The sequence below is a fragment of the Lissotriton vulgaris genome, chromosome 1_1, assembly GCF_964263255.1.
Source record: "Lissotriton vulgaris chromosome 1_1, aLisVul1.2, whole genome shotgun sequence".
NCBI lineage: Eukaryota > Metazoa > Chordata > Amphibia > Caudata > Salamandridae > Lissotriton > Lissotriton vulgaris.
This window is the reverse complement of record NC_141685.1, coordinates 762,950,494-763,094,672: the sequence shown is the minus strand read 5'-3', so window position 1 is coordinate 763,094,672 and position 144,179 is coordinate 762,950,494. Positions and strand designations below refer to the sequence as shown.

The 144,179-nt window shown below is 45.2% G+C and overlaps 2 protein-coding genes across 2 annotated transcripts; both read left to right on the top strand.

Moving 5' to 3' along the window:
• Positions 1-47,938: 47,938 nt before the first annotated feature.
• Positions 47,939-112,463, top strand: HMGCS2 (3-hydroxy-3-methylglutaryl-CoA synthase 2). The gene is made up of 10 exons (XM_086955791.1): positions 47,939-48,171; positions 78,088-78,542; positions 82,656-82,781; positions 84,364-84,528; positions 88,306-88,474; positions 88,558-88,728; positions 98,581-98,687; positions 101,266-101,391; positions 111,186-111,326; positions 112,148-112,463. The coding sequence occupies exons 1-9, from the start codon at positions 48,071-48,073 to the stop codon at positions 111,314-111,316; spliced, it is 1,551 nt and encodes a 516-aa protein (XP_086811917.1). The 5' UTR covers positions 47,939-48,070; the 3' UTR covers positions 111,317-111,326; positions 112,148-112,463.
• On the top strand, positions 108,724-109,085 carry LOC147747786 (mitoregulin-like). Its single transcript, XM_086936363.1, has one exon. It carries the CDS (start codon positions 108,880-108,882, stop codon positions 109,048-109,050), a length of 171 nt encoding a protein of 56 aa, XP_086792489.1. The 5' UTR covers positions 108,724-108,879; the 3' UTR covers positions 109,051-109,085.
• Positions 112,464-144,179: the final 31,716 nt, after the last annotated feature.

The window sequence follows — 144,179 nt, the reverse complement described above, 5'->3', positions numbered from 1 at the left end:
TTCATTTAAGTCTCTCGGTGAGGCACTACCAGTGGCAAAGTTACGTTTATACCTTGAGCAGCAATTGGCTATACCAAGGACGGATCACATTATAGTTACATCTCTTGGGGGAGAGGTATATGACAAAGCTTAAACTTTTACTTGCCCTACTTTTAAATGCCATGCCTCATGGGTAATAAGGCCTCCTTAGGGATGACTCATAAATATTTAATTTAAAAGGAAGCTTTGAGCCTGTCAGAAGAGGTTATCCTGACAGGTCGAATTTGCAGTTTAAATCTGCACAGCCAGGTTACAGAGGTTAGGCCTGTATCATGTTTACGCTGTCACTATAGTGGATGGACAATGAGTGCTTCAGTCCTCATTTGACTTGCATCCCTGGGTACAATTTGTACCATATATTAGGGCAGTGTTTCCCAAACTGTGGGTTGAGAGCTGCTTTTTAATGGGTCGTGAAACTCCAAGAAAGAAATAAAGATGCTTTTAGATTCTGTATTTCTTTTGTCACATTTGCTGCCCTTCAGAATCAGGGAAAAATGGCTACTTATGTATTTTTAACATGGGGATTGGTGTTTACATTCTCCTCTTACTTTACAGTCGGAGAAAGAAAAGTAAAGTGAAATATGTGACAATCTTGCTGGGTCACAGGGAGTGTGAAAGGAAAGGCTGTAGAATGTAATATAATTTTTTGGTTACACAGAAAATGGAAATACCTTTAAATGAACTGTACACATTCAGCAGTTAGAAAAGTAAAAGTGAAACACATTTTTGTGAAATTATGAAGTGTGATGGAAATAAACATTTTAATAAAACAAATCAAGACACTTTATTTGCCAAGTGATAAATATTCAGTGAAACCAGATTTCCACACATTATCATTTGTGTGTAGTACAGTTTTAGCAGTAAAACTATATGTGCAAATTTAGTGGGGATTTTTTTATGCGCTGTCTGTAAAGGACAGTACGCTACTACACAACACAATGCGTTAGTTTCATTTTAAAAAAATCGCCCTCCTGATGTGAATTAATGCTAGGTGGGACACAAACGTTTGCCATTCTAAAAATTGGATCGTGGTTCCAAAAAGTTTGGGAAGCACTGCCCTAGACCATTATAGGTAAGCTAAATATGCCAATTAGGAGTTTCTCAATTCACCATGATGGAAGGAGGAGCACAAGCACTGTATCACTGGTTATCGCTTATCACTTCTCGAAAGTGCAAAATGAAAACTTATGCTGATAAGCACTAATGCGCCCAGGAATCTGTCTTCAATAAATGGGACTGGGTACCGGTCAAACTGAAAAGAAAAATGACACTTTGTTTGCTATCAACCCTCTGAGAGTTGGAAAGACCTAAGGGGACATGGTGACCCCTCATCGTCATGGAAAGTCTGTCACATGGGACTAGTCACACTTTAGACATTTGCCTCTGGGCTAGTCTGCTCATGAGATCGTGAGCGAGGCAACCCCGTTTGAACATCCAGATCAAGCATCTAAGCCCAGGTCATTGTTGAATGATCAAGGTATCCCTCAACTACCTCATGCCACCCAATCTGGAAGACCAGTTCAGGCGCCTCGAAGACTCATTGTCAAAATACGATGTTAACCCCTCCCCTGCTGATGACGGAACCGCTCCGTCATCAGCTACAGTTGAGCTGTGCTGATGACGGAGCGGTTCCGTCATGGCCCAGCCGCCGCGCGTGCGCGGCGCTGATTCCGCGCCTGCGCGGGTGTTCTAATGAGCGGGGCGGGTCATGACGGAACCGCTCCGTCACCAGCATAGCTCAACCGCGGCTGGTGACGGAGCGGTTCTGTCACCAGCATGCAGCTGCCCCGCCCCTTTAGCGCGGCGGCGGAATAGCCGCCGCAGCGAAGGGGTTAATGTTGTTTTCTACTTTTTATTTAACAAAGGGGGAGATATAGTGTCTTTAACATTATGAGCGCTAAGACCCCTTGCGCGTTCTGGGCGGACTTTAAACAGGAATTACGCAAGCTGCTGGGAGGTGTTACGGTGCGGTTATTAAAGCCATGACACAATGCGTGCAGTGTGCAATAGTATGCTGCAGAATAGAGATGTCTTTTGCAGAGCTCCGTGAGTGGCGTGTTTCATTTGTATGCTCCCAGCTGGGGAGGATGCTACACCCTCACTGCACCCCCTAATTCCTCATCTCATTTATGTGGTTCTCCCCATCATCTGCATTGCTTTAAAGCTTTTTTCATTCACTTTCCAGTTAATTTTCATTACCAAAAATCGATAGGGCGTCGAGACCTGTGCACTTTGCTAATGCTTTTTGAGCTACCATCCCAAACCTGGAAAGTATGATTTCTCGTGGGTGACCATCTCCTAATGCCACAGCGCCCTCTGCTGCCTTTCAGCAGGAGATTCCAACGCAGAGTTAAAGGTCTAAGAAGCTGTGTGGGGTGGAGTAGATATGTCCTGTTAATATTATTCAACAGTATGACGTTACTATAACCCACATTTCACAAAGAGTACAGAACTCACTGTTTTTCATCTCAGACATTTCTAGGTACACATAGCAATTTACGAAAAGCTTGTTAAAATACTTTTTGTTGATTTGTTAAAATCATAAAAGGGTGGAACGTACCACCATGTGGTAAACAACGTCATATAAAGTGAAACATGCCCCGTGTGCTGGGCAACATTGCACAAATTTACATGATGAGTAAAAACAGGAAAAGCAGTTTAAAAAAGCGAAGCATGTGTGCTGGGCAACATTACGCAGGTGTACATGCAAAATAAAACCAGAAAAACGGTTTTAAAAAGGGGAAGGATGGCCCTCACATTAGAAGATTGGAGCCAACAAAAGACTGTTATAACCAGGATGCAGAATGCGTTGGAACTTGTGCATGAATAAGCGTGTCTGTCCCCCCCGTCTCAAATAAAGTGCTTAAAGTGACATGGAATAAAAGGGGAGAGTGTGGAGAGGAAGCTGCAAAGAGCATCAAGAAAGATCTGGGTCCGGCTGCAATATATCCATATTTTCCAGTTCCTGTTTTGCTGAAGCCTTCTTTTAGAGATCTTGAGCTGCAAATGTCAGGAATTTAATCGTTTTGCAGGAAAGTTGGTTCGAAGAGCCAGTGAGGGATGTTATCACTGCCACTCTGCAGGTCCTGACTTGTGTTTCTCTTAGCATTGGCTTCAGAAGGATCTTCCTTAAATTGTGTAGGGCCGGGCAGATGTATAATAGATGTAATAGCGACTCTTCTCCCTTATCACAGAGGCGACAATCTTGAGATGGCCAAGTCCTTAACCATTTTAGGGTGAGGTCTTTGATCCAAAAACCACCCCAATCTCATTAAACTTTGTTTCATCTTATAGTGATCTCTGAAGCATTCTTGTAAACTGGGTTGTTGTTTCAATTGTTTGTAGGTTGACATCACCATCTAGGCGTGACTTTTGCGAGCCACTAATGCTTTATCAGTTTGCAACGATACTTGTTTTATATCTTTATTAGTAATTTGTTTAAAAGCGAGGTATGAAATTGGTGAATGCCAAGCTTCCTCCAGATTTAGCGATAGAAGCTCTTGCCTAAGAGTCTTATATATAGAATTGATCTGCCTCGCCTGTTTTTCAACCTCCTCCCAACAGTGATAGGCTAGCGTGTTGTCTTCAGCTGTCCTCATTCGCCAGTAATATTTGGTCAGGGAACCTTGTCTGGCCCATATCTGGTTTGTTAGTCTGTATTCCAGACGTATTTGTGCTTGGGAAATATGGCGCGAAATTAAGAACAATTTTTTGAACAATCTTGATCGGGCGAGATTTAGCATTTTAGAGTCCTTGGTGTCCATCATTTCTGAGCCATATGCAATAGAGGGCAGAAATGTTGCTGATACCACCTTTAGTATGTTGGCGATCAAGTAGGATGCCCACGTATTTATATTCATCCACCTGTTTTAGGGTACTGGAATTTATCCTCCAAACCAATTTTTATTGTTTTTTACGAGTGCTGTAGAAGCATAAGAGGTTGGAGTTTTTGAGGCTTATTGGTAAATGTGCATTTGAGATATGCAGCCCGAGTTTTGAAATGAGTCGTTGCAAGCCAGGTGGAGTTTGAGAAAGAAGCATGATATCGTATTGCAGAATTGCTATAGATGTTTTTCCCAGTTTCGGGGGCTCACCCTGGATTATACGAAGGTTACTCTCTAGGTCGGCAGTATAGATATTAAATAGGCTGGAAGGCAACACACATCCTTGCTTTAGCCCATTTGTTGTTAGAAATTTCTTTGTTAGGCGCCAACGTCCCCTTTTTTTATTTGGACCCAGGTATGCAAATATAAGTTGATGATTGCGATTATTGCGAAAAGCGTTTGTTCCACTTAAATCCAAATCAACTTGACCCATATTTATTTTTACAAAAAGGAAGTTTTTTTATATAATTACTACATTGATTTTGAAAATTGTGCCAGCTTTCAATGTTTAAGTGTAAATTAACAGTACCCTGACCCCAACATTTGAATCTCGCAGTTCGACCCTCTAATGTTGCGTCATGAGATCAGCCACTAAAGTTGTGTAAGAATGACTGGCAAGTGTGCATGGAGGAGAGTTATGAAATTCTGTTGCTGAAGATAGGGATTCATGGCGTCGCGAACATGATTGAACAATTAATGAGTTTAGGATACAAGAAGGTAGTCTATTGGTGTGACATACAGGCATGTGTTACTAAAGACAAAAAGTACCATTAATTCAATAATACAGTCTATGCGGGGCTGTTCATTTCTATTTCCAGGCTATTACGTAGTCCATTTTTTATGCACTCCACCCTTTTTGTGACACCCATATACATGAATTGCTGCTGTCGATGCTATTTTATAGCCCTGTCTAGTGCCATATAGACTGTGAGAAACAAAATCTTCAGTGCCGCTAAGGTGCAGAAGCATCGCCCCACTGCTGCAAAGCAGTGAAAGAAAGAACAAATACAATGAAAATAACTCAAGGTTATTATCATTGTATTTATTCCTGCTGCACCGCTGTGCACGGCTGGCGGGCTTCTATCAGAGCAGGGGAGGAGTGGTTTGCCCACTCCTAAGTGCACATGACTGTTTGGCCGGCCCTCTCGGACCGGTCAAACAGTGATGCGGACTGCGCATGTTCTCCATGCAGGCTGTATTACAGCCTGTGTGGAGTATATGTCCAGGCCCCCATTCCCTGGTTGATCACCAAACCACAGTGCTCAGACCAATCATAACACTGCATTGAAGCGTTGTGATTGGCTTAGGGGAGGGAGCCTGGCTGCCTCCTGTTCCAGCCCAGAGAGAATGAGACGCCGTGGAGGGGCAGGAAAGCAGCCCAAAAGTAATTTTTTTTCTTTTTTTCTTTTTTTACATCCCCTTCCGACTACCTCCAGGCCCTCCCCCCATTCCTGATTCGTGCCAGCCGCTACTGAAACTCTTGCATCACTGCAAGTGCAAGATCAGATGTTTGCCACATAAATCAACCAAGTTTCTCTAAGTTTAGCTGATAGACTTTACAGGTCACGCCAACTAGACAGCGCAAATGCTGTCTGTTACGAGTATTGTTAGCTTTCTGTGGGCTTAGAGCCTATTCATTGGTTGGCTTCATTGTGGCTCGTTTGCTTGCTTCTGATTTATTAGTGTGCTTGGGCTTTCCTTCCTCTTCTGGTGTTTGTCCCTCCCCTGGAACATGGTCGCATTACTGTGCTCTTACACTTCTCACTTTTTCAAGCAAATGCTTTTTTCTTTTCATATAAATACTCCAGAAGAGTGCATGTGTTTTCCAGCGGTCTTCTGGTGTTTTTTTCTTACCCTTTCCGTGCTACTGTCTCTCGCCCAACTGGTACTCTCACACCCATCTCAGTGAATCTCCCACTCTCAAGTGCTCCCTCCACCTTCGTTGCTTTCTCGCCTGTGTTTCTACCTCCTTCCAGCGCCAACATTGATCTCTCTCACCCACTTGCTTTATTACCCTGCCCTCAGCCTTTCAAGTTGCCCTCCCATTTTTGCCCTAACATCTTCCATTTTGCTTTCAACACCACATGTTGCTTCAACCCCCACTGCTCCCATGTGTTGCTTCAGTGCCCCCTCCCATTTGCCCCTAGGTTGCTTCAGTGCCTGCCACCCATTTTGCTTTACCCCACCAGCATTTCAAAGAACAAAAATGCTTTTTTTAGGATGGAAAGGTCCTCTGCATGGTAAAGATGTGTACCCATGCTTGGAGTGCCCAACTGTATTGTTGTCTGGATTCCTAAGGCTGATTTTTTTGTCACAGGCGAACACAGATCATGCATGTGTGCCATGACATAGGCCTTTCTCACGTATTGCGGTCTTGTTGGATGAGAGGTGTCTACAGCGCTGCCCTCCTAGTGATGGAGGGCTACTGCCTTCACCAGGAGTTAAACAGCACAAGCAATGTGGTGCCAGCATACCGTGTGATGATCAGTAGTAGTGACCAGGTCCTTTTTACTCAGTGTTATTGGAGTGAGGCCTACAGGCTCACTCACCTTTTTAAAAGTTCAGCTGGGTGTTTTTAACTCACCCTTAGCCTACATCAGGTTGATGTCGAAGTGCGTACTGAGGTTCTTTGGTTTCCGACTTCATCCCGTATGTAGCCGCCATTTTGTGTCTCGTCGCCATTTTGTGTTGCCCTCACTCAGGCAGCACGGCGAATGGAGTGTTTTTGCTTTTCCCAGCTGCTATGTGTCTCTTCTGTTAAAAAGTAACCCCCTGCCCTTGTTTACGAAACCAATGTCAGGGTCTGGCCGAGTTCACTAATCCATGTCTGGGCTGATTGATCCCTGTCTCAACTGACTATTTGGCTTCTCCTATTCTTTCCTTACATTATCTTATCCGACTGGCATTCGCTATTCTCTCCTTGTATTCTCTTGTTACACAACTATCCTTTGAGGCACACAAATACGTCCTGCCATCTGCAAATTGGATTGTCAGTACTAGCACTGATTAATTTGTGGGGAGGGGTGACACACAGGGTTTGAAAGAGGGGCGTATTTGGGACACCTGATAGTTTGTTTTCCAACTTTTCCTATGGGCTTGCTTTGTATGTACTGGGAGTATACGTTGTAAATATGTGTGCTACAAAAGATTGTGCGCCACGGACTAAAGTTGCAGTCTCCCGAGAATATACACTGTACTTCTGGGACAACTGCGCTTAGCTGCAGCTAATAAACCTGGTTTTCTACGCCCAACAGAGTGTCTCGTGTCTCTTTTCAACGAGATAGGTGAACTCGGGGATTTAAGGCGTGCCCATAAGGCCCGGTTCTCCAGTACTAGCATGGTGAAAACATGTGCTGAGTGCATGTGAGTGTGCAAGAAGTACACTACACTAAGGGTGCAGTGTGCAACAGAGTGTACATGGTACATGTGTGTGCCCTGACAGAGGGTGTTTAAAGTGACAAGCTCTGGTGTAGTGCAGAGAGACTGTAGTTTTGAACAGTGTGTGAAGACTAAGTGCATGTGCTACATGTGGAAATGCTGGTGGTAGCAGGGTACATGGACGCAGCAATACTAGACAGTGGAGTGTGCTGAGAATGCATGCTGAGAGCCTTGGTTGCATATTGGGAAGCCCAGGTCTGCTTTGTGAAAACATGAAGAGTAAAGGAATCTCCTAAGGCAGAATTGTATACTGCTGCATGTGTGTGAGCTGGGTGGGACAAGCACTGGGTGAGGGGGAGCCAGGCTCTCTATGTGTATTTCAAAGGGCTCTTTAATTCAGTGACAGATCACAAGGAAAGGGCCTGAACACATGTCAGGAAGAGGGACATGGGGCTGATAAGAAAATCATAAAGGTTAGGGATGTAGGCCCGAGAACCTTTGATGCACAGATCACTATGGCTTGCATCCAGGTGTGAACCCATGGATCTTGTGAGTTTTTCAGCTCTGGAGTCCTACTTGCTTTGACTGGCATCCTTAAGATGGAAGGAGAAAGAGGAGCGGGGTCCATTTCAAATAAGCAGAACTTCAACATAAAACTTCAAACGTCGATACCCTAAATCACATTTTATGTCTGGAAAAGAACTATAATTATGGGTGCCTGTGACCCCATACTTTGTCATCTGCTTAGCCCCTAGCCGGGCTGCATGAACTGGGAAGCTCGGCAAGACTGATACATGTGACCAGGACTAGGGGCCTAGTCTGCTAGTCTCCCTGCTGGGTGAGGGGACATCACCCAGGGAAATCAAGATCACTTGCCCTGGAGTCTGGAGCACCAGTACCTGCCTGCTCGCCAAGAGCTGTGTGACCGTGAGGGAGAAGAGCATGTTGGAGGGAGGGAGATCCAGAGAGGAGCCCAGATGCGTTGGGCTACTGAGCGATGTGTGTGGTGTACCGCACCAACTGGGCCGTTGTAGGAAGGGCCGCCACGCACAAAAGACAATGCTGTATTGATCGGTTCTGTGCCGGTGCGAAGCATTGTGGTGTTGGTAACCCTGTATGCCAAGAGGGGCTGCTGTGTTTCAAGAAACTAGCATTGATCAGGCTGTTGCCAATGCATGGGAAATCGCAGTGACCTGGTATGCCAAGAGGGGCCACAGACCAGGCAAGCTGAGGCCAGTGTAACCAGACAGTGAGGTTTGCTGGGGTGACCTCATGTGCTAGGAGGGAGCACTTGAAGCGCTCAGGCCAGAGGTCTGGGTTGTAGCCTGTGACCCCAATTTGCTGCTACAACCAAGACCAAGGAGACTTTGTAAACGAGAAGGCCCGAGGACAGAGGAGACGCCATCAAAGCCCCGCTGGAGCAAGGAGACTGCCACCATCCCAGAGCATGGAAGAACACGACTTACTATGTGTGGTTGGAGAAAGTCAGATTGTCAGGACGCTGGTAAGTGTGGCTCAAAAGAGGGACTTTGCCAATCTGGGCTAGGACAGCAGTACAGCACTGCCCTGGTTCGTACCACCGGGGTGGGTAAGCTGAGAACTGGGCCTACCAGGCCCGAGGCATATACTGCCTTTGGTTTTTGCATCCCTATTTGACTCCAAAGTCACTACACAATTTTGACTGAGTCTAAGAGGGGGAACCCCATGAACAGGGCCTAGTAGTTTACATTCCCTGGATGATGTTGCATGTGAGCGGGGAATAACAACACACAGATTAAATCTTAACTTAGTAGCCCAGGGGGGTGGCCTAACAACTATTAGGGTGACTTCCACAAGAGGTAGTGTGTTATTGCTTATTGAATGTCATTTACCTGTGCATGTATAGAATTAGAACTAATATACTTCTTTTATACAAAATAAGTATTTGATCGGACATTGAGTTATTGTGTTTATTGCACAAACGTTGAGTTATGAGTAGTATTCACTGATATGTATCTACACTTCCTTCCGAGGGAGCCTTGACTGCTCCAACAATACTACCCAACTGAGAGTCAGGTGCAGCAGGAGGGGCTTGACCCATTTGAGTGGAATCCATTGTAGGGTGGGCTCCAGGACATCAAAGTAAAAGTCCTCACCACATTAGTTTGTCCCAGCAAACCCCTGAATGTCCTGTGGCCCCCTGAATGGTTTTCTGACAGCTTTTGTGTGTTTTTTTATTTGCCTGTCCTAGTTGGATATGCAACTAAAAAGAAAAAAAAGTAGCCAAGTCACCCTGTAGGTGCACGCACTTGCAAAATGAGGTGATCGGGTTTGGGTTTTTTATTTAGCCTTCGGGAATGCTGTACTGCGTAGCTGAAAGGTATTGGACAAACCAGATTGTTCCCAATGGCAAGACCAATTGGCTTTGGCAATTATTATTTTTTTTGGTTTGCATCCATTCTTTTTTGATTATCGCATAAGGAACACATCAACAGTTTCTTTCAATGAACAAATGTGTGAAAAAGTACAAATTATAATAACCTGCAAGAGAACGATTTGGAAAACGCACCTAGCAATGCAACATTCCCAGAAACATTGCTAGATACAATCTCTCACCTTTTTATAATATACTCAAACATATGCATCCATGGTGACCTCAACATGTGGTTTGACAAATCTAATCGGTGACACCCCAGAATGATTCCTTCTGGCCTAGCACACAAAACCTACAGCAGCTCGTTCCCCATCCCCCAAATATCTATGTACACACATTAGATATCATCTTCGCCAACCCACACCCAGTCATGTTCCAAACAATTACTCCAGTCACTTGGTCAGACCACTATCTCATCTTCTAGCAAAAGACACCTAAATTCCGCGCAACTAAAATCATATTGCCCTCAACTACAGAATGACTTTGGAACAAGCAAAATTTGGTGAGACTAGAAATCCTGCTTAACTCAAACAAAGATCTGGTCACGATCAATTCTGTACAAACACTCTATGGATGGCTCCAGAAAGCTTCTGATCTCCTAATTCTGCACATCTACGCATAACAAAAGAAACACACCTCTTGTATGAATGCAGAATTACAAATATCAAAAAACAAGTTTCTAAACTTCAATGCAACTGGCTCACAACACAAAACCCTCAAGACAAGATATGCCTGCACACACACAACAAAATATACAAGTCTACAATCAAAAAGGCAAGAAACTATACTATTACAACTGAATCCACAATGCAAAGTGTTCAAATAATAGAATTTTATAAAATACTCACATAATTCCAAAAGTTGAAATGCACAGAAGCAACCTAACTCATTGCTCTAGAATTCTGTAGCTAACTGGCAATTCATTACACAACTAAAGCAAACATGTTAGATTCTTATTTAAACAACAAAAAATAACCACCCAACCCATTTTCTACAAAACCCTTTAGGGAAAGGCAAGCTCATCCTCTATGCACCTTCAAAGAGCTATCATCGACTAAAGATGTGGATCTTGTCAAAGCAAGCAAGCCAGCAGGCTGCCTCTCTCACCCTTGTCCACCTCAAATCTTCAAAAACATTAATTCTACTATCAACCTCTACAGCCATCTCAGTCAGAACACATATCAACACCTCCTTAACAGGAGTGTTCTCAGATGACTTAAAAAAGACATACATGCGCACATTATAAACCCATGGTAGGCGCACCATTCTTGGGCAAACCTATAGAAAAAGCAGCTTTCACCGAGGTGTCACAAATCATTGAAGAAAATTCCATACTTTCTGACTTTCAAATTGGATTCCGCCCAGGACGAGGCATTAAAGTGACCCTTATCTCTGTCTGGGATGACATGATTAAAAACATGGAAGACCAGACTGGGGTTGCTGCCCTTCTTTTCTTAGACCTTTTAGCAACCTTTGACACAGTCTATCATGAGAAACTAATCCAAAGATTTGAGGAAGCTGAAATAGAGGGCACAGCTCTCACTTGTATTACATTATATCTACACAATAGAACAAATATTTTCACTTTCTCTTCTAAACCATACAGCATTAAAGCAGGAGTCCCTCAAGTCTCAGTCTTCTCATCCATGCTTTTCAACATGTATATGAAATCATTACCAGATCTGATCAATGGTTATGATTTCACCTGCTATAACTATGCAGATGATACTTCTGAAATTCGAAAACCCAAAGGACAATAGAATATCAAAAATCTTCAATTGCCTTCAGTCCTCGGACCAATGGATGACAGAGAGCCACCTCAAATCGAATGCCCCCCGAAACCGAAATATTACCTTATGGCCATTGGAAAACCCATTGCCCTCTCTGCGCCTGGCCTGGGGATATAGGGCAAAAGCAAGAATATCTAAAGAGGTAAGAAACTTTGGAATTACCATGGACACCAAGCTGCCAATGAAGGCACAAGTGGAAAAGGTAGCCAAATCAGGCTTTCTCACAATGAAAACACTGTGATGCATCTTTCCTCACTTCAGATTCCATCACAAGGTTCAAGCTACCATCTGGTTAATGCTAATGGCCTGTATCACAGCTCACCTCTATCAACCATGAGAAAATCATAGAGAATTCAGTATGCTGCCGCTTGACTTCAACATGTAAAGCCACAAGCACACATCTACCCTGCCATAAAGGTCCTACACCGGCTACCAGTTGCCAGAAGGTTCAACTAAAGCTGCTTTGTATCTTTCAAAAAGCAATACATGACAAAACCACTTTTCATCAGGAAGAACATCAACAAATAAATACAACAAAGGAACCAGCGATAATGAAAGGTTTCCAACCCCAATATGCGGTACAAAAGGGGGTGGTGATGGACGGAGCATCTGAATCAATCAAATACTCACACCCAGTCAAAATATCTGGGTTTAATCCATCACCGTTCTTTAGCCCACTCTGCCACCTCAGTTCAGACATGGCTATATGCAAATCAGTCTGACCCTGTGCCTCATGGGAACAGTCCAGCCCGAACTGCCAAGCCATGTCTTCCCTGGGCCGGAAACAAGCTTCCAAGGACCGGTTTCTGGCATTCCAGCCATCTTCAGCCCAGCTTGCTTGAATCCAGTGGCAAAGTGAGCAAGGGACTTACGTCTGAGCATACCCTGCCACACTTATGGCTGCCAAAAGCGGTACAAAAGGGGGTGGTGATGGACGGAGCATCTGAATCAATCAAACACTCACACCCAGTCAAAATATCTGGGTTTAATCCATCATCGTTCTTTAGCTCATTCTACCACCCCAGTTCAGACATGGCTATATGCAAATCAGTCTGACCCTGTGCCTCATGGGAACAGTCCAGCCCGAACTGCTAAGCCATGTCTTACATGGACCGGAAACAAGCTTCCGAGGACCGGTTTCTGGCATTCCAGCTGTCTTCAGCCCGGCTTGCTTGAATCCAGTGGCAAAGTGAGCAAGGGACTCACGTCTGAGCATACCCTGCCACACTTATGGTGGCCAAAAGCGGTACAAAAGGGGGTGGTGATGGACGGAGCATCTGAATCAATCAAACACTCACACACAGTCAAAATATCTGGGTTTAATCCATCACCATTCTTTAGCCCACTCTGTCACCCCAGTTCAGACATGGCTATATGCAAATCAGTCTGACCCTGTGCCTCATGGGAACAGTCCAGCCCGAACTGCCAAGCCATGTCTTCCCTGGACTGGAAACAAGCTCTGAGGACCGGTTTCTGGCATTCCAGCCGTCTTCAGCCCGGCTTGCTTGAATCCAGTGGCAAAGTGAGCAAGGGACTCACGTCTGAGTTTACCCAGCCACACTTATGGCGGCCAAAAGCGGTACAAAAGGGGGTGGTGATGGACGGAGCATCTGAATCAATCAAACACTCACACCCAGTCAACTGGGGTGGCAGAGTGGGCTAAAGAACGGTGATGGATTAAACCCAGATCTTTTGACTGGGTGTGAGTGTTTGATTGATTCAGATGCTCCGTCCATCACCACCCCCTTTTGTACCGCTTTTCCAACCCCAATATTCCTGCATACGATAAAAAACCATGGTCTCTGTTCAAGGGCCCAAACTATGGAGTTCACTACCAACACTCATAAGATCCACTGGCACTGTCTTAGCTTCAGAAGATTAGTCAAGAGCTGGCTGTTCCCCCACATGACAACCACAACAGTATACTCAGACATGATCAACTATGCTTCTCATGGTATGGAGGTGAGGTTGTTGTAGTACATGTGTCATTGTACATTTAACTATGTCTTCTGTTATAAGCAGGTACATTCCTATAAGGAGAAAATGTATATTACACCACAAAGTACATGTGTGTATCATAAGGTCATAATTATTGCTTCTGTGTACATATAGGTGCATATTTAGAATGGTTTATGCCTGCTACTAAAACTTTAAGATATTTGAGGATGGTGATAACACAGATGTGCATACTTCAACACAAGATAAATGTGCACATCAGACTATTTACATGGCCTGAATATTACTGTTTCTGTGCACATATGCGTATTTATATAGAAGGGTTTTCTCCAGAAATACAACCTTATCAAATGATATGTACATATGTGTATGTAAATTAATTTCAGAATTTTTTATATAAAAAGAACACAATATTCCTCCTTTTAACCTTTATCCCATCCCTCCTCTCTCTGACTCATCCCAAACCTTTCTGACTACTATGGACCCCCAAACTTCCTTCTCACACTTACCACTGTTTTCTTTAGCCATGTCACTCAACTAGCAGGTAAACACAACCACGTCTTACAAAAACAACTTACTACTTTACCTTTCAAATGCATTCCTATCATTCTATCCCCAATCTAAACATACCAGAAACAAAACTAATGGACAAAGACTAGGAAAATAAATACTAATCTACTAACCATTAACCTCTAATCTTTGGTTCTGGAGTAGCGTACTACTCACCACAAAGTTCTTCAACGCCATGGCAGAATCGAACACGCCGAGCGAGAGAGAGGAGTCACCTTGCCCTGTTCAAGGCTTCCAGACAAGTCGTTGACATAAAGGATTGAAAAGAAAACACCATTATGTGCAAGTCATTGACTTCATCATGAAGCTCTGACAGTTGCCCAGCACCATAGAAAAATCGGATTTTCCAGACTAACATGAGAAATAAAGTATTTCCAGAAGACAAGGACTAACTCCCCTGAGGTCCTGAGGAGAATCCCCATATTCAAGGGGTTTCGAAACGCGTCGACCTTCTTTCTTCCTTTCTTTGTTTCAAGGCCAATCTTTGTAATAAATGTTATTGTAAATTGGTTAGTTTCTACATATAGGTTAGATGGCCTGCTAAACAATTAGTTTAAATGTTATGTGAGAATAATATCAGTACCCCACCATTCTTGAATAATTTGTTCACATGAACTTTGGTGAGGTTACTTATCCTTTGCAAAAATATTTTAGCATTGCTCAAAAAATCATTTTCCCATTCTAGTAATTTCTTTTTCACCGCCCACCACTTCTGACCCCTTTTTTGTTTACCCTTTCCTGTGAGGTAGAATTGTTGTATGAGAGTCTGCATAGAGCAAATGATGGATTTCTAATGAAAGTGTATGAGTGTTACCTTCCCAACCTTCCATTTGTTCTTCACTTGTTTTTCTAGTTCACACTTCTTTGAAAAAAAACTTTTAATAGCCATTCCACTCCCCTCCCTAATTTGAAAACAGTCTAAAATTAAAAAATTGTGTGAATAGTTTTTCTAATTTGTAAAAGAAATAAAAGGATTAATTCAATCACACCATTCATGGTGGTCATGCTACAATTGTTTAATGTCATTGTGCATTGAAAGTTGATTTACTTATTTCTGCAGTACTGGCATTTCGTTTTGTTTATATTGGTCAGTGGTAGTAAGCACCACATAAATGCAATTTGCAATTATATTATAACAAAATCATCACATTCAGATAAACAGAGAATATAACCACTGAAGAAGACTAGCATGGATCACCCAACCGCACCCACCTCACCCTAGGGCTAAAATGGCTTTAGCCCCCCTCGTTGTGTGTCTCAGCCCGGGCTGCTGCAGCTCGAGCTGCTGTTGACTAGGCTGGGAGGTGTCTGGAGTCTTATCTCCGACACGCCAAGTTTTTCACAGGTCTTTTAAGGCCATTTGCATATTTACATACCTATTTTAATTGGTTAAGGAGGCTTATTTTTTTTCCTGGTCCCAGTAACCCCTGGGTCCCACTCTGTCTATTCCTTACATTTGCATTTTACATTTGCTGCTGTTGTCTGAGAACGCATTTCATGAAAAGGAATATAAAGAAGGATTGCCAAAAGAAAAATGCCAGCCATGTGTTGTTTAAAGAGCCTGCAAAGACCTCCTCTTGACACTAAATAGAGTTATAAATAAAAAAAACTATTATTCCTTTGTAATGTGATTTTCTTGCCTTTGTTCCCTTTAATTATCAGCCATTGATCATTCAGGCAGCCCTACAACACAAGTAAAAGTACTTTCTATTTATATTTACAGTTCGAAGTATGCACAGATAAGTGCTAAATATACAGCTGTAGGTGACTGCTTATTTTTGTACTGTCTGAGACATCACAATTATGAGCTGACAGCTCTAATCATAAGACTAGAAATTTGTTGCAGAATCAGCACATTATTTATTTCTTCCATCCTCTATCCCTGGTTAATGCCATAATAGCAATAGTTTAACTTATATCTGAAACCCTACACCGCCGTCAATAACATGCTGAGTCACTTCAAATGTCTGGGAATGCACCCTGCATTCAGACAACTCACTCCTCTTTCTCGCTTTTCACTTTCACGCCCACCCTGCACTCACAGCGATGACAATGCACTCACACGTATCACCATACACTCACACCATTCACTCACTCACCCTTCACTCACACTGATCACTCTGCACTCACAATACACTTGTGCTGTTCACCCTGTACCTCACCCTGCAGTCACACGAGCGCACTACTCACCCTCCACTCATGTGACACTTCACTCACCTGTCCCCCTCACCGCTCAATCTGCAATCTCACTCAAACAAGCCCATCACTAACCATGCATTCATTTGTCCTACCCTGCACTTACATCTGCACCCACATTCAAATGGTCACCTCACTCACCCTGCAGTCACTCCTCTTACCCTACTCTCACACTATTGCATTGCTCACTGGGCACTCACATGGGCACTTCTGCCACCTACACAGCGTAGAGAGTTAATGGGCCTTCTACAAAGAGCATGTACCATGCAGATCACAGAACTAAGTGTGAGAAACTATGAGTAGCGCTATTAAAATAGGAAGTTTTTGTCAGATAGGTGCTATAGAGAGATGTGGTGAAGTGAGTGGTAGTGAGGGAATTCATTGAGAAGCAGTAAATGGGGGAGAGGGCGCCAAGAAAGACTGTTGCACTGGGTGCGACCAGTGCTAAGGCCAGGGCTTGTTAGCCTCCCCCTCCCCCCCGCCCGAAGTTTGTGTCCGGTTGCCCCCCTGCATGTAGACATTAATCAAAGGCAACAACATGTTTGAATACAATTCTTAACCCAATCGTTGCTGAATACATTTGTTATTGAATGATAAAAATCAATAAAAACGATCCCTTTTAATGATAAAAATATTAAATAAAATTACCTCAAAAGTGTTTTCGAACTACCCACACTATTCCTAAATGTGTTTTAAAGCAAGCAGACTCAGAGGCAGAATGTCCTTGATGAAAAATAGAATTCTGGCGACGTTTATCAAAAGTCGAATTCAGCTACAAGAAATCAAAAAACATGAAAAGCAAATTTTGTTGGAGAAAGGTGCAAACTAAGATCCTGATAGCGGTTGAGTCCTTGGATGGCAGTTAAAGGCGAAGAGCCCACTCCTGTCTGCCACTCCTGTGGTGGTTGTGATTTTTTTCCTTATACAGAAGAACTAGCTTGACGATTTATTTTGTCTAATGAACTAACACGCTTGTCAGCCAGACGTCCGCCATGTTATGTGCTACCGTACTGTTGTAAGGTGCCGTTGCCCTGTGCTCAGAAGGGACACCTGTTAAGCACGAGAAGAGGCTCACCCTGATTGTTGAGGAGTTCTGAGGGCAGTTCCGCCCACACGGCTTGCCGCTCCCGCTTCGCGGGAGCCGCTGCGCACAGGAGTGCGTGTGTTACCACCAGCACCTGGACACTGGAAGCAGAGGCAGGGGTAAGAGGAAAGGCGTGGGCTGCGAGTGTGCAGGGACTCCGTTATCCAGGAGTCCCTGCGAAGACCACGGACTAACATCCGGTCCGCTCTCCCCGCCGGCCCTCCCCCCGCCCACCTGACAGTTTAAAGGGCGCTTTCTGCAATAATTCCGTGGGACGCTGTTAAGCACGAGAAGAGGCTCACCCTGATTGTTGAGGAGTTCTGAGGGCAGTTCCGCCCACACGGCTTGCCGCTCCCGCTTCGCGGGAGCCGCTGCGCACAGGAGTGCGTGTGTTACCACCAGCACCTGGACACTGGAAGCAGAGGCAGGGGTAAGAGGAAAGGCGTGGGCTGCGAGTGTGCAGGGACTCCGTTATCCAGGAGTCCCTGCGAAGACCACGGACTAACATCCGGTCCGCTCTCCCCGCCGGCCCTCCCCCCGCCCACCTGACAGTTTAAAGGGCGCTTTCTGCAATAATTCCGTGGGACGCTGTTAAGCACGAGAAGAGGCTCACCCTGATTGTTGAGGAGTTCTGAGGGCAGTTCCGCCCACACGGCTTGCCGCTCCCGCTTCGCGGGAGCCGCTGCGCACAGGAGTGCGTGTGTTACCACCAGCACCTGGACACTGGAAGCAGAGGCAGGGGTAAGAGGAAAGGCGTGGGCTGCGAGTGTGCAGGGACTCCGTTATCCAGGAGTCCCTGCGAAGACCACGGACTAACATCCGGTCCGCTCTCCCCGCCGGCCCGCCCCCCGCCCATTCCGCCCTACACGCCCACTATATCTTGGCTCAACTCTCCCGCAGCGCGGGACGCAGCCCGGGCGAAGACAGGGCTAAGACTGGGCCGTTTGAGGCCGTTAGAGGACGGCAGAGGACTGGACTGGCCCACTCCCTATCGTATTTTCCTACAGATATTCATCTACTTGCTCCACACGAAATGAGTACTAGAGCAACTCGGAGTAAGACCTCCAAGGCAGCTTCACAAATCAGCGGCCCTATGGATGATTTTATCACCCGCACTAATATTGCCATTGACAATGAAATATCCAAATTGCAAACCCGGGTGTCCTTAGAACTGGATGCTGCTAGACGTCTGTCGCAAGTGATAGCGCACTCAAAAAAATCCTCTCTAGGCCACATAGCCACCGCGGTTACGCCAGAACGCCCTGTCGTCCCTAAAGGCGTAGTCACACAGGCTGTTGTCCACCGGATCTCAACTAACTCCACCCCCTCCCCATTGCTAGAGCGATATACCAACGTAGAAGAAGCCAAACCCCTACCTGCATCTACACTTTGTGCCCAGACTACGACCCCTAACCCCCAGTTACCCTCAAACCCCACTACTAGTAAACCACCCAAAAGGAAGCGTCGAGCAGGCACTGCTTATGCTCGTAAAAAGGCGAAAATTGTGCTTCCCCAAAATCTAAATTTAACGAGAGCCCTATCACCTAACGCGCCATCAAATGATTCCCAAGGAAAAAGTATGGGGCCACAAACACTTAGGGAGGGTGGTACAGTGGTTCCTGAAGCCATCTCAACTAGTATGGTTCAAGAGACTGAGGGCTTGCAGACTGAAGGGTTAGGCAACAACGATAGGGCATTTATAGATTTGGTTTGGACAACCTTAAAGAAACTTCTTTCCCCTCTCGACCTTAGACTCTCGAGAATAGAGAATAACTTGCTCGAGATGGAAAAAAGTATTATCGCTCTGGCCACTCTCGGCTTGAAAACCCTTGAAAATCAGGGGCAGCTTGCCCCGGACATTACACCACCAATTTCTTCAACCCAATCGCAGGATGTTCCTCCTCGTAACCCTGCCACACCATGTCAGGATAACCCGCCCCCAGCACCACCCCCCTCCCGACCGATACCCAAGCCAAGGTCTGTGGCAGTGAATCAAATCCCTCCTGCCACCAAATCTAAAGCTTCTCAACGAGCTACAGACCACCACTCAGGTAAACCCAAATCTGATGCTCAGCCCAAATCTACCTTTGGTACTGCACAGGACCCGCCTTCGAAGGCCAACTTCAGAGGGGGATATATTGATCTTCCCCCTGAGGCCAACGACTATGTGGTGGTCCTAACGGGTGTCCCTCAGATTGGTGTAGACCAATATGAGAACCACTGGTCGCTAAAAAATAAAATAATGTATTGGCTAAATAATAATAGACCTATCCCCAATGGCCAGAAAAGCAGAGTACTGATGGTCCGTAGAACACGCTGGGTGGGCCCCACAAAGAAATCTAGCCCAGGGGATTGCATAGTGGTGACCTTCGAGGACCCGCATACGGCACAATTTATCTGCTCCTGGCCTGGTTCTGAAGGGTCCCCTGTAATACCCAGACCCCTGTCTTTCTTTTACCCACCCCGTTCCCAGCATACCCCGGTGGATAATTGGCCCATAGTTCAACACCACCCCTGGAAAAGCCTTCCTAAAGCTTACAATCAATCCCAGCCACTTTGGAACGGCTTTCCCACTTCAAACAGATATGGTGGCCTGGAGGAGGTGGATTGACTTTCTAGCCAACATTTCCAGCATAACTCCGAAAAATCTTTTGCCTTGTTCGCCGGAAGCCCACTAGAGCACGTACCCTCAGATCTCGCAGTGGGCCTAGTGGGATGCACCAATGGCTTAGATAATAAGGTAGGGCTGACGCCCCCTGGCACCTCCGAATCTCTTACTTCGGAAGGTGACATAGTTCCATCCTTTACGACTCCCCAACCACTAAGCCGAGGGAGTGCTGCAGAGGTGAATGGGGCTGACTCAATTAAGACTCCTTTTTCGCAGCATTCTAAATCTAGCCCAAATGTCTCCAGAGATGTTGTATTTGAAGCTGCTCCGCCCATCCTTGCCTCTTTACAGCATACCTCTGATTCATCGGTAATAAAGGTCTTGAGCTGGAATGTGGCTGGGCTCGATCGCAACCTCGATAATCCAGATTGGACTGCATTCCTAGAACCATATAGCATCTGCCTCTTTCAGGAAACTTGGTGCCAAGAACCAAGGCACAGAGCGGGGTTTACGACTTACTTTGTCCCAGCCGTACAGCTTCCTGGATCTAAAGGTCGCCCTTCAGGCGGTCTATTGATTTGGATTAGTATCGCCCTAAGGCTAGGTGTCACCCAAAGGTCTACTAAATCCCTTGACCTACAATGGCTATCATTGCATTGCAAAGGAGGGAGGTCCCTTGAAATCTTCAACATCTATCTGAGGGGCACTAATGGTGGTTCTTCACGATTATCATCTACAGGCCTAAGCAACGAACTAGCCTCTTGTAATATTGATTCTTATGTCCTGCTGGCGGGTGATTTTAACTGTTGCTTTGAGCCATTGTCTAGGGATGACATTCTGGATACCTTCGAAGAGGACTCTAGGAGAGGTATCCCCATTCTAACCATCGACCCGATCCCCAAATGGACTCAAAGTGCAATAGAAATCAATGCCCTTTGCTTGGAACACAATCTAAGATCAGTCAACGGTCGCTCCAAATCGGACCCCAATGGAGCCCATACTTATAACAGAATTGGACGGACCTCAAGAATTGATTTTATCATGCTTAATTTTAATCTGTGGGCTTTCCACCAAGATATGGAGGTCATTGTATCTAGTGACAGTGACCATAACCCACTTTCTATTTTGATCACTAGCCCATGGAAAGAGGGGACCTTCGCTAGTTTAGATCATAAGTGGAAAACCTCCCGCGAAATCGTTCCCTCTAACTGTAGTAGGCGCTTGAAGTGGGCAAGAGTCTCGGCGGACGAAGAGAGGCTATCACAAGCTGCGTCTATTCTGCTAGAGGCTGATTCCAGGCTGGATGCATTGATCCCCACGGACGGAAGGACCTTGCCCCTGTTTGTAAAGACAATGGAGGCTTTGAGTGATCTTTTCCTTATTTCCCAGACAAGCTCCAAGGTCGCCCGTAATGGTGCTTATTCGTCCAGGACATCGTGGTACTCTTCGAAATGCCGAGAAGCAAAGGGGGCCCTTATCTCGGCAGTAAAAAACGAGGAGCCTGACAAAGTAAGGGCTGCAAGGAAGATTTATAAAAAAGTCATAACAGCAGCAAAAGAAGCACACGACCTAAACTTCTGGCGGGATCTGGCCGAAGCGAGTAAAAAGAAAAATGCCAAGGAGTTTTGGGACCTACTAAGAGCCAGGGAAAAGCCTATTGATCAACAAATAACCTGCAACATCTCCGGTGCCGCATGGTTCGATCATTTCTCCAAGTTGTATTCCATCCCACTGGGGGTTTGTGATCACATTTTGGCTCCCTTGCCTCGCCCTACATTAGTTCCTATGAGCAGTGGTGGCCCTTTTTCTAGGCAGGAGGTAGAAAATGCAATTAAGGGCATTGTTTCTAACAAAGCTGCAGGCCCCGACGGAATCCCGGGCGATCTGTTAAAAGCCTACCCGGCGTGGTGGAGCAGACTGATCACTTCCCTTCTAAATGAGGCCCTGCTAGGAGGCGCTTTTCCTGACTCCTGGAGGGGAGCGGAAGTGGTCCCCATTTTTAAGAAAGGCTCCAGAGACGACCCGGCGAATTACCGCCCCATCAGCCTGCTGGATTCTACCCAAAAAGTGGCGGGCAAAGTTGTCCTAAATAGGATATTGCAGTGGGCAGAAGAAAATCAGATACTGTCCAACCTTCAAGCAGGTTTTCGGAAGGGGACTGGCACTATTGAACAGACATTTCGCCTCCTTATTCTCTACTGGAAAGTGGTGGTGCTGGGAGGGGGGAGTTTGTATTTGGTCTTTATCGATCTACGTACAGCTTTTGATCTGGTCCCGCGAGCATCACTTTGGAATGCTCTCAACGAGCTAGGCTTACCTCCCTACCTACTAGCCTTACTGATAAAATTCCACGATAGCAATTTTGCCCAAATTAGATGGGGTTCACAGGGCGAAAAAACATCCCGCATTCCGGTCAACAGGGGCGTCCGCCAGGGTTGTGTGCTCGCCCCCACTCTGTTTTCTCTTTATGTTAACGGAGTGGTGGGGCACCTTTTACAAGATCCATCTGATGCTCCGACCCTGGCGGGGAATAAAATCCCAACGCTCCTGTTTGCGGACGACACCCTTCTAATTTCTAAGACCCCTGTGGGTATTCAAAAATTGCTATCCAGTTTTAAGTCTTTTTGTGATGACAAAGGTCTGGCCATTAATATAGCAAAGACCAAATTCCTTGTGCTCAATCCCCCAAAAAAAACAGTCGCTACCCCTGTCCTTGACTCTGTGCACCTAGAGAGAGTCAAGGAATTCGACTACTTGGGTATTCGGTTATCCGATTCCATGAGTTGGAGGTCACATCATCAGAAGGTGTTTCTTGCTCACAAGAGGGTAGCTGGAGCCCTGCTCAAACAACAGCGAGCTTCGCCACTGAAACCCATCGGGGCTGTTCTAGACATTTATAGGGCAAGGGTTGTAAGCGCGGCACTATACGGCGCGGAACTGTGGGGCTCACAGAAAATTGATACCTTGGCCTCCCTTGATAACAATTTTCACAAAGACCTCTTGAGGCTGCCCCACAGTACCCCTACAATCCCCATTATGCTTGATGCCGGTTCACGCCCGATATGTGATCAAGCAAAACTACGCCCGCTTCTATTATGGTCTAGAATCTGGAATGTCCCAGAACTCCAGAGCTATGCAGAGGCCCTGGACGATCTTTTGTCCCATACAGGATGCCATAAGATCGCTTGGCTTAGAGATGTTAAATCCCTCCTCTTCAAACTGGGGTTAGGAGATTTTTGGGTTAGCAAAACCTCGCCCTCAAAACAAGTAATAAAAAAAGCCTTCTGGTCGTGGTTGGACAATGAAATGCTGTGCAATCCTAATCACTGTAAAACTGTTGCCCAGTTCCTGTTAATCAAAGAGCTCCCTTTCAGGGAACCCTATCTGGACTCCATTCACAACTCTGGAGACAGAGCATTGTATATAAAATTCAGGTTAGGTGTTCTCCCTCTTTGTCAATTTACCTCATCCTGGAAACCGCCCCTACAAACTGTGCCATATTGCCCCTTTTGCGTAACCAGGGTTGAATCTGTTGCACATATGTTGTTTGAATGTAACACCTACGTTGCACCCAGGAAGTTGTGGTTGAAACCACTATGTAGGACCCTGGGAACAAGATCGCATGTAGAAGCCCTACGCATATTGTGCACTGATTCAAGACCCTTCTTCGCCTGCTGTTTGGCAAAATTTTTTGGCTGGGCCTGGCGCATACGAACTGCAAATAAACTGTTGATACAGTAGTATGCTTTTATTTCCTCTTCTCCCCTGCTTAAAGAATCCCAAATGACTATCTAGATTGTTCTTACTGTATATTCTGCAAAAATTGTACTGTATTGTGTGTGCTAAATATTGTTTTTATTATTGTAAAATGCAGCTTTTATGATATGTTTTTATATCGAAATAAAGCTTATTCACTTTCTTTCACCTGTCCCCTTCCAGCGGCATGCAGGTCTGTGATAACAAGATGCCAATAACAAACTCTGAGCCTGCTGGCGAGGCCGCGCCCCTTCCTACCTTCTGGCAGGCGAGTACTGTAAGGGCAAAGGTCACAGCTTACATCATTTCCCAAGCGCTTAAGTTTATCTCCCCGTCACCAAACCCTGTGTTTGAGGCTCGCGTGCAGCGTCTGTTTACCTGCTGCGTTCACCTTTCCCCTAGAAACTCAAGGTCGGTGTTTGGGGAGGGTGGGTACTAGGAATGCGACTCTTCACCTGCTCTGGAACTTTGACCCCAAGTGCTCGAATGCCGCTCTCTTTACCTGTGTGTAACTGAGTATTAGAACTAATAAACAGCGGAGCGGCCCGAGGCACTGCCGCAGGAAGGAATTGCGACACTGAAGAAAGATGCGAGGACATAACTTGCACCTCTGATGTGTGGAAACAATGGCCTCTGTCCTGTCCTCCATTTCAGCTTGAAAGGCTTCAGGGAACCTGAATCTGTGATCTTTCGAGTACGGGGGCAGTCAAAAAATAAAGCAGGAACATAGAGCCCACCACACCGTCACCCGCTCCTCCCCGTCGTCACTGCAGATGGCCGTGACTAGATGGAGGACGTGGGGCCTGGTGGGATTCTTGCAGTCCACTCTCTTCCTCACTCAGGCCGCAACCCGCCGAGAAAATGCTAGGATGGCAAGCCAATCATTCCCAGAGCAGGACATTGCTTAATTTGAGCCGGTGGGGGGCGGGAGGTGTGGGGGACACCAAATCAAGGGAAAAACACAAAGATCGGGAAGAGAGAGGATTAGAAAGATGGCAAAACCGTCACAAAAGGAGAAAGCAAGGACCTGCCAGAGTGAGATAATAGAGCAGGGAATGTCTGGCAGTGGAGTACCAGGCAGGAGGTGGATTTTGGATTTAAGACTACCAGCTTTGGCACCAGATGCACCAACGTTTAATTGCAGCGGCTTCTAATTAGCTCAACAGCACCATTTCTTTTACAAACTGCGCACTGGAGCAGGAGTGCAGCTGAATATTATCGAGTGTGAGGCCAGGGCTCGTGTCAGTCTATGATACACAACAAAACAAAGTCAAGGCAGCGTGAATAGTGGAAGCAGATAAAATGGCAAACAAGGGCAGACTGTACAGCACACACTCAACATGGGAAAAGCAATTGAGCATAGTTTTTGTATTTGAAGGATCCTCTTCCAGTACAAAACATTTTCTTGACAGAGTGCACACAACCCTTGCACTTTGGCGCCCAAAGTGGGCCTGCACTGAAGGAGAGAAAGACAGCGCCTTTTCTTAGTGGTTACATGTTGGTTTTCTGTCACCATATGTCAGAACGTAGGGCTTTGCACCCAAACCAAGTAAATCTGCCCCAAAAAGTAGAAAAAAAACCTGTTTGGCGACCACCTTGATTGAAGATTAAATGAAAATGAATGCAGATATTAATAGCAAAGCGCCAAACTAACCCTGACATCAGGGAAGGAGAAAAAGCCAATCAAGGATATCCAGACGTAGACCCAGGAAAAGTTCCAACTGCAAGAAGTAAAAGGTACTGACAAAGACAAGAGGTCTGGTCTTAAGGTGCTAGTGCACTAGCACTTTAGAAAGACATACCGGCCAGACCCAGCAGGAGCAGACAGAGAGGGCTATAGTTGGTAATTAGACCCTCAAACAGTTCATGGCAAGTACTTTAGCAGAGGTAGAAGAATACTTCCAAACACCCAATAGCATTAAATATGCAATGAATCTGCCACTTGGCTGATGCAAGCCCTGATTGACAAAGTCTCAGGCCTATAGCTGGAAAAGGCTGATTGAAGAAAGACAAGTGGATGAAAGGGGTGCGCCCAAAGACCACTGTTTGTGTATCATAAGCAGTAGCTCTGTTTGCAGCGGCACTGTCACAGTCCTGACCTAAAAATCAGCAACAAAAATAGCTAGGTGGGGAAGAATGGGATGAAAAATGAGGTAACAAATTCATTTTGGGACATCCATCACTTGTGAATATCTTCTTAAACATGATTCAAACAAGACCTGTCATAAGGAATAGATTCTGCTTTGTCTTGGGTTGGGATTCTCAGATAGAGTTCTCTGGATAGACCACCATCTTAGAAAGGGCAATTTATAAGTCTCCTCCACACCCCTTTTCCGTAACTCATGGCGTGAATTTGTCACACGAACAAGAACTCCCTGTTTCACTCCCTCTGCTCAGTTCTGAACTCTGTAGTCCCACCGCAACCCTTCTCTCTATGCCTGATCCTCAGTGGGACTCAGAGAGCACCCTTCCAGGGGATTGCAACCCTGGAAACGCCAGTGCAATCCATATAGCGAGGACGTTAACCATGTGCTGAGTGTGATATCGAGCAAAATGCTGCCTGATTGTGCGATGAGCACAACATCTTTCCCTGAATGCTTGCAATCACTGGTAAATTCTCCTCACAGATGTAACACATGAGTTCTGCAGAGATACATCACCATGCCCTGACCACAGCCATGGTGCTTCTTACCGTGGCAGTAAACTCCTAACATTCAGCTGCATCCTTAAGCAGAGGTGGTAGTGGAACCAGTGGAGTCACATGGCTGTACTAACCTAACAGGGAAAAACAAAGTTGACTACTAAAAGGTTACAGTTCAAAGGTAACAGTACATGTGTTGCCCTGGCTACAGGCACTGAGAAGTTTAGCAAAAAGGCAAGCAATTCTATAACAGTGTCCCAGGAGATGCATATTTTCCCAATTAAATCAGAGGAATATTTGGGACTACTATATATCAAGCCTCCAGTAAAACCTGTGGATAATTGGGGGGAAACGTCTTGTGTTCAAATTTACCACTCTGACTTCAGTACCCACAAATAAAGGATATTCCCACTAACTAAATTCCTTACTCTTTTTCAGAAAGAGCACTGATTGCAACTTCCCCCTCTTTATTTTCTCTGTGTCCAGTTATTTGGTGTCTTTAGATTAACGGATGTATGAGATAGGAGCTAGACCGCTGGCCAGCATAGATCTGAGAGCAACATGAGCTGCAGCCTACCTCCTCCAATCCTAAGTGAAACCAAGCATTTACTCAGCACAAGAAACACATAAGCTAATTTGGAAAGTCAGGTGATGGATCACTGATTGAAGTAGCTGTCGCGTTAGCTGTTGTAACTGGGGTGGAGTTTGATCATTTTGCTAATAACTTCTTCATTAATGGCAATGCCCGCTACAGACAAGCAAACTTTGAGATACATTTCACTCTGTGAGAGGAGGTGGGGCTTAAAGCACCAGGGGAGGAGCCTATTACTTTCACAAGGCACGAGAGGGCTGGTCATTGACTGGAGTGGTACTTTGTGCTGAGCACTGACATCACCCCTTGAAAAAATTAGGTTGTTTGCTAATGTTCTGGAAAGTTTCCAACCCCCCCCCCCCCCCCCCCCCCCCCCCCATCGGCATTAGCTGTGGCCAACAGGATGCCCCCAGGTTTCAGTCCGGACTGAAGGCGGTGGCCAGCTGGCTGACAGGTAACTGTCTCCAGCTTAATGCCACAAAAACAGAGGTGATGGTTGTCGGGAAGGGAGTGGAGCTCTGGGGCGATCAGTGGTGGCCTTCGGAGCTTGGCCCCACTCCGACCCTAGTGTCGGAGGTGAAGAACCTTGGGGTCTGGCTAGACGCTGGTCTCACATTTATAGGGCACACCAAAAAAATCGCAGCCTGTTGTTTCGGTCTCCTAAGAGGGTTAAGGCCGGTGCTTAAGTTCTTCGACGCCCCGACCAGACAGCTTGTGGTCCAGGCAACCATCATCTCTCGTCTGGACTACGCCAGCTCTTTGCTGGCGGGGGCTAACCAGGCTGAGTTAACACGCCTGCAGCGGGTGCAGAACGCCGCGGCGAGAGCCATTGTTGGACTTCCTAAGTTCTCCCCGGTGTCTCATGTCATCCGCTCCCTGCACTGGCTCCCGGTTAGGAAGCGTATTCTCTTCAAGGTCCTGTGTCTGACCTTCAAAATCCTTAGAGGCATAGGCCCTGAGATCTTGGCCAACTCTATTTCTTTCTATGTCCCTACCCGCAACCTTCGATCGCAAGGTCAGGCCCTTGCTGTTGTCCCCAGATTTAGGCTCAGCAGGATGGGGGGCCGTTCTTTCAGGGTGAGAGCCGCGTCAATCTGGAACACCCTCCCTGTTGAAATTCGGCTGATAGAGGACTTGCTGTCGTTTCGTAGAGCCATAAAAACCTTCCTATTTTAGCCCCCCTGTTTCAGCACTTTTTGTAGCATTTTGCCTTGTTGTGTTATGACTGCTCCGTGTCTCTGCGCCGGGATGCTCCTTCGCTGGAGTCGCTGTGCGCATAATAAATTGTTATAACATAACATAACATAACATAACATCCTCCAAAGATGAGCAGGAAACCCACACTGTGCAAATGTTTTCAGTCCATGTTTTCTCCCACCATGTGCTATCGACTCAGCGAGACCATGTGAGCAAAGCCGACAACGGTGACACACGGTGGCACAGTGGCATTGTGTGGGTTGGCAGGTCTGCCGCTAATAGTCTTCCCTACAAAAGGCAGGACCCGCACTCTGGGGGTCTGAGCTATCTGGTGGCTCCATCTTTATTAAAATACAGTGACTGCTCTAATGGCAGCATTCATCCAGATATTTAGGTTTGAGATGGTCAATTATTGGTGTCTTTTCTCCATTCCATAAAAGTTCTAGGATAATATTCAACAGCTGTGTCCATAAATCTCTTACTGGTGCTGTAGTTTTCTTATGTATGTATACATATGTACAGTTACAATTAAATATCTGCAAAGTGGGTGGCAAGGCTGGGGCCCAAGGTGGGGCAGTTCATCTCATCTCATCACAATGGTTACAGTTTAGTGTTTCTATAGTACATAAGTCTCTGCTCTAGTCTTTATAGAATATTACTACTAAGATTGTTGAAAATATATGGTAGGCAACCATAGAATAAGTAGAAGGTCCTTCATTTAAGATCACCAGAGTGGACTCTCCTCTCAAACTGCTTGTCTTCGCTTCTCTGACGCACTTCACCCCTTGGTGAAACGTCAGTACTTCTCCCGTGAGTTCTCTCAACACTACATCAGTGACGTCATCACGCTGCAACGTGTGCATGCTGACGGCCATCTTAATGTGTTTTCGGTTACCTTGCCTAATTCTTCGTCAATTTCTTCAGCCATACACACGCCCATAGTGTGTCAGGTACTTTTTGTGTAGTATTGTGTCTGTGGAGATATCCACACTTGTTCCTCATTCAGCCCTTCACAGTTGTTTAGCTTTGGCCTGGGTGGCTTCGCTTATCCTCAATTTCACTTGTCTCACCCAGTTATTCATTTTATGATTGACATTTACATTGGCTCTATTTCCCTATCGTTTTTGACTTGGCTTCACAAAATTTCTCTGTGGGTCTTCCTCCCAATTTTTTGCCTCACCCTGGACAGCCAAGTATATTCTGGGAAGATTGGTTTCCCATGTTTGAAAATTATGTTGACGCTCTAGATGTACAAGAATTTTCTGCAAAAAGGAAAAAAGCTTTACTTTCAAGCACTTTGGGTAAAGAAGGTCAACAAGTCTTTCGCTTTCTTCCTCAAGCTCTCCAGGCTAATGGACAGGCACTTTCCGATGAGTATAAAGAAGCAATTTGTCGATTAGAGGTTAGATACTCTAAAGAAGAAAATCTAGTTATGAATAGGTATAAATTCTACACTAAAAGTAAACAAAACAGGTGAATCAATTGATGACTTTGTTACAAGACTCAGAGAAATGTCTGTTAAATGCAAATTTGGAAACATGACGGAGGAATTGATCTGAGAGCAGCTTATAGTCCAGTGTAACAACAAGAAGATTCAAGAACGTCTCTGGGCAGCTAAGAACCCTAATCTTCAAACAGCAATAGATTTAGCTAAAGTAGTAGAACAGTCTGAAGGGTGCATGAAGGAACTAGAAAAAAGGGCATCCTCTAATGATGTCAATGAGGTGTCAACTCAGAGTTACCGGATTATGTCCAGAATGACGTTGATCCCAGTGAAATTGCAGCAGTCAAAAATAAGAAGTTTCTAAAGACAATTCTTTCATCAAAATCTACAAGCAATTCAAAGTTTTCCAATGTCAAGATGTGTAACAGGTATGGGAGTACAGTACACTCTTCAGATTCAAAAGTTCTGTTTTGCGGCTAAACAGGAATGTTTAAAGTGTGGTTGTATGGGTCACTATGCTATAGTTTGTCAAGGCAAACCTCGATCTATTGTAGCCTGTGTAGACTGTTCCACTCATGTATTCAAAGAGAATGACAACATTTTAATTGTTGAGTCGGATTTATCATTAGAAGAAGAGGAAGGTAAACGTAGGAATAGACCCAAAGCCATGTTCACAATTGATAGTCAAGATATATGTCTCATAGTTGATAATGGCTCTAAGTACACTATCTTTCCTAGTGATTTGTGTGAAGAGAAGTGGGGTGCTAGACTGCTTCTTCCCAAGGACATTTCTCCAGGGGGTTACCAAGGGGAGTCTATCGACATACTGTGATACTTTGATGCACACATCACATTCTCTCATAGACACATCCAAGGCAAGGTTTATGTATCTATATGTGGGGCAGCCATTCTTGGATCGGTTCATCAGTATGATCTTAGTATAATTGTCAAATCTCTGGCTACCACACAAGTCATGATTATTGAGGATGAGGGTTTAGATAAAATTATTGCTGGGGCTAGTAGTATTTTTAGAGAAGGTTTAGGTCAACTTAAAGGTTACTCTCATTGTATCTTAATTAAAAAAAGGCTCAGGTCCTGTGCAGCACACAGTCAGGCGTGTCCCTATTGTTGGTAAAGAGGAAGTCAAGGGGCTCATCCAAGACATGCTTACAACAGGAGTCATAGAACCTGTGGAGGCTTCCCCATGGATTTCTCCCATTGTCATCACCAAGAAGGGGCCCGGCAAGCTCCGCTTCTGTGTGGACTTGAGGTCTTTAAATCAATGTGTGGTCTCAGACACCTTTCCTTTACCAAATATCTCAGAATTAGTTACCACTTTAAAAGGTGCCAAGGTGTTCTCAAAACTGGACCTTAGGAGTGCATACCACCAGATTAATCTACACAAAGACTCTAAGCACGTGACTGCTTTTATCACACCCTATGTTACTTACCAATTCACACATCTTCCCTTTGGCCTCAATTCTGCGGCCAGTGTTTTCCAGAGAATAGTGTCTAACATCTTTGAAGGCGTCGGCAACACCTTCTATTTTCAGGATAACATTTTAGTATATGGTCAGTCAGTCGAACAACACAACACTACTCTCGAGGTGGTTTTAGATAAGTTGTCTGCAGCGGGTCTCACACTCCGTAAGGAAAAACTTTGGTTTTTAGTCGACCAAATTGATTATTTAGGTTACACTATTAGTGCTTCTGGTGTTAAACCAAAAAATGATTTGTGTCGTGCCATTTATTCAGCACCTCAACCCAAAGACAAGGACCAACTGCGCTCTTTTATGGGTCTCATTGAGTACTACTCAAAGTTTGTTAGAAATTTCTAAGATAAAACATCTTGCATGCGTTCCTTATTCTAACGAGGGGTGAGATTTTCATGGGGTGTTCATCACCAAGAATGTTTTGAAGGTATCAAGAAAGAAATCTGTAATGCTAAAGTCTTAACGCCTTTTGATGTAAACAACAAGTCCATTTTAACTGTAGATGCAAGTGCTACGGGCCTGGGAGCTATGCTTTCTCAGTTCAAAGATGGTTCTGAATGCACAGTTGCTTTTGCGTATAGAACATTAACTGATGCTGAGAAAAATTATTCAGTCATCGAGAGGGAACTTTGGCTGCTTCTTGGGCTGTGGAGTATTTCAGAACATATCTGTGGGACATGAAATTTCTTTTAACCTCTTCCATGCTCATGTCGGCTCCCGGCCGTCTTGAGTCACGGTGGGTGTGTGCTGATGACGGCCGGGAGCCGTCATGACCACGCCCGCGATGGGAATGTACAGCACTGCGGCGGAATTCGCGCCGTACCGATGAGGTTAAGAGCAGATCCCAAACCACGAGTCAAAATTCTCTCTCCTGGGGGTACTGGTAAAGGGTTAGCTAGACTTGCTAAATTTGCCTCAAAACTTTCAATATTCTGTTGAATACATCCATGCCTTACATGCCATAAATGTCGTATCACAACAGATTCCAGGGCCAAATAGCATTCAATTCCCCCAAAATGTATAATGCCACCCCTCAAGGACTGCAGTTACATTTTTGGGTGGAGGCTGCAGTTAATGCAGTTCCCTACGTGCGTTTTCCAAAGACTTTTTAGTCAGGATCCATCTTAGATGATGAATTTGCTGTACAAGACGTCAAAGTAAAATCCACATAGCTAGTCATTGAACAAGCATAATTATGGAGGTGTCAGCACACAGTTTCTGGATGTGGATGCCATTGATTGTCTGAAAATATGCCGGACTTGGGAATGCCATCCTTAAACACTAAAAAAAAGTGAAGGCTGGAACACTTGCGTCAATCCCAACCATATATAATTGCTTGAGGCACTGAGGATGCGTTTAGCGCATATTAAAGGAACCCAGCATCATGCCTTCCGCTATTCCAACCAAACAAGACATGGTCCTACTAGAATGGAAGGCACTAGAAAAGTCTGCTGTTCCCAGGTACTTTCCTAAGGTATGTACTTTATTTATGGGTTTATATCGCGCTTGAATCGACTCCCGAAGGAGTATCTCTGCGCACAGAGGGAGTCGATTGACTGATTTCCCAGGCACTTTTAACCTGAAATTACAGAGAAAACCACAAAAGCCTCAAAGGATGTCACTTTAAGCAATAATGTAAAAAAGATGGTTGAGATAGCTTTGAAGATAGTCATGGTGCGTCAACCCTTTCTGCGTGCACCTACTTAACTCACCAGGTCTGTCTTCTGCAACTTTCAGGATTTAACTACAGGCATGGAGGAGAATTCTGACTTCAGCTCACAACTTGTAGAAATTAAATCCAGTTTGTCATTCAACACCTTAAGTAGTGTACCACTGATCTCTTTATCAAAGGTTACAGGCCACAAACATACTTCGCTGTGGACTAGCAAGACAAGTCAAGAAGCAATGTTGCTCAGACTACCAGTACTTGGAACAAATAGTTTAGCTTACAACTGAGTGACGTTAGGGAGCAGGCAACAGATGATGCAGGATTGTCAATTTCTTTTAGATTCCTAGCGACGCATCGTGTCTATAGACATCTATCAACCAACTTCATTCCCAACAGTTTACCCTTCTCTAAAGCAAACTTCTTCTTCACAGGATGAGGAATGAGTCGGAAAGTGAATAATCCTACATGTTGTTTTCCTGACACCAGTAACAATCGTCCCTCTAGATCATACAAGTTTTGGATTTTCTCTCCTTGACGCATAAGCCCCCCTTTCAAGTGTGGTCATAGATTCAACTCTTCAATATGAAGGACATACAAGACGCTTACATGCTGGTCACTCTCAAAACGAGAAACAGTATAAAATTCTCTTAGTTACCTCCAAGCTCATGAGTCCTTCATACTCAATGACCCAAGTATATTACTAAAGTGATAATTGGAGTGCTGCTCAGACTTGGACATAGGTGATACAGGTCTGGTGCCCATGGACTTGTAGGGACAGGGAGTCCTTTCCATCTTCCTTTTTGGTCCCAAGTCTGCTTGAGAACCGATGTCAATAATTGATATCAGGTAGATGAATTGTAAGGATTGCTACTTCGTAATGGATGCTCTTTACAGAATCATCCCAGTGGTGTCATTGAGAGGCTTCTTACCAGGAGTTAAAATTGAGGATTCCTACTCTTATCACATCTTCATGGCCCAGACTCACAAGACATTTCTTAGGCTAACTCTACCACGTGGAGAATTCCAGCGTGGAGTCCTCTTTGACCTGGAATTAACACTGGCACTGTTCACCAAGGTCCAGGCTCTTTGTAAAAGCTTCTCCTGGACAAGGGCATCCTGATTCACCGATTTTGAGATGGCCTCCTGTAGAAGCCAGGTCCTGCACTTCAGTCCCTCTAGAACTTGGTGTATTCCCTTCTGCAGAGGTTTGAACAGTTGTAGCCTGGTAAAATCAACTTTAGCACAGGCAATAGCCCGGCCTTTCTGGGAATGCAGCCTGACACTATCCAAAGGAAATTCTTTTTGCCACTTCATGAAACCAAGAATAGTTTGTCACCTCTTCTCTCTTCGAGATGCTCTGACTCACCAAAAGCTCCTGAACCAAGTAAATGAAGTGGCATGTATGTTTGTTAACTGCATCTGGCTCAGGTGACATGTGTGCTGTCACTCTGGAATCTGTTCTTCCTTGTTTATAAGCTCCTGGTACTGGTGTCTCGCTCTTTGGACGGGAATCTCACTTGATAACCAGTGGGGGGGTTCTGGAACCCCCCCCCCTCTTAATCCAAATTCCTCACCATGAATGCCAGCTTGGAGGGATAGTTGTCTCAATAGAAGATGGTATCCAGCAGAAACAAATGAATCCTTGAACAGAAGGGAATTATTGGTTAAGTTGGAAGCCATCCTGTGTTTTATGAGCCAACTACAATGGCCCTTGTCTTTATCAGGATCGGTCAGCACTTTCACTATAACATAAACCAATTGCCAAAAGAGCATAGAGTGCACTGCTAGAGTTGTCAAGGTTAATCTTTGTGTGAGCATAACAAAAACATATATCTTCTAGAGGAAACCTACATTCCATAGGCATGTGCCGGAAGATTAGCTCAGCAGAATGCTCCCTGCTTCTCTGAATTTAGTCTTCAGAACAGACATCTTTTATAAGACCGGTCATAGAGTTTGACACCCAGAGCTAGTATAATGCTCTTCATCCAGATTCCTTTGGAAACAAAAGCAAGTGGCTTCGAAGGAAAATTCTCTTTCTTTTAGAAGGCTAAAACATCTTTTGATTCCTGTCCTCATTTCTGCAGAAATGGTCAACTTACTCTCTACTTACCATGAGATGAAGCCTGGATCTATTCATCTGAAAGCTTTGGCCTTCAGTGGAAGTCTTTGTCAGTAAAAACAGCATTGGCTCTTCAACTTTCTAGACGCCCAGCAACCATGAAATTCTACCATAGAAATTAACAAACCCATTTGGCGTGATGCAGCTGGTGTGATACAGCTGTTTTCTCCCATTTCTCTGAAGATCCATCTGGGAACCTTGATCTCTGAGGGAAGGATTTGCCCTAGGTGTATCTTTTTCTACCTTAGGTTGCCAGCTAACAGCAACACAAGTACTCCTAGAACCATGAGTAGGATTCACAGACATAGAAGGTTATGGAATGGACTTTAAAAAAAAAAAAATGTACAGAGTTTTATATAGCGCGAACTTTACCCGGTACCGAGTATCAGAGAACTTTACATAGCACCAGTTGCGTTACATGAGGACACATTAATTTTTGTTAGGCATGGGGAGATTGAGTGATTTGCCCAGAATCACAGGATGTTCAGCGTCATTGCCGAGACTCGAACCCGGTTCCCCAGATTAGAGGTCAACCGCCCTAGCAGTTAGGCTAGGGCGGTCACACATATGTGAATCACACATATGTACCGGCGACAGATTTTGTGACTAATACAATATTAATTAAGCATTCAATTAATACAATGACAATGAACGCAAGTTATTTCCTGAGTCTATTTCAAGGAGAAATCGGTAATGTTAATAACAATTTAAAAACGTTTTTTCTTTTATGAGTGAGTCACATTTGGACATAAAAAGAAGGTAGACAGCTAAATAAGACAAGGAGACAGATGGACAAACATATGTCAGCACCGCACTAAGGGGCGTATTAGCAAGAACTTTGTTAAAATTATCGCTTTTTTAGCGGCAGGAAACTGCAGCTAAAACTGCGATAATGGGCTTGCTAATATGTGTTATAGAATTCCAATAGAAGCCCAGTTTAGATGTCCTGCACATCTAACTTGGGCTTCTATTGGAATTCTATATTGCATATTAGCAAGCCCATTATCGCCGTTTTAGCGGCAGTTTCCTGCTGCTAAAATGGCTATAATTTTAACGAGGTTCTTGCTAATATGCCCCTAAATTTACATAAACGTCTATAGAAGTGTCTTAAAAGTTGCAGAAACAATGCCTTGGAATGAAGAAAATAAAGAATTGGTCCTAACTTTGAGACTGGAATATCTTGGAGCTATAGACCTTGTGCTTTTGATCTTACCAACTTAGAGATTGGATATTTTTGCAGCCAAAAACTCACAAAAACAAGTCCCCCCCTCTGGGACGCCCAATAGTCTCAGGCATTGGATCATTACTAGAGCCACTATCCAAATTTGCCGATGAGTATCTAAAACCTTTAGTTCAGAGCACGCCAACCTATTTGAAAGACACTAGAGATCTCCTGATCCAGATTGCGGATCGTGAATTCAATCCCAACACGATGCTACTGGTGGGTCTTGATGTTGAGTCCCTTTACACCAGCCTGCCACAAGAAGACACCCTAAAGATGTTGGAAGACCTGCTTTTCATGAAAGAATGGACACACAAGACTCCACGGCATTTCATCCTTGAATGTTGCCGATTAGCTCTTAAAGAGAACTATTTTGAATATAACGGCCAACTCTTTCTACAGTGTCATGGTACCTCCATGGGCAGCGCCTTTGCGCCTTCGGTAGCTGGACTCTACGTGAGCCAGTTTGAACAAGAATTTGTCCTCAACAATACCAACCCCTACGTTTCCAGTATAATACACTGGAAGCGTTATATCTACGACATTCTACTAATCTGGGATATCAAACTAGATCTCACCACCTTCATGGAATGGCTTAATGGGAGAGATAGGTGGCTAAAATTCACCTTCACCTCGAGTAACCAGCACATTGACTTCTTGGACCTTACGATTTTTTGTGAAAATGGGAAATTGGAGACCAAAACCTTCACCAAACCCACAGCCAAGAACAGCCTACTCTTGTATCAAAGCTACCACCCCCGACCTTTGCGGGATAATCTCCCTTACAGTCAGTTTTTAAGATACAAACGCAACTGCAGTAAAGAGAGTGACTACAGGAAACAGGCGCTGGAACTCAGCCGAAAGTTACAATCTAGAGATTATACCCCAGCAGTAATCTCTAAGTGTAAAAAACGGGCAAAACAATAGCCCCGCGAATGCCTTTTACAAAACAACTGTAAAGAACCCATTAAGGATCTAGTCACATGTGTCACTACCTACTGCCCTGCGACCTATGACGTCCAAAAATTGATAAGGAAAAATTGGCAGATTGTTACGTCAGGCAAATTCAACTGGCCCAAACCAAGATTCGCCAACAGAAGAACCAAAAACATCAAAGATGTCCTCGTGCATACTAGGCCAAAAAAGAAACCAGTGAAATCAACAATCAGAGATATCACTATGGCCCCAGTTACAGGCCACTACCCATGTGGCACCTGTGGAGTCTGCAAGTTCACCAAGACCACGAAAGTCCTACAACTGACAGACACCTTATTGTGGACCCAGAGACATCATACAAATTGTAACTCCACACATGTAATTTATTTAGTGACCTGCCCCTGCCAACAACAATACGTGGGCATGACCTATCGCAAAATCAAACTCCGCATAGGAGAGCACAGAAGCAATGTGAGGCTCAAGAAAAATACCACCAAACTGTGTACTCACTTCGTAGAAGCAGGGTATTCATGTGACGACTTGAGATGGACGGTTCTTGAAATGCTACTAGACAAAAACAACAACGCTGAGCAGGTCCTATTTGAAAAACAACAAAGGTGGGTGGACCGTCTCAGAACAGACATTGTGGGTATGAACGATAACATCCCGTGGCACCAATTCTACTAAGTCAAGTTTGTACTTACTATGAGTCCCAGCCTTAGTGATAACTAATCTTTAACCACACTCATAATTTTGTGACGGAATCGCCCTTTGTACATACACTACGTTCGTTGTGGACATTTTCCACACAACATCAAACAATTGATCCTGTATAACACCGAATGTGTACATTTTCTTGCACCGGGAGGCAACCATCTTACATGGAGCTTCTTTGTCCACAAGTAGTCCATTCTTGATGTCTAAGCCCATTTTAAAAGAAAGGGTAAACAAGACACGCCCATAGCCAGGGGCAGAGTCATCACAGGGGACACAGCGCCGAACCTCGTGGGTAAGAATGGCAGCAGGACCTGATCTCTACTATCTGGTAAGACTCTTAACCGTTTTACTAACACAGCCGGCCCGTTTGTACCACTACAGCAAAGACCACTAGCGACTCTCCGACCCCTGTTGAAGCTACCATTGAGCTCAATACAGGTAATTATATCGCACCGTGTTGTAGTGTTTTGTAATTAGATCACTAGACTAAGGGTTTAAAATCCCGTCCACAATGAGTTCTACCAACACAGGACCTCCTACTTCAGTGGGTCTTTTATTTAAATATTACATCGCACACGTTGCAATCCTGAATGTACTTCCTGTATTAGACCTTGTTTTTAATCCTTTCCTTTCTCGGCACGGTATTAATGCCACTAGCATGGCGTACGCTCCTAATGAGGAGATTTGTGCTCCACATGTAATCTCAACATGTCTGCTTGCTCACCTCACGTTTGGAGCCACATATATAATGGATTTTGTTGGCTTTTGTTTCCACAGCACAGGGAATCTAAGTATAAGTTGTCTATACTTATCATCAAAACTACACAAGTGGTGTGAGTTAATAACCTTTTTACCTTTGTGTTTTGTCCTGACGAAAGCTCTGTAGACCCGGCTGGGCCAAGAGAGCTGAAACATGTTGACACATTTTTCAAGACATGCAGTAATCCAGTAACACGATTACCATCATATCGCACTTTCTTTTAGCAATAGTGCCTACCCCTCTTTTTTCTAATAAATAAATTCTTAGGTGAGACACTATTTTTATCCCATTTTTATCCTTTTCCAGTATCTCTGGACACTTCTACCTATACCGGAGGTAGCCTCGGGTGAGGCAGGCATCCAGCACGTTAATCGACTACCCTATGAATACGCCATGACTCCTGAGGGGGCGGATAATAGATACACTGCAACGATAAAACCAGGATGTCTATGAGGGTTTTCGAATACAAACCAAAGGTTTTGTAGATACCAGTGTCCATTCTATTTTTGATTATCGCGTATTTTTGCAGAGTATTCAAGTTTATTCTTTACAAAATCTCAGACAATAAATGTTGTGCTTTAAAATAATCATATGGGTCAAGAACGCCGGGCTTAAATTACATGGCCAGCATTGGCGATTATCTTGGATATCATACTGATATTTTCTTAAATGAATGAAGTACATCCTATGTATTTCAAGTTCTTAGTATTGCTAAAACATCATTTGAAAAATATGTTTCAGTAGAATATAGGATGAAATATCGAGAACAAAACACCGAATAGTCACAATTTGGTGACCAGAATGCCAAGGGACAACATATCAAACAGGTAAGTGCACAGAGGGAGGTAAAGATTTAATATTCTTAATTCCACATCTACGTATCCTGAAGAACATAGTTATCACCAAGGTAGATATTTGTGAAGCTAGGTATTGAAAATATGTAGAAAAGTGCCTTTCGATATTTTGTCTCTCGATATTCTGGTCATGATATTGTGTCCATTTGATGTTTTGTCCTCTATATTTCTGACCTGCACCAGTTCAGGCTTCCTGGTATATACTATTATTCATTTCCACATTCCACTTGATAAGGATATTCATTTCATGTTCTGTTTTCCCTAGGGAATGAATCCAATCCAGCAGTGCAGTCAATTCGTTCTATGTTGTTGGTCAATATTACCCTTGATTTATCAAAATTGCTTCTCTCTACCTTTCCTACACCAAACCTGTGCTGCAAAACAGAAAAACCTAACATGATCCAGTCTCCTTTTTCAAGCCCCTGTAGGAAATTCCTTTGAAGATGTTACGGGTCATGATTTCAGTCCTTGTAGCCAATACTTCAGTTAGAAAGATTTGGGACCTGGGGGTGTTTGCTAGGTTGATTTAATTACTTGTTGTTCTTTCCAGAAAGACTGTACTTAAGTCATTGCCCATATAGCTACACAGAATAGTTCAGTTTTCCACATACACCACGATATTCTTCTAACATCTTTGTTTCTGGTTTATGAAAAGTCCTTCAATTGGACAGTACCAGTCCATTCTCTTGAAGCAGGAAGCGTGGTGTTCATCTACCTGCCTGGCACACGTACTTCAGAGAAAGTGATTCCCCTTTTTTAACTATAGGACACCCTTGCCAATAGCCCAAGTCAATAGATTGTATTAATTATCTCATTGACATATTAGCAAGCTTGGCTCCACTCCCTGTTTCAGTTCATAGTAACTCCATGAAGGGTATGTTTACTTCATGGGCAGATTTAAGTGGTTAGCCCAGGGAGACATCTTCAGGGCAGCCACGTGGACCTCACCTAATTCATTCAATTCTGTTTGTAGGCAGAGTGTAAAATCTTCAACACTATTTCTTGCTTCTGTTATGTAACCTGTTGCAGTTGGTATAAAGTATGTTCAATGATTCCATAGATTTTATGGAGTTTGGGATCTTGGCAAAATGACCCTCATGCTATTTTGGATAACCTCACTGATGGGCACTGTAGCAAGAAAGAGAGATGAAATGGCAATGGTCTTATTACTTACAAGTACTCTCCTTTACCCTGAGATTTAGTCTTCGCCATGACTGGTCACTTAACAAGGATGAGTCTCTTACCCCAATGGCAGTTTCAATGAGGAGTCTCTTGAGCCAGCTACCTCCGTGCAGATGAGCGCCTGGTGTACATATGTGAAAGGATACAAGTTATCCATTCAATAATACGGTAAGGAAGCTATGCGGCAGGGGGGAGGGGAGAACAAAAAAACAAAGAAGAAGGACAGCCACTGAATAGGATGCAAGTAAATGAGATGCATAAGAAAGACAACCAAAGGTAAGCAATAGGCTGGCCCAAAGTTAATTCTAAATATTGATATTGTCCACAGTAGACCTTCAACTACCCCTTGCTATGTGCATGAAAAATAACTTATACCCGGTGTCCTGCCATCCACTGCCATCACCGACTGGCCATCTCTCCCCCTTCACCCACTTGGAAAATATACCTGGCATCTTGCCAAACACTCACACCACCCACATCATTTCCCAACCTTTCCCCTCACAAAAATCAACATTAAAATACCAGGGCCCATTATACAGTAGTGCCTCAGAGGTGAAACAGGGGCCATATCACAGAAAGTTCCCGGGGCACAAACGTCATTTGCGCCCACTATGTGCGCCTCCAGGCCACTTTGGTATTACAGAAGGGGCCGCAGACACTTGTGCGCCACGTTTTGTAATACCGATAACGCTGGCACACTTAAAGTGCCAGTACTATCTGCAGGGGGCGTTCCCTCATTTGCATGGGGGCGCACTGACATTGCACCACCTAAAAGGTGGCGCACTCTCAGTGCTCCCCCTGATGGCAGCTCTCTGGCTGGGGATAGGGGGTCCCATGGACCACTCAAGACATCCCCTTGCAGGCGGGTGCAGGCACTCACTGTACCCGCCTGCAAAGGGATCTTTAATCTCCTTCAAAAGTTCAGGCGGGTTGCTGGCTGCATTGTGAAAACACAGAGTGGCTGTAAAGGAGCCGTTCCCTTTTTTACATGAATGCGATGCCCCCAGGGCAGCATGAGTTTGAGGCTGCCCAGGGGGCAGCGCATTCATCATAATAGGGTGCATTTTTATTGTTTACATTGGGCGCACCTATTTAAATGTGCGCCTGGTGCAAACAAGGAAAGTGCGCTTATTGTGTAATGAGGCCTCCGGTGTTTGCACCCGCTTTGTGCACCCCCAGGCACTTTGGTATTACAGAAGGGGCCGCAGATGCTTGTGCACCCCCTTCTGTAATACTGATAGCGCTAGTGTATATGTTGCGCCAACGCTATCTCAAGAGAGTGTTCCCACATTTGCATGGGGGCATGGCCCCAAACAAATGAGAGAATCTCTTTACCTCTACACCTGCACCGTATTATGGACATAGGTGCAGAGCTAAAGAAGCTGTCAGGAGGAACGCTGACAGTGTCGTGCACTGTCAGACAGACAGGCAACTAATATCTTGGTGTCCTGTGAACCCATCCCTACCACACTCTTTTCATCTCCGCCACCAGTTTTAGAAAGTAATACCTGACATCCTGCCACCCTCCCCCAATAACCTCTCTGCCTTCCTGTCTGCTCTCCATCCTAAGCCACGTTGACAGCGGCTCTCAGGGAGCTTTGTCAGCAAGGCCTGGCTTTCCTCTGCTAACAATGAGTCCCAATAGACCTTCCGCTAACAGGGGAAATGGTGGCTGGTGGCGGCAAACTCAACTGGTTTTGTAGAAAGCCAAGCGAGATGGGGGAAGGGGGCTGAGACACCAAAATGTAAGCTGCCATTCCATAGGTTCACTCATGTCCCTCAAGACTCGGGGAAGATGGACACACTCCTTTTGTTTTGTTTTTTAACTGCTGCGACCTTGTAGCAGTGAATTACCAGATTTACAATCTAATCTTCATGCTTCAGGCTTGAAATTACAGCTGTAGCTAACAACAGAATTCAAAAACAACAGTTGATGGACAGAATCCAGTACAATGTCATACATTCACCCCAGTACAGAGATCTGGGCCTAAATCCATCGTTTTTTTGCACTCCACACCACCCCAGTTCAGACATGGCCATATGCAAATCAGCCTTGACCCTGTGCCTCATGGGAACAGTCCAGCCCGAACTGCCAAGCCATGTCTTTCCTGGACCAGAATCAAGCATCCAAGGACCGGTTTCTGGCTATCAGACCTCTTCAGCCAGGATAGCTTGACTCCAGTGGTGTAGAGAGCATGGGACTCACATCTGAGCATACCCAGCCCACTCGGGGTGACAAATGCAAAAACAACAGTTGATGGACAGAATGCAGAACAGAATTCTTCAGTCCTCAAGATTGAAAGTATTCAACTGTCCGTAGACATTGTGGTTGGAATAGGGCAGGCCACAGTCCACCCCTTGTCCTCCTGCACTCATGCTGTCCAGATGACATAATGCAAAGTGATGGAGCCCCCCCTGCAAAATGTGAAGTGTGGCCTCAGTGTTTGATATCTCACAGATATTCATTGGCTTTGGGCTGAATGTGGGTCCCCTGAAATGTTGGGGGCCCCTGCATTTCTCCCCTGTGTTGTCCTCTGCCCATTGTATACAAGACACCTCAGGCACACACCATATATTGGAGATATAAAATAATAGTCAACAAACAACAAAGACATTTAGCTTGTGTTTAAAAATGGCCACCACCAGATGAAGAGTGCACCTGGTTACAATTGCCATGAAGTGAGAGGTTATCGCGAGAGTGTTGTCTCTGGCAGCTCCCCAGGCCCGCCCTATTTCGTTGAAATTGTTATCAACTCTACAGGCTTTTCCTTGAAAGCTCCCCGGGCTGCCAGGATTTCTTCAGTCGGGAGCAGGAAGTGACAGTGACGTAACGAAACTTGTGAGTTAGCCCCCTACAAGGTACATGAAGCCCCTTCCCCCTCCACCCTCTCCAGGCTCAAACAGGGGCTCTCAGGCCAGGGTACTATGCTGAGGGGGGGGCCTAGAGCTTGGGTGCCCCCCGCACCGCGGGGGCTGCGGGGCCTATGTTACGCCACTGAAGTGACCCACAATCTTCTACCTTTGAACGCTGAACTTTGACCTTATTTCATCACACCTGGGTCTTCCCTTTGGGAGTTATGTTGATGTAGCCATGTGACTCAACCGTTACTGCGCACTGGAGACGAAGTTCAATCTACGAGTCATGGGTAAGGTGTAGGTGCGTAATCTTTCCTACTTACAGCATAATCTTTCCTACTTACATGCAGTTGGTAAATATTGGGATATTCCTACCTCTCGGTAGCAAACGGGCAGTTTACCCAAACCCTGCATTTTAGACTCATCCTTCTGTGGACCGCACCCCCACAATTCAGACTGACCTTGCAGCTATCATCACCCCAACAATTAGTACTCTTGCTGCTGCCAGCCTGATAATAGATGCCCACGGTGGTGCCAATACGTCTCACACATCAATCATATAATGGCAGACCCACCAACCACACTCACCCAGTAGATACCCCAAGCTCAACAAATGTATTCTATAACCAACCTCAGCCCCACAATTCATACGCACCCCGCAGCTAACTGCACAGGCGCAGCGACAGACCATACCCTGCGCCCCACCTAAAGCCAGCGAGTCATACCCACCCTGCAGCTGAGAGCACAACCACAGACCATACCCTGCACCCCACCTAAAGCCAGCGAATCATACTCAACCTGCAGCTAAGAGCACAACCACAGACCATACCCTGCACCCCACCTAAGGCCAGCGAGTCATATTCACCCTGCAGCTGAGAGCACAACCACAGACCATACCCTGCACCCCACCTAAAGCCAGCGAGTCATACCCACCCTGCAGCTGAGAGCACAACCACAGACCATACCCTGCACCCCACCTAAGGCCAGCGAGTCATACCCACCCTGCAGCTGAGAGCACAACCACAGACCATACCCTGCACCCCACCTAAAGCCAGCGAGTCATACCCACCCTGCAGCTGAGAGCACAACCACAGACCATACCCTGCACCCCACCTAAGGCCAGCGAGTTATACCCACCCTGTAGCTGAGAGTACAACCCCAGACCACACCCTGCACCCCACCTAGGCCCGGCAAGTCATACTCACCCTGCAGCTGAGAGCACAACCACAGACCATACCCTGCACCCCACTTACAGCCAGCGAGTCATACTCACCCTGCAGCTGAGAGCACAACCACAGATCATACCCTGCACCCCACCTAAGCCTGGCAAGTAATACTCACCCTGCAGCTGAGAGCACAACCACAGACCATGCCCTGCACCCCACCTAAGCCCGGCAAGTAATACTCACCCTGCAGCTGAGAGCACAACCACAGACCATACCCTACACCCCACCTAAAGCCAGCGAGTCATACCCACCCTGCAGCTGAGAGCACAACTACAGACCATACCCTGCACCCCACCTAGGCCTGGCAAGTCATACTGACCCTGCAGCTGAGAGCACAACCACAGACCATACCCTGCACCCCACCTAAAGCCAACGAGTCATACCCACCCTGCAGCTGAGAGCACAACCACAGACCATACCCTGCACCCCACCTAAAGCCAGCGAGTCATACCCACCCTGCAGCTGAGGGCACAACCACAGACCATACCCTGCACCCCACCGAAAGCCAGCTAGTCATACCCACCCTGCAGCTGAGAGCACAACCGCAGACCATACCCTGCACCCCACCTAAGGCCAGCGAGTTATACCCACCCTGTAGCTGAGAGTACAACCCCAGACCATACCCTGCACCCCACCTAGGCCCGGCAAGTCATACTCACCCTGCAGCTGAGAGCACAACCACAGACCATACCCTGCACCCCAGCTAAACCTGGCAAGTCATACTCACCCTGCAGCTGAGAGCACAACCACAGACCATACCCTGCACCCCAGCTAAACCTGGCAAGTCATACTCACCCTGCAGCTGAGAGCACAACCAAAGACCATACGCTGCACCCCACCTAAAGCCAGCGAGTCATACCCACCCTGCAGCTGAGAGCACAACCACAGACCATACCCTGCACCCCACTTAAAGCCAGCGAGTTATACCCACCCTGCAGCTGAGAGTACAACCACAGACCATACCCTGCACCCCACCTAAGGCCAGCGAGTCATACTCACCCTGCAGCTGAGAGCACAACCACAGACCATACCCTGCACCCCAGCTAAACCTGGCAAGTCATACTCACCCTGCAGTTGAGAGCACAACCACAGACCATACCCTGCACCCCACCTAAGGCCAGTGAGTCATACTCACCCTGTAACTGAGAGCACAACCACAGACCATACCCTGCACCCCACCTAAGCCCGGCAAGTCATACTCACCCTGCAGCTAAGAGCACAACCACAGACCATACCCTGCACCCCACTTAAAGCCAGCAAGTTATACCCACCCTGCAGCTGAGAGCACAACCACAGACCATACCCTGCACCCCACCTAAGGCCAGTGAGTCATACTCACTGCAGCTGAGAGCACAACCACAGACCATACCCTGCACCCCACCTAAAGCCAGAAAGTCATACCCACCCAGCAGCTGAGAGCACAACCACAGACCATTCCCTGCACCCCACCTACAACCAGCGAGTCATACTCACCCTGCAGCTGAGAGCACAACCACAGATCATACCCTGCGCCCCACCTAAGCCCGGCAAGTCATACTCACCCTGCAGCTAAGAGTGCAACCACAGACCATACCCTGCACCCCAGCTAAACCCGGGAAGTCATGCTCGCCCTGCAGCTGAGAGCACAACCACAGACTATACCCTGCACCCCACCTAAGCCCAGCAAGTCATACTCACCCTGCAGCTGAGAGCACAACGACAGACCATACCCTGCACCCCACCTAAGGCCAGTGAGTCATACTCACCGTGCAGCTCAGAGCACAACCACAGACCATACCCTGCACCCCACCTAAGGCCAGTGAGTCATACTCACCCTGCAGCTGAGAGCACAACCACAGACCATACCCTGCACCCCACCTAAGGCTAGTGAGTCATACTCACCCTGCAGCTGAGAGCACAACCACAGACCATACCCTGCACCCCACCTAAGGCCAGTGAGTCATACTCACCCTGCAGCTGAGAGCACAACCACAGACCATACCCTGCAACCCACCTAAGGCCAGTGAGTCATACTCACCCTGCAGCTGAGAGCACAACCACAGACCATACCCTGCACCCCACCTAAGGCCAGTGAGTCATACTCACCCTGTAGCTGAGAGCACAACCACAGACCACACCCTGCACCCCAGCTAAACCCGGCAAGTCATACTCACCCTGCAGTTGAGAGCACAACCACAGACCGTACCCTGCACCCCAGCTAAACCCAGCAAGTCATACTCACCCTGCAGTTGAGAGCACAATCACAGACCATACCCTGCACCCCACCTAAGCCCAGCAAGTCATACTCACCCTGCAGCAGAGTGCACAACCACAGACCGTACCCTGCACCCCACCTAAGCCCAGCACGTCATACTCACCCTGCAGCTGAGAGCACAACCACAGACCATACCCTGCACCCCAGCTAAACCCAGCAAGTCATACTCACCCTGCAGCTGAGAGCACAACCACAGACCATACCCAGCACCCCAGCTAAACCCAGCAAGTCATACTCACCCTGCAGCTGAGAGCACAACCACAGACCATACGCTGCACCCCACCTAGGCCCAGCAAGTCATACTCACCCTGCATCTGAGAGCACAACCACAGACCATACCCTGCACCCCACCTAGGCCCGGCAAGTCATACTCACCCTGCAGCTGAGAGCACAACCACAGGCCATACCCTGCACCCCACCTTAGGCCAGCTAATCATACTCACCCTGCAGCTGAGAGCACAACCACAGACCATACCCTGCACCCCACCTAAGCCCGGCACGTCATACTCACCCTGCAGCTGAGAGCACAACCACAGACCATACCCTGCACCCCACCTTAGGCCAGCAAATCATACTCACCCTGCAGCTGAGAGCACAACCACAGACCATACCCTGCACCCCACCTAAAGCCAGCGAGTCATACCCACCCTGCAGCTGAGAGCACAACCACAGATCATACCCTGCACCCCACCTTAGGCCAGCAAATCATACTCACCCTGCAGCTGAGAGCACAGCCACAGACTATACCCTGCACCCCACCTAAGCTAGGCAAATCATACTCACATACATTGCAGCTAGGGGAACATACACAGACCATACATACCCTGCACCCCAACTTAAAGCAGCGATTCATACTCCCCAGCCCCACATACGTCAGTTGTACTAATATAAATACCTTTGAAAAGACTCCGTTTTGACATCGAGCTATGTGAGAATGTGCCGGTATATTGGCTGTGGGGAGTTGTGGTGTCAAAGGTACGAGGCCCCAGCGGATCCTGCTAAGTCGATCAAAGTTCAGACACCTTTGTCCGAGTTTCAGACGAAAGCAAACAGTGAGAAAGACAGGAGGGTGCGGGTGGGAGGAGGGGGAGGCAGAAACATTGGACTGACAGCTGGGAGGTACCTGTGAAAGAACAGGAGGTAGGGATGGGCAGGGCTCCTTGCTAGGGTGCTATAAAGGGGCGCCTGGGATTCTCGTCTGTGGTTTCTCTCAGTTGACACTGCAGGGACAATAATGTCTCGGATTTTCATCAGAACGAGGCGCTATGTACAATTAACTCGGGAGCTTCAGAGACAGCGCTGCCCGAGAGACGCCACAACAGCGCCGAGGAGAAGGTAAGTGCATTGCTCGGGGATAGGGTAGGAACACCAGGGAGTCTGAGAGGGCTTCTACAGATAGGAAACAGGCCCCAGAGACAAGGAAGAGAGAGCTTAGAGACGGGAGAGTGGATCCAGAGACTGTACAGAGCGTCCGGAGACATGAGAGAGGGCCCAGAGACAGGAAGGGACCGGGCACTGTGGAGAGAGCGTCTGAAGCCAGGAGTAGGCATCCAGAGACCAATGAGAGACAGTCTAGCGAGGGTCCCCCAAGCTTGGGGGACAGCGTCCGGGGACACGAGACAGCATCCAGAGTGAGACAGCCCAGAATCGGAGGAGGGCTTAGAGACCTAGAGTCCAGTCGTAAACAGGGAAGAGCATTCAGAGACGAGAGAGACGCTGCAGAGAAACACGGACACAACATTGAGGCAAGCTGAGTCAATGGAGTCTTCGCCTAAAGTAGAAACAAGCATTGGCAGAACCAAGAGGCCTCACCTATACCAGATCTATTTGTCTTGTCGTTGTTTTTTTAACCAATGTTGCACAGCAGCGCGGCCGCTATGCAACATGACTAAAAGTAAGGGTGGGAAAGCGCTATGAGGCGGACAGCAGATTTACCGCTTCATGACTCCTTTATTTTTTGCTTGCCATGTTTCCGGAAAGGCTCAAGAGACCTAATAGGTATATGTTAGCAATATAGAAAACCTGCTCCAGTTACGAATAGAAAATAAAGGAAGAGAAAAGCTATAACAGAAATGAGAGGACGATTATGATAAACACGAAAAGCCGGCCCCGAAGTGTTAGTAAGAGACATGTTCCACGACTCAGTCAGAGGCTGGACACGGGAGGTGTAGGAAGAGGCTGGATAACCCAGGTGGGACGGGGATAAGAATAGTACCTCAAAGAAGAACACGCTTTGGCAAAGCCAATAGGTTTCGCCTATACATGAGCTAATGGCTTTGGCAAAGTGTTTTTTGCCATGTTGTGCACCAGTGTGGCTGCTGTTCAGCATGGCTAAAAGTGGCATGGAGTGTCCTATAGTGCAGTGGGAGGAGTAGAGTATCGCAGACTGGATTTGTTGGAGTAGAGTGTCATAGAGAGTAGTAGGAGGAGTAGAGTGTCGTAAAGTTGAGTAGTGGGGAGTAGAAGAGAGTGTTGTGGTGTGAAGTCTCATAAAATGCAGTGTTGTAGAGTAGAGTGGAGTGGCATGGGGTGGAATAGGGTGGAGTGGGTTGAAATGGATTGAGATAGTTGGGGGAATGTATTTGAGTAGATTGGGGTGGACTGGAATGGGGTGAGGCGGATTGGGGTGGATTAGATTGGTTTGGGGTGGGGTGGGGTGGATTGGATTAGAGTAGAGTGGCTTGGAGTGGGGGGAATTTGATTGGAGGGAGTGGATTGGACTGGACTGGAGTGGTGTAACTTGGATTGGAGTGGGTTGGATATGACTAGGGTATAGTGGATTGGACTGGTGTGGGGTGGATGAATTGGACTGAGTGGGGTGGGCTAATCTAGGGGTGGGTGGATTTGGTTGGGACAGAGTGGGGTGGTTTGGAGTGGAGTGGTGTGGATTGGAGTGAGGTGGATTGGAGTGAGGTGACTGGATGAGGTGGATTAAATTGAAGTGGGGTGGATTGAAGTGGGGCAGAGTGATTTGGATTGGAGTGGGGTGGAGTGAAGTGGGGTGGATTGTATTGGGGAGGACTGGAGTGAGATAACATGGAGTGGGGTGGAATGGAGGAATTGGACTGGATTAGGGTGGATTGGAGTGAGGTGGAATGAAGTGGGGTGGAATGGATTGGTGTGGGGTGGATTGGATTGGAGTGGGTGGATGGATTGGATTACTTAGGGTGGATTGAAGGGTGGATTTTAATGGGGTAGAGTGGGGTGGATTGGAGTAGAGTGGGGTGGGGTGGATTGGACTGCAGTGGAGTGGGTGGACTGTATGGGGTGAATTAGATTAGATTGAACTGGGATGGGGTGGGGCGGATTGAATGGGGTGGGGTGGACTGGTGTGAGGTGGGGAGAATTGGATTAGAATGGGATGGACTAGAGTGGGGTGGACTGGAGTGTGGTGGAGTGGAGTGGGGTGAATTGGAGTGTGGTGGATTTAATTGGGATGGGGTGGATTGAAGTAGAGTAGATTGGATTGCAGTGGAGTTGATTGCATTCAATTGAGGTGGATTGGATTGAGTGTGTTGGATTGGATTGAGGGTGATTGGTTTGGGGTGCAGCGGGGTGGATTGGTTTTGGCTGGATTGGGGTGGATTGGATTGGAGTGGGTGGATTGGAGAGTGGAGTGGGTGGATTGGATTGTGGAGTGGGGTGGATTGGATTGGAGTGGGGTGGACTGGATTGGGGTGAGGTGGATTGAATTGGGGGATGTGGATTGGATTGGAGTGGGGTGGATTGGATTGAAGTGGGCGCATTGTTTTGGACTGGAGTGGGGCAGATTGTTTTGGATTGGTGTGGGACAGATTGGACTGAGAATGATTGGAGTGGGGCAGATTGTTTTGGATTGCAGTGGGGAAAATAGTTTTGGATTGGAGTGGAGGAAATTGGCGTGGGGCAGATTGGAAAAAGGCAGATTCGAGTGGAGCACATTGTTTTTGATTGGACTGGGGTGGATTGGATTGGAGTGGGGTGAATTGGGATAGATTGGGTGGCTATGGGGTGATGTGGACTAGATTGGAGTGGGGCAAATTGGAGTGGGCCAGATTGGAGTGGGCGAATTGGATTGGGGTGGATTGGAATTTGGCAGATTGGAGTGGGCAGATTGTTTTGGATTGGAGTGTGGCAGATCGGAATGGGACAGATTGTTTTTGATTGAAGTGGGAAATTTAAGAGTGGGATGGATGGGAGTGGGGCCAATTGTTTTGGATTGGAGTGGACAGATTGTAGTGGGGCGGATTAGGGTGGGGCAGACTGTTTTTGATTGGAGTGGGGCAGATTAGAGTGGGTCGGAGTGTTTTGGATGGGAGTGGGGAGGATTGGAGTGGGCAGATTCTTTTGGATTGAAGTGGGGCGGATTGGAGTGGGGCAGATTGTTTTGGATTGGAGCGGGGCAGATTGCTTTGGACTAGAGTGAGGCATATTAGAGTGGGGTGGGTTGTTTTGGATTGAAGTGGGGTAGATTGGAGAGGGGCAGATTGTTTGGATTGCGAAGGGCAGGTTGTTTTGAATTGGAGTGGATCTGGTTGCTTTGGATTGGAGAGGGGCAGATTGTTTTGGATTGGAGACGGGAAGACTGGAGTGGGGCAAATTGTTTTGGAGTGGGACAGATTGTTTTGGATCAGAGTGGGCCAGATTTTTTCGGATTGAAGTGGGGCAGATTGAAGTGCAGCAGATTGTTTTGTATTGGAGTGGGGCAGATTGTCTTGGATTTGAGTGGGTTGGATTAGAGTGGGCAGATTGGGGTGGGTTGGGAGGATTGGAGACTGGTGATTTGGAGTGGATTGGATTGAAGTGAGTGGTTTGGAGTGGGGTGAACGGGGTTGGTTTGGTGTGGATTGGAATGGATTGAGTGAGGCGGATTGGTTTGGGGTGTGGTGGCGTGGATTGAAGTGGGGTGGATTAGAAGGGAGATAGATTGAGGTGTTGAACGAATAAGTGTTAAAGCATAATTTCAGAAATTACACATAAGAAAGAAACAATCTCACTTTGCAATAAAATAATGCTCATCTTTTGAGAACAGAGCCTATGTGCAAAAACAAAAGAAAACATGAGTAAAAAGTGAGAAAAGAAGACGTGGCAAAATAAAAGAAAGTTAGCTATAGAAAATAAATTGTTTCAATTTCGTTTGTCGTGCTAGGCATGTTTTTGCCAGTCACACCCCTTCTGTTTGCAGAGCACTAAAAGTTAAAACGAACAAAATTGTACCTCAGTCATGTCGGGAGCAGGGGACGGGCACTAATGAAGTTAAATCAGTCAGTGCTTGGTCCCTGCTCCACAGAGAGGAACAGAAATGATGTTTGGCCTTCCTACGACAAATTACGAGGCTGTAAAGGAGAGTGCCATGCAAGTCACCAAATGGTAAGCAACAGACGGGCTCCTAGCCCTTTTTTAAATACAGTGTCCCGCAGGTGAGACACATGCGCTAACGCATGCTCTCGCAGGTTCAATCTTTAAAACTAGTACCTCAATAACCATGCCTGCAGCAGATGGATCCAAATCAAGATGAAGTAATCTGTACTTGGCCCCTGTTCCCAAGAAAATAGGACGAAGTTAAGCCTGCCCACTCTACCCAATTAGTAGGCAGAAAATAGGAGTGACAATGAAGCCAAGAAATTGGCTGGCTCCAAGCCCCTTAGTATATACACTATCTCTGCCATATTCGTGCTATATAAAATTACAAACCAATGCCATAAAGTCAAAGTAAAAAGTGATGAAAGACAGGGCAAAGGGTGATAGCGACAGGTGAAAGAGCCTACAGAGACAGTGGAGAGAAAAAAGTTGTAGAAAAATGGAGACTAGGGGACACATCACACACACACACAAAACATTGAGCACCCTGGGATAGGCAAGCTAGTGTTCAGAAATAGGAACGCCCAGACCACGAGAGAGAACGGCCAGAGGCGTGGTGGCATTAGTGCTGCAGGTAGGGCCAAACTGGGAACTCAAAGCAGCCCTGTCAATTTTGTTGACCAGTCCCCGGAAGGTAGGCGGTGGAAGTGTGAAACTCTGCAGCTTTTGTTACTGGGGGTCGATATTGCAAAACTGGCCTCCAGTAACAAAACCATCCCAATACTACTGCAAAACCAGCACCCACCCTTCCAGACTCCTGGGAAAATGTCCAATGCCTGGTACGACCAGTCTAGCCTTGGCTGCAGGTGCAATGAGACCTGGCCAGGAGTTTTCATGTGAAGCCCAATGCATGGTTGTGGTTGTCTATTACTGCCCAACTTGGGGGAAATTGGGCATTTTTCATACATATATATGTCATCCCACGGCTTTCTCCTCCTGAACCACCATACAGCGACACACAGATTTCTCGTCAGCCAGGTATTGTGAAGTCCAATTTTAATAAGTGTATATCAATTTTCTTCTTGGCAAAAAAATAATGCCAAAATAATGAAACGACCGACACGTTTCGGCTTATGCCTTCGACTAGCCTTAACAAAATGGTCAAAACCACACAATACCTTTACCACCCATCCATTACCATGCATGCTTTTATCACAGAAAGCTTTACCACGCATGCCTTTACAATGAAACTATAGGTACATGTCAGGCTAGTGTATATATATATATATATATATACATACATACATACACTAGCCTGGCATGTACCTATAGTTTCATTGTAAAGGCATGCGTGGTAAAGGCATATGTGTGGTAAAGATTTATATATATATATATATATATATATATATATATATATATATATATATATATATATATATATATATATATATATATATATATGCCTGCTTCAACAATCCCTCCCCGCAATCCTCGGGAAATAGGAGGCAGCACTCCAAAGATAGGTACACAAGTTCTTTAATCTCACACAAAGCGCTTTCGGCACTCGGCCTTCGTCAGTAATGAGACGCTGTTAACAAACAATAGATTGTTTTTAAACTCCCGCGTTGCACGGGTGATAAACATAAAGATAGGACTACCATCAAAAGATCAATCCAAATGTAAGAATGGCGGTCGCCATCTTATAATGGTAGTGGTCGCAAAGTGTTATTCGCTTATGTTATCAACATTACACGGGTAATATCCCATTCTTATCACCACACAATGCGACTGTTTAACTAAAACATCACGCCCTGGATGGGCCAATATCAGACGGCATCTGCCTATTCAAAAGTGGGTGCTATATGCAAATAATCATACAAATGTAACAGTGTTGAAGTAATGTGTGAATCGAAATTGATCCTCACCGCCATATGGCCATAATATTAACACAAAACTTAAGGTCCCCCTCTTTTCCTTATGTCATACCGCCCTGGATGGGCGTAAATCCATAGTAGTATCTACAACGTACCACAACCCATATGGAAAAATAAATATATATACACACATAATAGAAGTTCATCCTTCCATATGGAAACAATTAGAAAACATGAAGCAATGTTCCAGTCAATTCAAATCAAATCATCCCAGGTGTACAGCTAGGTCCTCATGCATGTTCAATCCAGTAGGCATTTTACTTAACAGGTCGATGATATATCGTGATTCCAAACGCCTCAATTTTAAGAGTCTGTCACCACCCCTTACATTCACCGGGACTGAGTCCAAGCAGAAGAAAGTCAACAATTCTCTGTTCTCTTAGAAGCTCACCATAGGGTATACTATAAAGTGTCTATCGCATCTGCTCCCATGATAAATAAATGGAACGAACTGGTGAGATGTTGGTATCGTTATATAGACGACCTGTTCATCATCATTGAAGGATCAGTCGAGTTAGCTGAAGAATATCTGGAGGTACTCAACAACAATGAGAATAATCTGAAATTCACAGGGGAAATTAGCCAAAAGGAAGTGAATTACCTAGATCTGACTGTTTTCATTGAAGGAGGCAATTTGCATACTAAGCTCTTTCGTAAGGCTACCGCGGGTAATTCAACACTATATGCAACCAGCGGGCATCCAAAGAGCTTGGTTCATAGTATACCCTATGGTGAGCTTCTAAGGATAAGGAGGAACAATACCAAGGACAATGAGTTCAAAAAGGCCGCCAGCAACTGCATACAAAGGTTCAAAGCAAGGGGATACAATGCCAGAACATTGCAACAAGCATTAAGTAAAGTTGAGAACCTTGAAAGGAGCAAGTTGTTGGAAGAAAAATCTCATGAGTTCGTGTAGTTTAATTAAATGCCGCCCAAACTTGCCTGACGTCTTCTTCCAGTCCTACTCCCCTGAGGAAGTCAATGATGAAACGCGTTGGGAAGGACTTTGCTAATTCAGCGGACCGAGAGGCTGATGTGCTGCTGCTGATGTGAATAAACGATCTCTGGCTAAAGACCTACCTGTGGTGCTTGTCCTCTTCCATTAGCGGGCAAACTTGTGTGTTAATTTGTAGCGGCCAGCCTGAGCCGCGGAAGAGGACCCGATGCTTTCCAGCATTCCAGTGAAAGCGCTGACGGCGTTTTTACCTTTGGCACGGGTGCCAGTTTTCTTCAAAAGACATACAAAGCAGACCAGGTCTAGAGGGGGTGTATGACTATACCAGTGACTACGGACCAGCTGGATGCGCATGTGTATCAGTGCCATTAGTAGTGATTGGAAACAAACAGGCTAGAAAAAATCCCATCAGACCACCCTTTATGGTGGAGTATGCGTCACGTGGGACTTTCTGATCATACCATATCACAACCAACCAATTAGTGTTAGTGTGAAAATGGATGTCAGTAATCTTAGCCATAGTGTTTGCCAAAGGAGTGGACTAGTGAAGTGCAGTGCTCAGGAAATGGTGAAAGATAAAATTGACTACGCAGGCTCTGACTAGGTGTGCATACAGAGGTCTGTGTGTCAAAAACGTAAAAACAAGCCTAGTGGAGGACTACTACTCCATGGCGCTGTGCAGTACGGTCGACATGTTTCAGCCTAAGGGGAGTTGCCCCAGCTTTCTTCAGGACCTTGAGATGAAAAATAGCTACTGCAACCAAACCCAAGTAATTCGTTGGGAAGGGATAACAATGACGTTACTGTTAGACAAATATATATCTACCAAGAAATTTTGGCGTCCACTGGTGGGAGAAGATACTCTTCTTCCTATCAACAAACAAAAATATCTTTGTATAACAACGCTGAATCACAATAACACAGCCAACTGAATATAGAACACTGTATAGAACAACACCTGCAAGAATATGTTGTATTCTGCATATATAAAAGCATAATAGCTTAATCACCCAGAGGCATTTCCTCTAGGTGATACTCACCCAGCCTTGTGTGGGTGAAAACCTCACCTCACCCGGCAACCGCTCGGGAGAATGAGGCCCCGCTCTATGGTGTAGAAAAGAAGAACACAGTAAGTACACAACTTTACGGTGCCTAAGCCAATTGCTCTACACACTAAACCCAACAAACGTGTGATAGGTACCCATCCGCCAAACCCAGGCCCTCACTACACATCCCTGGTGACACATAACATGCAGCATTCCTCATGTCACAACACGTATTACCAGCATGAGGGAATGTCTCTACCTAATTTATTTTACAGGCACATTGATAACCTCCTCATTCTGTTATCCAAACAACTTGTTACTCTATCCCAATCCAGTGGTATTGTTGAGAAGGGTATAGACATTACATATTGGTACCAGAGACTGAGCTCCCAGAGATGCGAGCTGTTTTAATGTTCAAGGATACGGGCCATAAGAATCCCCTTATGCTGTTTAACAATATAAAAACCAGCATCAAAAACAATTCTGCTCCTGGAAATCTGATAGTTTCAAAGTGAAAACAACAGGTCTTAATTTATCAGCCAGAAGATCCATTGAGGCACTCACCTGTCCGTCGGTGCCCCTGTGTCGAAGCCAAGCGGAAGTGGAGGTATTTGGCGGGCCACATTCGAAACCATAAATACCCTCCTACCATTGGCGTTTAACCTACAGGAAGCGCGATGCAGGAAACGCGATGAGAGACACTTCTCTACCGCGCATGCGCAGACCGTAAAACTGCCGGTAAAAGTTCATTTATATTCCATTGTGCATTTTTAAAGGAACGGAATAATTATGTCCGATCACTAAGGCAAAATAAACATAAAAATGCATCCTGTGCGAATGGTGATATCTAGTTGGTCCCGTGTACACACGGAGTCCCACACGCATGCCCGAACGGGAGACACTGTTCCCTCAGACATGCGCCTGTCAGATTACGCCGGACTGGGTTTACAGTCCAGAGATCACTACGAGTAAGTAGCTCCAGCGTCTTTATCCTGATCAAAGAACAGCCACAATATCGTGGAGCAGCTAGTCGCCTACAAATGCTGCATCAGGAAACACTCATAAAAAATGTTTTGCTCTCGTCATGAAAACGGCCACAATTAGTGCGGTGGAAAAACAATGAGTACTGTGCACACGATGTTTATAAGCAGTAAACATTTAGTTAGAATTAAGTCCACGTCTGAGAACCCGTGGATGGGAGAGCCATGGACAAACCCATGGTTATCTATGGGGAATTATAGACATGCATAGTTTATGCTAGTACCAATATTCCATATTCGGACATTGCTTGACTTAATATAAAACATCATGTTATCAAAATGAAGTGCAGAGTTTTGATGTATATTGATGAGAAAGGGACATGGTGTCATTAACAAAAGGTGTCATTAAGGGAGGTGCAAAGTGGTGGCGAAGTAAGCGGGCAGGCAACACACACAAATGAGTTAGGTGAGCTCTAAAGGTGCAAGTAACCGATGATTGCACCTATATAACTAGACCCGCAACTAAAAAGTTGCTCTTAATACTAACAAAAACAAGGGTGTGTGGAGGGTCAAGGGGAATATTTAAAGACCTGTATGCTACCTCCCCAACTACATGAACAAAAGACATACAAAGCAGACCAGGTCTAGAGGGGGTGTATGACTATACCAGTGACTACGGACCAGCTGGATGCGCATGTGTATCAGTGCCATTAGTAGTGATTGGAAACAAACAGGCTAGAAAAAATCCCATCAGACCACCCTTTATGGTGGAGTATGCGTCACGTGGGACTTTCTGATCATACCATATCACAACCAACCAATTAGTGTTAGTGTGAAAATGGATGTCAGTAATCTTAGCCATAGTGTTTGCCAAAGGAGTGGACTAGTGAAGTGCAGTGCTCAGGAAATGGTTTTCTTCACGCAGAAAGCAAAGCGGGGGCACTTTTGCAGCCTTTCCAAGCCTCTACCCACTTGGTGAATATGAACTTTACTTTTAAGGAAACGTACAGGCTACCCACTTGGGATTCAGGGTCGGGACTACTGCAACCAGAAGGCCTCAGTGAAGGCCACGCCCATGGGGGCGGGTTCGTGTAGTTTAATTAAATGCCGCCCAAACTTGCCTGACGTCTTCTTCCAGTCCTACTCCCCTGAGGAAGTCAATGATGAAACGCGTTGGGAAGGACTTTGCTAATTCAGCGGACCGAGAGGCTGATGTGCTGCTGCTGATGTGAATAAACGATCTCTGGCTAAAGACCTACCTGTGGTGCTTGTCCTCTTCCATTAGCGGGCAAACTTGTGTGTTAATATATATATATATATATATATATATATATATATATATATATATATATATATATATATATATATATATATATATATTGTGCTCCAGCCTGGTGTCGTAAAGTTGAGATGCACTCGTAGATCAACAGAGTGCCACAGGGGCGAGTATACAGCCTGCCTCTATTAGTGGAAGATCGATGTGGGATTTAGGAAGCGGACTCCGACTGAGGCTCAGTCTGAGCTTTAATGTACCAACAGTTTAATAATGCGCTGCACAGGGATGCTAATTATTTCCCTTCCGACCACAACTCCCAGAAGACACCGCGTAGACTCATAAGGAGCAGCCAATCAGAGGGCACGCCACTACGTGTTTAACCGCATCGATGCTGCGGCGATTTTCACGCTGTGCGGCTTTTTTTTTAAAGCCGCGTTACATGACGAGCTCAGCTCGTCATCAGCACACGCCACCCGTGGGTGATGACGAGCTGAGCTCGTCATCAGCATCGAAAGGGTTAAAAGGGACTATGGTTGGACAGTGCCTATTTCCACACACCACGAGCCCCTGAGGAAGAAAGATTTATTTTGAAACGCGTCAGGCTGAAGTGGCAGCAGAACTGTTAAAAGGGATCAGCTGGCTGGCGCTTCCATACCGCTATATGAGGGCTGAGGCTTGGAGCCCTCCGTTGATCTACGAGTGAATTTCAACTTTACGACACCAGGCTGGAGCACAATATTTGGGCGGCGGTCGTGCCGCCGAGATGCACCACCCTATGAAGATGGGGGCCACAGGGGCGAGTATACAACCTGCTTCTATTAGTGGAAGATCAATGTGGGATTTAGGAAGCGGACGCCGACTGAGGCTCAATCTGAGCTCAAATGCACCAACAGTTTAATATTGCGCTGCACAGGGATGCTAATTATTTCCCTTCCGACCACAACTCCCAGAAGACACCGCGTAGACTCATAAGAAGCAACGATTCAGAGGGCACGCCACTACGTGTTTAAAAGGGACTATGGATGGACAGTGCCTAGTATTTCCACACACCACGAGCCTCTGAGGAAGAAAGATTTATTTTGAAACGCGTCAGGCTGAAGTGGCAGCAGAACTGTTAAAAGGGATCAGCTGGCTGGTGCTTCCATACCGCTATATGAGGGCTGAGGCTTGGAGCTCTCCGATATATATATATATATATATATATATATATATATATATATATATATATATATATATATATATATATATATATATATATATATATGTATATATATGTATATGTATATGTATATATATATAGATATATATATGAAGAACTCTGTTCCCCACACGCTGATACTTCCCCAGATGTGGGGCAAGAACAGACACGGACCAGCAAGTTGTAAGATGCAGATTGCATCTCAACTTTACGACACCAGGCTGGAGCACAATATATATATATATATATATTCACAGAAAAAACCATAGGTTATAGTGGATATATAGTTAGGAATTTGCATTTACAAAACCTTGAAAATTCAATGAAAAAACCATAGGTTATAGGCCATATATAGTTAGGAATTAGCATTTACAAAACCTTATTTTACTCGCATAAAACCATTGAAATTCCATATATAGTTAGCTAACTATAAGCGCTAACTATATATCGCGCACCCGCAATCCACTGCTGATGATGTCACATATTACATCATTCATGACATGGTCAGTGACATCACTGATGACATCACTGATCAAAACAACCAGTGATTGTATGTGTCTGTAAAGTTTAAATATGTTTCACATATTGAAGAATGAGTGGATGTATAAGTGTCTGGATGAAGAATTTAGTAGGTGCATGACTGACTGTATGAGTGAGTGATTAAATGTGTCTCACTGAGTACATGGGTTAGTGACTAAACTGTCTTAATTCGTGCATCAGTATGTTTGTTGTTGTGTAAGCTGCTGCATGTGTTGATCAGTAGCTATAAGAGTGGCCATATGGGTTATTGATTGGTTGCCCAAATATTTGAATGGGAGGCTGAGTGTGTGTGTGGGTGGCTGGGAGGTGCGTGACTCTGTGCATAGATGTGTAAGCAGTTGATTCACTAGGAGTATGAGTTCAAGAGTGCATGTGGAAACAGCTATATGGGCGGTTGACTGTGCATGGGTGTGTTGGTGAGTGAATGGATTTCTCATTGCTACATGTGCAAGTAAGTACGTATGTAAAACACAATACATGTGAGAGTTGAGATATATAAATAACTGAACATAAGACCCAGTGAATGTGTGAGTGGCTGTATCGATCACTGTGAGCTTGTATCAGGGATTATATAAGAGAGTAAATATGTGTTATTATATGTTTGAATAAGTAAGATGTGTATAACTGTATAGTTGAGGAAATGGAGGTGTGATTGATTCTTTGCATGACTGACTAGGTGTGTGAGTAACTCCATGGATGAGTGACAGTCTGTGAGTGTCTGTTTATACTGAGTGTATGTAAGGTTATATTAGAGTCTGAAGAGGTTCATTGTATTATCACATGAGTGATGTGATCAGTGATGACAAATGAGATGTCATCAGTGATGTCATTTGAGTTGTCATCAGTGATGTCATCAGTGATGTCATTTGAGATGTCATCATTGATATCATTTGAGTTGTCATTAGTGATGTCATTTGAGATGTCATCAGTGATGTCATCAGTGATGTCACTGACCATGTCATGAATGATGTAATATGTGACATCATCAGCAGTGGATTGCGGGTGCGCGATATATAGTTAGCGCTTATAGTTAGCTAACTATATATGGAATTTCAATGGTTTTATGCGAGTAAAATAAGGTTTTGTAAATGCTAATTCCTAACTATATATGGCCTATAACCTATGGTTTTTTCATTGAATTTTCAAGGTTTTGTAAATGCAAATTCCTAACTATATATCCACTATAACCTATGGTTTTTTCTGTGAATTTCATTGGTTTTTTAATAGCAAATATGAAAAGCTTTAAAATGTCAAGTACGTGATAGATAAAAACATTTTCGTATTTATGCACGCTGATGTGCTTTGAACGCTGCCCCCCCCCCTCCCCTCTTTTGCCTTAGTAGTACTCTCTCTTTGCAGATACAGAAGGGTAGTTAACGCAGGCCTTTACCCCCGTTGTAATCCGTCGTACCTCCTTGTCTCTCCATTTGATTGATTGTTGTCCAAGCATTTACTGTTTTAGAATTGGTTCTCTTTGGATCATTCTCTATTTACAAACAAGCACAAAGTCGCAATACTCTGTTTAGTCTTTGCAGATAGTGAAAAATCGTGTAAAAAAATAAAAGTAATCGAGCAAAATCAGTAGGCCACTAATTGGATCTCTTTTTGACCTCGCTAAAATAGAAATATTAGGAACAACCCTTCTTGAGAAATACGAAAATAGTGAGATGAACTGAGCTCCACACCATGAGGGCTGCAAGACAGCTCGGCTCCATCACCCATCCCGCACAAAATAATGACAAACCCTATGCAAATATTAAAAATATAGACAACACACCAGCAAAGAAACAGGGTAAAACATTTTATTAAAAAACTATTTACATAACGTTGGTTTATAAGATGATGTCAGTAGTGGACCGATGTGTGAATAGATCGAAAACAGCACAAGGCTCCAAGATCCGGATAGCAAGCTCCTGGATGTTGGGTGCCATAGTTTAGAGTTCTGAATTTCAGCCTTTTTCAATGCCTGTGCTTTGTTGAATCAAAATGGCGGCTTGACACAAAGCTGACTCAAGCGTTGTTACTGATGCTATGCAGACCAAAACTGGTTTTCAGTTTGTACATTTTTCTAGATTTTTCAATCCAAGTTTGGTTGACTTTGTAGAACGATGGCTTCAGATTTTCAACATACGGTGTGGTGGCGCTGACTGGGAGGGGGCGCTTCGCTCCTGCCCCCTCCCCAAGTAAGATTTTCATACGTGAAAGTACGTTAATGGTTTTGGTCCCTGAGATGCTTCGATGTCACTACCATTCTCAAATAGCATAAGTTCTAGATGTTGGGTGCCATAGTTAAGAGTTCTGAGCAGCGCTTGTAACACTGTCTGAAGCTTATTTCCACCTACTGCAGCTTCACTATTCTCAAAGTAAGTGAGTGTCGTTTGTGGACCTGACTGCATTAGAAAACAATGTGATATGTTACCTTCCTAAACAGCTTGACGGAGGCCCCTGAGGGGCGCTGTGATGGCCATGGACTCGGAGAAGACGCTTGGCTCCGACACCCTCCCCAAGTCTTATAGCACTGGTGTAGCCTGAGATCGCCCCCGACATAGGCGGCCGGCTCCCGGGGTCCGGCGGTACTTTTTGCCTTTTGATGACTCTTCAATTCTGGACCTTGTCCCACAATCCGTTTGACCTGAAGACAAGCTGTAGTGAGGCGCCCCTTTATCGTTTTAGTTGCCATTCCGCCCGCTTTTGCTACACTGTGCCTCTTCCGCCATTCAGCTGTTTTCCGCCCGCTCTTGCGACTACAGCGTCTCGCTCACCATGTAGTTGAGATGCGCCCGCTCTTGCGGTGCAGCGATAGGCGGCTGCCACAGGACTCTCAAAATGGCGGCCGGCTCTTCGGTTTTGGGCCTGGTCCACTAAAATGGCCCTGGGACACCTTGGAACTCGGACGCTTGTCTGCTAGGGCTTGGGTCCCATTCTCGAAAAGCGTCCCCTCAGCCGTGAAGATTCTACAAAAGTCTTGGGGGCCTCCGACTCCCGCAGGCTTCTGGTGGGGAGCGGCTGCCATGATTGCTCGTGGAATGGCCACGACGGAGCTACGAGATGGTAGTGGTCTCATGCTGACGCCAGCTTTAGTCTGAAACATCCAGAAACACTGTAGACTACCAATTCGATCAGTTCCGGTAGCGCCCCAACATGACCCGGAAGAGAAGAACTTGCCCTCCCCTCTTTGACTGATGGTTCTTGTTGCCTGTCCCCTCTGTTGTCATTTAACAGAACTTTTTGGACTGCTGAAAGGGGTTGTGTTCTGAACGCTGGTTGGTGGAGACATTTAGACTATATTCTTGACCTACGTTGTCGCGTAATGCGTTTTATGACACGCCGCGTTAGCGCACCCGGAAGTGATCCGAGGCGCGGCGCGCAGCGCGTAACGTAAGCATAACAGGTCATGTGACTTGTTAATAAAACTTTTCATTGGTTCATTTTACTTTTGTTAATTTAATGATGAAAAGCTTGGTCATATGACCTAAAAATTACGCTTTTTATTATTTTCGAACAATATTTTTTTTTCAAACATATGTTATAATATTCCAGGCTAATGTACTTTCCCGGAAAATTTACAACTGTCTTGCAAGTAAAATATATTCCTTTTTCGAGAAAAAGGGCGTTTCTTCCTTCCATGACGGAGCCGTTGAGTAAAAGAGATTCGGCCTGCTGTCTTAGTCGCCGATACGCCTGATTATCAGATTCTTATCGATCACTTTATGTTGCAGACATGAAAAACACAACTGCCCTTGACCATTTATCTTTACTGCGTTCCTACATATTATACCTTTTATCCGTCATGTAATTGGACTGCTTTATTTCACTTGCCTTTTACTGATTCGAAAACAGTCACTAAAAGTAAAAACTTTACAAATGAAAATACTACTACCGTGTTTTGTTTTAAAAACCTTTATTGTGAAAATGTCAGTATACAAATACGGGCCTATAACCACGTGGGCCGGCCACGGAGCAAACTCAAATCGTATATGATGAGGAGACATTTACACTGTAGAAGAACGTAACGAGCGGGCCATTAGGTGACAAGAACAAAGGTGTCTAACAGTTGCGGAATCGGTGGACGTACATTTTGTAATTAAAATACGACAGGGCCACTTACAATAACATTTTCTAGATATACATTTGCGGGCAAAGAGTTACGAGTCCCATTTATACCGGCGCCATTTTGGGCGAGGCCGGGCAGGTCCAAGATATAGTCAAAATGTCTCCACCAACCATCGGCCAGACCAGAACCCCTTTCGGCCCTTTATGTTACAAGATGGTGTCTTCCATTCAGAAAATATTGGTGGCAGCATTTTGAAAGGAAACAGAAACAGCCGTTCTCCTAGTGAGTTTCACATTGTTACATTTAGGAAGAATGTTGAAGAGTAGTATGTGGAAAATCTGAAGCCATTTTTCTACAAACTCTCAATCAGACTTGGATGGAAAAAAAAACCTGAAGAATGTACAAACTGAAAACCAATTTTTGTCTGTATAGCACCAACAGTAACGCTTGAGTCAGCTTTGTGTCAAGCCGCCATTTTCATTCAATCAATAGCGTCCCCCTGCACACATTCAGGGACCTGGTCGTGTCTTCAGATGAAACGCATTGTAGGAAAAGAAGCAGAAAGGAAAAGGAAAAAAGTTCCGCCGGACCTAGTGAAGCTGCAGCAGGTGCAAATAAGCTTCAGACAGTCTTACAAGCACTGCTCAGAACTCTCAACTGAGGCACTCAACATCCAGGACTTGCCATTCGGATCTTGGCGCCTTGTATTTTTGTTTTGTTTTTGATGGAGGGGAAAGAACAAAAAACAGACATTGAAAAAGGCTCAACAGTGCAGGGCGCCTTGTGCTGGTTCCGACCTATTCACACATCGGTCCGCTACTGACATCACCTCATAAACCAACGGGGCACCCCACGCCGACTTTCGGCGCAGCATTGTAGGATGGCCACACCAGTGCGGCAATTTGCTGGACACCACCTCGGTGCCATCCAGATCTCGACGCGTTCATTCATTCAATAGCGTCCCCCTGCACACATTCAGGGACCTGGTCGTGTCTTCAGAAGAAACGCATTGTAGGAAAAGAAGCAGAAAGGAAAAGGCAACAAGTTCCGCCGGACCTAGTGAAGCTGCAGCAGGTGCAAATAAGCTTCAGACAGTTCTACAAGCACTGCTCAGAAATCTCAACTGAGGCACTCAACATCCAGGACTTGCCATTCGGATCTTGGCGCCTTGTGCTGGTTCCGACCTATTCACACATCAGTCCACTACTGACATCACCTCATAAGCCAACGGGGCACCCCACGCCGACTTCCGGCGCAGCATTGTAGGATGGCCACACCAGTGCAGCCACTTGCTGGACACCACCTCGGTGCCATCCGGATCTCAGCGCGTTCGAGTCACTGTGCCGGAAGAGTGACCGGAACTCAGCTGAACACGCCGTCTTTCGGCGCAGCATTGTAGGATGGCCACACCAGTACGGCAATTTGCTGGACACCACCTCGGCGCCATCCGGATCTCGGCGCGTTCGAGTCACTGTACCGCAACATTGACCGCAATTCAGCTGGACACGCCGTCTTTCGGCGCAGCATTGTAGGATGGCCACACCAGTGCGGCAATTTGCTGGACACCACCTCGGTGCCATCCGGATCTCGGCGCGTTGTGCTGCCTTCGGCCTATTCGCACATCGGTCCGCTACTGACGCCGCCTCACGTGCCAACGGATTTTCTACGCTTTTTGTAGCCCTATGTCGCATAACAGGTCATGTGACTTGTTTATAAAACTTTTCATTGGTTCATTTTACTTTTGGTTTCCTAAAGATGGAAGGCTTGGTCATATGACCTAAAAATAACACTTTTCATTGGTTTAGAACATTTTTTTTTCCCAAACGATGAAAGCCCCACCTTGTTTCTGGATCATTCAGACTGAAGCTGGCGTCAGCATGAGAGCACCACCATCTCTTGGCTCCGTCGTGGTCATTCCGCGAGCAATCATGTCAGCCGCTCCCCACCGGAAGCCTGCGGGAGTCGGGGGCCCCCAAGACTTTTACACAATCTTCACGGCTGAGGGGACGCTTTTCGAGAATGGAGCCCAAGCCCTAGCAGGCAAGCGTCCGACTTCCAAGGTGTCCCAGGGCCATTTCAGTGGACCAGGCCCAAAACCGAAGAGCCGTCCGCCATTTTGACAGCCATGTGGCAGCCGCCTATCGCTGCACTGCAAGAGTGGGAGCAACTCCACAACATGGTGAGCGAGACGCTGTGGCCGCAAGAGCGAGCGCAACTCAGCTAGATGGCCGCCACCTGGGGAGGCCCGTTCACGCCGCCTCCCCCCCCCCCCCCCGGGCCGCCGCACGCCAATTTTCGGAGCAGCATTGTAGGATACCAAAACCAGTGCGGCAGTTTACTGGACATCACCTGGGTGCCTGTCGTACATGTTGTGTCAGCCATGTGACACTGGACACAGACCGCTACTGACGAGGCCTCCCCCCGCACCACCCGGGACGCCCCACGCTGTTTTTCTGTGCTGCATTGTAGGATCCCTAAACCAGTGCGGCACCCAGGCGACATCACCTGGGTGCCGTCCAGAACTCTGCACGTTGTGCTGCCTTGGGACTATTCGCACAACAGACCGCTACTGACGAGGCCTCCCCCCGCCCCACCCGGGACGCCCCACGCCAATTTTCGGAGCAGCATTGTAGGATCCCTAAACCAGTGCGGCACCCAGGCGACATCACCTGGGTGCCGTCCAGAACTCTGCACGTTGTGCTGCCTTGGGACTATTCGCACAAAAGACAGCTTCTAACCATTGTTGCTTTTTGTGTTAATAAATGTTTAAATGTTTTTAGTTTTTGTTCTGTTCATTATCGTTAAAAGTTAATAAAGTTTTATAACCTTAATTTGTTGGAGTGTTATCTATTTTTTGAAAAACGGGTGAATGGGGCCTTGAATCGGGTTATTGTCATGTGTGGGCTTTGGAAGTGTGCTGCTGCAGGATCGGACATTTCAAACTCAAATGCACGTTCTTTTTCTTACCTTTCCGAAGCATGGAGCGCAATAGCAGGCAGAGAAAGGGTGATGCACGTGTTGAACACTACCTGACCTGGCAAGTTGCTGGCAGTGCCCCCCCGCCCGCTCCTGAAAGAGGGCACACACACACCGCCGCCCCGAGTACTTCACAAATCTTTAAAAGACCATGCGCTTGTTCATGAGGCTTAAATGGTTTATCACCTCTTCTAGAACCCCTACATCGACCCTCTGACGTTTCATGGAAAAATTACCATGTAACACAATACCAAGCCCTGTCAGCTGAAACCCCCAAGGAATCGTGGGGCATATTATCAAGGGGGTTTATCTCCGCTTTTTTGGCTTTAAAAACCATGAAAGCGGAGATAAAATTATTTCCCTATTATCAAACTGTCGCTAACACCAGTTAGTGACACCTAAAAGGAGATAGCGACCATCTTGGGCCCGGCTTTGCATGTCAGTGATACTTATCACTAATGACATGCAAAGTGGCGTGCCAAGATGTTAGCGACTGGAAACAGTCCCTAACATCGCTACCTTCTATTACCAACTTTTGGAGATATTCGCGCTAAGCGCGAATATCTCCAAAATCTAACACCTGCCCTGAGCAGTTCTTAGCCATGTTATCCAATGGGAGGTGGATAACATGGCTAAGAGCATTAGGTCGATAATACATGAATATCGCTGACTTTTCTGCGATAATAGCAAGGTTTATCTGCGATAAAAATCGCCGATGTGCGGCGATAATTTTTGTCTCTAAACAAGTTATAGACAAAAATTATCGCTAGTTGTTCGTAATATGCCCCCGGGTTTTTGCTTGCAGAAATCGGGAGGCGGGAGACTAGCACTGAAATCAGTACTCACACGCCTGAATCAGGAGGATTGGCATGTCTGAATTCTCTACAGCTGGGGCCATAAACTACATCCGCAGGGGTAGGTGATAGCCTGGGACCAGCCTGGCATCTAAAATGGCTGCCGTGCACGACAAAATTGTGGCATTCGAAAAAAGGCAAGATGGCGCAGCCGCTGGAAGAGATATATCAACATATATCAGCCTCCTCAGCCACCCTCAGGAAACATAGGGGATTAGGATATGTCTCCCGCACCCCCTTATACCTAGTACTTTAATTAACGAAGCACAAAATGGCGAATTCCCGTTTCGCTACCAGTTTGCGGCCCAGTTCGCGGCCCGTGAAGCGCTTCTACCGTGAAAAATCATTTTATTTTTATTTTCCCCACGGGACCCTTTAATAACCCCAACAACATTCCTAGGGGGTCAAGAGGGGGATACCTTGCCCCCTTTCATTAAATTCCCCCTTAGTTTTTCACCTTTTCTTCTCTCTCGATCCTACCGAGAGACAAGATGGCGGCCGCTCCGGACTGTCACGCAGCAAAAAAAAAAAAAAAGCTCACGCACAGCCGCTGGAAGAGATGTATCAACATATATCAGCCTCCTCACCCACCCTCAGGAAACATAGGGGATTAGGATACGTCTCCCGCACCCACTTATAACTAGTAATTTAATTTACGAAGCACAAAATGGCGAATTCCCGTTTCGCTACCAGTTCGCGGCCGCGCTTCTACCGTGAAAAATCATTTTTTTTTTATTTTCCCCACGGGACCCTTTAATAACCCCAACAACATTCCTAGGGGGTCAAGAGGGGGATACCTTGCCCCCTTTCATTAAATTCCCCCTTCGTTTTCCACCTCTTCTTCTCTCTCGATCCTACCGAGAGACAAGATGGCGTCCGCTCCGGACTGTTTAGAATGTTGACAGACACCGGAGAGCCAATCAGCTTTCTGCGCGCAAAGTTCCGATAAGCGAAAAGTAAGCGGACCGGATCGCTGCCCAGAGCGCTGTTACAGATATATATCTTGGTTTGAACGTTAATTTCTCAAAAACTACTGGAGCACATATATTGAGACCTAGCAAAGGCACATCGGGCTAACAGTCCCTACAATTTTGCCAAGTTTCGTGCAAATCCATTCAGCCGTTCGAGCTAAAAGTGAGTCCAACCGCCCTATGGAAAAATGAATGGGAAAAACGCGTTTTGGGACCCCCCTTTTTTCTCAGCCCCCCCTTGACGAAACCCCACCAAATTTTCAGGGGCTGCTCAGAAACAAAATGTGCCATTTTCCTGAAAATTTCAGCCGATTCCGTCCACAAACGCCAAAGTTATTAGACATAGAATTTTCAAAAGTCCCATAGGGAAAAAATTCTAACTATATATACCTACTGGCGATAGCCAGTAGGTAATATATATATATATATATATATATATATATATATATATATATATATATATATATATATATATATATATATATATATATATATATATATATATATATATATATATATATATATATATATATATATATATATATATATATATATATGTATATGTATATATATATGTATATATATATATATATATATATATATATATCTCTCTCTCACACGTACAGTCCGGCGCGATCCTTCCCAGGTTGAACAAAAGGAATCACACAGGAGCCGTGGCCTCTATTTCAGTGCAGATTTATTGCAGACACAAACGTTTGTGTCTGCAATAAATCTGCACTGAAATAGAGGCCACGGCTCCTGTGTGATTCCTTTTGTTCAACCTGGGAAGGATCGCGCCGGACTGTACGTGTGAGAAATTTGGGGGTGGCTACCCCAGCCGTGAGCCCGCCGAATCTGAGGCTTGGGATCAGCTACAAACTCTGTGTTAATATATATATATATATATATATATATATATATATATATATATATATATATATATATATATATCGAATCCACATTTCCCTAGTGCCTCCTCGCACAATCAGGATCAAAGACACAAAATATGCTGGTGCCAGATTTCAATTTTATTTATTTTTCTGGGCTGGAACGGTGCATGCCTCAAGACGCGTTTCGAACACGGGGCAGTATCCTTGTTCACTCAATAAACGGGGAAGCATAGTCATTCAATTTAAACACCCATTTGGCGCCAACCAGGTACGTTAATTAACATCATGGACATGGAAAACATACTTTAGAAAAACAGACTTTATTTTTTTGTTGTGTGTTTAAACAGAAAAGAGCCATTTTACAATGTTTTCCAATTCTATGTAAATAACGTACAGCTATGCAAAATATAAAATATCAATCACCTGAAGGCTTTCATTATTAAAAGAGATTATAAAATGCATAGATAACATATATAAATAGATGTGATTTGATGTATATGGGACGCTATGTAGATGGAAATGCCCAGAGTCAGGTTCTATGGGCAATTACTAATCCAAAAATAATCCTACCTTTCTTGTGCAAAATAAAGAATAGTTGTGCAAAATTCGCAAGAATGGAACAAAGTGCCAGTGCAACAATCACTGTACAAATACGCTGAGAACACGAAGTGCCGTGTTCTGTGTGCAACCTATTATTCAGGAAAATTCTGATGCCTAGTGCAAAATATAGTTGTGCAAATACGCTGAGATGGATCATAATACAGGTGCAACAATCACTGTACAAATACTCTAGAAAGAAGACCTGAATATTTACATTATGGAAATGAATTTAATCTTCTATTAGATGGCAATGGCAAAAATGGCTAAAAAATCTTCTCCTAAAATGAATCAACATGTACTCCTATGGCGCCTCTCTTGTGAGAAAAACTCATATAGTTACCTCGAATAATAACATGTGCAATACCAGTGCTGAAGTGCTGAATAAGTGCAAGAGAGAAAAAATGAGAAAAATGAGTGATAATAATAAAAAATGAAAAAAATTAGGGAAAAAGAGACAACGAAACCCCTTGTATGCAAAGTATATATACATGCATCACAGTGGGGATGACTGCGTATCTACGCTCTCTAAAATCACGTCAACTATCGTTCAGTTAAACCAAAATTGAAATTTCTAATGGACCGAATATAGTATGTACGTGATCCGAGACTATAAGTGCAAACCTCAATATTATTATACTCAAAAAGAGGGCTGGATACTAACACATATCACAAAATTCTGGCCATGTGTACACAATTATGTCGACATAGGTGGAAAACATGGGATGATAGCAGGGAGAGGAAATCATCGCTGGTTCATTACACTACATTTTTAAACGTACACAGCAAACTCTGTACGGCAGGTGTAATGGGCTTTGAGAGCAATAGGATCATTAGAAAAAGGGGTCACATAGGAGGTGGTGTTTATGCCGAATTTACAAGCTCGGCATGAGCTGCATTTGAAAAAGCCTTTGCGTGGCGACAACCAGTTCCCAGTAGAAATGGTCTCTGGACTATTCTTCACTAGCTCATTACGCATGGAATATGCTCTCCTGAAAGTAACTGTGGGGTGGTGGGGATTACCTCTTTCAATGTTTGGTCAGTAAGGATGATAGGCCATTCTTTTTTGATGTTTTTCTTAATGTGCTTGGCATGTCTGCTGTATCCAGTAATCAATCTAATTTCCCCTTTGCTGTTTGGACAAGCATCTACTGATTGTACATTCCTATTGGGGTCCAAGAGGGATGAGCGACTAAAGGCATTCGCTTTTTTCATGGCTATCTACAAGCGACTGGAAGTACAACCTCTGGCCTCTAGTCTCTCCTTAGCCTCCAGTTGATGGTGCTGTCTAGCTTCAGTAGTTCTGCATGCTCTATATATTCGTACAAACTTACCATATGGAATACTGGCTATGGTGTGTTGGAGATGGTAACTGTCTTAATGCAGCACGGTATTCCTTGATGTTGACTTCCTGTATAGACAAGTTTCAATTTTCCCATCAATTATTTGGACTTGAATGTCAAGGAAGTGCATACCGATATGGGAGTTTACCTCAGCTCCATCTTTGAAAATGCAAATGCAGTAATAATTGATATTTTAAACATCAACAGTTCAAGTAAGGCAATAATTGCAAGACTTCAATGTCAAGTTTAACTCAGTGATACTCAACTTTTAGTACTTTTTCAAATAAATGGCTAAAAATATCTCCTTTAAACTTGACACAGAATTCATGAGACAAATCCCAATTATGTATTGCTGCCTCTTATACAATTCAGGAAACAGCTGTGGCTGATTGTCATTCAGCAAGTGCCCAATATTAATAAATTGCTTAGTGCAAGGGCGGAAAATATTTATTGAAACATCAAAACCTCTTAATAGAAGATAACTATAAGCTTCAATGTCCGACTGAATTCAGTGTTACTCAACTTTATGTAATTTGGCACAAATAAATCATAATATACTTTTCCTTTGAACTTGACATACAATTAAAAAAAACACTCAGATATACATTGCTACCTCTTCTACAATTCAGAGCGCTCTAGTTAAAGTGCTGAGTTCTGCTGTTATTCTGCAAGTGCTAGTGTTGATAAAGTGCTTGGTGATATTTACAATATAAGCCTTGAATATCACTTCTATAGTAAAACCCCATTTCCTTGTGTTACTTAGACCATTTCCAAATAGTGATCTTAGACTAATACACACTTTAATTGATCTTAAAAGTGTATTTCCAGCCATAATGGACAACATGATCTCCTCAGGCCCCTAGTACTCTGTGTGTTATTCTTGGCACCCTAAAATCTTTATCACACCGGTTTTTCTGCAGAGTGTTAGGAAGGCTACTTGTGTAATGTGTGTCTAACAAGTCTATGTGCTACTTATTAAAAAGTTACCTACTCATGGCATGAATCTCTTTGTATGAGGTAAGTGCTCTGGGGCAGGTCTAATAGAGGCATGTGTATAGTTCTTCATCAATATTGAAGCTGTTAGGCTCATTTCTGCCCAACTCCAAAATGTAAAATGTCTCCAGTTTCCTAGGTTCTTTCTCTCTATACCCTCCTCTCTTTTTCTTAGGGTCTTGGGCTATACAGCTATACCTAAGGTGCATGGGATCACTTCGTTGGTATCTCTCAAAATGTATGGCTACGGGGTAGCTATGGTCATTATTATTGATGGCACAAGTATGTTGTAAACTCGCTTGTGCACTGGCAGAGTAATGCTTTTCACAGGGGCATTTAAGTGTATATACAACGTAGCTGGATTTGCATGCCAGATTTCCCCTTATCTTTATTTCTTTGTTGAAAGCTGTGGTCACTGAGGTTAGATTTTCACCATTCTTGAAGGATTTACATTTTGAGCACTTCCTCAACCTGTTCTGAGTGCCAAGCTATGTTCTGCTAATATTGTGTGAGATGTAATCACTCTTAACAAAATAATCTCTTAATGATTTAGATTAAGGGCTTTTCAGGGTTTAGGGGTGGGTGAGGGCATTGAGTGGCAAAAGTACTCTTAGGGTATAGAGTGGGGGAGGCTATTTGGTTAGTAAGGGTATTTTTAGGATTTATGGTGGGTGAGGGTATTTGGGTGGCCAGGGTATTTTAAGGGTTTAGGGTTTGTAAGGGGATTGGGTGGCAAGGGTATTTTTATGGTTTAGGGTGGGTAAGTGTATTTGGGTGGAAAGGGTGCTTTTAGGGTTTTGGGTGGGTGAGGGTATTTGGGTGGGAAGGGTATTTTTAGGGTTTGGGCTGGGTAAGGGCATTTGGACGGAAAGGGTATTTTTAGGGTAAACGATGAGTAAGGAATCTTGTGGCAAGAGTGTATTTAGGGGTCAGGGTGGGTAGGAGTATTGATATATTTAAGGTTTAGGAGGTTGATAAGGTATAAATATATATGTACATATATACACACATGTATATATATATATATATATATATATATATATATATATATATATATATATATATATATATATATATATATATATATATATATTAACTCGAACACTTCACACATCAGGAAGATGACCAGGGACACTGCAGGGCTTCTCACAGACAATTTATTCAGGGTACATGGGCAGACCGGTTTCGGCTTGTGCCTTCTTCGATGCCGTAGTCCTTAAGCAACGATAGCCTCCACTTAACAGTTTTTATGGCTCCTCCTTCCAAGTGGCGGCAGGGCTCACCTGCAGCATATTCCCTCTGCTCGCATAGAATTTTGGGGACTACCAGTCCCAACATGCAGCGTGCTTGAGAGTACCGATGCAGGCAAGTGGGGCTTCGTTTAATTAAACCACAGTGGTAGTTGGTTCAGTCCCGTACTTTCTGCCAGAGCCTCAGAGGTATGGTTGCAAAAGCGCAGACAAAGTACGGCGTCTCTCCGCACCCTCTGCGCCCGATGATCCAAATTGCAAAACAGTTCCTCTGAGGTTTCCAATGGCGGACCGTGGTGTTTCTCCGACCCCTCTGTAATTTCAGTTCAACTTCCAAATTACCCACGGTCTCTTGTTGAAAGGGTCCCTCGTGCACGTTTGGAAACCGTGCTAAAATTAACTCGAACACTTCACACATCAGGAAGATGACCAGGGACACTGCAGGGCTTCTCACAGACAATTTATTCAGGGTACATGGGCAGACCAGTTTCGGCTTGTGCCTTCTTCGATGCCGTAGTCCTTAAGCAACGATAGCCTCCACTTAACAGTTTTTATGGCTCCTCCTTCCAAGTAGCGGCAGGGCTCACCTGCAGCATATTCCCTCTGCTCGCATAGAATTTTGGGGACTACCAGTCCCAACATGCAGCGTGCTTGAGAGTACCGATGCAGGCAAGTGGGGCTTCGTTTAATTAAACCACAGTGGTAGTTGGTTCAGTCCCGTACTTTCTGCCAGAGCCTCAGAGGTATGGTTGCAAAAGCGCAGACAAAGTACGGCGTCTCTCCGCACCCTCTGCGCCCGATGATCCAAATTGCAAAACAGTTCCTCTGAGGTTTCCAATGGCGGACCGTGGTGTTTCTCCGACCCCTCGGTAATTTCAGTTCAACTTCCAAATTACCCACGGTCTCTTGTTGAAAGGGTCCCTCGTGCACGTTTGGAAACCGTGCTAAAATTAACTCGAACACTTCACACATCAGGAAGATGACCAGGGACGCTGCGGGGCTTCTCACAGACAATTTATTCAGGGTACATGGGCAGACCGGTTTCGGCTTGTGCCTTCTTCGATGCCGTAGTCCTTAAGCAACGATAGCCTCCACTTAACAGTTTTTATGGCTCCTCCTTCCAAGTGGCGGCAGGGCTCACCTGCAGCATATTCCCTCTGCTCGCATAGAATTTTAAGGTTTAGGGGGTTGATAAGGTATAAATATATATGTACATATATACACACATGTACATATATATATATATATTCACTGAAAACACCATAGGTTATAGACCATACATAGTTAGGAATTAGCATTTACAAAACCTTATTTTACTCACACAAAACCATTGAAATTCGCATATATAGTTAGTTGCACTAACTATATATCGCGCACCCGCAATCCACTGCTGATGATGTCACATATTACATCATTCATGACATGGTCAGTGACATCACTGATGACATCACTGATGACATCTCAAATGACATCACTGATTACATCACTGATGACATCACTGATGACATCTCAAATGACATCACTGATGACATCACTGATGACATCTCATTTGACATTACTGATCACATCACTGATGACATCATTAATGTGATAATACGATGAACCTCTTCAGACTCTAATATAACCTTAGATACACTCAGTGTAAACAGACACTCACAGACTGTCACTCATCCATGGAGTTACTCACACACCTAGTCAGTCATGCAAAGAATCAATCACACCTCCATTTCCTCAACTATACAGTTATACACACCTTACTTATTCAAACATATACTAACACATATTTACTCTCTTATACAATCCCTGATACAAGTTCACAATGATCCATACAGCCACTCGCACATTCACTGGCTCTTATGCACAGTTATTTATATATGTCAACTCTCACATGTACTGTGTTTTACATATGTACTTACTTTGACATGTAGCACTGAGATATCCATTCACTCACCAATACACTCATGCACACAGTCAACCGCCCATACAGCTGTTTCCACATGCACTTTTGAACCCATACATCTAGTGAATCAACTGCTCACACATCTATGCACAGAGTCATACACCTCCCAGCCACCCACACACACACTCAGTCTCCCATACAAATACTTGGGCAACCAATCAATAACCCATATAGTTACTCATATAGCTACTGATCAACACATGCAGCAGTTTACAGAGCAACAGACATAATGATGCACAAATTAAGACAGTTTAGTCACTAACCCATGCACTCAGTGAGACACATTTAATCACTCACTCATACAGTCAGTCATGCACCTACTAAATCCTTCATCCAGACACTTATACATCCACTCATTCTTCAATATGTAAGACATATTTTAACTTCACAGAAACATACAGTCACTGGATGTTGTCATCAGTGATGTCATCAGTGATGTCATTTGAGATGTCATCAGTGATGTCATCAGTGATGTCACTGACCATGTCATGAATGATGTAATATGTGACATGATCAGCAGTGGATTGCGGGTGCGCGATATATAGTTAGTGCAACTAACTATATATGCGAATTTCAATGGTTTTGTGTGAGTAAAATAAGGTTTTGTAAATGCTAATTCCTAACTATATATGGTCTATAACCTATGGTTTTTTCAGTGAATTTTCAAGGTTTTGTAAATGCTAATTCCTAACTATATATGGTCTATAACCTATGTTTTTTCAGTGAATATATATATATATATATAACATTTCTATGGCAAAATGAAACCCCTCATTTTGTTCCTTTTCAAATTAAATGTATTAAGTGTTACCACTTTATTCCAATCAAGATGACTTCAGGTGTGCCATACTTTTGTAATAAGTAAGACTGTTAGCGTTCTAGTTGTTCTTTAGAACACTCTGGGACATTCTGTCATTGGGCTATAGTTGGGCTACATCTGGCTGATATTTGGGCTACATTTGGGCTCTTTTGTCTCTGGTGGCCATCTTGGTAGACTGCATATCAGAATTTTTTTTAATGAAATATAAGAGGATTTGAGAAGTCATTCAAAATGTACCCTAATTTTTCTTTCTTCAGCACTAATCATAATTTCTATGGCAAAATGAACCCCCTCATTTTTTTCCTTTGCAAATTAAATGTTTTAAGTGTTAACACTTTATTCCAATCAAGATGACTTCAGGTGTGCCATACTTTTGTCATAAGTAAGACTGTTAGCGCTCTAGTTGTTCTTCAAAACACTCTGGGACATTCTGTCACTGGGCTATAGTTGGGCTACATCTGGCTGATATTTGGGCTACATTTGTTTTTTTTTGTCTCTGGTGGCCATCTTTGGGCTACATTGGGCTACATTGGGCTACATTTGGGCTCTAACATATATATAGCCCAATGTAGCCCAATATATATTTTTCAAAGTTAATTTTCGTAAAAACCACTAGAGCATATATCTTGAGACATAGCAAAGGCACATCAGGCTACCAGTCCCTACAATTTTGCCAAGTTTTGTGGAAATCCATTCAGCCGTTCGAGCTAAAAGTGAGTCCAACCGCCCTATGGAAAACTCAATGTTAAAAACACGTTTTGGGACCCCCCTTTTTTCTCGGACCCCCCTTGACGAAACCCCCCCAAACTTTTAGGGGACGCTCAGAAACAAAATGTGCCATTTTCCTGAAAATTTCAGCCAATTCCGTCCATCAACGCCAAAGTTATTCAACATAGAATTTTCAGAAATCCCTATTCAAAAAAATCCTAACTATATATACCTACTGGCGACCGCCAGTAGGTAATATATATATATATATATCTTTCAACTTACCGTCTAAATACTTAAATTTTTATTGTAAACGTATGTGTGGTAAAACCATATGCATGGTAAAGATTTGCATGGTAAAGGCATTTGTGCGGTCATGGATGTGTTGTAAAGGCATGCATGGTAACTGCATGAGTGCTTTCGTCATACAACTGTGGACTGGTCCCCAACCTTCCAGTACATTGGTATTATCCTATTTCTAAACACAACAAATATTTGGCAGGTAAAAGAACTGGGGCACAAAGAAATATACTAATTTGCCCAGAATTACACTATTTGTTATGTTGGAAGCAAAGATTATATGTTGGCTATTGAACCTCACTAACATCAGCGTGTCTTGTCCACAGCTTTGCCTCTGCTTCAGCCCTGTTCAAGGCCAGGTCTGACTTATGGCCACAGGATGTTGGCATCCTGGCCCTAGAGGTCTACTTCCCCTCTCAGTATGTGGACCAGACAGAGCTGGAGAAGTTTGATGGGGTGGACGCTGGGAAGTACACAGTGGGTCTGGGCCAGACGAAGATGGGCTTCTGCTCAGACCGTGAAGACATCAACTCCCTGTGCCTGACTGTGGTGCAGAGACTCATGGAAAGAAACCGCCTGTCGGGCTCCTCTATTGGCCGGCTCGAGGTGGGAACTGAGACCATCATTGACAAGTCCAAGGCAGTTAAGACTGTGCTGATGCAGCTCTTCGAGGGCTCTGGGAACACGGACATTGAGGGCATCGACACTACCAATGCCTGCTATGGAGGCACTGCTTCCCTCTTCAACGCTGTCAACTGGGTGGAGTCCAGCTCTTGGGATGGTAAGGACAGTGCCACAATAGCCCTGTGTGCTGTGGGACAGCAGGAGGGTTCCTAATGTGAAATCTGCTATCACCTTTGCCTGGCTGGAAGAAATTTCTACTGGATTGTTTTCCTCTTTGACTTAGAAACTCCTGGGTTTTGAAGTCAATAGTAACCGAATAACTACAGGTTAACATGCAGGGTTATCTCACTGAGAAGTTGACAGATGAAATCTTGTGTCTATTTTGTATGGAAGGAGCAGGAGAAGGGCACACATATTCTCACTAGCTGTATTTAAGGTTAACATAATACGGCACATTCCTGTCTTGTGCTGCTTAGCGCCAATGCAGGCACCCTTGCACTATGGTGCTAGGGTGTCAGCATTGTAGGCAGGATTGTTTTTGTGCAGGAAGGGACACTTTCCTGCACAAAAACAATCCTCTAAGGCATTTGCCTTTCTCAAATAGAATGAGGAAGTAACAAGGAAAAATAAAGATATTTCTCCTCGTTAGGCCTTCCCTGGGAAGGTGTAAGATTCTTTCGTCTTCCCAGGGCCGAGTAACGTAAAGCAGCGTCAAATCAAACCTATTGGTTGTGTTGCTTTAGCACCCCGTTGCGTGGCTCAAAAGCGTCGCAACCCTGTGATAAATATGACCCTAAATCTTCCATTCAGATAATTGTTGCCTCTGGTACCACCACGTCCCACAAAGGATTAACGAGGCCCACAGTGTAGGACATTGCTCCCTGCCTGAATCAAGGGACCCAAAAGTGCATGGAAACAAGGGCGATGTGATTTCTTTATCAGAAGTGGAAGATCAGGTGGTGTGTATTGTATGGCAGGTGCCCCATACACCACACCACAGACTCCTTGTGCCTTCACCTGGATTTTTCAGTCCAGGTCAGGGACTGTTACAAACATTCTGATAAGTACCTAGATACACAGGGCTTCAGTGCCAGGCTCTTCCGAAGGGGGTGCCCATAGTAGGTGCATGTTGCAAGTATAAAGATGATTCCTTTCAGGGAGGTGAGACTCATACACACAATTCAGAAGAAATCCAGAGACATACACAGACAATGACTTACACAGGAAGTAATACAGATCATACTCTAGTGACCAGATCATTTGACAGGTTGTGAATAGCCACAGTAACTCTACCCTCATGATCCCTCTTACCATGCTGGCTCCCAGGCAATATTATCCTGGGTACTTGCGGCCTTGCTGGACATTTACAGGTCTACAGGAAAAAGAGAGCAGCATTGTGGTTGGCCATAGCTGCAGCTGTATATCTGCATTGTTGGTGTCTCCTCCGCCACCATCACTATTTAGCGTAGTGAACAGATGTGCACTGCTAAGGCTCCCCAGCTGGATTTCAGCCTAGGCTAGTCTGCTTTTGTACTGTCACGCTTGGGGCCAGCCTGTGCCCAGTACAAGGTATCCAGAGCCAAGAATTGGGTTTGTTGCCCTATTGTGTTGACACCGCTAAACTGACTCCTTACTTTTCTCATTCTGCCGTTTTTGCCCTATGCCGGTATCTGGGGCTAGCCCAAGTACATGCTCTGCAACTGTGGGGGACATGTCAACACAGGGAAAACACTTAGGGGGAGATTTACATACATTTTGCACTTGGTTAGCATCACAAAAGTGATGCTAACCAGCATAATTTCTTTCCCTAATTTACTTTACAGTGAAAACCTTGTTTTGCGCTGGAAAGGACCATGAAAGTAACGCAAAGCAGCGTGAAGCACTGCTTTGCATTACTTAGCGCCAAGGGAGCTTTACATGGGTGGTACATAGGTATTACCATGCTACCACCCATGGCATTTGATGCAAAACCCTATACACAAACAATTGTATAACCTTCCTGTACAAAACCTGTGCTAGACTCAGGCACGCACCCTAGCGCTATAGCGCTAAGGTGTGTGCCTGGTGCATGGCAGCTGAAATCAGCATCAGCACTACGGATAGGGGAGGAGAGAGTCATATCTCTGTAGATATGATGATCTCCTGCTCCTTCCCTGTCATGCACTGGCAGCGCAGCCTCTATTGGGGCTGCTTTGCGTTACATGCCTTTTTTCAAAATCTGGCCCTTAGTATCCACTTATTTGTCTCTTGGACTAACCAGATGCCTCAGTCCTGTGGAAACCCTTTGGAGGTCATTCACCCCAGGGGAAATACCCAGTGCCTAATTTGTAAAATTATAAGTGCAAGGGTCCAAAGGTTTTCTTAGATGCCCTCCCCTGTGCTAAAGACCATCGGGTTTGCCGAATATCAAGGCTGTCTCATTCTGATTCCACCTGATGTCTCTTTCTTCCACCATTCTACATCCCATCCCTTTATTTCTCTGTTGCATGTTCGATTTCATCCCTGCTGTCACCTCTTGTATCTGTTTTGCAATCGACTTCCTCATTCTTATCCCCTTTTTAGCCTTTCTCTCTCTCTCTCTCTCTCTCTCTCTCTCTCTCTCTCTCTCTCTCTCTCTCTCTCTCTCTCTCTCTCTCTCTCTCTCTTGTTTTGGGTCGAAGTCTGATGATGAATAATAAGTCCTGTTGCCAAAAAATAAGTGCATATGGGCCCTAACAGCAACCACTGGCTCAAACTAAGCACCGGATACACTTAAAGGGTAGTTTAGCACTATCCTGTCTTGAGAGTTGTGCCTCTCAGCACTCTGTCTTCACTCCTAAATAAAACCAGTGTTTAATTTGAGCCAGTGCTTTCAGGTGCCTGGCACCAGCACTGGTACTTATGACAGTCCACCACATGGTGGTAGTGTCTGCATAATTTTGAAATGAGCACAACAACAGTTGTTTAATAATTGTATATCCATTACAAATAACTAATCACAGTCGCCCAAGCCATTTTTATAGTTTGAGCGGGCTGAAATAGTCCAAATTGTCACCCTCGTAGAAGTGTCATGGTTAGAAGTTGTTATTGCCAGCACAGGCAGCAGCAATGGGTGGTGCAAGCTGCAGTGGCCTCCTGATAAGGGCCCTGGCACATCTTTTTTTGCAAATTAAGCACTCCATAAAAACCTTATAGCCCAGACAGACTTTGGGCAAACATATCTATCAACATGTCCACTCATGCACTAGCAGCCAGATACTGCCCATGCAGTCCATTAAGCACCCTTCTAATTGTAGGGGAAGATTTATCTGCCCCCCCCCCCACCACCTCCATTCCCCATAGGGCCACGTGTAGTACTGCTCCATAAAGAACAAACACGAGGATTCATACAGGTCTTCCACTTTCCTAATAATAAAAATCCCCCAATGTCCTAGTTATTTTATCAGCTCACTTGCTATGTAAGGTGCAATAACCTCATAACAAATGTTAGGTAGGTGCCAACTCGTACTTCCCCATGGTGATTGAATCATCTCTGGCTGTCCAATCAAGACATGCCGAATTCCATGGTTTTCTTGTCTAAAGGACTCTAAAATATTCTGTAAAGTCTCTATGGCTAACAGGGGTTGCAATCTATCACTAAAGGATGTAACACAGCTCATTATTGTTAGGCATCTCCTTGAATAATAACATCAGCTTTTCCAGTGGTTTGCAATTATCTGCTAATCTTTTGTTCTGATTACTCTCTGATCCTTTTTCAAATGAGCAATGAAAACACGTTGCCCACCAACAATCTAGGCCAATATTAGAGGAACTCTCATGCAAGGAGTGTCATTGGCATCCAATGTAAAATTGCTTAGGACCTTAATATTTGAGGACAGGATGCATGTTCTGTATTTGTCTTTGATACATGAATGACAGAGGTTTCAATCAATGTATGTTATCTTAGGCACCTGAAACTGTTGAGGGATGCAATTGGCAGAAAGTTACATTAATTGGACCTGTTCAGACTTTCACACTATTTAAGATCCATGTGTAATCCCCTTAGCACGAGCAATATTTTAAAAACAGGTAAAAGACAGTATATCAGTATACCTAAATGGCGGATCACCTTGCCTCCACCCTATTTGTAGGTAATTCTCACTTGCACAATTTGTGCTGGTTGCTGGTATGCACATATCGCCTTTCTACGGCACGAGCAGTCTATGCATGCAGGCGTAAGCTATTAACCAGATCATCTTCCCACCTGAATCTAAGCTTAACCAATATCTTGTGTGTGTTCCTCACTATGCAGGCAGATATGCTTTGGTGGTGTGCGGCGACATCGCGGTATATGCCACAGGGAGTGCCCGGCCAACAGGAGGCGCTGGGGCTGTGGCAATGCTCGTTGGACCCAATGCCCCTTTAGCCCTTGAGAGAGGTTTGTACTAAATATTTATTTTATTGGATTATTTTCTTCTTGTGGGGCTAGCGGTCAAAGGTGTCGGAGGTGGCTTACAAGAACATGACTTTGCCATTAAGGGTATATGGTAGGCGATGTAGGCAATGGGTAGAGTTGGGAACTCTTTACTTTTAGTCTAACAAACCTCTGAATAGTGTTCTCATTTTCTCCCTCTCATACCCTACTCATGATGAGAGCCCTGAAAGGCATGCATTTGTTAATAATGCCCTTTAAATTCCCACAACGCAAAATGAATTGTTACTTGGCGTTTAAATAAAAGGAACGATTATTTCTCAACTCATTTAATCACACTTTGAAGGGTGAAATGGTGAGTTGGGCACACCAAGGTGCCAACCTTTCTAATGGGGTCTTCATACAGCTCTCTGCGGAAGGCTGGCAGAGCTCTCATACAGGTATGTGTTTAGGTCTTCTCCCAGTTCAAGCAAACTCCTATATGAGTGGTGTATCATGTGCAACCTCCTGGGTGTACCACTGGAATCAAGTTTTAAATATTGCGCTACAAAAATATCATAGCCAGAATATCAACTACAAAAGTATCTTGGAGGTAAGCTTACATGGAGAAGTTCAGATTTACAATCAATATTCCCACATATATACCATTTTGATATATATGTTCAAGGCACGTAGATGTGGAGTTAAGAATAGTAAATCTAGCTTCATCTATATACACTTACTTTTGCTATATTTTGGTAGTTGATATTCTGGCTTCAATATTAAAAAACGATGGATTTGGGCCCAGATCTTTTGACTGGGGGAGTGTGTGACATTGATCCACATTCAGTCCATCACTTGTTGTTTTTGCAATTGCCGCCCTAAGTGCGCTGGGGATGCCCAGACGTGGGTCCCAGGCACTCCACACCACTGGAGTCAAGCTAGCCGGGCTGATGAGAGGTGTTACCTCGAAACCGGTCCGGTCCTCGGATGCTTGATTCCGTTCTGGGAAGGACATGGCTTTTGTAGTTCGGACTGGACTGTTCCCATGGGGCAACAGGGTCAGAGCTGATTTGCATATCGCCATTGTCTAACCCAGGGTGGTGTGGAGTGCAAAAAAACGATGGATTTGGGCCCAGATCTCTTGACTGGGGGAGTGTGTGACATTGATCCACATTCAGTCCATCACTTGTTGTTTTTGCAATTGCCGCCCTAAGTGCGCTGGGGATGCCCAGACGTGGGTCCCAGGCACTCCACACCACTGGAGTCAAGCTAGCCGGGCTGATGAGAGGTGTTACCTCGAAACCGGTCCGGTCCTCGGATGCTTGATTCCGTTCTGGGAAGGACATGGCTTTTGTAGTTCGGACTGGACTGTTCCCATGGGGCAACAGGGTCAGAGCTGATTTGCATATCGCCATTGTCTAACCCAGGGTGGTGTGGAGTGCAAAAAAACGATGGATTTGGGCCCAGATCTTTTGACTGGGGGAGTGTGTGACATTGATCCACATTCAGTCCATCACTTGTTGTTTTTTCAATATTTTAGTAGCACTCGATATTCTGACATACAACCACTTACTACGCTTTATGCCTTTTCCTCTCTGCTCTCCAGGTCTAAGAGGGACGCACATGCAGCATGTCTATGATTTCTACAAGCCAGACCTGTCCTCCGAGTACCCTGTGGTGGATGGCAAACTCTCCATTGAGTGCTACTTCAGTGCCCTGGACCAGTGTTACGCAGTGTACCGCAAGAAGATTAATGAGCAGCGGCTGAGAGGTGATTGCAGGAGGACATGGGTAGTGGTGGCATCTTCACTAGCACATTGCAAACCCATCTGAGGCATTTCTGCCGCCAACCAAAACAGATTTTGGGTTGCATTGCAGAACGTCAAAATTAGTGAAACACGCACCTTAATTCTAATTTTATTCCAACAATCTCCATTTGCAGTAAAACACGTGTCATCCAATGCAATCACAGCCATTGACTTCACCCACCAAACCACTTTGAGCATTTTCCGTTAAATAAAGTCCCTCTAAATTCATTTGCAACCAATCCAACCACACACATCTCCTCATGCTCAACTTCTCTCTATGGAAAAAGCCAACTTCCTTCCAACTCCTTCTCAATGACATACCCCTGGTGCAAGGCGCCTTCAATTCAACCCACTCATGGATCTCTTCTCACACCAAACAACTTTTTTTCCAATTCAACCTCAGATGTTTTCTTATTCAACTAAACTACTTCTGCACCATCCCACCACAAACTCCATAGCAGTGTTAATCTAACCTTATCCAACCCTCCACTTCTCCCAAAAAACTACTTAAATCCTAACATAACTTTCATTCAATCTTATTTCATCCGTCTCACTCTATTCAACTTTCATTCCAGTGATGTCCATCTGCAACTACACCGCTTTGTCTTTCCTGTATTAACCACCTCCAAACAACCAACAGTTCAATCATGCCAACATTCTCTTGTTGAAACCGCACCATTTACTAACCAATTAACGGAGTGTGTATGTGACCATTTTCACTTCAAATACAGCCACACAGCTATGCAGACACTCAGTAAGCCAGGAACTCACACCGTCGATCACTCACCATAGTCAGCCCATGTAAACTGATTGCAATGCCTTCTTGCTCCCCGTCTGGATACCAGAGCTCTATGGATCAATACATACACGAGACCAGGCCTCCCTCTCACACCCTTACACATACTCCGTTATAGCCGTATGCTTTTCTTCAAATAATACCTCTCTCTTCCTCTAGCCTTTTATTGCTTGTTTTCTTGTGCTTCCCTCTTGTTTCCTCTCTTGTTGTTTCTTACCATGGGGTAAAGTGGCACTGAGTGAAGTAGACTGGTAGATGAGTCAAGATTCTGCACATTAAGTGAGAGAAGGAGTTGGCTGGAGTGCCTCTTTGGGTTTGACCCAGGTGGGTAGTCTGAGATCAGGGGTTTCCTCAGCATTGTCCTAAACGGTTACAAATTTGGAGTAAAATTAGAGCAGGTCAGATGCGCAGAGGGTTTTTCCCCCAGATTCTGGATGTATTGCCGTAGAAGATTGCCCTCTGGGATTGTCTGTTTTTTAAATCCTGCCTGGCATTGCGCTGGCATTGCGCTGTTCCCCTGTTCTGTTGAGAATGTTCTACTTTTTAGGGGATGCAACAGGTCTTTATGATGATGAGTAGCTAATGTAGATCCACCAGATGTGATCTTATTTCTTCAGTCGCCTAAGATGGTGAGAGGCCCATGGGATTCGCCACCCAATTGAGATAAGACAAGAGCACCAGCTGTGGGTCTGCAGAGAGATATGGCTTGATTTTCTCTATCAACGATATCTGGTATTTATCTATCTGGTTTGTTTTTGGGCCATCTGTTGAAGGGGAGGTCAGTGGCAGTGGTGACTGTGAGTGATTTGTATTGTCTGATCTTATCTATATTTTCTGTGAAGAAAGTGACCATGTTGTTGTACGTTTCTCAAAGTAGGTGATTGGTGTGTATTGCATGAGGATGATGCAGTATGTCATGCTTAACTAGAGCTCTGCTTCTATTGATGTCTTCAGTGGTGCCTGAATTGCTGTCTATAGCTCTAACTTTAATTGTATGGTTTCTTCAGGAGGAACAGCAAATTTTAAACTTCGTAATGCATTTTGTTCCATTTTCCTTATTGTTTGCATATGGGGCACTTCTTGTCAAAAAATCCATTTGTAGAATATAATTTCAATACTGTGTCAATGTTGGCTTTCATGGTGATTCTAAGATAGTACTGGACTGACAGAACATTAGCGAGGGTTGCTTAGTTGGTGGGTCATGCTTGAGTATGTCAATGGTGAGTAAACTTTAAAGGAATGATAATAATTCCTCGCTGGTTTTAGTTGCACTTGTGATGTATGAACAATGGCATGGCAAAGGGATGGATGGACAATGGGATGGTAGAGTGATCAACCTTATTCAGTTTGTTGAGTAAGGATGAATGTGATTGCCCTACTATCATGAATGTATGTTAGCCCTTAACGCACCGGGTGATGATGCCTAGAAGGTTTGGAGGACCACTCTCATTTTCCTGGAGGACCTGTCCACTGGGATTTTAAACTCGACAAGTGGGATGTTGATGTCTGGTTGATGGAAGGGTTTATGGTGCGTTTTCCTCTTATGATAGTGCATGGGTGGTAGCAAGGATGCGAGGTACAAGGGCTCCTGGAGAATGCAGATATTAGGAATTGCCAGAGACTTTCAGTACTCCTCTGGGTTTCCTTAATCAATAGGTTTAAGCGGTGGACAGTAGATATGAGGACATCCAAATGTATGAAGAATTGGAGGTGACCCAAATATCAGTGATCAATAGTATATCTTTGCTGAGTGTGATGAGGGTACCTCACTGCTAAATCAGCTGCAGGACACATTAAAAAGAGAATTACTGTAAGCAAGAAGCAACAAGCCTAATTGTCTCACGGTGACTTCATTTAGATGATGAGTCGAATCGGGATATAGGTGAGGTTGATGTTCTGAGGCACTGTGTTTATCTTGTATGTGCAGCATGTTTGTGTGTGGAAGTGATGTAGGAATTGAGCACACAGAACCTGAAATTAGACCCCTGATGGGTTTTTAACTGGTACACAGCAGAAACGCCGTTGGCCTTCATAGGCTGAACAAGAACAAAGCCACGTTGCCATGTGAGCAAGAGTGACCTAACTGTGCTGCGGCCTGACAGAGGTCTTCTAAGGCTTTTTCTGATTGGCAGATGTCTGGGAATGCTGAGCATGTTCCCTGCCTGATGCTCTAGCAAATATTTGTCTGCTTCTTAAGTTGTACCTGGTCATGGGAAAGAAGAGGACTTACATGGGCTTTCTGTTGGGTTCCTGATTGGTTGTTAGCGGATTTCTGGGCGACATTATGATTGAGGGAAAGTTGCTTTATGGTTTGCCCTATTTGGCAAGCAGGGGATGTGCAGATGAAGTCAGCATTTCACGTTGTTGAGCATCACTTTTAGCAGGCTGCCGCTCTCCTCCCTGCCTCCCTCTGTTTTTCTTCTCAATTGTCTCTATATCCCTGGATGTCAACCTGCCACTCTTTCTCTCTCATTCTCACACCAACCAGCAAAGTGAATTGCCTCTTCATACTGTGTGATTTTTATTATGTCCCTAATGCTGTTACCTCCCATACCTGCGGGTAGACTAGTCTCAGAATGTCTGTAAGTTGTGAAATCTAGTATGTCTTGTTCTTACTTCATCTGCCATACCTTCTTGCATAGTACAAAAAAGCTGCATTTTATTTTCTGTCTTTCATTGAGTGCCTTGTTATCTTTTACATCTGATCTTCATTGATTTCGTCTCTTGTTCATGTTCACCTTTTGGTCTCTCTGTGAGTGTTTTCTGTCAAGCATCCCTGCCTCTCCTTTGCCGCTTGTGATTGGGTGTTTCATTGAGTTTCTTATTTCCTCACTTCTGCCCCTTCACCATCTTCTCAGTGAGTGTCTTGCTGCGTTTTAAGCCCATCTATCTCTGTCTGTCTCTCTGTGCTTGCAGTGTTTTACTCCCTTTGCTCTCTTCCCAGATGCCATCTCCGAGCCCTTCACCCTGAATGATTTCCAACACATGATCTTCCACACTCCCTTCTGTAAGCTAATTCAGAAGTCATTCGCTCGATTGATGCTCAACGACTTCCTCAGTGACCCCAATGCCAATACAGAATCGGGGATATATAAGGGCTTGCAAGCCTTCAGGTGAGGAAATATGAAGTTAAAGTGCCTTTCCAATTTAAATTATTTCATCTTTAGCAAATTAATACAACAATTTCTCTCTATAGGAATTTAAAGCTGCAAGACACATATTCCAACAAAGAGGTGGAGAAAGCTTTCTTGAAAGCCAGTCAAGGTGTCTTTAACCAGAAAACTAAGCCATCGCTTCTGCTCGCCACACAAAATGGGAACATGTACACACCTTCTGTATATGGCTGCCTGGCCTCAGTTCTTGCACAGTGAGTACAGACCAATACAATATCTGATTGATCAGTAAGGAGCTTGAGTACACATTAGACAGACACATGATGTGATTGAGTTCTTGTATAGCGCACTATCACTCCGAGGAGTATCTTGGCGCTGAGACTTCCTGTGTCTAGCAGATGACAATGTCTATAGTAATAGTAATGTAGGCATGAAAATCATTAAAGAAAACCAAAAAAGTGGGGGAAGGGTTCAGCATGCTCCCTTGTCATAGATGAAGGACGGGTTTTGTATATTACAGTACATGCCTGAACACAGAAACACCTCAATACATTTAAACACCTTTACACCTGTTCGAACCCCTGAGAGGGCAATACTAAAATTGGAAATTATTCTTTGGTTTAACAGGCAATGACTTGAGCAGCTGGTTATGACTGGCAATTGCTGATAGGGCAGAGAAGGTGTATCTTGGGTGTTATAGCAGTTTGTGTTTTGGTCCTCTGGCTCATTAGGACTGCAGCACTGATTTCACCACTTATTTCTTGTGTAAAATGTGTCAGTAAGGCAAACAAAAGTAGCCAATCACCCCCCCTGAGAAGTTGCAGCTACAGTCTCATCTATTCCCTCAACGTTAATGTTATGGACAACCTTATGGTCTAAGATAACGGCAGTACAGGCAGACAGCAATGCCACCTAGAAAGGTTAAGCATAGAGAAAGACAAGACAGACAGTATCAGCAGGAATCAGCCTCATAACTTTGATTTGACTTGGATGGAAAAAGTGGAGAATAAGAGACGAAAGAACAATCTGCAGCCACCTGGCGTCAATGAAGATACAGAGACTTAGATGAATATCAAAAGCTTCCTGTTACAATATTTTCCATTTTAACCTTTGATGGCAAGTTGTACATTCAGAAGATTTACAGAATCGCCTCAATGATAAACAAGCATTGGAAATGCAATAGGTCTCGCACCATTAGAGTTAGTGTTTTTAGAATTGTTTATGGTTTTTTTTTGTAAATGTTTAACATTTTTGTTTCCTGTAGCCAATGCTAAAGAATTACAAATAAAAAAAGCCATAAACAGTTCTAAAAGCTCTAACTGAAATGGTCTGAGACCTATTGCACTGTGTGAGGGTGAGGGGTTGAGGGTGAGTGAGGGTGAGGGTGAGGGTGGGTGAGGGTGAGTGAGGGTGAGTGAGGGTGGGTGAGGGGTTGAGGGTGAGTGAGGGTGAGGGTGAGTGAGGATGAGTGAGAGTGAGGGTGAGTGAGGGGTTGAGGGTGAGGCGTTGAGGGTGAGTGAGGGTGAGGGGTTGAGGGTGAGTGAGGGTGAGGGTGAGTGAGGGTGAGTGAGGGTGAGTTAGGGTGAGGGGTTGAGGGTGAGTGAGGGTGAGGGGTTGAGGGTGAGTGAGGATGAGTGAGAGTGAGGGTGAGTGAGGGGGTGAGGGGTTGAGGGTGAGTGAGGGGTTGAGGGTGAGTGAGGATGAGGGTGAGTGAGGGTGAGTGACAGTGAGGGGTTGAGGGTGAGGGTGAGGGGTTGAGGGGGGTGAGGGTGAGTGAGGGTGAGGTGTTGAGGGTGAGTGAGGGTGAGGGTGAGTGAGGGGTTGTGTCTTAACTTTGGTCCCAGCACCATGAAACAGGAGTCTCTTGAGGGGATAAAGGTGGGCCTGGCAGTCAAATGTGTGCTGTCATTGGCGAGGAGTCAAATAATCAGTGATGTCACTTTCGCTATCCTCAGCGAATTAATGAGCTGATGTCCATGTGCATATACATTCCACTCTGTACCGCGAGGATTGTTGTGGGTGAAAAACGCTCTTAAACTTATATCCTGGAGGCGTGATCCAAACCAGGTTTTCTAGACGCACAACAAAAAGCAACGGTTTATAAAAAATATATAATTGGAGAGGTTAAAATGTGATTCAAATAGTAATTCAATTCCCCCCCCCCCTCTCTCGCGGTCCTTGCTTCCTGGAAGGGAGCCAAGCCCTTGGGGCGGGGTGCTGCAAAGCAGGACAGGCTGTGGTATGCACGTGCAACAGGAAATGAGGCAGCCTGCGCCCACGAGGACTCTCTCGAGCAGGGTTAGGTGCACAGTTTGTTTAGAATGTGTCCGTCCTGTAAGCTGAATGTTGCACCTTTGAACTTGTCGCGGGAAAGGCAGAGTTGTGTTTTTAATATACAAAATGAATGTGATTCAAATAGTAATTCAATCCCCCCCGCCCTCTCTCGCGGTCCTTGCTTCCTGGAAGGGAGCCAAGCCCTTGGGGCGGGGTGCTGCAAAGCAGGACAGGCTGTGGTATGCACATGCAACAGGAAATGAGGCAGCCTGCGCCCACGAGGACTCTCTCGAGCAGGGTTAGGTGCACAGTTTGTTTAGAATGTGTCCGTCCTGTAAGCTGAATGTTGCACCTTTGAACTTGTCGCGGGAAAGGCAGAGTTTTGTTTTTAATATACAAAATGCTTTACCTCTGCAGAGACGTCTGGTCCTCGAGGAAGGAATGCATGGTTTCCCAAAGTCCAGCAGCATGCCCTACTCCCAGAGTCGAGGCGAACATCCATCACCCCATAAACCGTTTCCCACGGCTTTTTACGAAAGTCAATAGATTACAGATATAAACAAGACGGAGGGAAGGAAGATAAGGGGAGGGGGGAGGAGAAATGCGACACGGCGGGCAGGGGAGGGGGCGGAGCGGGGAGAAGGATCAGACGAAGGAACGGCAGATAAGGGGAGGGGGGAGGAGAAATGCCCCCTGGAGGTCTGAACCTGGTGCTTACTTCTGGAGGGCGTTGGAATCACCCTGTGAGAAGCGGCTTATTGTGGCTCGAGGGACGGAGGGAGAGAGCAGCAGCCCGGGTGGGGCTTTTTCCTGTGCGCGGGATGTTTGTCAAGCATGGTCGCATTTCAGTTACAGGAAACGGTACCCACGTGAGAGCCGGCATACTGACCGCGTTGCTCAATGTGGGAAGCACGTGGTGGCTGACGGGGGGTGGGGGGGGGGGGTATATGGGATGTGTGCGTTTGAACATTGTGCACCTAAAGCAACTGCTTTCAGCGTTGATGAAGCAATAAATGTTCACGCTCTTGAGCAGTCATCTGTGCAACTCCCAAAATGCACAGTAATCGGCCGAAGCACACTTGCGTGCAGTTGTGACATTAATAACTCCCTTTTAGGGTTGGACGCTTTGCTGTGAACTCCGTGAACTGCAAATTATTGTAATGTTGTTTCTGAAGAAAAAAAGCAAAACTCACGCTTTTTTCAATGAAAAGTAACAATATAGATACTTCAAAGTTCTGCTCAGACTGTGGAGTATTCCCCAATCATCGGTGTGCTTATACATTGCGAATTCAGAGCTACAGATTTATCTATACTGGCCGTAGGCTGCTTTGGAGCGACACGGCGGGCAGGGGAGGGGGCGGAGCGGGGGCCTGGCAGCTGGCAGGGGTCAGGGATATCTAAATTTGAGTGACACAAAATGGGACTATAACTAATGTGGCAGAGATATGGGGAGTGGGTGGGCGAAGCTAATCCCCATATGCACGTTAAAAATGCTAAAAAAATCTGCTGCTGTTTTTATCTCACCATTAACCGATTTCCAAACTCAAAAACCGTGCAAGAAAATAGCAGCAAGGAATTATCACAAGCACTCAGTGGGATTCCATGATGGCGGTACATCAACTACTGGGCTGAGGTGGACTGGAACTGACCCAGGAGGGGGGAGGAGGGAGGAGAAATGCGTCTCGGCCGGAGCAGGGGGCGGAGCAGGGAGAGCGGGCTTTTAAAATGTACTTCACACGGCCGGCCGGTCGTGAAACTGAAAGCATGGCCGGCCGGCCGTGAAAGCCTTTGATATCGCAGGGGGTGGAGCGGCACCAGCTGGGAGAGTAGGCAAGGCAGGCGGCTGGGGGCATGTGCACGCGCTTTTAAGCTCAATGCGCATGCGCATTGAGCTTAAATTTCTCGTGCACTGCAAGGAATCGCCACGATTCCTTGCAAGTTGGATAAAGAGTGGATAAGCCACCATAGTCTCGCTTGCTCGATGCGCATGCGCATCGACAGGCGAGACCTAAAAATGTATACCAAAGGAGGGGACTTGTTATTAACAGTCCAATGAATCACAGGAATCCTCATGGGAAGGGAGAATATACAACTCTTCCAGAACTATTGCAGCAGGATGACTGACTAGAGAATAAAAACTCACTATAATGAATGAACTTGCAAATGGCATAAACACTGTGGGGTCCATTAGGATGGCGGACGGATTGCCACCGCCATGCAGGTCATGGTGTGCTGTGAAACGTACAACAGAAAAACCAAAGGGGATGATGGACGGAGCGTTGACAATACAAACACTCACCCCCAGTCAACTGATCTGGGTTTAATCCATCACCGTTCTTTAGCTCACTCCGCCACCCTAGTTCAGACATGGCCATATGCAAATCAGTCTGACCCTGTGCCTCATGGGAACAGTCCAGCCCGAACTGCCAAGCCATGTCTTCCCTAGACCGGAATCAAGCTTCCCAGGACCGTTTTTTCCTTGTGAAACGCACAATTTGCATTTTTTACATTGCGGCGGCCGGTGCTTTAAGCACTGTCCGCCGCAATGTTAAAAATGCGGGATGCACCCGCCACTGTGGCGGGTGCATCCTAATTGGGGGCACGGTTCCTCCGCCCTTGTGGTGGACGGTACCGGACCCGACAGGCTGGCGGAGAGACTTTGTCCGTCCGCCATCCTAATGGACCCCTGTATATGGACCTTGAAGGCTACATACCAAGGAAACACAACATCTTTTAGTCAGTCACAACAAACTGCTATCTATAACATACATGTGGCATTTAATGACAAATTCTTTAAAGGATGTTGTCCCTTTCCTTCATTTTGCTTCATGCATATGCTTCTTTATGAGGCTTATTGACCCTCTAGCTTTAATTTAGCTTTGGTGGATGGGTTGCCAAGCTGCTGGGTAGGTGGAGGCCATGGCAACCTGTACCCACAAATAGTGCTCCCAGCCTAAAATGGACAATGCCAGCCTGTACTTCTTCGCAGGAATAAATCCTCAACAAGGAACTTTCTTTCTGAAAACTAAAAAGGATGCCCTAGATATGCTGGGAGTTAAACAAGAAAAATCCAAAGTTCAAGTTTTAGAGGACAAAATTGGCAGAGATTAAAATACTCAATTACTGACATACTGGCAATGACCTTGATTGAATTTGAGGAGTATAGGGAACTTTGCAATGTTGACAGCACCAAGCCAAATTTTTGAGGTCCGGATGTTACTTTTGTTTGGAAGAACACACAATGTTTATAAAACTAGACCAAAAAGGGCAGGTCCACAGAGGTGAAGTGTTGCATCTGGCAGAGCATTAAGAGATCATGATGTTGCGGTGAAGGGTCGTAAAGAGGAGCATCAGTTTTTTTTTAAATGGACCTCACTCCTCCTGTTCTCACTGAAGACTACATGGAATTATTGGTCTTCTCAATCGCTACTAAGTCATTGATATAAACTTGCAAAGTTTGCATTTTGCATGGTGAAGTATCATGGCCAGGTGGGTTAACCAGTGACTCCCCTTTCATGCCAGTAACACAGTTCACCCCAAAATTGTTATGTCTCCATAATGCATTTTCTAGAGAAGGAACATCATCTGTAAATTCTTTGACATACTGATCATTCCTTATTCAAGTTGGGACTCCCAGCTTACAAAAAACAAGGGTTGATCGCTGCTTTAAAGTTAATCTAGAAAATTTTACAACGCTACTTTTTAATAGATTTGTGAAGGTCCGTAGAGAAAATGGGTGCCAAGACCAACTGAATGTTACGCAGTGAATGCCATACTTATAACAATACTTTGTGTTCTCTGAAAAATAGCTGATGGAAAAGTTATCTATGAAATTTGTCCAGCCTTTACATTTGCTGTAGCAAGAAACCTTTAGAAATCCTGATGCACATCACATGCAATTGGTTTTCATAAACTGGGGGGTAGATTTATCAAGGTTTTGCACCACCCGTGTGTCACACCAGGGGTGTCAAGGGCGAAACAAAACCTACATGAGATTTATCAAGCGACGCAAAGCCCCTTTGCATAGTCCGGCATGGCTTGATAAATCTATTGTAGGGCAAGACAGCGCAAATTGCTGCCTTGTGTTAGTCAGCCTCAGGGAGGCATTCCATGGGATTTTGGTGAATACCCAGATCTACCATTATTGGTAGACCTCGGAATGCCTCGAAATGCTACGCCTCCCCAGGGGAGGCGTAACGAGGAGAATTATCTTTATTTCTCCTAGTGTTTTCCTCTTTCTACGTGGGCTGCATTCTGTAGCACACGTAGAAAGAGGAAAATACCTTCCAGGATTGTTTTTCTGCAGGAAGGTGTCTCTTCCTGCACAAAAACAATCCTGTCTGCAAGGCAGGCTGCCCTGCACCATGGTGCAAGGGTGCCTGCATTGGCGCTAGGCAGTTAAAAGTGTGCCAGTGCTAGGAAAGGACAGGAACGCACCATATAATCTTAAATATGGAACATTCCTGCCCTTTTTCGCGCAGCACAGTAAGGTGGATTGTTGCGTTGCACTGCATGAAAAAATTATAAATATGGGCCTCAATGTGTTAAGGTAGTCTTTTGTCATCCTAGCAGTAACCCATGGCTGTACAATGATCCTAATGATTACAATCATTGATGAAAATATCTCCAATCTGTCACAGTAACTATAGGAATAGCTGCACTAGATTTATTTTTTTGTATCATTACTTGTATTTTTTTAAGTGCAAACAATTTACATACATACACAATCTTAAATTGATTACACACAATTTGCATTCAAGGTAGCATCTGTTTGACATATTTCAAAGAAGACACTTCTCTTTCAGTACAATGTGCAAAGCGCTTGATGGCATCTTATAAACTCCCCTGCTTCCCCCTTGTCTCCTGCCAGGACATCAAGTCCCATTATCTGTCTCTCATGGACCATTCTCTCTGTACTCTACTGCCACATTGGAAGCAAATCTCACCATTCCTGTCACCAGTATATCATGTGGGGGTATTTACAGTTTTCCATATTCTCAGGAGGCATAACTTAGCTGCCATTAGCCCTGATCTTAACCATGTGGTTTGTTATTTTTGAGGCTCCCTGGATGTAATAAAGGATAGGCACTCATTCCTCCTTCAGTAGCATCCTACTTGCTCTGGGATTAAGCTTCCCAGACTTTGTCCCAGAAAACCTCAGCCCTTTGTCATTGCTACAACACATAACTGGTGCCTCCTTTCTCGTCATGACATCTTCAATACTTAGGTTGGTTTGCCAGCAGCATCATGCATAGCTCTTCTAGTGTTCAATGCCATGCATGAACTATCTTACATAGTCTTAGCTTCAGTCTCACGTCTGTCATCATTCTCTGTTGTGTTTTCATTATTTGTTGCCACCATTTGCCACCCAATTCCTGTCTTACTGCATGGATGTCAATCTACCAGAATGCCAAGTACAGTGAATGTGACACCACTGAATCTTTAACTCCAGATAACATGACAAGGTTTCCCCCTGTTCCACCCACTGCCACTCAGCAGCATCTCATTTGCTGCTGCTGTTGGGGTGGAAAAGAGGTTGGAGTAAAAAGAGTAAAAAACAATCCAGAAAGTAATCCTGCCTCTTAGAGCCCAGGGCAGCTATGGGTATTAAGGGCAAACAAGGAGTTGCAACTGCTCAGCCTGGCTTTCCCTAATTAACAGCCATGTTTTACTGCCTTTCCCACCGCTATATTATTGTTTGGCTGTTTTCTCTATATGTTTTGTATGTATGTCTACATATGGTATTTCAATAATGCACACCTAGCCAAAAGACAGGGGAGAGCCGTACATGGTCAAATACAAAGGCAAGCAAAAAGTAAGTGAGTAATAGAGAAATCTGGATGAGCGGGAGCGGTGGCCCTGGTGCCTTTGTAAGTGATGCAGCTGGTATTGATGACTTTACAAGAAGGCCAGGGGATCCAATGGAGCTCCTTCAGGGTGGGACAGATGTGATTATATTTCTTCAAGCCGCTAAGTGTTCAGGTACTACACATCTGTAGTTGCCACATTTGTTTATCCTGTCACAGAGCACTATGTTATTGAGTAAATTGACTCCCTCTCTTTGTTGATGCCAAATCCAGAGCATCAGCTGCATGCCCTTCTATGCTTAATAACTTAAGACTCTGAATTCTGCCCTGAGTTTTGGAAAGTCTTTTCTTCACCAAGTTGCACAATATGTCATAATGTTTTCATCAGTCAATTTTTCCATTTAATCTCCTGTTTTTCCTATCATGACAGCCCTTGTGTCCCATTGAGGAACTTCTGTAGATCTGCAGAAAGATGGCCATCACCTAAATGTGTTACCTCTTTCATTGTAAAGAGCAGGTTGCTGTTGATATTTGAAAGGTTCACACAATAGATCTCTGAGAACATTGCTATGCATCGAGCCATGTGGTGGATTAGTAACCTTTGCTGTACAACATCATTCTCCCCCATTACCCATCTCACTGTTTAAGTCTGGACATCCCAATTTGGTAAATTGACATGCTCAACATTAAGAAGATTCTATGAAGGAGGTAGTAAGTGATCAAATGTTCACTTCTTAAAGCAGTTGTGTCCAAGCTCTCCCGTTGCATCTTGGTGCAATCAGAGACAGGTGGTTTAGTGTTTCTTCTCATGTTTCCCAAAGAAACAATTCATGCTTGTTACAGAGGGCCCTCCCTGGTGCATGTGTTCGAGGATCACTTCTTTCGAAAATGTACTTTTGTAGGTCTCAATATCACCAAAGAATTATTAAGCTAATGGGAAAAAAATTAATAAAGTGTCACATGGGAAAATCACCAACAGACTATGGCCCACATGCATCAAAGGAAATACCGGTCGCAAACTGGCAGATTCTCAGAATCTGCCCCTTTGCGACAAGTATTTTTACATTTTGGATGCATCATCCCAAATGCAAAAATCGCAATTCAAGAAATCGCAAAATTGGGATTACTTAAATTGCGCTCGCATTTAAGGAATCTCAAAGTGAGATTCCCTGAATGCAATGCATGAAAGTAAAAAAGGGGGAACAAATGACCATGAAGTTGAACTTCATGGTAATTTGCAAAAACTTTGAAAAATGCACTAAAGTAAATTTTTCAAAGTTCCATTTTACACACAAACATGCCCTTAGGGCATGTGTGTTTTCAAGATGTACCCATATGCAGATTTCAGGGGTGCAACAGGGTGTCCTTTTGACACCCTGGCACCCTTGAAATTGCAATCTCAATTTGCGATTCTCTAATTGAGAATCGCAAATTGAGATTGTCTTCCCATTCATTCCTATGGGCCTCTAGGCCCATAGGAATGAATGGGGAGGTATTCCTTATCTGCGAGTCACAATTTGCAAGTCCCAATTAAGGAATTTTAAGAAATCGCTATTTTTTAAGCGAGTTCTTCATGCATAGCATTTTGCTATTCCTTATTAGCGAATCCTTATTTTTCGCTAATAAGGAATCGCAAATGGCATTGTTGAGCATGTGGGCCTATATGTATAAGCACAGTGTTAAGACAGGTAAACACAACACAATAAACTTCATAGCAGAGTTCTCTACCTGCAGTAAGACCAATGGGGTTGACTGAGGGGAGTCATTAGCAGATGATCAATTTGATTTGGAGTGCACATAACATTCCGTAACATACTCTACATACATTTTTCAGTGGTATTCTACTTATGATGAGAAAGGAATCTGGTCTTTCTAGGATTACAGGAATATCTGGAAAATTAGAAGTGGACATGAAGGTTCCTATATCTCCTTTGAGCTATACTAAATATGCAGCAATGTAAAGATGCTGATGACCTTAACAGAAGATAGTATGGTAAAGATTCCACTTTTGCATTTTTTCTGCAGAAATTCAGCAGAGCAGCTTGCTGGGTCAAGAATCGGTGCATTTTCCTATGGATCCGGCTTAGCCTCAAGCATGTTTTCCATCAAAGTCTCTCAAAACACTGCACCAAGTGAGTGTCTCATTCCACCGTTTTGCCTCTCTCTCTCCCAGATTACTTTAGTTAAATATGTAGCTGAAAACATGGTCAACCTTTGGTCACATATGGCTGAACATTGATGAACTTTCAATAACTATGTTGCATTCATGAACGAAAAAACAATAAATATTTGTTATTTAAAAATATATGATTTTAAAATCGTTATCTTTAGTCTGTCTCCAACCACTCACTTTGTCTTTTGGGGATCGCAGAGTATTTGGACATCTGGTATTGGTAGGCCATCCTTCACAGAGCTAGCAGGGTCATTATTTCAGAAGGTCTGCCCTGTTTGAGCAGTCATTCTCATGTATATTTCCCCTCCTTGGGACCGATGGATGAAAAGTCTTGGCTGGAAATGTCATCAATGTTCCCATGTACAGGGAGGAATCTCCCTGCGTATCAGGGCAATTGAGTTTTTTGTATTTTAGAAATAAACCCCTGCTTTGGCTGTTTGTTTTTATGAAGTGCAACAAACAGTGCCAACAGGCTGCCAAGGCTTGTTATCTTTCTGATATTATATTTGCAGACTACCTGCCAAACTTTCATTCACACTTGTTATTCCCAGATATCTGTTCTTCTCAATTGAAACCTCTCTTGCTATCCACCCATGATCTGTTCATTTATTTACTACATGTATCTGCCCATCAATCCTTTCGTCACCCTTCACAGCTTTGTCTCAACTAACCCATTCATCCATTACACGCTTGCACCGTCCTTTTTGCACACATTCATCGACAAAGTAATCCCACAAACCCTCTATTGTCTCTTCCAAACCCTCCTCCTTCTATTACTCGACACTGTCCCTCTTTTCGTATACCAGGGTTTCTCTGCCGCTCCCTCAGATATGATAATCGACATGGGTCGCTGTTCTTGTGGTTACATGAATGAAAGTCCATAACTGAAGTTGGTGTCTTCCAAAACCATTAACACCTTTGGGATGATAGTCAATGCAAATATGGTCACTTTTCAAAATTAGTGCCATCAGTCTGTGGGTCCGGTTCTTTCTAAAGGAGAAACTCTCCATATCCCACCGGTAAGTTCGGGGAGCTATCCCTACTTTTATATACCTGAATATTTAGAAGGGGTGATTAATTTCTTTGCCACCCCTTGTGGGGCTATCCTTGCGAAGCCTGTTTCATTGTCACCACCAGGTCGAGGCGGTAGTCTGTACACGGGTAGGTCAAAGAGAACTCTGTGGCCACGTCAGCAGGTTCAGAATGCATCAGCTTGCCTCCTGCTTAAAAAGAGGTGTGGCGCCGCAGCCAGGGTGACTGACTCCAGAATCTGGGGATCACGGTTCGATCCCTGGGGCAGTGGAAGATTAGCCCAGCACCATGTGACTCTGGGCAATAGCTTGCTTAATCTTCCTGATGGCCCCCAGCGCCTAGAGACCCTAACGGGTGATGGTTCGCGCTTTACAAATGTGGATTATTATTATTATCATGTCATCCTTTAGGGCTGAACACTTGCTGAAGTTCCATTTCAGGTGGTTCGACATTGCTCAGAAGGCTGACTTTGCACCAATCCCACTTTACCTTACAAACAACTTGCACATATCTTAGCCCTTCCAACTTCATGTTTCTTAGTGTTCTTTTGAAAGTGGGAAGAGTAAAGGGTAGCAGATCTCTCTCTTTGATGATATTTAGACCATCTTAAATGTAAAACATTGCCTCCTGAATGTCCATTCAAAAGCTAAAAGACCATAAATATATGGTTCCTACGTCAAGAAGCTTCAGTGCTTTCTTTACTTGTGGCTAATGTTGGTGAGCCCAGTTGAGGACCATATTGTTATGTACTGAGTCAAATCCAACTATCCACTCCACCATCCAGTCCTGGAGACACGGAAATGAGATAAGCAAGACTTAAGGTAGAAAATTTAGCCTCCAAGCGGTGCAGTGCCAGGGGTGGGAGTCACCATCAGTATGTGAACTTAAAATGAAATGTTAAGAAGAAAGCTCTACAAACACACTTGGATGATCAGAGACTGCAAGATCTGAGTGCTTGTTTCACAAAGAGACATTGAGTTGGCGAATAGGAAAAAAGGAAGCAAAACTCCTACCAAGACACAACCACAAAGCAGAAAAACCTACATCAGTCTCATTAATGAAGAGTGTGCTTCCATAACATAGAAGTAGTACTTATTGCCTCACAGATTCCATGGTACCGCCACTTTAAGGAGGAAAATGACTGGTCCTGTACTCACAAATTCTTTTTAAATGATTTTATGTCACTGCTCACATTTAATTTAATGTTCTTTGTGGGAGGAGAGGGTGGTATCAAATAGAATATTAAACACAGGTAATATATAGCAATAGCTAATGAACCACCACAGTTGGTTGGACAATGTTATAACCAAGGTCCATGCTTCAGAGCAAGGGTTTGAACATAATGGTTGATGCACAGGGTCCCTTCCATCTCCACAGTTCTATAACGTTATCCCGTTTGATCCTCTGTATTTTGTTCTCAAGCACAGCATATTCTTTATTTCTGCATTGCAAATCCAGCTGTTTCTTTCCCAGATAACAAGTCAGTTTTCTGCTCTCTCCTCCAGGTTCTCCTCTCAATGAGGTGTTGTCCAGCATCTCTGACCTTCCTGGGCGCCTGGAGGCCAGGAAACAAGTTAAGCCAGAGGAGTTTGCAAACATCATGAAGCTGAAAGAGGAAACACATCATTTAGGTAAGATTGAGAGAGACCTCTGTGGACAGAAAACAACAAGAACATGACTTTAGACGAATTCACCAAGAAAGGACATATCCATGGAGGTGGTGTGTGGGGAGAGAAACTGGGAAGAGGGCACAATCAATCAATCGATTAATCAATAAGTTGATTTGTAGAGCTTTGCTTGTCACCAGTGAGGGCATCCAGGTGCTGGCAGGGTCCACTTGACTAGCCGAATAGCTGGGTCATCAGGTATTTTTCGAACTGAGAAAAAGATCGGAAAGTTAGTGGATGAAAGAATAGCTTGTTCCATTGTCTTTGCTGCTAGGTAAGAGAAAAAGCGACCTCCACATCTGCCATATTGGATGCAGGGGTGAGGCTTATAGAAAGGGGCACGAGGTGTCTGGTGGGCTGATAGAAGCGCAGGCGATGGTTCAAGTAAGAGGGCCGCAGTTGTGTAGGTGATGTGGGTTTGTCTAAGGAGGTGCATGACGAGTCTGGCTGCAGGGTTCTGTATGGTCTGTATTCATTGGAGGAGGTGAGCTGCAATCCCTGCATAGAGAGAAATTGCATAGTCCAGTCGGCTGGAGATGAGGGCCTGGGTGATGGTGCATCTTGAGCTTTGAGGTAGCCATTTGTACATCTTTCAAAGCATGCGGAGTATGAAGAAGCAGGAGAAGGAGGTGACCTGAGTCGACATGTTTAGCTTTTGTCCAGAATGATGCCTAGGTTCCTAGCGTGACAAGAACGATAACATGAGAAAACCCACAAACCCAGTTGAGAACTGGGTGTATCTAAGAACAAACAATACCTCAACAGGTAATATTTTCAAAAGACAATTAGATAGGGTGCAAAACCAATGGTAAGCAAACAGAAATGGTAAAGAACACCAAGACTGGATAGTGCAGTCTGTATTGAAATACTTAATGCGGTACATTTAGTAATGTCAGCAATATTACATCATATGCAACTGTAATCCGATGTTATAGAGCACACAACTTGCTCTTGAAATAGTGCATGTGCACGTGATATGGTGGAATAAACAGCGGAACAGTGCAATATTTTAAAATGGATGCATAACATGAGCAGTGAGAGAACGGTTAGTTAGGAACATGTTAGGAACCAAGAAAGCCAAGAGTAAGCTGAGTAGTAGACAACGTTTCAACCTGTTTGAGCTCAGGTCATCATCAGCCAATTGTGCACCTTATCGAATTTCCTTCTGCTCAACTCCTGGGTTGAATTGCCCCCCCTAGAGTTATAGCATTTCAATTAGGAATCCCCTCGCTGATAAGCCTCACAACAACTGCCAAATCATTGAATGATCCCGTCCTGATGATGACTTGAACTCAAACAGGTCGAAACGCCGTTGACTACTCAGCGTACTCTTGGCTGTCTTGGTTCCTAACATGTTCTTTACTAACTGTTTTCTCGCTGCTCATGTTATGCATACATTTTAAAATATTGTGCCGTTCCGCTGTTTATTCCAACATATCACATGTCTCACTTGTGCCTTTCACCCTTTCACAAGCATGTTGTGTGCACTAAAACTTTGGATTACACTTGCATATGATGTAATATTGCGGACATAAATAAATGTACTGTATTGAGAGTTTCAATACGGACGGCACTATCCAATCTTGGCGTTGTTTCCTGACAATTGATCTTCCACCCTATCTAATTATCTTTTGGATACATTGAGACATTGTTACTAGATTCCTAGATTGCGCAGTGAGGGCAAGAGAAGGTCACCAAGATGCATCCCATAGGGAGCATTTGTTCCTGAAAATCAGTACCTCTATTTTGTCCGAGTTGAGCTTCAGGCAGTTGTCCTTCATCCAGTTGGTGACATCTGTCATGCAGTTGTGGAAGTTGTTCTTGGTGCTGTTGGTGTCTTCAGAGAGGGAGAAGATGAGTTGTGTGCCTTCTGCCCAGGATATGATGTTGAGTACATGGTTTTGTCAATGCTGGCCAGAGGTGTCATATAAGTTATGAAGAGGGTGGGACTGAGCGAGGATACTTGGGATACTCCACAGATGATTTCCTTGGGTTCAGAGGTGAATGGGGGAAGGCAGACTTTTTGCCTTCCTCTGGTGAGGAAAGAGCTGATCCCTCTGAGAACAACACATTGGATGCCTATGTTGCACGGCATTGTGATGAGTATGTGATGGGAGGCTGTATCAAAGGCTGCTGAGAGGTCTAGGAGGATCAGAGCCACAGACTCTTCTCAGTCAAGTAGGGCTTGGATGTCGTCTGTAGCCGCAATGAGTGCTGTCTCGGTGCTGTTGTTACTTTAGAATCTGGATTGGGAAGAGTAGAGTAGAAGGTGTTTGAGATGTGAGGAGAGTAGTTGAGGGCTGGAGCCTGAAAATGCCCTCTGCGTCACTGGGGTACTAGATGAGATCATTCAAATCATGTGAGTTGTGTATATTTAATATAGCTGCATACCAACACTTTATCCACTAAAGTAACAGTAATGCATAATTACAATTGATAGCAAGGTGCAGTGGGTGCTTTGGCTAAATTGTGAGGTTTAAGATACCATGCTGGGTTATGTGCACATTGATAGTTTGTTGTCTTTGGAATGAGCAGCTTGTGGTTCTGCTCCTCCATAGTTAGTCTCCATTCTATCATTGTTCATTTGGACTCTTTCATTATTAGGATGGATCCTGTCATAGATCATGTGGGTTCCTTTTCTCTCGGTCTTGATTTCTTTGAGTAACACTATAGTTAGCAAAAGATATATCGTGCTTCCTTTCCTTTGAATTCCTCTCAGTGCTTACTTTGTTAAAAAATGAATAAGTGCTGAGGGCTGGAATTTGCATTAGGAGGCCACTGCCCACTTCCATTATTGGCGACACACACACCCATCAGTGGCAATGTCAAAAGCTTTTGATGGGTTTAACAGTGATGTCATCGCCGGTAGGGTGTTAAAATATCGATTACAAAAATATAGCTGACATAAATATCGTTGTAAAAATATCGTTTACAAAAATATTGACACCCTATACTTAAACAGGTAAGTACATAAATATCGACTCCAAAATATCGTTGTAATTAATATAGATGTAAAAAATATCGACTTTTTAAAATAATTAAAATTACATTAAATAATAAATAAATATAAGTACTATTAACAAAATACATTACATTACTTTTATTTTTTAACTATTTCAAAAAAATTTACTACACTTTTTAATTATAAACTTAATAAATGTGGACATATAAATTAATTTTACACATTACTTTATATAACAACAATAATACATACATATAATTAAAATACCCCTTTACCCAAAAACCCAAAACTGACCCTGAACCCTAAAAATACCCCTTTACCCAAAAACATTTTCACTAAAAAAATCCTGTACACACACCTAAAATTAAATAAAAAATTAACATAATTAATTACATAATTATTATTCAATTAACTAATTGAAATTAATTAACTATTATTTATTACACTATTTATATTCATTTAAAACATTAATTAATCTATTATTTCATTATATTTAAATACCCCTTTACCCAAAAACTGAAAACTGACCCTGAAGCCCAAAAATACCCCTTTACCCAAGAACTGAAAACTGACCCTGAACCCTAAAAATACCCCTTTACCCAAAAACTGAAAACTGACCCTGAACCCTAAAAATACCCCTTTACCCAAAAACTGAAAACTGACCCTGAACCCTAAAAATACCCCTTTACCCAAAAACTGAAAACTGACCTTGAACCCTAAAAATACCCCTTTACCCAAAAACTGAAAACTGACCCTGAACCCTAAAAATACCACTTTACCCAAAAACTGAAAACTGACCCTGAACCCTAAAAATACCCCTTTACCCAAAAACATTTATACTAAAAAAATCCTGTACACACACCTAAAATTAATTTAAAAATTAACATAATTAATTACATAATTATTATTCAATTAACTAATTGAAATTAATTAACTATTATTTATTACACTATTTATATTCATTTAAAACATTAATTAATGTATTATTTCATTATATTTAAATTACTTCCCACCCTACTCCCCTATAAACCCACAACCCGCTACGGAACTATTAATACTAAATTCAACTGAAAATACATTATTAAATAATAATATACTACTAAAAATACTACTTTGACTACAAATATTCATTAAAAACACTACATTACTTATAATTATTTAAAAAACGATATTATTGTAAACTATGTTTTTGTAAACGATATTTATTACAACTATATTAATGTTAACGATATTACTTACCTGTCTGTCGATATTCTGGTCAGACGATATTTTTGTCATCGATATTTCTTCCTGTATATAATTTTGCAGCGATATTTAGGTTAGTCGATATTTTTACGACGATATTCCTGCTCTGTACCGTCATCGCCATATGTGCAATGCCATTTCAAGGTATTTTGAGAGGTACATGTTTTGCAACCACTTCTCTTACTTTTGCCACCCATATACTATACCTGTTTACTGGGTTCATGAGTAATGTCTCCCAGCAAGGAACGCAATAAGAGACAGTGGGGCATATTAACAAGGAACAGGGAAAATTAACGCTAAGGAACAGGGAAAATTAACGCTAAGGAACAGGGAAAACTAACGCTAAGGGCACTTAACGTTAATTTTTTTAACGCCCGCTATCGCTGGATAATATCTCCTGGTTATTGCATTATTAACAAAGCTAACCACCTAGGCGATAAAAAATCCAGCGATAGCGGCATTTTGGGAGGTTATCGCTGGTAGTGCAGCGATAAAACTACAAAGATAGAGATATTCTTGTTGATAGCCCATGGTGGACTTAGCCATGTAATCCACCTCCCATTGGATTACATGAAAATTAGCAGATGTAAAAAAGCAGCGTTAACCGTGGTTAGCGCTGCTTTTTTTGTCTCTAACAGGGTTAGCGTGAAGCTTGATAATAGGAGAAATGTTGCTTAGCGACATTTCTCCTATTATTTTGCACTGGAACGCCCATTTTGCATCTCATTAGAGATGCAAAGGGAAGCATAGTGAACAAGCATTAGAAATGCAATAGGTCTCGCAGCATTAGAGTTAGTGCTTTTAGAATTGTTTATGGTTTTTTTTGTAAATCTTTAGCATGAGGTTGAGGGTGAGTGAGGGTGAGTGAGGGTGAGGGGTTTGAGGGTGAGTGAGGGTGAGGCTGAGGTGTTGAGGGTGAGGGTGAGTGAGGGTGAGTGAGGGGTTGAGGGTGAGGGGTTGAGGGTGAGTGAGGGTGAGGGGTTGAGGGTGGGTGAGGGGTTGAGGGTGAGTGAGGTGAGGGGTTGAGGGTGAGTGAGGGTGAGGGTGAGTGAGTGAGGGTGAGTGAGGGTGAGTGAGGGTGAGTGAGGGTGAGTGAGGGTGAGTGAGGGTGGGTGAGTGAGTGTGAGTGTGAGTGGGGGTGAGTGTGGGTGAGTGTGGGTGAGGGTGAGGGGTTGAGGGTGAGTGAGGGTGAGGGGTTGAGGGTGAGTGAGGGTGAGTGAGGGTGAGGGGTTGAGGGTGAGTGAGGGTGAGTGAGGGTGAGGGGTTGAGGGTGGGTGAGGGTGAGTGAGGATGAGTGAGAGTGAGTGAGGGTGAGGGTGAGTGAGGGTGAGTGAGGGTGAGGGTGAGTGAGGGTGAGTGAGGGTGAGGGTGAGTGAGGGTGAGGGTGAGTGAGTGCGGGTGAGTGCGGGTGAGTGCGGGTGAGTGCGGGTGGGTGAGGGTGAGTGAGGGTGAGGGTGAGGTGTTGAGGGTGAGTGAGGGTGAGGGGTTGAGGGTGAGTGAGGGTGAGTGAGGGTGAGGGGTTGAGGGTGAGTGAGGGTGAGTGAGGGTGAGGGGTTGAGGGTGAGTGAGGGTGAGTGAGGGTGAGGGGTTGAGGGTGAGTGAGGGTGAGTGGTTGAGGGTGAGTGAGGGTGAGGCTGAGGTGTTGAGGGTGAGGGTGAGTGAGGGTGAGTGAGGGAGTGAGGGTGAGGGTGAGGGGTTGAGGGTGGGTGAGGGGTTGAGGGTGAGTGAGGGTGAGGGGTTGAGGGTGAGTGAGGGTGAGGGTGAGGGTGAGTGAGGGTGAGGGTGAGTGAGGGTGAGGGTGAGTGAGGGTGAGTGAGGGTGGGTGAGTGTGAGTGTGAGTGAGGGTGAGTGGGGGTGAGTGTGGGTGAGTGTGGGTGAGGGGTTGAGGGTGAGTGAGGGTGAGGGGTTGAGGGTGAGTGAGGGTGAGGGGTTGAGGGTGAGTGAGGGTGAGTTAGGGTGAGGGGTTGCATTGTTGGCATTATCCTCCCCCATCCCTAGTAGATTAGGAGAGGCATAAAAAAGGCACTGTTTTCATAAACAGAGAAGCTGTTACTGGGCTGCTGGGAGGGGACAGAGGGAGCCCACAGGAGAAACCATGTCTGTCTGGCCTGTTCATATGAACAGGATGCAGAAAAAGTTGATATGTAGGAAAAGGGAGTGCATTCAATGAAATGCGACCACTATCATTTACCTCAAAAACTAAGACTTATTTCCGGCTGCATTTGACATAAAAATGAATGCAATGAAACGCGATCACTAACATTTAATTCAACGCCAAAGACTGATTCCTGCATTTGACATACATAAAGAATGAATTTTTAGCACACTGCGCATGCCATGAGCAGATGGGAGCGAAAAAAAGCAGAACTGCATGTTTTTTTTCTCTATTTCCGGACTCAGCTGCATCTGAAAGACAGGCTGTCAAAAAAGCATCATATTGTGCTGGAGAATCTGTAAGTAAAGCTGTCATTCATCCTTACTGGAGAAAATGGAGGCCAAATATACAGAGGGTGGGGGCGTCAGGAAAATGACATTGTACATGCAGCCTGATAACACAGAGTGACCCGGCCCAGCAGGCTGCACTGCCAGCAGCAGCCCTCTGCTTCGAGGCTCTGGCTGCCTTTCTCTCCTGCTTCCCCCCTGCCATCGACAGGACCTTACCTCGTCAGCATCTCCTTGACCACATACAAAGAATTTATGAGGGGGAGGGGGGCTGAGGACAGCTCTCATCTGCTCGGTTAAAATGCCTGTCTGTCTTGATTTCTTTTCAACAGCCACCTTATTACCAGGCAGAGCGAATGGGGTGGAGGGGGGTTTGTTGGAAGAACGAGGGCGCTGCAAAAGAAATATCTGTTTGCGGGGTGATTTTTATCGCCACGGATAATATTGTGCCATGAGAGCGCGCATGAAGTCGCCAGGACAAGGCTGATTGCTTAATTCTTGAGCTGAAAAGGACTGCTTGCTGCTCCATAGCCCAGTTGCACGGGGTCTTTAAAGGGCGATGGGGGGTCCGGGGAAGAAAATGTTCACTTTTTGGAGCAATTCATTACAAGGCTTCCGTTGCCACTGAAGTAAACGGCACCATTCCAAGATGGCGGTGAGCTCCGGGATGTCTTGTGCGCTGTGAGCTATTACTTTGTATACAAACAGCCGTTTGAGTAGAACCGTGTTCGGTGACCTTGGAGTCGGAGCTGCCGGGGCGCACGGCGCGACAGTAGGCGGGCTCATAGACAGAAGGGACCGCCATGGGTGATGTGTCGGAGCGTAGCCTGTATCTTGCCGTAACTCTCGCCTTTGCCTCAGGGGTGCTGGTGGGGTGGCAAGCTAACCGCCAGCGTAGAAGGTTCTTGGACTGGAAACGGAAGCGACTGCATGACAAACTCATCGAGACCCAGAAGAAGCTCGACCTTTCCTAAACATTGCTCAAACAGGCGAGTCTCCCCAAAGTAAATAAACCCTTAGTGTGCATCATGTGTGCAGGACAGAGGAGTGCAGTGTTTTTAAAGTGGCACGTGTTCTAATGCTTCCGGGCAGGTTTTGGTAACTTTTTGCGCCCATGAGTCACAGGTTTGGTCTGTGGTATATGACAAGGGTTTTATAAAAAGTGAAACTCCCCGGTGGGAAAGATGACTGATAGAGGCACGGACTCTGTGATTTAAACAACAGATAGAGTGTTGGCAGGGAAATTTCCACTGTACTACAGTAACGAGAAATATGACGACTGCGCAGTAAACAAGTTTTCCAACTACTGCTTAGTTGGCAAAATCAGACATAACAACAAGACGGAGGGAAGAGAGGGGAGGGGGGAGGAGAGATGCGACACGGCGGGAGGGGGCGGTGCGGCTCAAATAAACAAACAAGCCGGAGGGAAGAGAGGGGAGGGGGGAGGAGAAATGCGACACGGCGGGAAGGGGAGGGGGCGGAACAGGGGAGGGGGCGGAACGGGGGAGGGGGCGGAGAGGGGACATGCACGCGCCCGTGACTTTTAAGGTCAATGCGCATGCGCATAAGCTTAATGCGCATGCGCATTGACCTTAAAAGTCACGGGCACTGCAAGGAATCGCCACGATTCCTTGCAGTGTGGATAAAGAGTGGATAACTCGCAATACTCTCGCCTTGCTCGATGCGCATGCGCATCGACAGGCGAGACCTAAAAAGGGTGCTAACATGCGATTTTGCATGTTAGCACCCTGTTGTTGATAGGGCGATATTTTTATCTCCGCTTCTTTGGATTTTGAAGCCAAAAAAGCGGAGATAAGCCCTTGTTAATATGCTCCAATGTTTCCAATTCACTGAACAGATGCTGTGTGCGAAGATGGCAGATCATGTTGGAACCATGTTGAATGAGCCCATTATGAATGGAGTGGTTGTCTAGTGACAAAGGCGTCTATGACTGGGAGGGTATCTAGGTCAAGAAGCATGATAAGACTGCAGAAGTTAGATGCATTTTTGTGTGCAAAGTGAACGTTTCTGAGCCCAACAGGGAGAGGTAGTACAGTCTTGGGGCTGATGATGCGAATCGGTTTGTATAGACTGTGTTTTTGGACACTATGAGAGTGGGTGGTTTAGATTCATGGTATAATGCAGTGTGGAGAGTGCCACACATCAAATCAATTAGACATGGAGAAAACCTCATTGGGGAGTGATTCAACGATATATTTGACCGCTGAGGTGTTCAAAAGCACACCTCAACAAGGAGAAACTGAAAAGCAAAGTTCACCACAAGGCAATTCAAAGGCAATTCAAAAGCACAGTTCAACAGGGAATAATCCAAATGCACTGCTCATCATTGAGGTATTCAGATTCACAGTTTTTTAGCTAACAGTTGTGGAAGGATTAAAGCATAATTCACTAGGTAGGAGTGCTGCAGTATCCCATGTAGATTTGTGGGCGACATACAGTGTCTGGTTCTGTTTCTATTACTTTGGGTTCCACCTCATTATACTGAGATTTCTCGCGGTTAATTCACATCTTTTATGGCTATCTTATGATACAGTGGCTGGCCTGGGATTTACTGTGATTATGTTGATTTTCGACATGATTCTATGAACAGTTGTCCTTCACGGTACTTGATGTTTGTAGCCTGATAAAGCGCTTAGAGACCCCTGGGTTATAACGCGCTATATAAATTGAAATAAATAAGTAAATGGTTCTGGCCCAGTCTCTTTGATGTCTAACATGGCTACGTTAGGCACTGGCTAGCTTGGAGTTCTGTGCAGCCTGGGATTGCTTCTGTTTTAGTTGAGGTTTAGCCCTGCATGTGTTGGAATCAAAGTATTCACTGATTTAGTCCTAGTTATGTTCTGATCATGTTTGGATGCCTTTTTATGTTGATTGGGTTTTGACCCTGCACTGGATGGGTTGTGGATCTCTTTTGTTTGCATTGTTCCTCTCTGAGGTTGTGTTGCAATGATGTGCTATTATATTTTAGTTCTTGGTTGGTTGGTTTTGCCACTGTACTGGGTGAGTTTGAGCTGACAGAGAGCCAGTTATATGATTATTGGATGGGTTCAGGACGTTGTATTTCAGATATCTTGTCTCTTTTTTTCAGCAAACTACACCCCGCAGGGTAATGTGAGCGATTTGTCCCCAGGCACCTGGTATCTTACTCAAGTGGATGCAAAGCACCGTCGATCATATTCCCGAAGCCCAACCAAAGAAGAAGTGGCTGGCCACCCATGACCTGGCTCAGGTATGTCAGGAGATCCCCCTGAAGGATCCATGCTTTCCTGCAAATATGAAAAGGTTGAGCTCAACATAACACTCTTTCTGCATCCTTCTGATACATGAAATGTTCCAGCTCCATAACTCTTCTGTAGTCATTCTTTCTGTTACAGCTATCTTCAGCTGGACCGAAAACATAAGCCCATATGTGCCTTGATTTGTGGGCTACAGACATAATACATAAGCTCTATGCTTCATGCTTGACAAAAATCAAGGTTATGTATGGATCTGTCAAATCTATAGGCAGAATCCTTAGCTTTGGATTGTTATGCACAAATCGGTAAAGAATGGATTATTTTGGTACTGTTGTTAATGGCAGGGTTATGCAAATATGGAATAATGGACAACCGAGAGAGAAAAATTGTACTACATTTCTTTTATGGAGCTTTGACAAAAGAGGTGCAGTTCAGTGTACACACAGAATATGTTCTCAAGCAATTCTATTTATTCTTCCAAGCTGACAAATATATTAATAGCACACTTGACTATTTTCTTCCTCTGCACTTTCCCTACTTCCATTTTCATTGGACTAGGTTGCTTAGACAGGTCATATCTTTCTTCACAGTCTGTCTAGGCAGCTTGACTGCCATTTCCTTCTGGACGACTTCTTTCTGGGAAGCTTGTATTTCAAAATTGCAATAACTGAATCAAAGGAATGACTGCACTGCAAAAATGCATCTTTACTAGGGCTCAGTTCTGTAACTGCCACATACGAGAGAAGTTACAAATCTGTTAAACACTTGCATTTATACCTATGTAAAACCTGGGTATTTGTATTCCTTTCCGCAGCCTGATGCAGCACCTGAAGAATTTTATAATCGTCTAGGAGAAACTCATCGCACGAATGACACCCACGCCATGCTCTCCAAATGTATAAACAGAATGGAAGTATCAGACGAAACACCCAATAGATTTCTCCTACCTCCTATTGATGAGTTTTGTGCTGACAGCATCATTGATACTACATAACTGTGTGGAATGCACTATCACTGTCTTTTATTCTTCGTTAAAATACCCCTGCCCTGTGTTTTTTACTATGTCTTGTTGTGTTACTGAATTCTAAAATGGTATTTCAGTCACGTTACATAAAAAAAATGTTTTTTTACTTTTCTGCGATCATTGCATGGTGTCTCTATGGTTATAGGTATTACATGATCGCTTATTTTCTGCTCAAAGGCCAAGCTATACCCAGTTAGAAAACAACTTTTCATTAGGACCCTCATTCATTGCAAGCCAGAACATTTTATGTGGGACCAGGGTAGCCATAACTCAGTACAAATTGTTCTAAAAGTGGATCAGATCAGTAACCGCAGACCAGTGAGAATGAGCTGATTTGTATGTCATTACTCCAAGCCATGGCCCTCGCATGCCAGCCTCAGGCTGTAATGAAACACAAATTCAAATTCAAGAGACGTCTACAAAGAATTGACAATGATTAACTTTGATTTAACATTACATACCTGGCTCACAATGCAAGCATACCCTTGACAGTGAGTACTGTTTAGTGGTCCAGGAGATTAGCCTTTTGAGATATTGACTATTTCGGTGTGGCAGTAACCTGAATGCAAAGGTTAAACCTCTTAAAACAATGGAGGATCTTAACTCAAGGCACGTGTGAATAAGGGTGGGGATTGGGCACATACACAAAATCATTGCATAAAAATAGCCGGTTATACTAAGAAATGGAAAGTCATCTATGTAGCTAAAATGAAATGATTGTGAGAGGTGTGAGGCGTGTGCCTATCGTTGTTTAGTGCATGGATGTTCCCCTTAGGTCTAGGCAAGCCAGATCTATGCCAGCTTATCAGGCTATCCATCTATGATAAATGTATAGACAATGAACAAAACTGAATGTATGTACAGTGTCAATGGACATGTTGAAAATCTATCTACATTTCCCCACTTGTCCCCAATTTAAGACATAAAAAAGACAAACTAGTTGGACCACAAGAAAATAAGGACCACAAGGTTCTGCAATATTTGGTTCTGACCTAACGGTATCTGGTTGGAAGTATACTTTCTCATATTACCCATCTTAAAAATCCTTCTATGCTTGCATAGGCAAGCATTTGAATGATATACTAATCACAAGAATGTATAAATGTATTTATAGAGTGGGTCTTGTTTTAGCACGCCCCAGATGACTGCATTGACATAACGGGGATTAGAGGCCTATGGACTCAATGTCATGGGTTGAAACATCGATGCTGAAGAGAGAAGGTCATGCTGACTCTCATTTGGTCACCAAGGAACAAGTGAAAAGAGTAATCTTCTGCTTCTTCCTGAATGCTAAGCGGTCTTCCACATTGTATGGCGTCTGACAGAGCTCCATCAGCGACCAATTAGCCACAATAGTCTGTTAGATGAGAAGTTGATGAGAAGCATGGCACATTAAGATCCTGGTACCCCGGGTAGACGATACCCTAAGGGAGGAATCTGTGGTAGTATAAAGTGACAGTCTAAATATTGAATTAAAATCGGCTGGTGACTCACACAGACCATTTAGCTCTCTATGTAATTTTAAGATTTAGAATTTACATGATTCTCTGATATGGACTATGGGCCTGATTTACTACCTGGTACTCCATCACAAACGCCACAGATATCCTGCTCGCTTTATTACAAGTACCATAGAATATAGTGCACATGTAATAAAGAGGATGGGCTATCCATCCCATTTGTGACAAAGTATACCTGTCCGCCAAACTCGAAATCAGGCCCTATGTTACAGCTGCAGGAGTCAAAAGAATATTCAATATTTGATATTCTGAAGCAACATGAGCATTGCTCTCAGCACCCGAAGTATCATTGTTTCATAAATAAATGCTATATAAACCATGATGCAATTTTCAAAGCTGCAATATAAAATGAAGGTATTTGCGTGGAGATGAGTCTATGATCTAAATTCACACAGACTCATTAGAGGGCCAGACAGAAATACAGTGCTGAGTGTGACACTGAGACAGCACCAGGCAAATAAAGCAATTTTGCATTTTGAATAATTCAATATTATAACTGTAGACAAATTCCCTACTTTACAGATCTTGTCATGGCGATAGCAGAGAAATCTAGAGTCACTCCAAACCTAAGTTCCCCAGCTACACCAATGTAAGAAATACCTGGCTTAATATGGTATTGATAAAAACAATCTTTACAGTTGTAATTATTAATATCAAATGTATAGCGCGCAATCAGAAGTCACTATGAAACGACATTTAGGTGTTGGTGATCATACTGAATGCTGCATTTAGAGATGGTGGTCACTAACAAATAAAAAACATATTGCAACTGTATACATAAGATTGGACGCGTTGAGCGCTTTGACTAGTGTACCTCAAATACAAAAGGAACTGCATTGCATCTGTATACATAAGACTGGATACACTGAGGGCCTTATTTATGAGCCTTTGCGACACATTTGCGCGTCGGTGCATCACTTTTTGTAAACCCATGAGCTACATTATATCTGCGTCAGGTATAATGTATGCAGGGTGGGCGTTACCCCACATCAAATCCTCATAGAAGTGGTACATTGAAATCTATAAGATTTCAGTGTGCCACTTCTAAGAAGCCATTGCGTGAAAACCTTACGCCTGCCTCATGGCAAGCGTAAGGGTGATGCAGGCCGAAAGGACACATTGCTGGAGTTGCATCTGTAATACTGACACAGTACTTTAACTGCAGCACATCTATGGTGTGGCAAGAAAGGGGCACTGAGAAGTGTCGCAGCAATGCAAAACTTCACAAAAATAAGGCCCTGAGTGCTTTGACTATAGTACCTCAAATACAAAAGGATGGGCCATCTTAAAAAGGAGATCAAAATTAAGATCAACAACTTCCAACCTTAATAATGTCATTCATAGAAAGGATAGGTGTATGTAATACAACCCCATAGGGATTATTGTTTTATAATAAGTTACCTAGAAAATACTAAACATTTAATTTAAAGGGATTTGTAAACCTTGTGATATTAATACAACAATGTTAAAATGTATTTTGATAGTGGAAAATTTATTTTAAATAATACTTTTTTCTAAAACCTACATAAATATTCAGTCATCAAAAACAAAAGCAAATTTAGAGCCTGATTTACATTACAGTGGGCGACCCGCCACCCATCAGGGTGGCAGAGTTCATGAACTCCATCACCCAGGCCAGACAGCTGCCCACCATCTTTTGGGATCCCCACCAGCCCTAACGAGATCTCTGTGCCATCAGAGGAGCACAAGACCGCTCTTCTGAAGGCAGTGAAAGTTTGCTGAGTGGATGCCATGTTTCAGGCGACTGCTCAGCAAACGTCTTCAAAAACAATCTGCCAAAGAGGGAGTTTATTCTTGAAAAACAAAAATCTCATGAACCTGGTGGTCCTGAACTGAAAAAAAAAAATCTGACCAAATGCTTTATACAGGGCAGCCAGTCTGATCCACTTACACTGATGATCCAAACACTGCCAAGCTTTTGGTTTACAGTTTCCAATGGCAGAACACAGCGGGCAACGCCTTCAGAAACATGATTGTTCATTTGACTCAAAATAGAGCGCATAGACTATCAGTTAGGCAGGCAGGATAGTTTGTCAAATTGTGGCAGACTACCCTCTCTGCTAGCTCTAGACATGGTGCTTAATGTCTAGACACATCTATCAAAATGTACTCTCAGTTATTCCCTACTGCAACATCTGTAGACAGAATCTACCACGTTATTAGATACCAGGTTAATTTAGTGGTGGTCAATATGGGCAGAGGGTAATGGCACAGGAGACATCCATGACTGACTTTGCAGAACAGCTTTATCCCACTTTGTGTCAGCTCCACCAATCACAAGCCGTTGCCTATAAAGTGTTCACAACTTTTGACTTCCACAACACAACTCCGTGGTCCTCCAAGCAGAATCAGCCTAGATTGGCCAGTAGTCCAGAGCATAGACCATTCTGAGAACATATGAGGATACCAAGTTGCATCACTCTTCTTGTAGAAAAAGAGACATTCCTGTCCTGGGTTGTGTATTGGGCATAGCAAACCTGGGCTAAATTGTGGAACGTTTCAAAAGCTAGCAAGGACCTTGTGGAGTGAACCAGCATATGTGGCAAGTGAGACGTTCACTAAAGGAGTGATTGGGTGCACTAGCAACATTCGTAAATATTCACACCATTAATATGTCCTCAATTAAGAGACAGACAGACACACCATTTTGCCAATGAGATTGAAACACAGGTGCCAGAATTGTGTGTTCCTCCCAAAAGTTATTTCTCACAAGCCTGTTAACACTATTTCCTTTGTATGAAAAGGCTTGGCATTTATTTAGTGTGCATGGAATGGAATGCATCACAGCATACCAGTTACCTAAGATGTGCACCAGGTTACTTAGAGGAAGAAACATAGGGGTCCATTAGGATGTCGGGCAGTGGCACCACCGCAGTGCTGGTGGGGTGGAAAAACGCCTTCTTCCGCCCGCGAGCAGCGAGAAACACGTCCGCCATATTAGTATTGCAAAACATAGGTCAATTCCCATCCCGCAGAGTGGCGCGCACCGCCATCAAAGTGTGCCCTCCACCGCGGTGGTGGGAGCCAATGGAGACTCTCCGCCGTGCGGAATGACGTCCGCCCGCTCCACAAATTAGGATGGCCCAAACAAGCAGATGCACCACAGCGGAGACACCGCCCAACCCAAGATGGTGGAAACTCGACAGCGGAGCCGATACCACAGTCCCGGTCCTCTCCACCCAGTCACAACCTCCATGGACCCTGCCCTACTCGTGTTCCCGGGGCTGTACCTGCTACAGCACTATCATCTCAAGGGCCACCGTGGATGCTGCTGCAGGTACGCAACTACACAAATTCAACACACAACACACGGGCTAACACAGGGTCCAAATCCACAACAGACACCCTGCTGGGGGCATCAACTCATCCACAAGGGCACCCACACATGACCCACCTGCCACCAAGTCACCCCACTGCATCCTGGACACACATCGACCGTCAACCTGCAGCAACGTTCCGGTCACTTCACCACAACGGTCAATACATGCGCACAATGCAGAAGGCAGGGCCAGTCCAAGGCATGGGCAGGGCACAAAGACCACAGGGACACACCTCCCCCCGCCACACATCAACACACCCCATGAAGGCACAGGCCAGGTGCCCATTTTGTGCACCCCCATGCACAGCAACAAGCAACAAGCACAGCAACAAGCAAGCTCAATCCACACCCTGCACCACACAACAAACAACCAGGGAGACAGCCACTTCAGGAGTGGCTGCACAGGAACACACAACACCTGTGCCACACACACTGAAGGCTGCCAATACTTGCCAGTACATACACACACAAACAAACACACACCCTGGGTGTAGCCACAAACATAACACACCACAGGGATGCCTGAACAGATGTCTGCCCAAAAACGGTAACTACACAAAATATTGAGTTAAAAATATCGACTTACATAACAAGCATTGAAAATGCAACAGGTCTCGCCTTTGGTTAAGTTAAAGCCATTTGCTTTGGTAATGGTATTGTATAGCAAAGCAAAAGGCTTTAAGTTAATAAAAGGCGAGACCTATTGCATTTTTAATGCTTGTTTTATATAGAGCAAACTTGACCCGAAGCCAGGTATCAGACCGCTTTACCTGAGCACCAGTTGCATTACAGACTGGAACGTTCATTTTGCTTATGTTTTACTTGTCCTGTCAATTTAAAGTTGCTATCGTGGACGATAAATTAGCTGTTGAAAATACAAGCTTTAGCTCACATCTTATTAAGTCCTGTGAGGTTGATCTCTGTTTGGGGCAGAACACTGATGCCCACCGACAGTGCGCTAATACAAGGCAATTAGACTGCATGTCTATTAGATCCTGAAACAAGACTGTGTTAGCAATATACAGCCATGAACCCAGATTAATGAGCAAGCTGGCGAAATGGCAGTCATTCCTCAGGTTCAGTTAAGTTAAGTTAATTGTGTCGGCCATTTTGTCCTCCCAAGTTGTGAAGTTTTGTTTTATCTAACTGGTTCCGGCAAGTACCCATGCCGCTTTTCATCACTTCTTTTTGCAACTGGTGGCTCTGGTATTCGATCACTTTATGAATGGGGATGACATTAATTTTAAGGTTTGATCAGCCCGCACTCAAAGCTCACAACTTTAGTCCCCTACTAGAAACAGTCACACAAAGTGGAGGCAATTTGCACAAATCCTTTTTAGGCTAGAATCACCAGATTAAAACATCACCACATTTAGCCCATCAAGTGATTTATCATTTTCACAATACCTTTTTCGGTCGAGGACTGGAAATGCTGGCTTGCCAGCTTCCGGGAGGAGTCGTATGTTACTTAGTAGGGTCTGGAACCCGCCTCCCTCGCCCGTCTCACCTCCATTGGCTGGCTTCCTAAAAGGAGGCCAGCCATTGGAGGAGAGAGCCGTCCCTCCAAATAAGCTCCGTCTTTTTCAGATTCGGGGGCGTGATTTTTTGCATTCTTTAGCCCTGTGACGTCGTCTGTCACTCAGGGCGCAAAAAACACGCCCCCGAATCTGAAAATGGCGGCGCTTTTCTTTAAGCCATTTAACAACAACAGCCGCCCCAAGAAGTCGCAGCCTCCTCCACCTGGCAGTCTTTGTGTGTACACATCGGGCCGTCTCATTTTCTGTGGGCAGACAGGCATTGGGGTCACCACAGGGAGCTGCAGAGCGCACTCTGCAAAGCCTCCCTGCCGCTCTTATCTTTCGCAGGTCTGGGTCCCCCTGCGCGTTGCACAAGCTGCGTGATCTGGTGAAGCACCGTGCGGGCAGAATTGACAGTAACGTTCACCTGACATCTAGCCGAGCGGTTTGCATCCATGCCAAATAAAGCGTGCGCTCTCACAAAGCCATGTATATTTCTCTTCCCCCCCTCCCTCCGCCCGCCCGCAGCTTTCCTTAGTCCCGCTCCCCCCTCCCTCCCTCCGCCCGCAGCTCTCCGGTAGTCTGCTCTTGCTTTGGGTATGACACCCGTATCATGGTGTCAAGGATCGGGCAGGAGTTCCGCACTTGCCTCGGTACACCCTACGAGACGTGCCGCCTTTACTCACGGAAACTTTCTTAATTAAAAAAAGACATTAACGCACCACTAAAATAACCCACGGCCCCAAACTCTAGCCGCTTTTCTGGGTTTTGGAGGTAGGCTGGAGTCTGTTTCAGTTGCACTTTTCTTTGAACCACTGATTTCATCAGCAGAAGCCGGCTGACAGGGACGGTGCCCCCACAGGCCGCCGGTGTGTCTCTTCCCCTCTCTGTGTGAGGGTTCAGGAGGCCTCAGATAGGCACAGCCAGGGCAACGGGTGCGCCACCCAGACATCTGCGGGCCTGGGAAGAGTCCATGAGTGCGCGTGGCTCCAGAAAGGAGGGGAGTGGGAGTTAAAGCAATGTGCTCATAACGTGTCATGCGTTTGACGTGAGTGAAGCTCGTACTCTAGGAGGATTCAGGAGTGGTTGTATGCACGTCCATAAGAAACTCGAGTTTGTGTTTCTTTCGGTCTGTTTCCAGGCTGGATACCTGACAATCATTCCACCCATCGCCCTCTAAAAGAAGCCCCCTGGTCCAGGGAGCAAACTCAAGCCTTGCAGCGCAAAGGGGCCCCACCCTTCGGGGGCCCAGTTCAGCCTATTTCGTAATAATAATATCTGTGAGGTGTGTACGCCTCGGGGGTCCCTCGCCACATTCTGCTTGGAGGACCCCATTGTTTTGTGTTACACTTCTTGACTGCCCTAGTCCTCCGGTTCCTGTGGGGAGGAGGCGTCCGTGTGGTAAAGTCTGAGGAAGCAAAGCTTGTCATTAGATACCAGACAGACCTGTGCCCCCTGGGAATCCTAGCAACAGCCCCTGCGGACACTGGGAAGGTGCTTTTCCTTCTGCGCCTTCCGATGGCGGTGAGGTCATGATTATAGCAAAATTGAGACCACACAGCCTCCCCTCTGCCCGGGGGAAGACTGTGCCCTGTCAAATGCATGCATCTATTTTCCAAGGACAAGCAATCTTTCTGACAGGGCTATGAAAAGAGCAGCAGGGGTTATGCCTCCTAATAGGCAGGGGAGATCACGCTCCCTAGGGCATAGAGGAGCCCGGGCTTAATTAGCTAAAAAAAGTTACACAATCATGGCTTGCCATTACGCAATTGTGATTCAAATAATATTCTTACTATGTACATTCTGCCATGTGTATGGCACTGTAGTACGTTCGCAAGTCCGAAGCTGACAGCAGACTTCAGGGCGATTCTGAAAGCATACTTGCCGAAATACTTTCCTGGAGACCCTAGCACAAATGTGCAATTAAGCCTCCATGGACTAAAACGATGATGATTGCGCGCTGCAGGAGACGCTGAGATTCCTTGCACGGTTCAACAAGCAGGCTCGGATTTAGGAGTACTAACCCACACACAACCTCCACAGCAGCATTTTTCCTAGACCTGGCGCTCAGGAACGCACCTCCGTTTACAAAAGTTTTTCAACGTTTGCTTCATTAACCGAGAAGGGATCCACCACTCTGCCTATTCTTGCTCTGGTGGACTCTGTGGTCAAATCGAGGGCAAATCACATCACACGGAATCGAGCAAAGGGGTGCTCAGCTGCATCTCCCCACGGAATATACCATTCTGGGGACGGGGGAGTTGCAGGACGCTGATCGGGGGATGTTCTGTGCAGCGGTGGGTGTCAGCCTCAGCTGCATCAGACGAGAGGCAAGCACGGAGGGACACAGTGTGACTCTAAAACGTCACTGTCCCGTGTCAGAAGATAAGGTGCGCCCTGATACCTTCAACTAGAACTTCAACAGCGACCCGACTGCGCAGAGCGGAGAGCTGCGCTCTCTGCCGCATTTTCCGTCGAATTGAGAGGATTTAGTTTATGCCCAAGTGCACATTAGCATGAGGACAACACGCCTTGTAATTCGAGACCTCGAAAGCTTAATCGTGCCAAGTATGCGCATAATAAAAATTATTTTCGGGGGTAGCATACTTTTTTTTCTCAGAATGAATGAAAATGCACTAATGTATTCAGTGACGCCTGTTTCCTATTGTTTGCCTGTGCAGGCTCTCGATGGCTCGAAACCCAAGTCTCTCATAGAGTCCAACAGGTTTTTTATTGAGTGATTGCCCGCGTCCTACTCACCTCCCAAGGCTTCTAGCAAGCAGTGCAGGAGCCAAGACTACTTTCACTTTATAAGCCATTCACACCAGGTTCAACTCAAACAGCGCCCAACACATTCTCACACACGCCTTACAAAATATGACCTATTTCTCACCATTCTTTGATTTGATGGCTTTATAGCATGGATACTTAACGTGAACACCCTGCCTGTTTTCACTTAAGCATTTTCAAGAACAAGCTGGAAAGTGATACCCTGCAAGGTCAGAGCAAGTCGAGGGAACAATGGAGAGGCAGGTTTAATGCATTAGGCACGGATTGTGAGAATGTTTCGCTGCGATTCCCCCTCAGGAACCATTGAAGGTCCGCAGGGGCGAGTGCCGGGGGCACAGAGACGGTAGCGTGGGGCTGTGCCGGCGCAACAGTGCGGCATGGTGAGGGGCTTCTAAGCGCAGGCATCCGCCAGCATCTTCTGCCGGATCCACCTTGCTGGTGTTCGGAAATCAAACTTCATTCAACTCCAGCAAAGACAGGCATATCATTGAATATTGGGAAGTTTGTCGGGGTTCTTCGACCAAGACTGCTTTCAAGGGTGCCAGGAACACGTTTGTTTTGCAATAGCACCACACTGCGGCAGAAACACAAAGTGGACGATAGCCCGCAGTGTGATTGTATGAACATGCATTTTTCTAAGCCATCGTTTTCACTATATTTAATGCCCTCTACAAGTCCCAAAGACAAACCCGTTGGATAATTTCGAGAGGTTCTTCCGCACGAGCACGCTTCTCGTCTGATGGGTTCTGCGAATTTGACGTGTGCCTAGGTGCCTGGCATCCCGCTGAAGGCCGGCAGGGGCATAATGTAAGTCCCACACCTCCTGCGGAGCAGTGGCCCCCAACGTTTCAGGGGCTCCCAACTTTTACGGGGGGGGCGCATTCAGCCTAGGGAAAATACATATCTGTGAGATGTGGGAGACTACAGAGCCCCGCTTTACATTCTATAGATGACCCTTTCAGTTAGCGTAACACCACTGAGGCTGACCTCGAACACTATGCGCCTAGAATGGAGCACAAACACACGCACTTCCTGGGTCTGAGTATAATTATTTCTTTTTAAGCTAAGTTGTCCTGATCTTGCATGCGTGCAGTGTGCACTCTATTCTCCTGCGTATTGTGATCAAGTTTGTCTTGTGCATGCATCTTCCTGTTGTGTATAAGTTGCATGGAAAAGTAAGTCTGTGCTCTCGTTCTAGCATGCTTAGTAGTATGCCTCAATATCTGGGAGGCTGTCCCCCTGGCTGTGCTTGCTCTCCTGCCCCCTGGCTGTGCTTGCTCTCCTGCCCCCTGGCTGTGCTTGCTCTCCTGCCCCCTGGCTGTGCTTGCTCCCCTGCCCCCTGGCTGTGCTTGCTCCCCTGCCCCCTGGCTGTGTTTGCTCCCCTGCCCCCTGGCTGTGCTTGCTCCCCTGCCCCCTGGTTCCCCTGCACCCTCGCTGTGCTTGCTCCCCTGCACCCTCGCTGTGCTTGCTCCCCTGCCCCCTGGCTGTGCTTGCTCCCCTGCCCCCTGGCTGTGCTTGCTCCCCTGCCCCCTGGCTGTGCTTGCTCCCCTGCCCCCTCGCTGTGCTTGCTTCCCTGCCCTCTCGCTGTGCTTGCTCTCCTGTGTGTGTGTGTGGCTCTGTGTGGGTGTAAATGCAATAGGTCATGCATTTGCGAGCGATTAAGCTATTGGCATTGTAAATGACAATGCCATTTACTTAACGATTAAGCTATTGGCAATGTAAATGACAATGCCATTTATTTACGATTTAAAAAAAAAAAGTCATGAGCAATGCCATTAGCTCTACCTTTAATAATGCCGAGACCATTGCATTGTAAATGCTTGTTATATAGCAGTTCCCAAGCATAAAAACTTGTAGAACCATCTTCAATAGATAAAAATATACGGAGGCTTGAAATTGGGGACTAAACAGTGTCAAATAGTAAGAGTTTATTTTGAATGTGACTAACTTGCTTTCTCAGGTTCCCCACATTTGCCTGTGATCCCCCAACTGCTGTTTGTAATATACATTTGGAATTGCTGCTTCCAGTACTCAATTTGGGCCGGTGGCTAAAGGTGTGGCCCGGCAGCACTCATTTCTGGGGATTTGCACTTATTATTTCTCATCAGACTTTGACCCAGAACATGGGGAAAGAAAAACACAAAAGGGGGAAAGAAGAAAAGAACAAACAGACAGAGAAAACAACAATTGGCAAAGCCAATAGGTCTTTGGCAGGATGGCAAGATGCTTAAACTATTTTCATTTTTTATGGCAAGGATATGGCACATGGGGGGGTTCCAGTTACCAAAAGTTGGGTTCTATATGCTTCTATTCAAAATTTTAGATGTAAAGAGCATTCACTGATGCAGCTATTTTACTGGGGATTTTTTAAATAACATTTCAGTTGTGACTTCCATCTTATTTATGAACGAGACGAGAATAAATCACCACCTAACCAAGCTCTCAAATCGCAGGCAGTTACTTAGTCAAAATGTCACTTAGAACACCAACTTTACCAGAAGGGCAGCAACTTACATAGTCAATGTTTAAAGATAATACAAATAAAATAAAATGCACATTTACAACCAGCTCTAAGGGGACTAAGCAGCCTTCAGGCTAATTTCACGAGGGCATGCATAGCCAGCGGTTTCAACCTGTGCATTCCTGTGATCTAATGATGGGACACCACACAAGTTATATATTAAACTTTGATTTTTTGGGGACCGCGCTTCGGCAGAAGTTGAAACTTAACCTGGGTGTAGTCTTCTGACACTTTGTGTGAGGGTTGTGGTTGGGTCTCAGTGGCTTGCGCTGGAACTCCATTGTACAAATTAGAAGCGCTAGCAGCTGGGGGCCCCCCCTATTTTGCACTTGGTCATTCACCTGGGGGTATGACCCCTCGTACCTGGTCGGTCTACACTATTGCTGTAGAGGGATATGGACCCGGGGGTAATCTGCAGATTAGTGACAGAGGGGCCTTTATCATTTAGGACAGGATTAAAGGTCTTGTTGAGGTGGAAGGGGTCCACCTCTCACCTGTCGGTCTGGACTTGTTCCTCTTGTTTTAAAGAGAAGCTCTGCAGAGCAAAGGTTGCAGGTTGCCTAAGTAGCAAAGTGGTGGGGGGCCCGGACGGCGACGGTGGCCGCCGGCCGGGCTGTGGCGGAGTTATGGGGCGATCCGGAATCAGAGAGGTGCAGCACTGTACTTCAGCGGGCACATAGGGGTGCCAGAGCCTAACCTGGAACCTCATAGGAGGCCGGGAACCCGTGTCGGCGCCCCAGTAGTCCTTCGGGCGGTTGTGTGCCTGTGCAACTGGGGGTTTGCCTAGATACGCCCCGCAAGGGGCGTGAGTAGAGTTATTACCATAATGATGCAGCAGATGGGTGGTTCGCCACTGTGCTGCTTGGCTCATCAGGTGGGCAGGTGGCGAGAACGCGGCCTGCCCTTGGATCGCCCGAAGATAACCAACTGTGATTACATAATGTTGTATGTAATAAACCTGCAGCAACTTTTCCCAATCTAACACTGGTGTCTGTGTGTTATTTGCGGGATGTTGGGTAGGTTTGGGGCGGGGGATGCTGTTGACCTGATGGGACTATGGAGTATCAACTGCTGCTGGAACGAAGGCATAATCATTCTCTCCAACTGTGCATCTCTGAGACAAACTCAGATCTGAGCGGATAGAAGGACATTTTCAATTCTTATCCACAATACTATGTGATAGCAGAATGGCTATTGCACCCTTCTAAATTCTGCTACCCACTCGGGTATATAAAATATGCAAAAAATGATAAATAATGCGACTGTAATGCACCAAACAGAACAGTCTGTGCTTCGTTGCTAATGTTTCTCATAATTTGCGTCCTTTTCAAAGGTACTGTCTCAATTTATAAATCCAATGCGAATAAATTAAATGAGAAATCCAAATTTCAGTCCCTGGTCTGTTTTCGGGTACTGGAATTAAATATACATTTATTTATTTTTTCCTTTTTTAACTTAGCTATAAAATGATTAATCCTTATCTGTGAATTGAGGTTGATTATTTTTACTCAAGTGAGTTGGAGAGGTTCTTTGTATTACAAGCATTTGCAATAAAATAGGTCTCGCATTTACGCTAGTTTGAGATATTGACGTAAATGAAAATGCTGTTTTTTTTGTTTTCGTTTTTTAACACATACATAAAAGGCATTCTCATTTATAATACCAATAGCTCAAACTCGCGTAAATGCGAGACCTAGTGTATTGCAAATGCTTGTTACATTTTGGATCCATTTCACAGGGGAACAAAAAATAAAGGAAAGGGGGAAAGAGAGGGCGAGAACTATTCCTTGAAGTCACAGTTTTCAGTGAGTAAGTGAGGAAGAGCTCGTTGTAGTAATTTGACAATACACTAGCGGGTAAGTCACTAGTTTCCTTTATTATTATCTTAAGAAATAAAGCGCACCCCCAGCTGCAGGCACCGGGTAAGGCTGAGTGTCACAGAACCAACATTCTAAGGCAGCCTTCAGTGAACATTCTAAGGTTATACCAACTGAGTGAAGAAGGGAGGGGGAGGAGTGGTAGAGAGAAAAGAGGGAAAGTTACAACACCTCTTCCTTCCAAAGGGAAGAAAAGCAGAAGAGCAGATTGGGATAGGAGAAAAGAAGGTAACAGGAGAGACGGAACGAGCAAGAGGAAAAGGTGAAGGTAGAGCCAGAAGAAAGATCAAGGAGAAAACAGAAAACAGAACATAATAGGTCCAAAGCAGTAGACCTGAGGTCACATGAGCAAATGAGTCAGCGACAAACACTTAATCCCAATGAAAATCCTGATGCCACCCCGGTGCTTTGCGAGGCCTAGTTCCCCTTCTCAACGGAGGTTCACCTCCCATATCTTCTCTCGAATCAGCACTGTTGCTCACAATAGGTTCCGCACCAGTTTTTCCAGGGGCTACTCTGTCCATACTCCATTTTTTACCATTCTCCAAAGTGACCATGTTTTTGTGCACCTCTTTTATTCTTTCTGGTGCGAAGTACTTGTCCCCTTTCCTGCCCAACCCTTCCGGTTTCCTTATGTGCACCAACTGACCCTGTCTTAGAACCTTCTCTCTTGTACCCCACTTCTTGTCGTACCACCTTTTGTACTTGCCTTGGCGTGACTCTACATCCCTTCTAAAGTCTTCCTTGTTCACAGTAACTGGTTCTTTAGGAAACAACCAGTTGGGTGACAACTTAGAGCCCGCTTTCCTTCCTCTCAATAATTCAAAAGGAGAGTAACCTGTGCTGAGACTAGGTGTTGTGTGATACGAACATAACATATCTTTTATGGCCTGCTCAACTGGAATGCCCGACCTTCCTGCTAGTTGTATGCAATCTTTAAGCATCCTATTGGCTCTTTCTACTTTGCCATTAGCTTTTGGACAGTAAAGGTGAGTGCGTACATGGTTCACTGACAAATCTTCTAGGAAGACTTTCATCTCCTCCGACACCAACTGTACTCCGTTGTCTGTGACCAAAGTGGAGTGGATGCCTTCTTTAGAGAATGTGGCACTTAAAAACAAAATAATTGCCTTAGTGTCAATGTTGTGAACAAATTTATGTGTGATCCAACTCGAATAGTAGTCAATAAGTACCAGTAGATACCAATCATGTGAACCCTTGACTTGTAGGGGCCCCGTGATATCCAGTCCCAGCTTGTCCCAGGGTGCTTCCGGAACTTGTACCGGAATGAGGGGAGCCCGCCTTATTGTTCTAGTCTTATCGCTGAGACCACACGCATAACACTCTTTGACTTTTTCTTCCATTAACTGATCCATTTTAGGGAACCAATACTCAGATCTTAATTTAGCCTTACATAAACTTCTGCCCACGTGTCCTTCATGTGTGAGGTCCACAATATGATTCACCAAACCCACAGGGGGAACAATCTTCCCTGACTTGTACAAGTTTTCCCCAACAATGGATAGATCATCTTTCACATTCCAAAACGGTTGCATGTCAAATGGCAAATCTTTACATCTACTAGGCCACCCGTCAACTACAAGTTTTTTTACATTTTGTATTACATCATCCTTTTCCATGTTTAAGTTCCACAGATCTTTTGTGATGGCTGGTTGTCTTATTCCTAAAACCACGTCCTTCTCCATGACCTCCTCCGAAATCCCCTTTCACTGGGGCCCTGGATAAATAATCTGCTACCTTATTTTGAGGACCAGGAACATGTACCATCCTGAAATTATATCCTTGTAGTCCAATACACCATTTTGCAATCCTTGGGGTCATGCTTTCAATTTCTTTTTTGCTGAACAAAGACAATAGAGGTTTGTGGTCTGTATGTATTTCAAAAGAGATTCCCCACACATAAAAGCTGAAGTGTTTCACTGCCCAATACACTGCCAGTGCCTCTTTTTCCACTGTTGAGTAATTTTGTTCTGATACCGTGAGAGTTCTAGATGTAAAAACGACCACATTGAACTTTGAGTCAAGTCTTTGAGCTAATGTGGCTCCAATTCCTTTAGCACTTGCGTCAGTGAAGATTACTGTGTCTTTTTCCGCATTGAACTTCCCTAAGAAGGGTGCAGTTATGATCGCTTTCTTGATTTCCTCTAATGCGGTGCGCTGTTCAGTACCCCATATAAAGTCCGCATCCTTCTTTACCAGGTCTCTGAGAGGTTGTGAGATTATCGCAAAGTTCCTTATGTATTTCGACATGTACTCTGCCAAACCTAAAAAAGCCAGTATTTCATCTTTATTTACCGGAATAGGGGCTCTCCTTACTGCATCCACTAGATCGATCTTAGGTTTTATGCCCTCTTCTGATATTGTATGCCCTAGATAGTCCACTGATGACACCCCGATTTTGCATTTGCTTTTCTTAGTCGTGAACCCCACCTTTCTCAGCTCTTCTAGCACTGTGCGTGCATTGCGGTCATGTTCTTTCTCACTTGAACCATGGATTAGTACATCGTCCTGAAAACACAGAGGGGCATATTATCAAGGGGGTTTATCTCAGCTTTTTTGGCTTTAAAAGCCAAGAAAGCGGAGATAAAATTATCTCCCTATTACCTAGCTGTCGCTAATACCAGTTAGCGATAGCTAGTAGGAGATAGCGACCATCTTGGGCCCCGCTTTGCATGTCAGTGAAATTTATCGCTAATGATATGCAAAGTGGGCGTGCCAAGATGTTAGCGACTGGAAACAGTCGCTAACATCGCTATCTCCTATTACCAACTTTTGGAGATATCTCCAAAAGCTAACACCTGCCCCTGAGCAGTTCTTAGCCATGTTATCCAATGGTAGGTGGATAACATGGCTAAGAGCATTAGCTCGGTAATGCATGAATATCGCTGACTTTTCAGCGATATTCATGCATTTCGGCCGACTTTTATCGCTTAGGAGATAAACCTTGATAATAGCAAGGTTCCTAGGCGATAAAAATCGCCGCAGCTTGGCGATAAAAATATCGCCGCTAAACCAACATAGCGATAATCATCGCTAGTTGTTGGTAATATGCCCCAGAGTTTTAGGGCAATCCTTCAACATGTGCTGCATAGCTCTTTGAAAAGCAGAGGCTGCAGATGACAATGAAAACGACATTCTCAGGAACTTGAAGTTGCCGAATGGGGTGGTAAAGGCAGTCAAGAGCTGGGAATCAGGATGTAACCTGATTTGATAATATGCTGAGGATAAGTTCAGGACACTGAAGAACTTGGCCCCATGAACTGTACTCAACAATTCATTTCTTCTCGGTAATGGGTGTCTGTCAACTTGAATGTTTGTATTTAAAGATCTTAAATCCACACAAAGTCTTAAGCTCCGCCCCCATCCTTGGTTGTGATAATAATGGGCGCCAACCAGGATGAGCTCTCAACTTCTTGTATGACACCTTGACTTAACAATCTTTCGATCTCTACTTTTAGTGGCTCTCTCATCATCAAGGGGATGGAGCGTGTTTTGTGAACCACTGGGATAGAACCTTCCTTCGGGACAATTTTGTGCATGTAGTTTTTTAATAAACTCAACTTATCATTGAAGACATCAGAGAATTCCTCCACCAAATCTGTTCCAATAGCTGGAGGCTCTATCAACAAAACCTGTTCGTGATTGTTTGGATCTAGTTTGATCCCCAATTCCTTCTGATGCCTCCACCCTAACAAACTCGAACCCTGTTTGGTTATGTACTCCTTGCCTACAGTGTGCCTGTCTTTAAATGATATCCTCATTCTAGCCATACCTTCTAAAGGTATAGTTCCTGTGTTGTAACCTGTAGGACAGATGTCAGCTTTCTCCAATTCTAACATCCCTTCCCCAAATTTCTCTTCAAGATCTTTTTTGTCTATCAACGTGAACGGATAACAGGAATCAGCATATACTTGAAATTTCTGACCATCCAAACCAATCTCACAGCTAGGATATTGTATTTCTTCCTTTGATTCAGAATCCTTAATTTAAAAGATAAAGGTTTTTATTTCCTCCCTCTCTTCCTCTGGATTTTCGACCAAATGCACTTTGGGTCCAAAGACATTACAAAACTTCGCAATGTGCCCTTTTCTGCTACACTTTCTGCACGTCATATTCCTAGCTGGACTCTTCCAATTGTTTGCCAAATGGTTGGCACTGCCACACCTATAGCATTGCAATCCCTCAACTTTCTTCTTAACTTCCTCCCTGCCTTTATTGCCTATTTTGCAAACAGCCCCTTCCCCACTAATGGTTTTAGGTTCATTCTTCTCCCTGAAAGTTTCTGTCCCTTTCATTTCTCTCATACAATGAGCGGTGTGTTCAAGACCCTTTGCTATGCTAATGGCTTCCTCAAGATCTGGATTACGTGTAAGTAACTCCTACTGGACCTTTTGATCATTTGTACATCTGACTAATTGGTCTCGGATCAAAGAATCTGTTAATGGCCCAAATTCACAGGTAGCTGACATACCCCATAGAACAGCAATGTAAGAAGATACTTTCTCCTCTCTCTTTTGAAAAATGTATGTCTTTCTAAGACCACATTGACCTTTACCTTGAAGTGTGCCTCAAGTTTCTTTAACGTGTATTCATACATATCTCCCACCTGTTCTTCTTCTAAAGGCTCATCCTCTACTAATCTTCTTGTGATGTCCCCAAAAACCTTTCTGCCCTCAATCCCCAAATTGTGCAGTAAGATGTGTTGCTTTCTTATGCTAGAATAGTTTCTTCTCCCAATTGCTATCAAATATGATTTAAATATACCCTCCCACCTTTTCCACGGAATGTCAGGTTCTCCCAATTCATTCAGGAAAGGAGGTGGCTGATTCATCCCTGAACACGCCATGTGAAAGTAGGGAAGGCAAAAATAAAGGAACAGGGGTAAGATATTTGTAAAGTGACTAACACTAGGAAACTGCACAACACTAGCACCCCTTAGGAAAATGGCAGAATATACTTTTACATAAATTAAATAAAAGATTTCATCTGTTTCATTAAGATGGTGCGTACATCTCACTAGTAAATTATGCTTCAGACTCTGGCAATACTGCTAGTAACTAGGGGTTAACAGAACCATTACACTTTTATACTTGAATTTTCCTTCAAAATGCCCACACATTAGGAAGACAATCGTTCCACAGATAGATCGTGTGAAGATTCAGGGTCCTTTCTCTATTGCTTACAAATTGCTGCATGGCCCACCCCTCTGGAGAATAGAGGCGGGAACTTCTCTGTGGTGGGAACAACACAGAAGTTACTTCACGTCGTGTCACCAGTTCCAATCGATGGTGCTTGAGCAGCGCTGCCAAAAAAATAAAATAAAACTGCCTAACAGCCTCGAAACCCAGGGTACAGCACAGAACCTGGGACAACGCTGTCAAATTTCCACCAAGCGCCAATGCTTAAGGTGTGCTCCTCTCCAACAACGGTAAAAAAAAATATGTTGCGGCTAAGGACACCTCACCAATTACGTTCCCGCCACACCTCAGGCTCGCGGCGCGAACTGAAGTGCTCCAGATGCCACCACACTTTCCAGCCTGTGTGTGAGAGAAAACTTTCATACGCGGAAGAAAGAGAGGGGCAGCTACCAGCGGCAGAGCAGAAGTGGACACTGCCCTTGTCTCCTTCTCTGCCCACCAGGCTCGTCCCGAACTACCATGAACGCTGAGCCTTCTCTGCAAAGTTCGAGTCTGGCGGGAGGCTCAAACATCCTGTGATTCTGGGAAAACCACTCAATTTCCCTGTGCCTAAAAATGAATGTCCGTTTGTAATGCAACTGGTGCTCCCGTAAAGCGCTTTGATACCTTCGAGTCTAGTACACGCTATATAAAACTGCAAAAAAGTGTAGTCTGACCTTATTTTCTATCTCTGGTTAGCTCCTGGCACCTGGCTTCAACAAGGCTTGCGGCGCTCCGCCCACACACTCCCGTTTAAGCACGCACTTGGGATCGTGCGCCCTGTCTGTGATTGGTCCTTGCCTGCCCCTGGGGGGGCAGGCTCTGTGGACACCAGGTCGTCTTAAGTGGCTCATGCTGTGAGAAACAGTTTGCCGCTGGTTGGTTCGTGCACCGCTGAAAGCAGAGGAGCCGCGAGCATGGTGAGGGGCACGATGTCTATGCAAATGGGGAGTGAGGGACAAGGTCCCCCTTGTGCCTGGCTGGAAGGTTTTGCTCCTATTCCTGGCTGTGATAGCACGCTCCCGTGTGTTTGGTTGGCCAGGTCGGGGTGTTGTGAGCATGGTGCTTCGCACGAAGGCTGCATAAGTGGGTCCATGGGTGTAGGGACTGGGGGACTTTTTAAACAAGCATGCCGACAGGCGCCCCATGCCGCTAAATGATAGGAAGTCTCCCGGAGAGGACCACTTAACTGTAATTCACGCGCAGCACGTCTTCCGGAGAGGAGCACTTAAATCTAATTAACGCGCACAAGCTGTTCATGGGAAGCGCGTTCACACACCAGAATCTGCGTGTGCCCCGGTCTGTCTCCCTTGGGAGGCAGCAGGCTGACAATAGGTCTCGCTGGCGAGACCTAATAAATATCTACTTCAAAATATAGAATGGACAAAATAACGAATGGACAGAATATAGTCAACAAAAAAATCAAATTTAAGTTAAGTAATTTATTATCGAATTTCATAAATATAGAAAGTCAAAATATCGAAGTATATATTATAGGTATTAAATATATCGAATTTTTAATAATATCAAATTTTTTAAAGTGGTTTGTATGTTAGTATATGTGTGAAAAGTGTATATTTATTTTATAATTTATTTTAAGTAATGAATTTTATGTTATTTAATTTTTGCGTCATTTAATTCTGTAGCGGGTTGTGGGTTTATAGGGGAATAGGGTGGGAAGTAATTTAATTATAATTAATTAAATATTCAAATTTATTTATTGGTATTCATTTTGAATTAACTCTTAATTCATTTTTATTTGGTAATTAATTACATTTTAATTGGTAATTAATTTTACTTAATTGATTAATTGATAAATATGTTAATTTTATTAATGTATTTGACCTAGCGGGTTGTGGGTTTATAGGGGAATAGGGTGGGAAGTAATTTAATTGTCATTAATGAAGTATTTTGATTAATTTATTGGTATTTATTTTTAATTAATTGCTAATTAATTTTTAATTTCTAATTAATTAATTGTTAATTGGTAATTAATTTGTATTAATAGGTAATTAATTTTAATAATTAATTTTTATTTGCATTTTTAATTGCTTAATTATTATATTATATTAAATTGGTAATTACTTTTAATACATTTTTTATTGGTATTAATATATATATTTTTTTTAATAATATATGAAGTATTTACTTTCCCTACTGTTGCACTCACTGGAGTGGGAATAGTAATTTTTACCCCTACGCTATCCAACGTTTTCCCTACTGTTGTACTCTCTGGAGTGGGAATGGTAATTTTTACCCCTAAGCTATCCAACGCTTTCCCTACTGTTGCACTCTCTGGAGTGGGAATAGTAATTTTTACCCCTACGCTCTCCAACGCTTTCCCTACTGTTGCACTCATTGGAGTGGGAATAGTAATTTTTACCCCTACGCTATCCAACGCTTTCCCTACTGTTGCGCTCTCTGGAGTGGGAATAGTAATTTTTACCCCTACGCTATCCAACGCTTTCCCTACTGTTGCACTCTCTGGAGTGGGAATGGTAATTTTTACCCCTACGCTATCCAACGCTTTCTCTACTGTTGCACTCACTGGAGTGGGAATAGTAATTTTTACCCCTACGCTATCCAACGCTTTCCCTACTGTTGCACTCACTGGAGTGGGCATATTAATTTTTACCCCTACGCTATCCAACGCTTTCCCTACTGTTGCCCTCTCTGGAGTCGGAATAGTAATTTTTACCGCTACGATATCCAACGCTTTCCCTACTGTTGCACTCACTGGAGTGGGAATAGTAATTTTTACCCCTACGCTATCCAACGCTTTCCCTACTGTTGCACTCACTGGAGTGGGAATAGTAATTTTTACCCCTACGCTATCAAACGCTTTACCAACTGTTGTACTCACTGGAGTGGTAATAGTAAATTTAACCTCCAGCTATCTTACGGAAAAAATATTATATATTTTTTTATTAATATTATGTTAATATATATATGTGTTTTGAAAAATAAAATTGTATGTTTTTTTTATAACTTAAATTAATTATTTTATCGTTTTAAGATTATTTAAGTATTTTTAAGTATATTTTCGTTAATTATTTTTAATATTTCATTAATTTTAAATTATTTTTTAGACATTTACAAAAATTCGATATTTTGACTAACTATCGTTTTTTTAAACAATATTTTTGATTCAATATTTTTGTACTTACCTGTTTGAAGGTAGGAATTTGATATTTTTGTATTCAATATTTATCCTCGATATTTGTGTAATTCTATATTAGTGTAATCGATATTATGTCAGTGATCCCCAAAAACAACACACAAACACAAAACACCGCAGAAACACACACAGAGCCCCATCAGAAACAGACATACCCTGTCAGAAACACTGTTGAAAGGCAATGGGAGCACAGACACAACAGGGGTGCCCAACCTCATCACTCAGGACAAAAACACACACAAGTTACCATAAATCACACAAGAAGTGCACCATCACAGAACTACACTGCCACATGAAACCAACTACAGATGCACATGAAATCAAAAATGAACAAACACTACAGGACATCAGGGGATGCACATCAGGTAATGCCAAGGCCACATACACACAGCACTGTATGCACAACAAGCAGTGTGTGCACACCAAGCAGAACAGTCACACACAGACATGACTGACACAACCTCAACACACACAACACAAATCAGCACAGCACAAACACAAAAGTACACCCAGGAAGTGAAGCAATACCACAGCCAACACACATACATCCAACACAACAACAAAAGATGCACCACTCTGAGATACAAGAGCAGAACCATCTTGACCAGAACACTGGGAAGCACACACAGCTGAATTGCACATGAGCAATCCCTACTGATTAATAGCACAAGAACATCACACATAAACCATTGGGGCAATGTCCATAGTGGAACATTACACTTGGCCCAAGAACTGAACCGCAAAGCATAGTGTCACAAATGAAGTGATGGGGAGGCACACCCACATGTAAACTAAGGGGACAGCTGACATCAAAGTGAACTGTCTTGCATGTCAGTAGTCGACATGTAAGGGGTGTACCAAACTCAAATAGAGGGAGTGCAGACTCACAATGGGCAGGAATAAGTGGCACACATAGGGGATGGCATTACACCACACACACCATGCCATACAGGAGGATAAAAGGGGCACCATGTGCCTGCAATGCATGAGAAACTCCACAATGGCAGTGTGGAGCAGCAGGGCTGCACAGTCAACACAAACAATATCAAGACACATGGATGATCAAACAAATACAACACTGATGTGAAAGCCATACACTCTGCACACTCATAAGTGACAAAAACAACAAGTAGGAGTCAGACAGAACAGCACAGACACACCAACACACTGCACAGTGCACAACAGACAACTCACACATGTGCATACAACCATAGCCACAGGGCAGAACAATCCAAACAACAGGCACACAACTCCTGGGTGACACATGTGTGTCTTTCACAATCCAGGAGCACACACACATCCACACACCCTTTACACTGCACACCTCTTGACTACCCAAGAGCACACATCTCATGTAGGCCATAGGACCAGGACTAAGGGCCAACACAAGATGACCATACATATACACAGCTGGGCACACATAAAGGAATCACACATACATGATGACATTGCCCAGCCTGCATGAAAACCTGTGCACAGCATCACACCCTGTGCTGGCAGCGTACCCCAACTTGACATTTGAACAATGTAGCCAACAATAGCAAACCACGAGAAAGAGAACTGCATGACAGGTCAAATATACATCACAGATAACACAAGTATCAGTGTCTGAATGGACTGAAGACCCTGTCACCCCTGTTAAAAAATGGGATGCAGGCAAAGAGCTTGGCAATGTTGAAGTGACACATAGAGCATGGGGCACAGTCAACCAAATGCACACACCAAAATAACTTTAATCAGCAAGGACACTGACAAAGCAGACAACAGGAGTAACTGTCTTTATTCACATATTGCACAGATGTGACAGTAGAACAACAGTAGATAAAAGCAAGGCACAAAATGCTGATCATATGCAAGATAATCGGCACAGGCAAACTCCAAACTCCAAACAGGAAGGCCAGTGTTCATGGCAGGGGGCACAGCAAGTACACGAGAGGCTGCACAGGGGAGAGTCCAACACAGCAGAGCAACAGGGCCAGTGTCCATGGCAGGTGGCACAGCAAGTACGCGAGAGGCTGCACAGGGGAGAGTCCAACACAGCAGAGCAACAGGGCCAGTGGCCATGGCAGGTGGCACAGCAAGTACATGAGAGGCTGCACAGGGGAGAGTCCAACACAGCAGAGCAACAGGGCCAGTGTCCATGGCAGGGGGCACAGCAAGTACATGAGATGCTGCACAGGGGAGACTCCAACACAGCCGAGCAACAGGGCCAGTGTCCATGGCAGGTGGCACAGCAAGTACATGAGAGGCTGCACAGGGGAGAGTCCAACACAGCAGAACAACAATGCCAGTGGGCATGGCAAAGTGCAGAGTCAGAATACGAGAAGCTGCACAGGCAAGGGCAGAACAGCAGTGAATGACAAAGCCAGTGGGCATTGAAAAGTGCAGATTCAGAACACGAGAAGCTGCACAGGCAAGGGCAGAACAGCAGTGAATGGCAAGGCCAGTGGGCAGGGCAAAGTGCAGAGTCAGGACTTGAGAAGCTGCCCTGGCAAGGACAGAACAGCAGTGAATGACAAGGCCAGTGGGCAGGGCAAAGTGCAGAGTCAGGACATGACTAGCTGCACAGGCAATGGCATAACAGCAGTGAATGACAAGGCCAGTGGGCAGGGTTAAAGTGCAGAGTCAGGACATGAGATGCTGCACAGTGAGTGTGTTTGACTGTACCCTTCCATGGCCAGCAACACACCCAGGTGGTAAACAATGGGCATGACTAGCACACCTGTATGAGAGACAGGTGTGTGAGTGGGACTACCACTCACTCTTGGCTGTCAGGCGGACTTGGAGCTGGCTGTGTGTCAGGGACAGCGGGACCACTTGACTGGGGAGAGAGGCCCAGGTGATGTAGGCCTATCAGTGGCTTGGCAAGCTGGAGGGCTGTTTGGACCAGGTGGTGTAGTGGAACTTGGAGGTGGAGTCATGCAGACCTGTGACACAGTGTGGGTGGGAGAGCTTTGGGGGGTGCGTTTCCACTTCTTGGGAATTCGAAATGCCTTTCCTGTACTGGGGTCAATGGGAACTGGTGATGACACAACAGGCACACACACCAAGAGACCCGCTTCAGGTGCAGACACTGGCACTCCCTCTGGTGACGTGCTGGATCCTGCGGAACACTTTGTCTGGCTACGTCTCTGGACCACCTTCCCCTGTTTGCCAGGTGTACCCCCTACAGTGCCCTCTTTCACCTGTTTTCCAGGGGTAGCCCCACTACAGTGCCCTCCTTAACCTGCTTCACTGGGCTTGGAATTGGAGTTGATGTGGTGGGGGAATGTGGTCCTGAGCCCTTCCTAGGTGTATCCTTGCCATACAACACCTCCTCAGTGGGCATATACACTGCACGCCTAGCTCTGCGTGAAGTTTTAGGGACAGGAGAGTCCTTTGCTGCTGACACCTCTGAGGCATGTAAGCCTGATGTCTGCTTCATTGCTTTTTCGGCCTTGCTCTTCCCTGAAGGGCTCTTGTCTTTGCATTCTGGGGTGGCTCTGCACTTCTGTGGGGATGGTGTCTGTGGGTGGGCCCACTTGGGTTGTTTCTGCTGGGTGCTTCTTGTGCTGTATCGTGACTGTGAAGCATGGGGACCGTGGTCACTATCATCCGATGTGGCCACTGAATGGGGGGTAGACAAAGGCACTGGAGCAGGAATGGGAGTATGTTCCTATTGAAGGGCAGACCTCACTGTGGACGACAAAGCCTGGACAGTACGGTGTAGCCCACCCACGTCAGAGTGTATGCTCTCCATGTAGGCAACCAACTGGCCTAATTTTTTGTTATGGTCACTGAAGGCATTGAGATGGGCTGCCTGGCCCACACCAAGCTGGTGAGGGCAGCAGGAGGGACAGGTGCAGGCTCAGCAGTATAAGGTGTGAATGTAACTCGTCCTCTCTTACTCACACAGACACGGGCAGCACCAGAGGAAGTGGATGGGAGGGTGGGGACTGGCCGCTGTGTAGTAGAAGAGGATGCAGAGTCCCCCTTCCCTGTGCCTGCCAACATAGATGCATCCCCGATGGCATCAGATGATGTTGTACTTTGTATCTCAGGCAGGGATTCCTCCTGCGTACTACGGTCCCCCTCTGATGCGCTGGTGATCTCTGTGTCACTGGGCTCCTGTGCAGCTGTAGTGCTACTCTCACCTCCACTGGTTTCCAGCTCCTGTCCCTCCGTGTCTACTGGGGAATCTGCATGAGAGAGAGATGCAGGATTGGGTTGGTGTCATCAACAGGACAAATTAATTCAATCAATGCAGTACAGAAGATGACCAAATCTACATGTTGACCACCACACTCTGCAATGACATTGCAGCAACTGACTACATAGACCACAACAGTGCCTGTAACCCTGAATATCCACCATGACTGAGCCATGTTCAGGCCACACAGCACAACACCCTGCCCGTGGTTGAAGTCTACCAGACACACAACTTGCTCTGCCCACACCTAGGGACATGATGTGGGCACACTACTTATTGCCACTGACAGACCTTGAGGGAACAGGAGGGACAACACAGACACCTGTTAGGACATGACAGTCCACAATGGCAAGTAGCCCATGCCAAACACCATGTTGTACTCTGGGGCACATTGTTGTGAGATGTGTGGGCCTCAACGATCAAGGTGCATGCAAAGTCCGCATACATGAAGTCACACTCAGATAGTGGACACTGCTGTTCACCCCCAAATAGATTCCCACACTATCCCAATGCTGAATGAACATGTAGATCCTAACACATCCGGCTATGGGAATGCACAGCAGGGAGGATCACCTTTGTAAGGCCAGTTTGGGCCAATGCATGACACTGGCACCCATACCGCCAGCCACTCACATGATACAGCACAGCACCACCCCACAAACATCACATAGGCCACCGCTGCAAGAGGCCCTGTACACATGCATCCGCTCCCTGCCAAAGTCGCCCTCCCCAAATACTCACCCCTGCCTTGCTGCTGATGCTCCTTCAGATGTGCATCCAGCTCAGGATGAGTCACAGCCAAGATGCGGCCCATCAGTGGTGTCATCCTGTGCTGTGCCAAATGCCCAGTGCGTGGTAGCAGCCCCAATGTCATCTCTGCCACGTTCTTTGCCAGCTGGCTGATGTCGTCTCACCTCTTGTGGCAGTGGGTGCGTCGTCGGTTAGATACCCCCAGGGCTTGCACCTTTGCTGTAATGGCCCTCCACACGACCTTACGCTGGTACACCTTGAGCTGCAGGCATGGGAGAAAAGAGGGGGAAATGATCAGTGACACAGTGTCATGTACCAACATCTATCAGTACAGTAGCAAGACACAGACTCATTATCAAATATAATCTCTGTCCATCCCACCCTGGGGTACACCTCACATGGGTACTCTGCATGGGCCAAGCGGATGTGATTGCATAAATTTATGAGGGCGTACAGGGTCCCTGATAATCTCACACACATGCAGGATGACTGCACTGAACCCCCTTTGTGGCTTGCACACATCTCCAGTCCTATGCATCTCTGGCCACTACATACATCACATATCTACCTGTGTCTGTGTGTAGACTCACTGTGTGCATGACTGGGCAGCATTCAATAAGCATGTCCTGTGAACATATCTGTATGCCATGTGTATGGCATCGGGGTACATGGACTCACCAACAAAATATACATCGACACAAGTGTGGTCGTGTGCAATAATACAGGGCTGAGATGGTGCATATTGTGATTTCAGTGTGAATGAACAAGAGTAAGGACACAGTAAGTGCAGTGATGTGATCTCATCTTGGTGGGCGGGCTTTGTACAGAGCATCTGGGTTCACACTGAGTCGGACAACAGGGGCACACAGAGACAATCAGCCAAGGAATTACTGTCCTGGCACCTGCATGTACAATATCCTGTGGCTCTGTATGGCTGACAATGTAACACACTCCACTCAGACATACAACTGCAGGCAGGGAAAACCGTGACATTGGGACACACACTCCTTCCCCCTGGAGACATCATGTTTGTCAGTGTATGACACATTCCCACATCCTCAGGCATATACTGCAGCAGTACTACTACATGTCTGCCCCCCCCTGCCCTACACCTCCCTTTACGATGACTTACCATGACATTTGGGGCACCATACAGCCTTGGGTACTGTGCGAGCACCTCGTCCACCAGGACCTCCAGCGCCTCGCTTGTGAATGGACTGGCACGGATCTTCTCTGTCCTTGCCATCCCTGTGGTGAAATTGGATGGTGAGGGGTCCCAGGCATCAGGCTCTGGAGGCAGCAGCAGATGAGGGTCCCAGACAGCAGGCTCTGGAGGCAGCAGCAGATGAGGGTTTCTGGCCGCAGGCTCTGGAGGCAGCAGCAGGTGAGGGTCCCAGGCAGCAGGCTCTGGAGGCAGCAGCATGATGGTCTCTGGAAGCAGGCTCTGGAGGCAGCAGCAGGTGAGGGTCCCAGGCAGCAGGCTCTGGAGGCAGCAGCAGTTGAGGGTCCCAGGCAGCAGGCTCTGGAGGCAGCAGCAGTGAGGGTCTCTGGCAGCAGGCTCTGGAGGCAGCAGCAGATGAGGGTCTCTGGCAGCAGGCTCTGGAGGCAGCAGCAGGTGAGGGTCCCAGACAGCAGGCTCTGGAGGCAGCAGCAGATGAGGGTCCCAGACAGCAGGCTCTGGAGGCAGCAGCAGATGAGGGTTTCTGGCCGCAGGCTCTGGAGGCAGCAGCAGGTGAGGGTCCCAGGCAGCAGGCTCTGGAGGCAGCAGCATGAGGGTCTCTGGAAGCAGGCTCTGGAGGCAGCAGCAGGTGAGGGTCCCAGGCAGCAGGCTCTGGAGGCAGCAGCAGTTGAGGGTCCCAGGCAGCAGGCTCTGGAGGCAGCAGCAGTGAGGGTCTCTGGCAGCAGGCTCTGGAGGCAGCAGCAGATGAGGGTCTCTGGCAGCAGGCTCTGGAGGCAGCAGCAGGTGAGGGTTCCAGACAGCAGGCTCTGGAGGCAGCAGCAGATGAGGGTTTCTGGCCGCAGGCTCTGGAGGCAGCAGCAGGTGAGGGTCCCAGGCAGCAGGCTCTGGAGGCAGCAGCATGAGGGTCTCTGGAAGCAGGCTCTGGAGGCAGCAGCAGGTGAGGGTCCCAGGCAGCAGGCTCTGGAGGCAGCAGCAGTTGAGGGTCCCAGGCAGCAGGCTCTGGAGGCAGCAGCAGTGAGGGTCTCTGGCAGCAGGCTCTGGAGGCAGCAGCAGATGAGGGTCTCTGGCAGCAGGCTCTGGAGGCAGCAGCAGGTGAGGGTCCCAGACAGCAGGCTTTGTGAGCAGTGGAAATGTGAGGCTCACTCCCACACATTTATAGCCCCCTGGGGTCGTTTCTAAGGTGCCAAGCTGCAGCAATTAGTTGTCCAGGTCTGCATTGCTTTTAAAAGCATCCAATGTCCGCCTCCGCGGTGGCGGAGCACGTCTACCGTGATCTTCAAAATTGCATCATGCCACCGCAATCATCGCTCCCATTGGCTTCAGGCAATGATCCATGGCGGTGATGCACCGCAGGATTCCGGGGTGTGCTACCGCGATGGTGCATTTTTCAAAAGCATCCAATGTCCGCCTCCACGGTGGCGGAGCACGCCTACTGCGATCTTCAAAATTGCATCATGCCACCGCATTCGTCGCTCTCATTGGCTGTAGGCAATTCTCTATGGTGGTGATGCACCGCAGGGGCCCGGGGTGCGTTGCCGCGATGGTGCATCTTTCAAAAGCATCCAATGTCCGCCTCCGCAGTGGCGGAGCACGCCTACGCGATCTTCAGAATTGTATCAAGCCACCGCAATCATCGCTCCCATTGGCTGTAGGCAATGCCCCATGGCGGTGACACACTGCCGGGGCCTGGCGGTAGCTACCGTGAGTAGGGTGGCAGAGCATGCCCAACGTCATCTTCCCATGTCTCCATGCCAATGACTACTGCACTTGTGTGAAATGGGGGTGCTGGTGACACACCGCCAGGGCCAGGCGGTAGCTACCGCGAGTTGGGTAGCGGAGCATGCCCACCGCCATTTGGACATGTCTCTATGGCTAGCACTACCGCACTCATGTAAGGGGTGGTGCTGGTGACACACCACCAGGGCCAGGCGGTAGTTACCGCAAGTAGGGTGGCGGATCATGCCAAGCGCCATCTTCCTATGTCTCCATGCCAATGACTACTGCACTTGCGTGAAGGGGGGTGTTGGTGACACACCGCCGGGCCAGGCGGTAGCTACTGCGAGTTGGGTGGCGGAGCATGCCCACCGCCATTTGGGCATGTCTCTATGGCTAGCACTACCGCACTTGTGTAAGGGGTGGTGCTGGTGACACACCGCCGGGCCAGGCGGTAGCGACCGTAATTTGTGGCCCATACAATGTCAATGTTCATCAGGAACACTTCAACAGTGCACAGTGGCCACATGGTGAAGTGCTCATCATCTTGCACACAGTGTCAATATTCCATTGACTCCACAGGTGCCTACATGGGCCATGGTTGTGTATGTGTGACGTACATTGGTCTGTAGTCCCTAACATGTCACAAATGCATTGGATGGTTGGTGAGGTAGGACGGTGTTGTAGAGGACTCTTCAATATGTACACATATGAATGTGTTGTGGGGCAGTAATGACCTCGGCAAGGCTTGTCTCACTGTATGATGTTCTTACTCTCTTGCGCTTATCTGTGTGCTCATACACGCAATTGTCAATTCACTGCGCACTGTGATCATTGTATTGCGGATGTGTGCCAAGCTTGAATGATGAATTGAGGTGTGACAGGTACAGCTGATGAGTATGAGACAGTTGTGTTGATTTGTTGCACAATGGCTGGATGGCATGCTCCCAGGCATGCACATATGGAATGTGGCCTTGAAAATATGTGCATTCCCCGTGACCTATGTGGTGTTTTATGCACTGGTGTATTGTAAATGGACAGGTGTGACCGCTGTGTGGCTCAAACTTACACCCATGTAACATGGTGTGTCACACATCCCTCAAGTCAGTGTTTGTTCATTCTGTTTCATCCTGAAGGTGTTATGTTGTGGCCATCTCATGATGGATGTCATTGACATGTGTCCAATTTCATCTCAACTAGGAGGAGACCGAATCTGATACGTCACTTGACACTGCTGGAGAACATGGAAGATATAGCGATCATTCGCAAGTTCTGTCTTGACAGAGCCACCCTGAAGACCCTTTGTGATCTGTTGGAGGCCCACCTGCAGCCTCGTCGCCACTACCCAACAGCTTTCACACCAACTTACAAGGTGATAACAGCCCTCCATTTTTTTAGCCACGGGATCCTTCCAGGAGACCGTGGCCAGCGCTGCTGGGATGTCTCAACCCATGTTCGGCATGGTGCTACAGGATGTTCTTGAAGCCATGATGATCTACAAGGACAGATACATACATTTTCCATGGGGAGCAGAATTGGCAGGTGTGAAGGGAGACTTCTATCCCCTTGGGCACATCCCCCATGTTGTTGGGGCCATTGATTGCACACATGTCGGTCTTGTGCCACCACAGGCGAGTGAGCACATTTTTCGTAATAGAAAACATTATCACTCGATCAATGTGCAGTTGGTGTGCCTGGCTGATATGACCATCTCGCATGTGTGTGCCAGATTCCCCGGCTCAGCCCATGACTCCTACATCCTGAGGAACAGCATTGTGCCCAGGCTGATGCCTAATCTGCTTCCCGAGCGTGCTTGGATTGTGGGTGAGTATGCCTAGTCATATGGCATGCTGGGTGTGTGACTTGCTGCCCTCTGCCTGTGCAACATTGCAATGTGTGTTTGTCATTCCTAGGTGACTCTGCATATCCCAGCCGTCCATGGCTGCTCAGCCCACTGCGGAATGCCAGAACCCCAGCGGAAATCCGATATAATGAGGCCCATGGCAGGACACGTAGTGTGGCGGAGCGGACTTTTGGCCTGCTCAAGTC

Bases quoted from the DNA above. Each gene is read 5' to 3' on its own strand.
- LOC147747786 (XM_086936363.1), top strand. From the start codon at position 108,880: ATGGGTGATGTGTCGGAGCGTAGCCTGTATCTTGCCGTAACTCTCGCC.
- HMGCS2 (XM_086955791.1), top strand. From the start codon at position 48,071: ATGTCTCGGATTTTCATCAGAACGAGGCGCTATGTACAATTAACTCGG. The intron at 88,475-88,557 runs GTGAGGAAATAT...TTCTCTCTATAG, and splicing joins AAGGGCTTGCAAGCCTTCAG to GAATTTAAAGCTGCAAGACA. The intron at 88,729-98,580 runs GTGAGTACAGAC...TTTTTTCTGCAG, and splicing joins CTGGCCTCAGTTCTTGCACA to AAATTCAGCAGAGCAGCTTG.